Below are 144179 nucleotides of genomic sequence, written 5' to 3'. Positions count from 1 at the left end.
GGTATATTTTTCATTCCCCTTTTTTATAGAACATCTTTATCAACTTGGAGGCTCTCAAGATTGCAGGCTTTATGAATGGGTACGCTTTTTTTTGGAAAGACCCGAGTTTAATTTTTATTAAAGGGAAGCAAACTAGAAAGCTTGTTGGTTTGTTGGTAAGCAGGTGACATCTGACTTACTTGCCTTAAAGTGCTATGCTCAGGAACAGAGGACATAATTTAGATAACTAGCCTAATTGGTCCTGAGCAGCTTTCTTAATTTCACTACAGTCCATTCTAGCTTCAATTGCCTCTACAAAGGTCAATTAGTAATTGTCAGGTCTGTTTTAGGTGACCATGCAGAAGAAAACGAGGTGACATATAAATATATAACATTCTCGTGTCACAATGTTTGTTCCCATACTCCTCCAAAACGGCTCCACCGATTCTTATGATGTTTTTTGCATATTCTGTAAGACAGAGAATCCGCTTCTATCTATCTTTCAAACCCTTAAGTGACAAGGGGTGTTCATACCAACAATTTTTTTTAGAAATTGTTTTTGATTTTATTTTATATGATTCAACAACATACAAAAATACATACAACGCATAATTTTGCACCCCTCTACGATCAAACCCTTTTTTATTATTGTAGACAGTCAGAAATAATATACACTTTTGGCGGGTCAGGATTATAATATATATATGTATATACATTTTAGATTTCAATTATCTTTGCGATTAATACTGCTACAATAACGCCTGCAGGTAGTTACATAATTCATATCACGAACATAACCGTTCATTCATTAAGATCAATGATGTCTAAACAGCCTTTGAATTATATTAATTATTGAATTATCAATCAACATATGATTGACCTAACTCAAGTATGATATAGGTTAACAGGAGATAATAATAACAATGTATTATTATATATATTGGCTTTAAGAGTGGGCGACGGTATCACTTAACATTAGATTGAGGTTCCTGCCCATTTGCCTTCTGTCTTTTGCCCCCTGTTCTATAAAAAAGTAATAGTTAGGTACGTGCGCAGTGTGGGTTAAAAGAGGAGTGAGAAGAATACGAAAGGGAATGCTTAGGTGGGTTTGTCACGTAGAATGATGAGTGAGAAGCAGTTAACAAGAAGGATCCAAGGCAACCGTGGATAGTGAAGGTTCGATTGCCCTGGTACAAACCTAGAGCAAATCCAGAGTGTGCTAGAGGAGGGACTAGTTTAAAGTATATATAACCGGCGAGCATGCATGTCATGAAAATGAATGAAGCGAGAGAGTTATGTCATGAGCGTAGCAACATGAGATTCGTGCTCCCTAGATTCGTGCTATCTTGAACACATTTTTTTTATTTATTTATTTCAAACATACACATTATCTTTACAGCCTATGCCAATACGACAATGTGGAGAAACATGTAATAAAAATATAATAATGTACATAAAAATTAGACACATAATTTACACAATATCGCTACTGTGAATTCACTCTGCGAACATATAAATATGTCGATAGTATCGGAGACAGCATTTAGTAAGCGCAACGTCCTGGATAACGGGGATCTGTGCAACAGACTAGTTCTTGCCTTTGGTATCGCAAATAACCTTCGCTGTCGCCGTCGCTCATATCCCATAGGTACTAAGAAGCCCAGTTCCTGGAGTACACTCGGGTTACACACTATCCCCCTCAAGACTTTCAGTACGTAGTAGGCCAAATGTAAGTCCCGTCTGGTTTCCAATTTGTTGTACCCCACCATCCCTAATACAAATAATGTTGGGTACATTAAAGGATAGTAAGGATAGATGCCATACAGTCTGTTATAGAGGTGACGTGCAAATTTATTCTGTATGCGCTCCAACATAAGACAGTATTTAGCTTCATGCGGAGCCCAAACAGACGAGTTACACTCCAACATACTTCTAACCAGAGCGTTGTACAAGCTTGAGATGGCTTTAATATTACTGAACGTTGTTGCCCTTCGAAGCACGAATCCCATCCTTGCGTATGCTTTCTTGCAAATGTCCACAACATGATCTCGTAAATACAGTTGGGCATCCACTCGCACTCCTAAGTCTCTTACTGACGTTTCCCGCTTGAGTATCACCCCCGATACGTTGTACTCATGATGACGAGGCAATTTAGCGCGACTAAATGTCACCATGCAACATTTGTTGATATTTAATTGGAGCTTTTTTTTTTTGCTCCACTCACATACTCCATCTATATCTCCTTGCAGGCGTTCGCAGTCGTCCACCCCTTGGATTGACAGGAGTAATTTTAGATCGTCTGCAAAGAGAAGGCATCTAGAATGTCTTATGACATCTGGTAAATCGTTCACCATTATTGTAAACAGCAATGGCCCTAGGTTGCTGCCCTGACTCACGCCTGATTTAGTGTAGTACGGTTCCGACTGACACCCTTTGTACTCTACATACTGCTGGCGATCTCTTAGATAATTAGCAAAAAAACGTAATAGTTTTGGAGTGAATCCAATACTTGCCAACTTAGATAACAGTATGTCATTATCCACGACGTCAAACGCCTTTCTGTAATCAAAGTATGCAGCATCTACTTGCAATCCGGCGTCCATAATAGGGATAACATAATTAATTGCGTTCAGTAAGTTGCTACTTGTACTACGCAAGGGTCTAAAGCCATGCTGGCATTCTGACAAGTACGGTTCTACTTGTTTTAAAATAACTTGGTGCAGAGCTCCTTCGAATATTTTAGCGGGAGTCGATAATATTGCCACGGGTCTATATCCTTCCACAGAGTCTTTTCCATCACTTTTAGGTATAGGAATAACTCTTGTGATTTTCCAGCAATCTGGAAAGTAACCGTTGTCCAGGCATAGATTGAATATATAGGCAAGAGGCTCAGCAAGTATAGATCGGCAATCCCTCATAATATATGCTGGTATTCCATCTGGGCCTGCCGAGCGCTTCGGCTTTAGACGGACAAGTGCATCTCTTACATGATGAAATATGTAGGAAAATGTTAATTAAAAACATTTTTTAATAAAATCTCCGACTGTTTTAAAACCGTTATTTGCATCCGAAACAACATTAGACAATTCTACTGCCCACTAGTAAGCTTAGCTTGATATAAGTTACAATATACTTAGTATGTAAGCAACACTACTATTTGCTAAATACCTTGAATTATTACAAATTTCTATCTCCTTTAGAATTAGAATAATTTCAAATATGAACAAACAGTATTAGTGTCGATCGTAGTCGTCGTATTTTCAGTCGTGGGTTTTGATCCCCGGCCGTGCAATTAAAATTCGTCCTTCCTGTGAAAGACCTTGGAATACCTTGGACACAAAGTCGACTGTTTATTTGTATTCTAAAAGGAAGGAACCCTTATTTTATTTGAAACTAACGGTCTGTACAACATGGTAGTAAAAACTATTAAAACTTGTGATAAATTATATGTTATCTAAAGGCATGATCACACGAATTGTGTGTGCGTAACATGCGTTTAAGATAAGGCGTGTATTGCATATAGTTTGATCACGACATCAATTGTGAGTCGACGTGTGAAGGGCATCTCAATTTGAACCGGATACAGTTATGACTTGTTACATTCAGAGCTTTTTTAATTATCTTTTTGAGCTTGAAACTGACTCATGTCTGATCTATTTTATCTCTCTTATATTTTCTTTAAGTTTTATAGTATAACATAATAAGTCATACAAGTTTCGTCTTTAGTAACAAGAAAAGCTCCTCTGTTTTCCAAGTAAAATCTATTCATTACTTTCATATATAAAAAACAGATTGTAACTTTTAAAACTATCTTTTTAGCAACTTATTCATATCGATCTATTTTATTTCCCATGATAAATGTACAATCCAACACAAAAATATGTATCTGTTTATATTTTCTTTAAGTTTTATAAACAAATATAATGTATTTTTATAATAGATCATTATAAATGTACCACTTTCTTGAAAATAAATGATTTATTATTATTATTAAAACATAAAGAACATATGTCATACAAGTAACGTTTAGTAACGATTACCAAAAAAAGTTTCCCAAGTAAGATATATTCATTACTTTCATATACAAATAAAATAAACATCTTCCCTTGATAAATTTTGAACCAAAACAAAAATATTATGTTTCTATTTACTTTGAGCTTTAAACTAGTATAACATGTCGCAAAAGTAATGCTTTTAGTATCAATAAAGGTCCATCTGTTTCCTAAGCAAAAACTTTTCATTACTTTCAAAAATAAAAAATAAATTGCAACTTTTTAACTATCTTTTTATCAACTAACTCTAATCTGATCTACTTTATTAATAGCCGTGCCTTTCCTCGACAAATTTACAATGCAATACAAAAATATTTTTCTATTTAAGCGTTACTTTTGTCACATATTAGCTTTAGGGTCTATTTCACATAAGTTCCAAATAAGCTATTTATTACTTATTGGTAGCATAAACAGAATGAGTTTCACGACTGTCAGATAGCGCTATTCATTATGCAACGTGAAGTGTCTTATTCGGAACTTTTATCTTTCGAATAATTTATGAGTTGCATAGCTATTTGGTACTTTAGCCATACATTGTGAAACAGACCCTTTATGTGTGACAAAAGTGACGCTTTTAGTAAAAAGAAAACCTCCGTAAGTTTCCTAAGCATAAACTTTTCATTAGTAAAAAATAACATATTGTAAATCAGTTTAATTCGATAACATAATGTACCAGTAAAGTTAACCAACCGTTTAATCAAAACGGGGCGTTAAAGTTGGTCAACGCGGGCTGAATGCGGTCGAAAAAAGTTTGACCTGAATTGTTACGTTAGTCATCGTTGAGACCTTGAGATATTTGCAATCGAAAGTCAAGTGCGGTAGGATATCGGTGATTAAATCGTACTATGTTGATTTTATGATTGAAGCTGTATGTCTATTTGGCTTAAGTGTCTATTATGCATTCGATTTGGATTACGGGGTGATCAATAGGTACACAATACAACAAGGCCAGTAGGCCTCACTATACAACAGGCCTCCGAAACGTTGACGAGTATTTAAATGAACTTGTCCTTGATCCTTGATTCTCCAGTTCAAACAATTTGTTTGAATCAAAATTTGTCGATAAAAAATTGTGACGGAGAGTTTCTAGCCAGTTATTCATGCCCGCTCTACGCCCGCCCTTGACTTGCGAACTGGTAGTAAATGTAAATTTATAATCAATTTAATATTTTCTGTTGAGGTAGGTATGTACCTACCTACCTACATTATTAATATTATTATGTAATTAAACACACTAGCAGATTAATAGGCGGATGCGCGCGTATTTTGAGATTTGGAGAAAACATCCAATCTATTTTTAAAAAGAGTTCAATGATGGTGCACTGATTACACTTTTCGGAAGCCTATTCCAGTTGCAGTTGTTTTCATTTAATTGTGTCTTAAGTGTATCTTATTAAATTTATTAACCAATCAATGTCAATCTTATTAATATATTAACGAAGTTTTAATAAATAAATAAAAAAATTTCGTTCATTTAAAATGTCTAAATTTAGATAATAGAGGAACGGACTATTTATTATGTGTAATATATTTTAATCTCTAACTGTTATGTTAATTATGTATGAAAAGTGAAATAATAACGGAGTTAAAATTATAGTTATCACTTAAAACAATAAGTAATTATCTCAATTAGGTCCCATAAGTGACCTTTGAGATACATTTGGGAAATAAAGTAAATAATAGAACACTTGCTAGGTAAACGAAGGTTTTAGTTTGCGTAATTAATAATAACATAGTTGATGTAATGGTTTTATTATATCTAACAATATTTATAACTATAGCTTATATGTTAATAATTGACATATAATGTATTTGTTTGATTAATTACGTTAATCTAAGGAACCGTTGGATCATATTTGATTTTGTTTAATTTAAATAGTTACATAAATAAAAACCTATGGGTCTGAAATCTGAAATATAATCATATATATAAATGAATGATGATGAATGATATACGTGAATACACAATCAAATAGGTGTTTTCTATTTGCCATGTTATAAATTGTTAAGTCGGTTTTATTAAAAATAATTTTAAGTCGTAGATCGCACTCCACATCGCAGTCAGAACACGCTCCGACGCTCTGCGTAGAGTAGTAAATAACTTCACCACCTGGCGTAGATATAATTAAATAATTCGACAATTATCGTAGAAAAGCACAATTGTTGTTATGGATTTTTTATAATAGCGCCATCGAGGGGCAATCATTGAAACTAACGCGACTATTAAGGAGAGCCGAATGGCACAACTTTTTGCCATGCAATTTATACAATTATGCAGCATTTATACCATAAAAACAATTTGTCTTTCGTTACTGCAAACTCTAATTACATTAATAACGATTTCCTATAGATATGTAAGAACTTGAACGAATTTCACGCATATTTATTCGTAATTACTATGTAATGAATATTTAATCAAGCGATTACATGGTCTAGTTTAAATGTATCTATATAAACTGAATGAGAAATCTTTGATATTTTGATACTGAGATTATTTTCACTGTCAAATTGACTAATTGAATTCTCTCGGTAAACCTAATCGTTTTGGTGTTACGCACTACCCGCTTAGGTTTTTTTTTACATAATAGGGGGGCAAACGAGCCTGCGGGATGCCCAAAAAGGGCACCGCAGCCCATAGATACCCATTTTAGTCGATGCGTTCCCGGCCTTTAAGGAAGGAGTACGCTCGAATTTTGAATAGTTAAGTCAAAAACTTAACTACCTTAAAACTACCTAATCTATATAAATAGGTTAGGTAGTAGAAAATAGCTAATCTATTTATATTTTGCCTCAAACTAATTTTCATGTTATTATGAATTTAATATTGTTTAAACAATATTAATTTTCCGAAATATTAAAGACGAAGCAACATGTATTTGTTTATGTTTTTTCCTACCATCAAGTTTGATGAAAAACGATATATTGAAAATGCTGATGAGTAGGGTTCCTAATTTAAAAAGCATTCTTTGTACTATGGTCAAAAACTGGTTGCAATACCAAACAATAGACAAGTAATTTGGTACAGTTTTCACATTTAGTTTTCGCACTAACACGCCCAATTAGGCTGTTGTGCGATAAGGCCTGGCTAATCAACCAGTCTATCTCCTTTCAAACATCAGAAATTTTCTGGCCACCTCGCAGGCTTCATTGAGCGACCTCACTGCTGTGAGGTTTTCTAAAGCCAAAGACAAACTGTCAAACTTGACAGATGTCTCATTTTAAAGTAATGCTTTAGCGAAGTAAATGTATGCATTGGATATGGTCGTTTAGTTTCATTCCAGTCTTCATTATAGAAGACAAGTGTCGGTATACTTTTTGAATTTACACTCAACATAAATATAAACATAAATATCTATTACTAACAAAACACATAAACATAATGAAAAATGAAAAATAACAAAAAAAACGTGACTAGTACGGTCAAAACACTAGAGAAGTTATTAAATAGGGCATTTGTACAATGTATGTTAACACCTAATCATAAAACTCGAAACTGGCAATAAACTTGGCTAAATAACTGAAATTTGTAAACAGTTTAACTGTTGCCGTGTAAATTGTTGTTTATAACTCTCTGCTATTAAGACATTAGTTTAAATCCTCACGCTTATATTTACTATTATATAATCATTATTAAAATAAATATTATATCTATTTCTGCTTTTATACACTAGTTTGACGACATTCGTAAAAGTAGGACAAACAGTAGTTTCAAACATATTATTTAAAAATATTTGTTAACTTGGACATTTAATACAAATATAATGAAACTGATTTTACACCTTTTAACAGGCAAGCTTGAAGCTTGTGCTGCCACAGGGACTAAACTTGTAAAATTTGGTTTAATTTTCTTTTTATAAGTGTTTAATTATTTGTACTAAGTAGTTTTATTATTATGTAGGTTATGAAAATTTGTTACTTAAGACGTATTTTGAGTCTATTTACTGCAGTTTATCAAAAGCAGTTTTTCAGCAAAAGTAACCAAAGCTCTCAAAAATAATAGAAATATAAACGATTTTATTTTTTGTAGGAATCCTCAAAAAGCATTTCGTTGTCATGTGTACATATTATAGTGTGTTAATATAATGTGTGTTAAACTATTGACGTAATCACCAAATAAGAAAATAAAGGACCTTCCCCCAACAGTGCTCACGTAATATTTAAACAGCCTATGTGCTTTTTAATAATCACTTTTTCCTTTTAACCCTAGGAGTGATCAAATTATATAGATAAAGCACTGTATACAAGATTAATTCACAGATATCCGTAATCAAGCACCGATATCCTGAATTCGTGCTAACCAATGGACAAATTAAATTAATTAAGTAAACATTGGTCACGAAAGGTATGGAACCTTGAGAAGTGGGCGAATGGGCGGTGTGGAAATTGTCAATTCAATATCGCTAACATATTTTTCTCTGTGTCTTATCTTTATAATACACGACACAGTTTTAAACATAAACACTAAAGGTTTAATAAAACTAGTAAGTTTTACTTGAACTATTAGTTACTTAGATGTAGGAGGAAGGATGTAGACATACTTGCATCTTGTTAAGTAGTCAGGAAGGAAGGTCTTAGTTTTATACTGGAAATGTCTGATATTTTATTATATACGATTGCTACAAATTGACATAGACATAGACATATTATTTATTACAAACAAAACACACACACATAAATACACAACACAGCAGTAATCAAAGAGAAAAATTAAAATAAAAGTTATAAAGAGGGGTATATTATTTGTTTCCTTTTCCCCATCGGTTCGTCTCAAGCATATATTGCGTGTGTGCTGTGGCTGTAAATGGCCCTGGCTCAGCATTATGCTGAGGAGCAGAGTGTTCCACAGCGCTGGTCATTCTGCCAGAGACCACATCAGCTAGTTTGCGCCTCAGTCGCAAAAAAAAAAGAATATATTAATACTCAGTAGGAAATGATAATAATAGTATCATTGAAACTTACCAATATCGGTAACAAAGTCTTGTGTAATATAGTGTGAAGTAAATAGGTAAAATTGAAGGTTAAAATAAGAATAATTGTTAAGTTTTATTATTACAATTTTTTTTTTGGCGGATTAAAAACTAGATTTCGTGGGATTTTTGTTGAGTTAATAGATAAGTTTTATAGCTGCGACTAAAGTTAGACTTTAATTTAAGACTCTTCAGCGGAGGAGGGATATCATTCCAACACTTCGTCGCACTATATTTAAAACTCCCACGAAATGAAGCTGTCCGATGCTGGGGAATGGCGAGCTCCTGAGTACAACTCCTTATTTTTTGCTTGTTGACATTACTACGCCAGAGGAGCTTTTTGTACAAATACTCAGGTTGTTCAGTATTTACCACATCAAACAATAAACATGCCAAATACAATTTTTGTCGACCTTTCATTGTGAGAAAATTTAAGTTATTCAAATATGGGTATAATTGCGTATTGTGGGTTCCATACTTGCGAGGCATACTCGCATTAGGAGCTTATTTGTTTATTGAATAATATATATTGTATTAAACGTCATAGCTGAATTTTCGAATTCTTTCATATTTTAATCAGATCAAAAAAGCAATTTGACATTACTGTTTGTTTACTGATTTTTTATGGTTGACAAATGAATCCAAAAAATAATGATCATTCAAAAGAATAGATATTGTGTGTGTGTAATAGATATTTTTCAATTTATATTATATTTACCCTTTTAACGCCCGCACAGCCGCTAATTAAAGTCCCCGGAACTTTCCTGGTCGAATAAGTATCGCAATACAGCGAGCAAATGCTACCAGCATTAAAGGTACACTACCACAGAGAACATTTTAAATTGATTGTAGTTTTTTATTTACTCATTTTTAAATTATCATTATAATTAAAAGTATAAATAAGTTTTGTAATATAAGATACAGGTAAGTATCACTTATTCCACATTATAAAATTTGAATCTGTAAGCATCCCTATTCATCTGCAAAGAAGACTGGATGTAGGCCGACATTTTTTTTAGAGGGAAAGCGCTGCTATAAAAAACTCTCGGTACTATTTAGAATAGCAAATCATCAAAGTAACACTTATTTTAAGACAAATATGGAAAATTAATAAGACGTAGGCTGGCCTGGACTAATAGGCCCTTTTATCAACTAGATAATCGTTAATAGTAAGCCTTTTTTATCGCTATATACGTAGGTTAGGATTATTGTAAATTAAACATCACCGACCAAGTGATGGGCAGACGACATATAGATAAGAGGAAACACTTCTTGGAAGAGCTAACATCAGAAAAGTATGGAAGCAGCTGGAAGAAGCCTACGAGTCACAGAACACCAAAACTGGCACATCTAATGTATTAGATTAATTTATAAATTACTAGGTGTCAGAAATAAATGCTTAATAATTATGAATAAAAAAATTATGCTTAATATCTTTACGCTCGTATCTGTCAAATAAAATGGTTACATTGATTGGTATTTAACGATAAAACGACAGTATTGCAAGCATTCGTTTCACTATGAATAAAACCCATAAATTTTGACACAACAAACATATATTTGTAGTCAATTCATAGAAAGTCCATCCATCATACGGCATACAATTTACAAGGTAGCAGTTAGCAATAATAAATGAAGGTGGTACTAATAAAGCCTCGCAGGCTGTACTTACCTGGGCTTATCACTGGTTACACCACTATTTGTGCTTATTAAACCGCCGACAGCCGCTACTGTAATGCAATGTTATTGATAAAGTATTGCGAATGGATTTCTCGTTTCTTGAAGAAAATACAAAATAAACAATTTTTTCAGAAGATGCTCTAAGTTCAAATGCATTTTATTTTGAGAAAAACAAAATCAGCTGCAAATAAAAAACAAGTTATATTTGATTTGCTAATTTATATTATATTTATATTTTCAATATATTGTATTTAAATCTTATATATATAGTATTTGTATTTTATACATATTGTATTTACATTTTATGTATATTATACAATGTGTAATTTATATATTGCAATTCACTAACCAAAATACATTCTTGTCGTCAATTTTAATACTAGGAATTAACGGTATAATATTATTTTCAAATGTTTTTCAAAGAATATCTAAAATATGTCGTTATTTTACCATCTGAAGTTTATAATATGTTGCTTAAATGTTGTTATGATACATTTTATTCAAGGGAAATAAACACAAGTTCTGGTCGTTATGTAGGACAAGGAGGTTCACCAGCTGATTTTGAATAAAACCGCTTGCCCATTGACACAACATAACATTGTTTTACTACGGCTTATAACAAAAAAAAAATTTTTGAACATCCTCAACATGTAATTGCATAATCTGTATATGAAACTATTTCGCAACCACAAAGCTTTTTTTATGTATATCTAAGCTATGACTTCCTTGTGCAATAAAAGTCTAGAATACTAGAATAACATTATCCAACGCACGTACAAATTTAAAACCTACTTATCTGGGAGATAAAACGAAAGCTTCACCGCAAGTTGTGGTCTGCAATCATAAATCACAAACGTAACAAGACTTAGTATTTCGTATTCAGTAAATGTATCGTTCCTAAGGTTTCTTAGTGAACTGTCGTTGCAATAGACGAGGCCTACAAGAATTGCCAGCGTGAGTGTAACGAACATACCGTCTGTATCGAATGAGGTGACATTTAATGTTGCATTAATTCAAAAATTAAAACGAATAAACAACAATATTGGGTGATAATGTTTTTATTAAGCGACAAGGACAGTGGTATATACATATGAAATATATACACGGCATTAAACGAATATGGAATAAGATTCACAATCGATATAGGGTTATGATTTTTGTATGTGTGACACGTTTTGGATTTGAAGTTTAGGAGCTCTCGCTGTCGACTGCGAATCTTACTCAGTGAGCTTTTAAAAATATTGTACCACTTGTTTTAAAAATATTTTACCTACTGAACACGCACACTATTTGGAAAGCATTTTGTGAAAATTCTCAACAATCTTAGAAGTATGATTGCTGTCTAACATAATTAGTTATTAGAAAACTATTGGTCTATCTATTTTTCGATATTAATTTATTATAGAACAGAAATAAACACTAAACATAATATCGTTATACATAGCAATAATTAATTCTTGGTCATATATTAGATTATTCAATAATTTATTGTTTTACTAAGACTTTTAGTGTTCGGTTGAACTCATACTACGTCTGCTGCATTTAGCGTTAAGCATTATCGTTAACTAAATCAAATATAATTACTTGCAAATATTGTATCTTGCTGTTTTCGTGAGAATTTATATTTATCAACTGTTCAATGTATCAATAACTATTAGCATTGTATATATATTGATTTTTATGAGTACAAAACAAAATTTCAAATTCGACTTTCGTTTAACTTAAAAAACAAATGAATGTGCAAGTATTGGAATTGGTGCACGATAACTAAATACAAATATATGCATACATTAATTGTGCCGGACATAATATGTCATTCACAAAGATAAAGTTTCCCTGTAATTATTCATGGATTGTCATGTAGATTTCACGGTGTAATTTGTGTGAAATCAATCAATAAGCAAGGTCCCGACACCATATAGCTGCGTGGGTTCATTTATAATGTCTTAGGAAATTTCAATCTAAATAATATACCTATAATCCATCATGTTGGTACTTCAATAATGCCTTAAAGGCATAATAAACAATAGGATAAATTGTCGGCACGTTTATGTTAGTTACGACATTTTAATACTGTTATTAAAGTAGTACCTTCAGCGTCTCATTTGTGAGGTTGTAGATTCGATCTCCGGCTGTAAACTAATGGAATTTCTGTGCTTGATCTCCCTTTCTCACTCTCTCTCAATCGGTCTCAATCGCTCTCTCCCTTTCTTCGACAAAAACGCTGCACATCTTCGTGACGTTGCGTAAAAATTTTACTCTTATGCGCTTAAAGAAGTTCACTTCAAAAATAACAATATTTTTTTTAACTATAAAAACAAATTATAAAACTATTTTTTTAAATATAATTTTTGTTAGAAAAAATATAACATTTTATTAATTTTGACTATTGACGTTCATAAGGGTACATTATGTTACCTATATGAATAAATGATTTTTGATTGATTTGATTGATTGATTAAGTTGATAATTTAAACTAGCATAGCTTAAAATCTAGTAAATTACGAACTGTTAGTATATATAGAGTATTATATAATATTCTATACAGTTATTAGTTAGTAAACACGCTTAAAAGACCTATTTCCATTTAAAGTAGGTACCGACACTTACAATGTAAAGTTCGTGACGAAAAGTCACCTCGTACTATGAAATAGTATCGAATGAAACAATACAATTAAATCTATTCTTAATCGAATTTGCCCTTACACGGAATTACCGAGTGGTCAGCTGTGGATTACACAATCGAAGAAATAATTAATAATTTGGTTATGACTAGCCTTGCTATAGGAAAAGGTATTAGTATCACTCTATTTAGGTTTAAAACTTGCGTGGATTTATTTAGAACTAAACTAAAGATGTAAAATCATTCAGAAAAAAAGACTTTTTTTCTCACTCACTGTTTTAGGTTATTTGGTGTTTAATACTTACTGATACAGCAGTGTTGGCCTAGTGGTTTCAGCATGCGACTCTCATCTCTGAGCTCGTAAGTTCGATCGCGACTGTGCACCAATTGACTTTCTGTCTATATGCACATTTAACATTCGCAGTGAATGTAAGGTTTCCTTTCAAGCTGGTTAGATTGCATATAAAGCCGACGAAGGAAAGACATAGGAGGCTGATCACCTACTTGCCAATTAGATTGACAAATGATCATGAAAGATATAAAGAATTCTGAGGCCTAAAAAAGTTGTAGCACCACTGATATTTTATTTTATTATTCTAATACCTACTCACTATAATTTGGAGAAAGAACCTATTTAGCCTAACGTTACCATAGATTATAACCAGAAACACATAATTATATAATTCGATTTGTGTATTTTTATATCATTAAACTTTTTGAAGTTATACTTCTTTTGGCGCGATTGAGAAAAATGATGAGAGTGAATTTCTACTGTTTAATTGTACGAAACACGTGTTTCGAACAATTAAACAGTGAATAAATAAATATTATTTTGGTGTCTTTAAATCAAATTCATATACGACAGTGATAGTATTTACTAATACTTTATTATTCTTTTTTTTTTTTTTTTTTTTTTTTAGAACAGGGGGCAAACGGGCAGGAGGCTCACCTGATGTTAAGTGATACCGCCGCCCATGGACACCCTCAATGCCAGAGGGCTCGCGAGTGCGTTGCCGGCCTTTTAAGAATTGGTACGCTCTTTTCTTGAAGGACCCTAAGTCGAATTGGTTCGGAAATACTTCAGTTGGCAGCTGGTTCCACAGAGTGGTGGTGCGCGGCAAAAACTGCCTGGAAAAACGCGCAGTTGTGGAACGGCGGACGTCGAGGTGATACGGGTGGAATTTCGTATTCTGCCTCGACGTCCGATGATGAAACTCAGCTGCAGGTATTAATCCGAACAACTCCTCTGAACACTCTCCATGGTAAATGCGGTAGAAGATGCAGAGAGACCCCACATCTCTACGCAACGCCAAAGGATCAAGCCGCTTGGAGAGATTTTGGTCGTCAACGATTCGAACCGCTCTTCGTTGAATACGGTCAAGTGGAAGAAGCTGGTACTGGGGAGCACCCGCCCAAAGGTGGGAACAGTACTCCATGTGGGGCCGAATTTGCGCTTTATATAGTTGCAAGCGGTGGCCCGGAGTGAAGTACCGTCTCGCCCTGCTGAGCACACCGAGCTTTTTGGAGGCTAATTTTGCCTTTCCCTCCAAGTGACCGCGAAACTGAACGTCGTTCGATATGTCAACGCCAAGTATTCCAATGCTGGCTGTGGCTTTAAGGAGAGTGTTTTCGAAAAGAGGAGTAGCGACAAAGGGTGTTTTTTTAGCGGAAAACGCGCAAACTTGTGTCTTTTTGGGGTTAAATTGGACTAGGTTTAGTCTGCCCCAGTCAGAGACTCCACGTAGTAGGGTTTCTACTTCAGACACAAGTTTGTTCCGGTACTCATCGACATCTGCCCGAGAAATACTTGCCCGGCCAGTGTAAAGAGTGTCCCCAGTGCTGTCATCCGCATAGCAGTGAATGTTGCTAAGTTGCAACATATCATTGATATGCAGAAGAAACAGGGTCGGGGATAAAACACAGCCTTGTGGGACCCCAGCGTTCACGGGTTTAAGGTCGGAACATGCTCCGTCGATGACGACCTTGATGCTCCGATCGGCCAGAAAGCTGGAGATCCAATCGCATAATTTCTCGGGAAGCCCATAGGCTGGAAGCTTCGAGAGCAGTGCTCTGTGCCACACCCGATCGAAGGCTTTCGCTATGTCCAAACTAACCGCTAGAGCCTCCCCCTTGGACTCAATTGCCTCCGCCCATCTATGCGTAAGGTATACAAGAAGGTCACCAGCCGAACGACCACGACGAAAGCCGTCAAAATTCAAATAAAATCTTTTTGATTCATTTTAATATTTATCGTTAATCACTACTGCATTTTAGTTATTTTTTTTCCATATGCCAAAGAAGTATTAAGTAAGAAATTCACGATTGCTGTCATGCTATTGTATGTGATTGCAAAATCTGGGTGGTCCACCAATACTCATAGGGTCTATACACAATGGATATACATCTTAATACAATTGGAACAAAGACCTGTCAATACACCTGCTACGCATTGTATGTGAGTTATTCAAATCATTTTCAATTGTTACGCAACGAACAGTTTCATTCATCTGGTTTTTGTCCTTGTCCTCAAGTGCATGTAAAAATTACCGGAAGGTTGAGTCGATAAGAGATTTCGAAAGTATATTAAATTACGCATTTCATATATTACAGGTAATAATAAAGTTGATGTCTCAATCGTATTATTTTTAGCTCTGCACAAAGACACAATTTAACACTATGCTAGAATTAAGACTAGTTTAAGCTAAGCTTATTAATACCTAAGTAATGTATATCTAGCCTAAATTAAAGTGGCCAATAACACTACTTAAAGTGTATATTACTGGGAAGACACTGAGACTGAGACTTGATTTCCATTTAAGAGTAGTTCCTATGGTATGGAGACGGCTTGGACTGATAATCGAATACAATTTTTCTAGGCCATTAAGAGAAACTCAAAAAAGATGTTGCATGAACTACTCAGTGTACTCAAGTAAGCACTAAAAATTCTTTATGACCTTTTTCGAAAAATTATCTAATATGTGCAACTTTACTAAAATTGGTTAAATACAGTTAAATTAGATAAAGTTTAACAAAGGGCTTATCATAGACATGAATACAAGTAAAACAATTATTTCATTTTGCCTTATTACTACTGAAACTATTACAGAATTTCATTAATTTTTATAGAATTATTACTATCATTGTTATCTTTATTATATATGTTTCTTATTAATGGCTTCGAATCTCTTCGAATCAACCGATGGAGGGACAAGAACAAATGGCGCGTATAGGAAAAAAGTAGCGCGTAACCTATAAATGAGACGGTATTTTTTTTCTCCAGATAAAGAAGTTTCACTTAAAAAATTGACATCTCTGAAATATTAGTTACAAAATGAATATTGAATACAACGCCATCTATTGGTTGTTTTAAAAAGCATCGCAATGACGAGCTTTAACCTATTACTCGTCATTGTCAAGAATTAAAAAAGGGATTCAACTCCACCGTATATTCAGAGTTGAAACGGCAAACTTATGTGAAATCGTGTTTGACATATGTAACTCGTAAGTCACGACTTTAAACATTAGTATGAATTTCAAAAACGAGACAGTACAAGTTTAACTTATGTGCGTCAAAATCCAACATGTTTCATGTACAGGAGTTAGACTGAGCCTTAAGCCTCATTTCTGAATCTCTAAGAAAATTGTCCGTCTTGTCTGGGTCAAGACTTGTAACGACAGAAACTTCTCATTATACACATTTAACAAAGTTATATTTAAATACTCAACTAGAATGTTGATTAGTCGAGGTCAGTATTAACATAATTCTAAATTTAATTTATTGCATTGTATAAAAATTATGCAAATTCCAGGATACAAAACATAATTGATTTTCATAAAAGTTTAATCTCATAAACCATGATTTTTTTTTATAACACAATCCATCAAATATTAACACGTAAATAGACATTAAAATCAATCACAAAAACGATAACTAATAAGTAGGTTTTATAGGCCTAAAAACTATTCCGGGTTTCGTAATCTTGACATAACTTGAAACAATGTAATTCCGCTTATGCCTTATAATTTATTAGCGTATATATTTAAGTGGCATAATCATATATATATCTGTGTCGGTTTAATTATGACTAGTTTCCACTTTCTTCCTATTATTATTAGTACGTCTTTATTCCTGATTCACATATAAATCAACATTAACCTAACCTAATCTAATACATCAGATGTGCCGGTTTTGGTGATCAGCGTGTCCTGTGACTCATAGGCCCGTCACTGCTAGCTGCTTCTATGCTTTTCTAATGTCTTGTCCAAGCTGTGCCTCATCTTACCTTTATATCGTATCATCATGTTTAGCTCTGTCTTCCTCTTTTCATTGTTCTACTGCATTCCTATAATAATAGTAATAATAATAGACTTAATATTTACTACGACTACAATTTTATTTCCAAAACTTAATTATTATAGATTAGTGTCGCCGGCGACGGCAGTGCATTTCTATACGCATAATGTAAAAAATTTACATAGTTTATTCATTTGACATTTTTTTTTTGCGATCTATTAAATAATATTGTGAATTTTCATAAATTGCTTAAGCTATTAGCAAATAATAATAAACTAAAGTAAGAAAGAAGTGGCTTATATTGAATATTCACTAATCTTTTCAATTTATTTGCTACAATTACACTTACTCAAAGGTCCTTTTGAGTCTAAGCACTAGGTTTGTAGTGTCTAGGAGGCTTTGAGATTGACGTGGACAAGCCGAGTTGGTGGGATTCAATATTTTCTATCTTCTTTTACGCTTTTTGTGTTTGTGCCAGCTTCAGAGTCTTTTCCGTTTTTCTTATACCTGGCCATTCTAAGTAAGAGTAAGTATCCCATCTAGCAAACATGACACCTTAACGGTATTACAATCTATTTTTAAATATAAATATGCATAATACATCTGTATAGTCCAGTAACAGATCAGTTGTCTGCGCCTAACGGAATCTCTAGGTTTTACCAAACTAAGCAACAAAGTAACCAATTGTGTAAGAATTTTCATCTAACAGTAATAGAATGGTGCTTTAAAAAGCCTACAAATGACTTGCAATCATTTTTTCGTGATCACGACAATATCATTATTTCTACATTCGTCATTTATGCTCTATCCATTATGTATCACCTACGGAAGAAAAATCTCTCGATATTTAAAAATTTAAAATGGTATCCATGGTAACGCGATACTACTTTAGTTCATGTTTTAGACTGTTCTGATTACACTTAAATATTGACCAACTGCTGACAAGGCTTACGCGGCTGCTTCATACTTTAGAAGCCGATAATGCGATACACCGATAGCTTACAAGAGTAATTAAAACAAAGCTAGTGACACTGCTCACTTTATTATCTTAAGATGCTACACACGAACAACTCACAATAGTAATTATGTTTGTGTGAATAGGTATAAGTATTTAAGATATTATTTTATAACAATAAATGGGATTTGAATGTTGCTATGTAAATTTTTCTCGCTTCCTCTCAAGGTGAAGACTACTTTAGGCCCTTAAATATGATGGTGAGCCTATCTTATAGCTTTGAGATAATCCCACCAACCGTATTTATATAATTACTATTTGTGTGTACATCTGTAGGGTTGTAGGATTATATTTCAGTTTCTCATATATTTAGTTATTAACTGCAGCTTGCTAAAACATACACGACATATACCTCTGAGTTATGTTACACATACATATACTTCTGAGTTATGTTACATATACTTTTAAATAAAGAACAGCAAGCTGTTTTAGGAAATGAATTCGAAAGTTTTAAAGTAATTTAATTCATGTAAATTTACACTTATGCCTAATATTTATTTAGTTATTTTAGTGACTTTAAATTTGATATAGGCTACATAACATGAGAATACAAAATGCCCTGTGCTAGATTGCGTTATCAACGTCCTTTACGATAGCGCTGGAATCTTGTTCGCAGACAGAATGCCTCGCGACATTTTTTTAAATTTAAGGCCACATGAACTGATATTACTTGTTAAAATTACAGCGTTTATGTTGTTTTCTTGTGAATGTGTACATTGTATATTTATATGCAAATATTTTAAATACAAAAAGGTGTATACGTATATGTAATTAATATACGTTTAGATAAGTACATATTATTTACATGTAAATTTAATTTCTTTCATTAGGGTCAGAATACGTTTGTATACGATTTATGGATTATTTTTTTTAGATTATTATTCTTCTGTTTTGATATTGATTCTCTAAGCTCGATGTTATGTTAAGTTCGATGATGGTTGTTGTAGATATGTTAAAATATATGTTAAATGATACTTTGTTTGAAGGTGCCAACTGGTGTTAATTGTTTAAGATATGAGCTTATAGATCTCCCTTTATCACTCTCTTCTAAACGGTCTCAATAGCTCTCTCCCTTTTCTTCGACAAAACACTGCACATCTTCGTGTCGTTTTGTAAAAATTTTACTCTCATGCGCCTAAAGAAGTTTGACTTCAAAAACTTGGCTTATTGAGGTGACACTTCATTATAAGTGTAGTCGACCTATTAGATATGTTCGGAAATAAGAATTACAAGTTATGGAGGTGGAAAAACCTTCAGGTTTTTAAATATTGCTGATTGCTGTTTTTACGAATATGTATATGTAACTCTTTACTATGTCCACTCGTGTCATCATTTAATACTACTTACGTAGGGTTGGATAAGTAACTAAATTTAGTAATTTCCGATTAACTTTATATTTACTTATGTCGTAACTTATTTATGCAGAGATAAACTATTATAAATAGTCATTTTACTTCGACAGATAATAATTAGTTCTCTAGTAATTTTTTCTGTCTGCCGCACCTCATATGATCATTGAACATCTTATCTGTTTGGTAGAGCCTTATTAACCTCAGTATCAATATTGCCAACTAATATGGAACTGTTTTGCTTCATTTGGACAATAATTACAAAACCGTTTCCGTCAAAAAACTGCATTTTTGTACTTTGTAAAAACACAACTGTCCACATTTTACACCACTTTTTTAGTGTTTGTCCAGCGTCTAAGTTTGTTGTCTTCGCTCAAAATATTTATATATATAAAGGAAGTGAAAAAATATAGTTTTATTTTTTCACTTGTCAGACAATAAGCATGAAAAGCATAAAATATTAAATTAAAAATAGAATTTTAACGTGATGTTAAAATTCTAGTTTTAGTTTAATTCTTAGTTATTATTCACACTCTGTTTCCATTATGACAGTCAATATTCAACATAATAACATTCCTTATACGAAGTACTTTGGATACATGTTTACTCTTGTCTTTCAGTAATCGGTTAAATATAAAATCGTTCAGACTTAGGTGAGTCTATTGTTTGTTTGGAGAAAGTATTGATTTTTATACAGCCCAAGACTGTAACAACAGCGCTACGGATATTAAGGGCCTGTTTCACAATGTCCGGATAAGTTCCAAATAAGCTATTTGTTACTTATTGGTATGATAAATAGTATTTTTGCGTTTCACGACTGTCAGATAGCGCTATACGTCATGAAATTCGAAGTATCTTATTTGGAACTTTTATCTTTCGAATTATATTGTTGCATAGCTATTTGGCACTTTATACTATATATATTTGACATAGAAAACATCAGAATAACTGTTACTATTGAAACGTAACAGCGCAGACTTACAGTCAATTCCTACAAACTATTTAACATTCCATCCATTCTAATGGACTGATTTGAATCCATTCGCAAATATTCCACGTACTATAACTAGATCCTTACTTTCGTTCTCATCTGAATTGCATTCACAGGTATTGATTAGAAATTTCCATTTAACACGTGAGCTGATGTCATCCACAATATGTAGGTATGAATTGGTTGAGAAAGTGATTCAGACTTCTCTATCTATTTCAATGATCTCTGTTATACTTACTGGTTTACAAACTAGCGCTATCTACTGCTCTTACTACAAGTCTACCTACTTTAGTATCTACTGGTATTCCTACTGGGCTTTAACTACTCGTCTACCTTCTGATCTACCGACTTGTCTACTAACTCGTCTACCTACTCGTAATTAGTCTCCATATTCTATAGCCTATACACATCTACTATCGGACAGAACCGTAACACGTGAATGAACATGTCGTCAATAATGAGATCTGCAATGTCACCCCTTACTGCTAGATTAACATTGCTACGTTAATTAACTAAAATTGACTCTTGTTGATGACTCTTACTCACGAAGATAATGGCTGTTCTAGCTAACTGAACTTTCTCTTTCATTCAGTGTGTACAGTAGGTCACTATGTGACATATTTCAATTGATACTGCTAAAACACAATGACATAGAAGCTTTTGTCGGTAGACATTTACAGATTCTGGACAAAATCTATCGCATCACGTGTGCAGAATTCACATTATATATATTGAGACTTCAAATGTGTGCTCAATGACGCGAACGCCAGATCCGCGCTGACTTAGTATTAATTCATCTTCATTGATAGAAATCATGTTGACATGCTAATCATTTGCATCAGAAGAAAACTGCAACCGTTTTCGTCATATATGATGTCATCTGTTACAAAGCGTGCGTTGTATTTGGCCTGCGTAGGTATATAACATTTATATGGATCAAATCTTTTAACTAAGATGTAAGATTTTTTTTGATTTGAGAAGTCCTTATTACTGAATTTGAAGGTACCTTTCTTTTTCTTGTTCCTTTTTAGTGAATTGTAAAAAAATCTGAATAAAACTGAGACCGTTTCAATTGTTACCCTCCGCGGCTAAACAACGTAAAATCCAAATTCCTGGGATTGCAACGACGTAAAATTAGTTAGCCAGAACGCTACCTGCTCATGTTTCCTTGATAGTAAGAGTAACTCAAAATAAGCTTAACTTTTTTAGCAAATAACGTATAACTAGATAATCAATTAACCAAAAATTAAAACTGGATAGTCATCAATAATACACATCGCTACCAAATGATTTATGATTAATTACGAAGGAGTGCGACTACAATCACTGTGTCACGAGTTTTTTGTATCGACTAAATCGGTCATACGATTTATGTTGCAACTGATTATATGGCTAATTGACTGGGTGTAAGTTATGTGGGTATTTGTAAGTAATGACATTAACGGAAGTGTCTTATCAGCTCAGTCGCTTATTAGACTCAATCCAATAAGTCTAACTGCTGATTTGAAATCATTTAGCTAGTTATTACCTCGCTAATTTATATACTATGTTATCCAGGTTAATCTTAATTCTAAACAGATATATATTATAATTAATGATGTTATTGTAACTGTATTTGGATTAGCTTATACCCATAATCTACGTACTACATACTGGGACTATTAAGGTTCCAAGATTTTCTCGGTCTCAAAGGAATAAGGATGGTGATGATTTTCAATTTGAATTAGCTATATCTGGTTCCGCACTTTGGGGCGGATACCGAAGCCTCCACAAAAGAGGGACAAAACGAATTTAACAAAAAAAATTACTTCGTCTCAAAATAAATTATTGATTGAAAAACTAGAATATATTTTGTTATACGTTTTAATTGGAAAATAATTTGAAGCCCAGGGTCTTCACTTCTTTGTTGCCACGACGCTTCCAAACCCCTAAATCAAATTTTATTAAAATCACTTCAGTAGTTTTTCAGATACCCATGAATATCATATATTAGGACGTTGATAGATAAATAAATATGACTGTTATAGGTTCGTGAGATTGTTAATAGACCAGAAACGATACTTAAAGCTAAGTCCTAACAAATGCCTTGTCTCTCAATTTCACCCTAAACTTCTAAATTACTAAACAGCATTACACCAAGCAAATTCGTCATGTATTGTTTTATTACAATGTTTAAATCCACAGATACGGTATATCACGAATTTAAGGTATGCATTTAGGAGTCTATTAAAATTACGACAACTTGACACTGACGGCCCATGCCCCGAAGGGCGAATTTACCGGTAGTTGGTACACTGGGGCATAGTTGAACCAGCGAACTGGTTAATTGACCTTACACGTCATACACTTTCAATTTTTATTAGCGGCAACTATTGCGCAATAGTTATACTACTGGTTAAGTTTAACTGTTTAAATTGACATGAGAACTAACCGTGACAAAACAAAATGTATAAATTATTTTACCGCATTCAGAAATCACTCTTCAGTTTTGGAAAAAATACTCATTAGTTTGTAAAATTATTGTATGGTTCAGTTTAGTTAACAGTGCAATTAAAACTATTGGTATGGTTGCGTAAATGGACCACGTGATGCAACATGACCGCTAGCACCTCAAATAATGGGTATAATTCAGGATAAACGGCCTACCAACAGGTCTACCCTGGAAGGGAAATCATACATTAAGGGGCGGTCAATCCTGGTGGTTTTGTTGGACAGGCACCAAAAAAAGATAGGGCGTAAGTATGAATCTAGGTAGGTACATACCTTTTGGAGATGCCCCAAATCTGTTACTTCCAATCTCAACCTTTACTTGTAAAAGTTGGGATAACGCAGTGAAGTTTTTTTTTATAACAGGGGGCAATCGGGCAGGAGGCTCACCTGATGTTAAGTGATATCGCCGCCCATGGACACTTTCGATGCTAGAGGGCTCGCGAGTGCGTTGCCGGCCTTTTAAGAATTTGTACGCTCTTATTATTTAGAAGTCGAATGCTATCTGTATTAGAACTTACAGTACCTACCAGCTTCTTTGATGAAATATAACAAATTTATGGTAATCTAGGTAAATGTTTAAGAAATAATTGTGTGGAAAGTATGTGGAGCTGGGTTTTGTGTGGTTATGTGACAAAATTTTACATCTGCTCAGTTTTGCCATCTGTTTAATTAATAAAGTAAACTGTCATATTTAATATTAATTGGGTAATTAATCCGTAACCCAATCTGGTGAAACTATTAGACAATTTCATAATGGAAGTTTTTTTATTGCTTAAACGAAAGATAAGATTTGTCAAAAGCGAGGGCGATTTCGACATTGATATGGAAACCGCCTCAGTACTTAAGTTTTTTGTAGGTTTAATTAAACAATTTTGCGTCTGGTGACGCGCGAGCTGGTGGGTTACGCTATCTATCTATCAGGGTCACTCCAAAAGTACAGTGACAAGTAGGTTGGGGCACTCACAGTGATAAATATTTTTTTTTAATTTATTTACTTTGTATAATTCTGAATACTTATAAAGTACTTTTGTCTGAATACATATTTCGGCTAAACCAAAATAATATCTACCGTATGGTGATCATTAAGATTGATATAAAGCTCAAAAACTCGATTCAGTATACGCAAATGCCTATATTATTAAAAACTATAAAAATAATACGTCTGTTCTTGAAAATTTAGAATCAATTTAACGTATTTTGAGTTTGATACCCATTTAAGAGAATCAGACAACGACTGAAAGATTTTCCGGAATTTCGGCGAAGGAATTCCGTAACGAGAATAAACCTAATTCGTAATATAGGTTTGACCAATACGCGTTAGAGCGGGACAGAACGCATACTGCGTCTCACATTTTTCTGGCGTGATCGGCGATGTAGCGCAGCTGCGGAAGAGTGGGACAGAACGCATACTGCGTATTCACATCTCTCTGACGAAATCGGTGACGTAGCGTAAGGACGGACGTTACGCCGGTACGCGTTAGCGTAAGACACACTATATTATAGGCGTGTTAGTCTGAGTCTGGTAGAGTCATAGATTGAATTAATATCAAAGAAAAAATATACTGCATAAATAAATAATTATAATTGCATATGTTGGTAGAAAAATGTTATGCAATAGCTTTCCCCGAGTGCCAAACGTTTTTAATTAAATACTATTCTTATATATGTAAAATAATTATATGCAATTATTTTTTTTAATTAAACCGTTATACCATTCAGTCAAAATCATAAAATAGTTTTAATGTGACAAATACTTGGGCACTTAAATAGACATACAATCAGGAAGGAGAAAAAAAAACTGACTGGTTCCAAAGAGTCAAACCGACTGTGGCCTCCAGACGTAGCTTGTAAATCAGAGTTACACTGATGACTCTCGGCCAATAACATGTTCTTCAGAAAGGAGAGAATTTGTTCCCTCCTTATTAGTAGGGTACACGAAATATTTTTATTTAAATAATAGTTTAAAGACTGAAAAATAACGCACATTAAAATATAACCTTTCTAAAATTATATCCGGCTCCGGTCAGTTGTTCGCGCGTTAATTAAATGTAAATAACAAGGAAGTTTTTTGTTTCCTGGAAAAGGAATTTGGAAGGCGGTTAGCAGGTGATTAGCAAGAACAAAGAGTTACCCCGACTAGTTGGTAGCGACGTCTATAGTCTATGAATACAATGAGTACCTACTATCACTAAATACATTGAATCTGTGCACCAGATGCCTTAGGGGGTGGCGAATAGGGCTATCGCCTGGGGCTCTTGGAGCAACAACCCAAGCCAATTTAAAAAAAAAATTCAAACTTTTAAATTATAACCTAATTACTTTTGTATCGCTCCACGATTTCTAGGTTTGCTTCTTCTTCTTCAGAGTACGTATGGATCAACCGCTGCGCCAAAATAGGTCTAAAAACTATCACTCTGGCCGTGACAGTCAAGGATTGCTTTCTCTATTATAATACCAAAAATTGTAGCAATGAGAGGGCTGGAACGTATTTGAATACAATAGCAAAGTGTATTTAAGTACGTGCCTGAGATCATCTAAGATAAACATGCATTCCGTACTATTTACAAACAATAACAAGTGCCTCGCAAGTGCATAATGTTTTGACACTTCGTGGGAAATTGGGACATTGGCTTTACGCAGTAAGGACACGAACACACGAAGTTAAAAGCTTATTCGATAATCTCGTGATTTACTATCTGCTATGTAATTCTTCCACCTTGGAATTGCGTGGTACATCAATATTGAAGTATGCAATACAATCGAAATACTAGCAGTTACAGGTATCGACGCTGAACGTATAAGAATTCTATTATGTTTGTGTTCATTGGTCAATTGCGAATCTTTTTTAAACGCGATGAGAATTTGAAGAAACTATTCGTGGTTGGTAACACAGAAGGCAAAAGATCACGTGGCAAACCAACTAGACCGACCGATTAAATGAAAGACTCATCGTCCTCAAAACGTGGTACTCAATATTTTCGTAGTAAGCTCGCTATTTTTATTTTTTTTTGATTCGGGGAAAAGATCGTAGGTACGCAGCTTAACATTTGAGTCATTCATATTCCAAATGTTATTTCAAAGTCGTGAACATAAAAAGAAATTAAAGCGTTTTATGGAGATACTTTTCTACATAACAAGACGAATTGGATGGGTGTCTCTAGTCGGAATTGTGTCATCATTATGAAATATATTTTCTAGGTGAATTTAATATGATAATTAGCTTTCTAAAATGCTTTTTAAAATTAATTATTTTCTGACAGAGAAACCGTTACTGCGTAAAACTAATACTCGCTAATTAGCTGGCATAGGAAGCACTTAAACTGAAATAATTAACATAATACATTTCAGTGTCCATCAATATATGTAAGGTGTGGTATAGGTTCGTAAATACTTTAGAGTAAGTCAATTCACGTCAAGTCAAAAATCATATTTTATTCATATAGGAAACATAATGTACACTTATGAATCTAATTAATAGTTGAATTATAATTGAATCTAATTTTATATTTACTGCCAGCTCTCAAATCTAGGGTGAAGAACGGAAGAGAAGAACTGGCAATAAACAACACAAAACTACTGGTTCCACATAGCAATCGCGCGTGGCTCCTTAAGAAACCGGTAGAAGATTTAAAGAGACTCAACCAATAGCACAACCCCAACAAATCAAATGGCTCGGAAAGTGTCTGACACATTTCAACCAGTCTTTGAATACCGCCAAGTGGTGTGTGTCGAAGTGAGAACAGCAGAGTTGCAGATAATAATAATAATAATAAAAGCCTCGCTTCGCTGACCTTTTTAACTTACATGCTATTCTTATTAAATAATAGTATTCTCAAATCTCATTTACATAGCGAAAATAATAATTTATTATCAACCACTTTGGTCTGTCTGTCGACATAGGCCTCCCCCAATTATTTCCACGTCTCTCTATCCTTGACAGACCTCCATCCTTGTGGTAGATCGTCCTCCCAATAATTTGACCTCCTCGTTTTCTTTTCCCGTTTCTCGGATACCACTCTATTACATCCTTAGTCCATTAGCCAGACAGCCCAGAGTGAAGTAGCGTCGCACCATCTTATGCTAGTAAGAATTACTCTTACCTGTCGAAGCGGATAAATATCACCTCAGTAACTTAGCATACCTATTTATTGCGTAACGCAATTTACGTCTGTAACTAGTTCACGTTGCAATATCATAAACGTTAATTTATTATGAAAATATTTGCCTTATCCGCAAGTACATATTATGAATATCATGAGTTTTAATTAGTCAACGTAATCATTTATTCATAAACTCTGTACTTGTTTATTGGCTGAAGTAACAGATGTCGACATCCAAATGGGCCAGTGTATTCAAATGCAAATAATGCATACATTTTAAAAGATAATATATATATATATATATATATATATATATATATATATATATATATATATATTCTCTTTTCTTTATGATTTGCCTAGGCGAGAATTTGAGAATTTGTATACCGTAGTTTCTAGTTTGAATTTTATCAGTTTTTTAAACCTTCATCGAGAAGCTACATATAAAGTAATACATTTAATTTTTTGCGACTGAGGTGCAAACTAGCTCCTGTGGTCTTTGGCAGAATAACCAGCGCCGTGGAACAGTGTGCTTCACTGATTTCAATCAAATTTGCACACCTTGTGCTGTTTTGATATAACTAACAAGTTAGGATGGCTTACATATATATAATTCTACTGTACGAGTAAATGTTACTGAATTCCTCTTAAACGGCTGGACCGATTTGAATGGTATTTTTTGTATGCGTTTGCGTGGAGCCGTTGATGGTTTAGATTTAATCAGCCCGGTAGATGGCGTAACAGTGGAGGCTTTCATACATTGTTTAATATCCTAGTCGCCTAAATCGAAAATTGAAATATAATGTAGAGCAATGTGTGTCGTGTGCGCTAGAATATCTATCTATCTATCCTATCGTTAAAATCAATTATAAATTAAAGTGCATAGATAGATCTAATGCGTCAGTCAATAATACCAAATATCTCTTCATGACACAAAAACTGGTGAAATGTCAGAGGTCACACAGACACCAGATCAAAACGCCGGTCGCTCTAGACGAACAGACGAACTTGAGATATCGTCGGGCTATTTGCTGGAGGCAAAAATAAATTTTGTTGTTTGTAAGGTCGGTATACGTACGAAATATAAAAACAGTGATGAAAAATTACATACTTTTATGAATTGAATTGAATAATTATCATCTTTTTGTATAATACAACGAAAGTTGTTTTGGCTTTCTGTATTGTCTTAGTATTTTGTATTATAATATGTATAAGTATAAGCTGTTAGATTAGGTACTTATTATTAAATAAATAAATTAATTAATTAAACGTCAAAGATATTTTTTATAGTAATCAAAATTTTATTGCCGTATTTGTAAGATTAGTAATTTTGTTTAGTAGGTTTCAATGAACGGTATAGGGTTTAGATGAAATAATGTAAGACGACGCAAAATAAATGGAAATATTATATAATATAGGTTAACAAATAATTGCAAGGCAAGGCAAGTGAATTTGATAGAAAGTTACCAGAGCAAGGCCTTCTGGAGGCCACCCGGATATTTTCATATGTAATTTAAAGCATAGTTAATTGTTACCACTGAAGTGTTGGGAAAATTTCATGATAACTGGTTTTTTGGTTCATGTCAGAAATATTTCATGGTAATAATTTTATTTTTTTGATATTTGTTTATTATTGTTAATACAACTGCACAACCCTGTATGCGGTTGGCCTCAGATTGTATCCGTTTCTTTTATAATTTTTATTTTGTCAGTTCAGATCAGTTTTCTGACACAAGTCACCGGATTTAATGATGTTTGCCTTCACCGTAGGAGCAAGTGTTATTTGCATACTTATAAAGAAATTTCCATTGGTGCAACGCCGTGATTTGAAGGCACGGCCTCAGGGTTGAGGGTCGCACGCTTTAGCCACTAGGCCAACGCTGATCAATGACTATTATTGTGAATAAATAAAATTTTAGGTTTTATTTTTTTACGTTATTTCCAAACACGTGTCTTACAGGAATAGTAGTCGTAGACAGATTGATATTTGATAGAACCACTATAAACCATATTAACGCCATCTACCGACGCGAAGTGGAAGTAGAAAGAAGTCAGAAGGACTCAGTCAGCCGTTACACATGAAATGTCTTTATAAGTATGCAAATAAGGATTTAATACTTTTTAGTTCTAATTACTATTATTATTATAGATCAGCCATGTTTTTTTAACTATAAGCGCGTAGGTCCTACACCTTGCTGATCAGCAGTACGCTTTATTTTATATAACAGGCGGCAAAGAATCAGTAGGCAGTAGACTCATTTGATGTTAAGTGATAGTGCCACCCGTGATAATACAATGCTGCCCATGGACACCCATATTGCCAGAAGGCTGGCAAGTCCGTTGCTAGCCTTTTAAGAATTAGTATTCTATGTCTTTGACATGGAGTTCTTCAGTGAGCAGCTGGCAGCTAAACAAAACCCTCAGTTGTGGAACCAACGAAATGGACGTCGTAGCGGGTGGGTACGGGTAATATTTAGTATTCTGAAACTCTCTTTCAGGTATTAATCCGAACATCTCCATGGCAAATGCTGTAGAAGCAGCAGAATAACCCCACATCTATATGCAAAGCCAAGGTATCAACGCGCTTGGAAAGTGGTCTTCGAAGATTCGTCCGTTAGTACAACATTTGGATTTTACTATTGTAATCCATTTAGAGTGGTATTAGAGGAATGGAAAAGGAAACGAGGAGGTCAAATTAAAAGATGGGAGGATGATCTACCAAAAGGATGGAGAAGGTCTGCCAAGGATAGAGAGACATGGAAACAATTTAGGGAGGCCTATGTCGACAGACAACCTGACCAAATCGGTTGAGAATAAATAATTATTTTTGCTATCTAATTAGATTTAAGAATATTTATATTTGATAAGAATAGCATTTAAGCTAAATGGTCAGCGAATAAAAGGCATTTATTACTTATTATTATTACTGTGATGCATTTAAGCATTGCAAAAGAAAAACTCTCTTGATCTTTTTTTTTATATATCTATTCACAGATAATTGATCCGACCTTAAAGCCAGGGCGTGTCAAGTGCTAGCGGTGATCAAATCTTTTATTACACCAATTTGTAATTGTAGTTATAACTAAAACAATTTGTGGTCATTTATTACTATGACACCCGAAGGTCATTCGAACGCAATTTTAAAGCCATAAAAACTATACAATGTGAATATCCGGTACATTTCGTACAATTACAGCTTTAAAGATACCTTGAACACGATAGAAACTTTAGTTTTAAAGACACGCTCTTTCTTCATTAATGTTTATGTTAGAGACAGTACTGGGAAATATTTTATTACAAATATACATACAAATTTAAAGCCGCAAAAATTGGTACAACTTTCTTTTTAATTACTGTGAGAAAAATAAAATATACTTGCACAGTCTAAACAAGATAGTAATAATTTTTAATAGTTTAACTAAACTAGTTAAAAATGAAATGAATTAAATAAAATGGCGGCTGGTATAAGTTTACTTTGTACTTTTCAGTGATCATAAGGCTATATTGACACACTCAGAATTGAGAAAAGAGAATCAAAAAGAAAAAGATTTCAACACTAGTATACTACTGGTACGAATTATAATCCAAGTCATGCATTTACCCACATTTATAAAAAAACATTAATACACCCACCGATATTTCAAAATTTGCAACATTAAAAATAATTTAGTATAGAGCATTATTTACTTTCTTTATTCTGTGTTAAGTTGGTTTGCGTAGATTTTTTTCGACGAATGTATTTTATTTATGATTAAAGCGGAAGAGATAAGTGACACGCCATTTTGACATTTAATTTAATTATGCTCTCAAACGTCACACTTCTTAAAACAAGGACAATTAAATGTATGTTCCTGTAAGAAATAATACGTGTGTGACACGAGAACTTAAGAAGACGCAGCGCTAACCAGATCTAGACAACATCGACGACAGGCGTCACGCAAATCCCGATGGGACGAAGAAACTCCGCCAAGCGTCCGTGAATATAAAAAAAAACAAACTATCAATCAATCAATCAATCAAAATTTAGTTATTCAATTTAGATGCGACTTAAGGCATGCTTATGAATGTCAAAAACGTTTTCAAAATTCGCGAAAGAGCAAAACTACGCAATCCGTTCGCAATACTACCAGGAGGTCTTGTTCTGAGAAGAACGGGCAAGAAACTCAGCAAGTTGTATCATCCCTTTACATACAATAAAAATTCAAAAGAAAATGTTATAGTATAAGAAAATGTCTATATAATCACAGATGCAGATGCTATATTTATTTCTAGATTTAATTCATAATTTTATCGATATAATACATTCGTACCTCGTTACTAATTAAAACTGATTTGTATAGACATTTAAGTTCCGTTAATTATGCTTTTTATATAATAGAAATCACAAGTTCACACGAATCAGGGTGCTACCTTGACTACAGGATATCTTAACGATTTATAGCTTTTGTTTATTCTAAGATACTGTAATCATTACAACATAGACAAAGAAACGAATATTATATGTTCGATTTTCGTTTAATGTATTTTTTTATCTCTTCGTATAATATATGAGCTTGTAACACTAAAAAAGTAATTTGTTTTATCAAATTTGTTGGCATGTTTTTATAAATAAATAAACAGAGAAATTTGGAAAGAGCTGGATAAGGAGAGTACTGAAGAAAGTTAGGATATTAGGATAACAAGAAAAAATATACAAAAAGCTAAGGTATATGCTACTTTGTAATAATTGGCAAGAAAACGAGCATTATTATTTTAATAATCTTGCATTCATTATTGCATCTAATTCTTATTATATGAGCATTCAAAAAATAAATTTATTATAGTAAATATGTATTTTAATCATGTCATGCTTACACTCGCAAATAATAGCAAATGATATCTATGGGTCATACAAAGTATTTCAAGACCGATGATAATTTTAGAATCTAAGGTTGAAATGTGCCGGTCACTTGTTAACCAGGTCGCCGCTTGAACACAAAAGATATAGCCTTAATCCAATAAAGGATTGCATGGCGTCGATTACAGACGGTTGACATAATCCAGTCTGAACATTTCTTAACTGTGACAAAAGGCTAGTATTTCTATTTAAGACACTATTTAGAGTTTTTTTTGTGCTCTCGTTCATTTGCAATCGGCTATCAATCAGATGTTTTCTGAGGTTAATTTGGGTTGGGTGCGATTCCATTGAATTCCGTATGTGTTGTAGTAACTAGATTTTTATTTTAGGTTTCTCTAGTCTAGTATTTGCCATATTTTTTGAGTTACGTCATCTCCTGAAGTTAACAGATTCTTTACAGTTCATTTGTATGATTCTATTTTAAATAGATATAATTTTTCAATACTTTACCTTATATTATAAAATTAAATTAATTTAACTCTAACTAATAATTTATAATTGCAGTAATTTATGTTTTCGATAGTAATTTATGAATTCGTGAAGTGGATTACTACTAAAACCCATAAAATTTAAAAGATCTAATAAATAATGAAGTAATTCTTGATTAAAATTCATGTTAGTAGGAAGTTAAAACATTTTTATTTTTTATTTATTTCAGTAAATTAATTTCCTCAGGTTTGAGTAAATGTAAATTGGAGTGTTTAGACCTTGATACTGTACTGTTGAACATAGACTGGATAGGTGTGACAGATTGGCTGGATGGAAGTGGCCAACGTATTTAAAATATTGAATAATTAAGCGTTAAACCTAACCTATAAAATAGTGAAACAAACATGGGTAACATCAGAATCTAGACTTATACAGAATTCATACATAGCACGATGTTTCGACTCTGAATAAAATACGACAATTATAAATGACAACTATAATATTGGCTGATATTTTCCTCTTTACCGATAAAAATATATCTCAACCAGACATCTCTCAATCAACAGTTAAACTTAACAAACGTCGTATCATGGGTCTCCAATTACCCACCAATTCTTCCAGATAGCCACATTCAACGCCGTGTAATATTTGCCTCAAGCTATCAATTTAGACATCCATTACAATCTTAACGACGTCATTAAAAAAAATCTTTATAAGTTAGACTCCTTTCGCCTGAATTCAGAAATTAAGGCTAATTAAAACTAAAACTTTATTGGTAAGGGTGTATCAAAAATTTCCGTATTATGCTGTCGTTATTAATCTTATTATTCTAATGTACCTACCGCTTTAAAAATTAAATTAAAGGCACACCTATATTTACCCAGTGATTTTCCGGCCGACGTATACAACTGTTACAGTCCTTATATAACATTAATTAACTACAATTGAAGCATCATTGCGCAAAGAACCTCATTGATAACTCGAGCGGTAAAGACATTGGAACCAAATCAGTGTTTGTAACGCGGAAGCGAAATAATAATTTACTGATATTGCCTTAAAACACACAAATTATCGTTGACAATATATTAAAAGCCTTTTATATCTGATTATTCTAGACTTAAACACATTTACATAAAAAGATCTATTAGAAGAGATAAATAGAAAGAATATATTATGGCAAAAATATAAAACAAATGCGATGGACACGAATTTAAAAGCCGAATATGAACATATAAAAGCTAGAGTATCACACAATATAAGAAAATCGAAAAGTGAATATTATTGTAAAAGGTTTGAAGAAAACTCTAGTAAACCAAGAAAAATGTGGCAACTCATAAATGAATTATCTAAAAATAAACTGCATAGCAGAACTGGACCGGACAGACTTGAAACGGAAGCTGGCACTATTACTGACAAAAAAGAAATATGTGAAAGTTTTAACTCATATTTTTCGACCATTGGCTCAACCCTAGCAAATATGATTTCTCAAAAATCAAAAGTTATTCAAATTTTAGAAGAATGTAGGCTAACTGATAGAACAGAATTGCGATTTCTAAAACCAGTAACTACGAAGGAAGTTATTACCATAATTAAAAATTTTGACTGTAATACTGCATCTGGCATTGATGGTATTAGTACAAAATCAATTAAATGCGTAAAAGACATAATTGCCACAGAACTAACAGTCTGCATTAACTATCATTTGGCACGAGGTACTTTTCCCAACGAGTTAAAAGTTGCAAAAATTGTACCAATTCATAAGGCCGGAAGTAAATTTGACCCGTGCAATTACCGTCCTATATCAGTTCTCCCAGTGCTTTCTAAGGTCTTTGAGAAGATTCTTTATAAGCGCTTAGAGTCATTCCTTAATTCAAAAGATTTCTTTTACCAAAAACAATATGGATTTAGAGCCCAATCAAATACCCTCGCTGCTACAATTGACCTCGTAACCAAGATTAAAAATAAAATTGATCAAAAACAACTTGCCTTAGGTATATTTATCGATCTAAAAAAAGCGTTTGACACCATCAGTCATGAAAAATTATTACAAAAACTTGAACTCACCGGTGTTACAGGCAAAGCACTTGAAATTTTTAAATCATATATGGAGAACCGTACACAAATAGTAAAAATAGGTGAATATGAAAGCAATCCCTGTGCCCTGAATTATGGCGTTCCCCAAGGATCAATATTAGGCCCCCTCCTGTTCCTTACTTATATTAACAGTATCTTTGAGTTGGGTCTCAAAGGAGACATCTCCCTTTATGCAGACGATACAAGTCTCTTTTACTTTGGAAACTCGGTCGAAGTTCTAGTAGCCGACGCTCAAAATGATCTCAATCGCTTACATGAGTGGTTTCAGTCAAATCTTTTAACTATTAATATTACAAAAACGAATTATGTTATCTTTGCAGCAAAAAATAAAAAAATAAATAATAATTTCGAACTAAAAATAGACGAAAAACTACTTGAACGAAAAACCAAAGAAAAATATCTCGGACTAACTTTGGACAGTAACCTAACCTGGAAGCCACACTTAGAAAAAATCAAACTTAAACTAATCCCACTCACAGGTGCACTACGAAATATAACAAATTGTCTCCCTCGAAAGGTGCGATATCTTATCTATAATTCTTTGGTAAAGCCTCATATCGACTACCTCATTGAGGTGTGGGGTACTGCAGTGAAGTCTTATCTAGATTCAATTCAAAGAGTTCAGAATAAATTAATAAAAAATTTATTTAACTATAAATTACGGACACCAACTAAAAAGATATACGAAGAAACAAAAATAATGAACATAAAACAAACGTACATATACTACACTTGTATTCTAATACGTAAAATATTAAATAAGGAAATTAATTCCAATATAACATTTGTAACAAAACAACAGACACGAAAGATTAACTTAAGACGCGCTAGTTACTTGGTGACGCGCCCTCCTAGAACTAACTATGGAAAAAGAAATCTGGAGTTTGAGGGTGTTTCAATTTATAATAAGTTACCATCGGTTATAAAAGGAGAACAAAGTTATGCCCGGTTCAAAAAGCTACTAAAAGCACACACAGTTAATACATACAAATAAGTGATTAAATATATGTAGATATAAATAAAGCAATACACCCCATTTCGATTAGATTTGCACCGCTAAAGTTTAAATATTAATTATTAATTACTTCTTTTAGACAAAAACAAATAAAACCCAATAGGTACATAAAATATTTTATGAAACCATATAAATCATATAAATGTATTTACCTAAAATATCTAAATAGAACAATAAACTAAAAATAAAATAGTCTTATTAAATATATATATAATATAATATAGTATAGCGTAATATAATACATATAATATAATGTATAAATATAAAAAGTAATTAATATAAACCTGTTATATCAGGCTATGCCATCAATGCCACATCTAGTAATAAGTCCAATCCTAAACCTATGTTTTTTGTTTCGAGTCTGTTGTGTCTACCTGCATTTTTGTTATTGTATTTGTTTTTGAATTTTTGTATAGGTACCTTCTGTGCGTTCTAGTAATAATTATTTAGTCTCTTGTAATGTTTTTTTCTCAGTAAGCGAATTTTTTTTTTATTATTCCTATGAGAAATAAAGTTATTCTAACCGTATATATCTATGTTAATTTTTGGTTTCTGTGTGTGTCCCTTTTTGTAGCAAGATGTGAAGGAGCCCGCCTTTTTTAATAATAAAATATGTTGTGCGTGTTAAGTTACGCAGCTCTTTAGCGAAACTTAAATTTTGTAACGTCATTGTTTTTAAGTACCATGTGCCAATTAAGATTGCAAATAACATTTTTATTATAAATCACATTATACCTACAATTATGTTGTAATATCTCAAACAAAAATTAATTGAAATAATAAGGACAAGCTAGGTGCTAACAGTTTAATTGCTTGCGAGTTAGACATGCCTTACGATTACAATCAACATTAAAAGTGATGTTTGTTTGAAGTGAAGTGAGTTTTTTTTTCTTCTTTTTTTTATAGAACAAAACTCTCAAAACTCCTGCCCGTTCTGCAAACGGGCAGGAGGCTAGGAGTTAAGTGATACCGCCGCCCATGACACTCTCGACGCTAGAGGGCTCGCGAGTGCGTTGCCGGCCTTTTAAGAATTTGTACGCTCTTTTCTTGAAGGACCCTAAGTTGAATTGGTTCGGAAATACTTCAGTGGGCAGCTGGTTCCACAATGTGGTGGTGCGCGGCAAAAACTGCCTTGAAAAACGCGCAGTTGTGGAACGGCGGACGTCGAGGTGATACAGGTGGAATTTCGTATTTTGTTTTATGAATTAGAAAACTTTAGCCTTTGGGTTCATGCAGTGTTGAGATTTTACACCATGTATGACTATTGATATCAGGGATTCTCTAAGCTTGAGATTTATATATACATATTTGTTTTCCTGATCATTCCAATAGGATAATGAAATCGTTCAGATCTGTGGTTCCGCGAAATTTTAAAACTTTAAGCAAATTTGCCGTGTGAATCTTACGATAATAAACGAATCACGACTAAATATCTGATGTCTGGAAACATATAACTTTCTATTTTATAAACTGACCTATAATTAGCATTCACTAATCATCAATCAATTGTATCAACACGCTATCGCTTAATTGACCACAACATTAATCTAATAATTAAGTTAGCATGACGACTGATTCCAAGAGCAGTAGCTCTATCATCGGCGACCAGTCTCTTTCCAAGCGGCTTGATGCGTGGTCCCCTGTTTTAAAAAAGAAAAAAAAAACATCCGAACAATTATTTTATTTAATGATATCTCAAATATAAACCTAAAGGGAGGCCCCCTTTAGGCGGAGAGATCACCTGGTAGAGGCGTTGGATGCAGAGCGCGGGGAATTGGTCGTATTGAAAATTTAGTGATGTCCAGCAATGTCAACGGGCTAAAACAAAAACTACCTATATAAAAATGATTTATATGTTTGTATGCTAACAACGAAGAAAATTAAAACCCCTAAACCGATTTATAATATTCTTACACTATTAGAATACTATACAAATAATAATAAATATAGAATACTATACAAATATAATAATAATAATAAAGTTTACATACCTCTTCACAAGTTTACAGGATTACATACGACAGGTTTTGATCATATTTGTGAGAAGCGGATGCCTAAATAAGGACTTTAGTCCTGTAGTAGGTAACAAGTTCATCCATAACAGATAGAAAATATACCTACAAAGAGATGATTGCCATGACTAAACTAAAGTAACAAACAAAATAAAATATACACAACTAAAGCTTCAGTAGTTGTGGGTGTTTAATTACTTTTTTGTTAATAGAGTTTATTTATTTCCCACATATTAAAAGAAAATAGCCTTTCGAATCCGAGACTCAGACGTTTAGATAAATCTATAATTAAGTTATTTTTTTAAATCCAGGTATCAAATTCAGCGATAGGCATGTCGAATTGTCAATAATGTTTTACTGATCGGCTTGATTCTCTTTCACGCAGACACATTGCGTCTCTGCGTATTCTACAAAGTGTACTACAGCGAGTGTTCTGAAGAATTGTTTGGGTTGTTCACTCCTGCCTCGTTTCCTGTTTCATTGCTTACAGTTATGCATGTTATTGTTAAATGTAATTTATCTGTGAATTTGTCTTATCTATTTCTATATCGCTCTCCTATAGGTCATGGTATTGACATTTTGAAATATCACGCTCGATTGTACTAAAGCCATATTTGTTAGTAATTTAGCGAATATCAACATAAAGTTTATTGTGAAGAGAGAGAGTTAGCCTAGTGTGTAAGTGTTCGTGATTAGTAATAAAGATTTTTTTTTTTTTTTTTTTTTTTTTTTTTTTGATAAAGATTGCCAACGCTCGGCACACTGATACATTCGTAAAAACAAACACAAAATACAATTTTGAATGTGATGAGCAATTAGAGGCAAACATGACATTCATTTTGAGCACATACAAAAATCAATCGAAACAATTTTTAAACAAAACAAACATTACAAAAAAGAAACAATTACAAAAAACTAAACCAAAATCTATTTTAAAGTGTGAGGGGAGCAACTCTGGATATCCAGACCTAGCTTGTTTATCAGAATGCTTAATCTGGACACCGGAGAGCTTTGACCAAAACGCGTCCTACGGAAAGGAGGGACAAATGAAATAACGGGATGCCTAGGGGATCGAGAGGGTACATGAATTTTAAATTTAGAAAGAAGGTTCGGACAATCAATCTTATTATTGAATATCTTTGCTGCAAACGATATATCAATAATTTTTCTGCGATTCTCCAATGACATCATATTAAAGTGTGCCAGCCTGGTTTCGTACGTTGGCAACTTTTTTTTCGAGATGCCACTGGAGAAAAGCAGATGCCACAGTAACCTCTTTTGTAATCTCTCGAGTCGTAGCATGTGCGTCGCATAATGCGGCCTCCATACAACTGAACCATATTCTAGAATGCTCCGCACGAGGCTATTGTATAATAGTATTTTTGACTTGATGCTACGAAATCCTTTCGTATTTCTTATGACAAAACCAAGCATTCTAGAAGCTTTCTTAACTATAAAGTCTTGGTGTTCTGAGAACGTTAGCTTATTGTCATAAAGTACCCCCAAGTCACGAATCACTCTTTCCTCTCGAAGTACTACGCTACCTATATGATAGTTGTGAATTAAAATATCCCTTTTTCTTGCAAAACGAATAAAGTGACACTTTCGGACATTTAGCTCCATACCATTAGAGACACACCATGAGGTCACTTCATTCAGATCAGATTGGAGCATCGAGCAATCATCGGAGCTACTGATAACACGGCAAAACTTGAGATCATCTGCGTACATGTACTCCTTAGAATGCTTAAAACAAGTTGTTAAATCATTTACAAATATATTAAATAGTATTGGCCCTAAATGAGAGCCCTGTGGTACACCGGAGGATATTTTATGTATTGTGGAGCTAAAGCCGTTTACGACAACGAAAAATTCGCGATTACTTAAATAAGATTCAATCCATTTAAGAAAACGCGGTGATACGCCATAGCTAGACAACTTATTTAAAAGTATAGAGTGAGGAACTCGATCGAAAGCCTTGCTGAGGTCTGTATAAATCGTATCAACTTGGAGACCACGATCCAAAGCATCACTTAGGAATTCAGTATACTCAACTAGGTTAGTTGTGGTTGATCTACGTTGCATAAACCCATGTTGTGATAAAGCAATTAACTGTTCAAAGTGTTTATAAAGATAGGGACATACTAGAGACTCAAGTATTTTAGCAAAGGAGGAAAGAATAGAAATGGGTCTATAATTAGCAACTAGCTCTTTTTCCCCCGACTTATAGATAGGTACCACTTTAGCCATTTTCCATTTGTCCGGAAAAACTCCTAAGTTAAGAGATTTATTATAAATTGTAAGTAGAGGTTCCACCAAATACTGAGCACATTTGCGTATAAAAATGGGCGGAATATCGTCTGGGCCAGCGCCCTTATACTCGTCCAAGTGTATTAGTTTCTTAAGAAGATTTTCATAATTCAAAGCCGGCGGACACAAGTAAAGAGCACTATTATCAAGTTTAGAAAAAAAGGATTTCTGTTCCTTGTTATGCCTAAAATTAATGCTATTACTAGGAGTATATACAGTTTTAAAATGAGTGGAAAATAGTTCGCAGACTCGGTAACCGTCAGAGGCAGAAGTGTGTCCATCTGACATAGCCAAGGGGTAAGAACTATTGCCGCAGCGTTTGTTTTTCACATATGACCAAAAATATTTAGGGTTTGCGTCTATTTTATTTTCTATATCGGAGAAATACCGCTTATAGTAATCACTGGCCATTTTCTTGCATCTTTTACTAAGTAAAGTCAATTCTAGCCCGTCCCTTGCGTTTTTATATTTTTTATAACGTAGTCTTATTTTATTCTTCTCTTTTAAAGTTCGAATTAAATTTCGATCAAACCATGGGGGATAGCGGTTATTACTAGGTTTGCTTAAAGGAACGTAATTATTGATTATATCTCGTATCTTCAAATAAAAAACATTTACAATCAAGTTTATGTCGTCAATCCCAGCGAAAAGTTTCTCCCAATCACATTTTGTTAGCTCAATAAAGATATTGTCATAGTTAGCTTTACGGAAATTACGCTTAGTCGTGACTATGTTAAAAGGTAATTCAGGATTTCTGGCCAGGGAAATTTCAATATCCAAGGGAGGATGTAGTTTATCTATAACGCTTAAAACACCACACGAATTGCTCACCTCACACGATGGCAGATTTGTAAGTACAAGGTCTAGAATTCTGTTACAATTATTAAGGATAGAATTATGTTGCTTTAGATTATTAGTGTCTATGAAATCGACAAATGGTTGACATGAAGGAGGGACATAAAATTCACCACTAGAATTGCTCCAGCGTATATCTCTTAAATTGAAGTCACCAACAATACAATGATGTACAGAGTGTCCGAAAATTTTATTGCAATTTGTGGTGAATTTTTTTAACATAGAATAGTTGACGGGCGGAGGAAAGTAAACTACACAGAAATCAATTTGATGAAGGCAACGTGGCGCCGGCAGTTCCACTCGAACCCAGATTTCTTCTAAATCAGATTCCCAACTAATCATTCTTTTGGATTTAAGTTTCTTTGAGATCGCAATAATGGTGCCACCTCCATCTTTTTTGTGGGAGTTTAAGGTCTCAGACCGATCCCGCCTGTAAACCACATACCGTCCATCAAACAGCTCTGAGCTATATATCGAGTCTTTTAACCATGATTCAGTTAAAATTATAATATCATAAGTGTTACAAAGTAATTGGGTGTAGAAAGAATGCGTTTTAGTTCTTAAGCCTCTAGCATTTTGGTAATATATACTTAGATTAAATACACTTGTTATATTCGGTTTTTGGTAGTTACAATCGATTTTGTTTACATTGTGTGGGGTGCCCACTGTTCAACATACATATATATTTATAAAACAAGCTTAGCGTACTTATGATAAGCGACTTAATATGTCTACGCTTTTTACATGGAGGAAGTTTGATTCCGCGTTTTTTCGCATGAAAACACGGCCGTTGCGCACCCATACGTAGCTGTATTTTAGTTCCTTTGCTTTCTGCCTAGCAGCGGCATGTAATACCTTATTTTCAGGCGTTAAGTGCTCCACCACATAGACAGCAGACTTCGCAATGCCACCAATGCCCAAGTGACTAGAGTTTAGTTTATTGTCCTTATTAGCTTTGTTGAACTTTATGGAAGCCGCGATAAACTCGTCGCGTAGACGCGGGCTACTAAACTTAGCCAGAATGGAGCGAGGACGATTAGATTTGCTGTCTAGTTTAGCGACTCTGGAGCAGTAGTGGATATCTTGTTCATTGACAGGGCACTCGATTACATTCCCAACTTGCTGGATAATTTTGGTTAGGTTTTCACCTCTGTGTTCCGGGACACATTGAATTTCTATATTTGCTGCGCGGGAAAGTTGGTCAAATTGGGCAAGTTTCGCAGTCAGCGTCATGTTCTCAGCTCGCAGGGATTCATTATCCCTCCTGAACTCTTGCAACATATTATTAGCCTGTGAAGCGCATTCGGACTTAATTTTTTTTTTTTTTAATGTACACACAAACAGAAGAAAGCTTTGTGCAGCCGTCACTTGACGATTAAACTCAGAGTCCGTTCTTCTTCGTTACATATGACCAATTGTTTTGTTCGGCTATGAAGATGAGAGAATTAAAGAAGATACCTTAGAAGCATTTGCGTTGTGGTGCTATTAACACATACTTCGTATTAGCTGAATCCAGGAGGTCTCTTTTTCTCGTTAGAAGGTTCTGAACCGAGTAAGAATGACGAAAAACTTCTGCAGATTGCTTCTGCATTAAACAACGGAAAGTTGCGGGCATACGGCGTATTGTTAGAAGGAAGAAATCATTGTTTCGCAATGTTAGGGAGTGGAGGGGTATTGCAACTGCCGAAGAGTTGCTGCATCTAGCAAGGGACAAGAGTTGCTGCAAAAGACTGACGGCCAACCTCCAGTAATGGAGAGGCACTGAAAGAAGAACATACCCGTAGGTTTTTCATGGGGAAACACTGCTATGCTTGCGGTTACGGCGTATATATGGAGAGGTTATATATAACTCAGTACTGTACCTTCTCTAATATCGTCTCCTCGCAGGAGATTAGGACGGAATCGTGTGACAATGAGGCCTAATCACTGCGGCCCGTCCAGTGATTACAAAAATCTAATAGAAAGTACCGGTGACCTCAGAGCTTATGTTTTCTTTGCTCACCGAATAAATATCGCAATACAGCGAGGAAATGCTGCCAGCGTTAAACGTACACAGGGACCAATTTTTTTAAATTAGTTTTTCTCTTTATTATTACACACTATGACGTTTAACGATAAGTTAATAAAAATAAATAATCATATGATATTACACTTATTAAGGCTATTTAGCTTCAATATTTATATCTATATATATATTAATAATTAATAAAAATGTTTACCCTGTGTGATACTTTTCATTTTCACTAATATTACGCAAATAATTTGGAAAACGTCTACTTTCGCTGTTAAATTATGCCTAGACTGTACTAAAACCCAAGAGAGTTCGCTAACTTATAACTTTTACTACATATTACGACACATTTGAATCAAGGAAATATTTACCTTTTATTAGTAAATCTACTACTAGCAACATTTTATTTACAACCTACAGTTAAACTGTCCTTTCTATGGTATACTTATTATATATATACTATTGCGATGAAACAGCCATAAAAATGTAGAACCTATAGTTAAAAACGTTTTCTTGTTGGGATCGTGGACCTAATACGTTTTTGATTCTAAGTGGCGTATGTGTGTTGGAAAGCTAAACAATTTTGTTCCATGCATCTTATTGGATAGAAGTTCTTAATTTAAAATTGTAACAGTACAAAATTGTCAATTGTTACAAATTAAATAAAGCAAAATGACATAAATTTAATAAATGTCTGAAGTCTCAAATAAACTGGATTCTCAGTTTAAAAAAGATAAGATTATCAAAAATTATATTAACACAAGTTATTACTTCTATTGCTGTAATAAAACTCTCTCCCTAAAATATGGCAATGGCCGATGGCTGTCCATGCGTCATACTTGTGAACGAATGCTACTTGTGGCGTCTGGTTGGACTAGAATTCGTGTATGCGGTGATTTTAGTTATTTCAACTATGTTTCTGCGTTTTGTTCCCACGAGAATGTATGTGCGTGCTTTTTCACCATGCCTCCTGCGAAGAGAGAACAAATCTTTGTTTTTTATTATTAATCAACTACTAATTACTTAAGATGTCATGTGGAACATGGTGTAATGGTTGCAGCCCCTTAGCAAAGAGCCTTTGTAGAGAGTTTATTGTTAATTCTGCTCATCCGTTTAAAGGACAAGGACCAAGGACTTAGGTCCTTGGGAACTGGCAGTAAACGTAAAATTTAGTAAATATTTATTTTTGACGGTCATACCCATATTGATGTACCTATATGAATAAATTATATTTTAAAAAATAAATAAAACAATTGTTAATTTCTTAACTCTTCCATGTATGTGTCGTTGTCATGTTTTGTTTTGTTTGTATCTTATAGTTATATTAGTGAAACCTATTGTGGATACATCCAATGTGTTTATATAAGTTTTATTTTTAATTATAAAGATGTATCTGTTTTGTTTCCAAATAAATAAATAAATACGTATTTTCGGAACAGTAATTGACTTGTTAATGGTACTCCAAACTTTCACGTCTGATATCTGTATCTGTTCATCATTTTTAACCGGCAAGGATGTGGTGTGCCTGACATACACCGTCGGCTTTTTCGGTCTAATACTAAACTTCACCGAACGATGATGTTAACAGCTGGTGATCGAACCTATCTTAGAAATGAGAGTAGCACACAACCACAAGGCCATTGCTCTTATGACATTTTAATTGAAATTAAACGCAATTGCTACCTGTAAAAGGAAAAGACGCAAGTTTCAATGATATAAAATCCTCTTTTTTTGTTCCGAAAACTTTCAATTCGATTACGATTTTAATATCGATACTAATAATGAGTTCTGCAGGGCGTGGCGTAACATTGATGCGTCCGGCTTGTAACAATTATTTTGTTATGCAATTCAGAACGTAATGATAACAGGAAAGTATTTTTGCTTGAATAATAAGGCATTGTACGCTATCTAATCACACGTTGTTAAATATCGATTATTATATTACCGGATCGTAACTGGTGTTTTAATTATTGTATGATAATAGTGCACTTTTAATTCTTGATAGGCTCAACTGGACACCCTAGTTATGAAATGTCAAATTAATTCGAATATTCCTTACTTTCATTTTTATATAGAACAGGGGGCGAACGGGCAGGAGAAGATGCAGAGAGACCCCACATCTCTATGCAACGCCAAAGGATGAAGCCGCTCGGAGAGAGTTTGTTCGTCAACGATTCGAACCGCTCTTCGTTGAATACGGTCAAGTGGAAGGAGCTGGTACTGGGGAGCACCCGCCCATAGTGGGAACCGTACTCCATGTGGGGTATATATATCCGAATTTGCGCTTTATATAAAAAAAAACTTTACTAAAACATTTTATTTACTTTCTAAACAAATAAAATGTTTTAGTATATTTCAGTGTAGACACAACTACTGTTTTCGGTTTCTGACATGAACCCTCAAAATCCTGCGCTTCCTTGCACTTCGACCGGTAAACATTACACTCCAACCGCAAAAATAACAACAATAAAACGTCTATCTCGGTTTTAAATGCTATTTTATAATTTGGTCTAAGTTATAATAAAATTTGATTTAATCAATTCTTTTAATTCTTAAAAGGCCGGCAACGCACTCGCGAGCCCTCTGGCATTGATAGTGTCCATGGTATCACTTAACATCTGATGAGCCTCCTTCCCATTCGCCCCCTGTTCTATAAAAAAAAATACCCAAAATTACCTCATTTATTAATATATTCTATCAAATTTTGGGACTGTATTAGCAAAGTATTCCAAAGCCTGTTATGTCTAGAATTAACACATAAGTTTAAATAAAATATATAAATAAGTACAACCTTAGTATTGTCTTTTATTAACATAACTTTTACACATTTAAAGAAAAACACTTTTTAACGGATTATAGTTATGTATTGTTGTATTTAAACTTATAATTATTTGTACATAATTTTAAATTTAAATCGAGACCACGCACGCTGCAAAGCACGCGAAACGTCGGTTTAAATTTAAAATTATGTACAAATAATTATAAGTTTAAATACAACAATACATAACTATAATCCGTTAAAAAGTGTTTTTCTTTAAGTACAACCTTTTTTAGTCTGCATCTCAGATTTCTGTACCTGTTTCAAAATCATTTATCAATCTAATAGACAAGTAGGTGATCGGTCTCCTGTGTCGAATACACGCCGTCGACTTTTGGGTCTACGGCCGGATTCCTCACGATGTTTTACTTCAATGTTAAATATATTCAAGTATACAAATGCAAAAAAATCTTTTAAACCCAACGCAGGACTAATTAGTTTATACTTGACAATGCCGACTCTCATCTGAGTAGACAAAATATATTTCACAAGATAACGCCATACATTCCTTCACATTCAACTTATTATTACTTCCTCTTGGCTAACGTAACAGCGCCCGCGCAGGCAGCACGCGAGCTCGCGTGCGCCTTAGAATACGCCTTAAGATTATCTTTAACGATTGTTCTGATATGTAATGTTTTAAGAGGCTTGTTATTTGAATGTCGCCTTGATCAGTAAGTAGTGTGATTTTTAGTTTATTGTGATCGAAACTAGCCGTAGATTTCTTTGCACATATGCGTATTAGAAAATAGTTGAAGAAAAAAAAGAAGTAATTAAGGTTTATATTTTTATGGAATTTAATAATAAGTTTGTTATGAAAGAGCAGGAAACAGCTGACACAGGTATTTCTTTACTTAAAAGGGTTCCCAAACCTTACACATTATAATGAATTGTTGTCAAATAAATAAACATATTTTAATTTTTTGAAGTCATAACAACTTCTTTTGGTGCCTAAGGGAAAAATGATGAGAGTAAATTTTTACGTTACGAGCGCACACCGTCACAAAAAAGCGACACCCTTTTGAATTGTTTTTATTGTTAGTGTACAAACGTAAAATAAGGCTAAAGATAAGGTTTTTTTTAAGTCTTTTATCTTGTATGCCATATAAGTATAACTTCTAACACGTGTACATAGATAGGTTTTTTTATTTCTGTATCTATTTTTTGAATATATTTTATGGTAATTGATAAGCCTTTTGTCCTGACATGCTGTTCCGTGTCGATTGTCGTGCTATGCCGATTTGCGACCTACGCGACGTACGTAACAATCAATACAAAAATGAATTGGGTTCAAACGCAGCACAGTTTGAGCGAGCGTAAAGAAAGATCACAAATTAAGAACGAAATAATTTTAGTAAAATGTGCGGGACAGATCAAATTTGGCTAACCCAGCCAACGCTACGTACGAACTCACTTTTGCCCTCTGATCCATCTGTTATATGCAGGTAGACTATATCTTCAATAAAATAAAAATACTAACCATCTACAATTAAATAAAAACTGTTTAGGACTAGCACACCTAACGCAGATAGGGAGATGCTACTGAGACCTTACATGTCAAGCCGAGAGGTCTACATGCACCCTCACACTTACCCATAAATTCACGCGTCTAACGAGTCACATAATGCTGTTTAAGAAAAGATAAGAAAATATTGTGAAGTTCAAAACAATTTCAAAATATAAATTTAAAAAAATTATTATGGAATCAAGAAACTTAGCGCAAAGCTCTTTTTTAATGCCCAAAATGGGAAAAAAACATTTACCCATCCCTCGCACCAAACTACATCCTTTTGCGCGTATTTGGGGACTCAGAGTTTATAAAGTGATAAACACTAAAGTATTTAAGATAACTCTAGGTTCAGACTTACGATTTATAATTAAATCATGTGCAATATTAAGCAACCAACCTACGACCTTCTCACATACATCGGACATGTTCAAAACTATAAAGTCGATTTGGTAATTATTATTCAATTATTAATTTACATTTTAATACTGTATGAAGGCTGTAAATTTTGCTCACTTAGGATGTCTTAGTTTTCTAAGCGTGACAATTAACTAAATCTTGGGAATTACGCCCCGAGAGTATAGCCATATAGCCTCTTCGACTGTTACATTGCAATCATTCGTTATATAGCAATTAAAATTTCATCTTTTCGCATATATTCTATTATTGTACGCGAGTGTTAAAGAGTGAAACTAAATAAATCTATTATTTAAAACACCTCGATGATCCAGGAATCATACAAAAAAAGATTCTGAATGGAAAAAGGTCCTAATTTTGTATATGCTATGAGTCTAAGAATAACTTAAAGGCTTTAAGAAATAGTTGTTTTCCTTTAAAACGATTAAGGTAACACTAATATACTTCCTGATTTTGATATGCAAATTAATTGCATTTTTTTTATGAAATTAATTTGCTTTCAAATAAACTTCAAAAATCCGCCACCGCAAATTTTATTCGAACACGTTTGAACTGAAATGCTGGTACATTATTTTTATTAGATTATACATAGTAGGAAGGAAGCCTCATCAATGAGGTCGTAGGTTCGAACCTCAGCTGTGCTCCAATGGACTTTACTTTTGTGTCAATTCGTATGTATAATTTGCTCGAACGGTGAAGGAAATCAGGAAAAGAGGAAACCTTGCCTTAGACCCAAAAAGTCCATGACTTGTTTCAGTTATAGGAAGCTGATTTATTTTGTTTGTATTACTTGTAAATTAATTAATTTTCTGATCTTTAATGGTACGTACCAGAACTCACTCGCAGCGTGCCTGTCAAAACATGTCATTTCATGCGTTTCTCGATATTCGTCCATCCTTTTTTTTTCAATAATTCGTCCATCCTTGCTGATTGACAGCTATAGACTATTGAATTTACTTAACAGAGCCACTAAACAGGAATTGGAATCTACTTGCACTACACACCTCTCTAATCATCTGCAATTACTAGTCACTTGCGCCCGCACTAATCTAAGTGAATACAGGCTGAGTCAAATTAAATTCGATAATACTTGTTGGCTTTTGACATTTAACATAAAACGTGTTCCATTTAAAGCAAATGAAAGTAATTAAATTGAAATAAATAATATTCACACGCTTTCTGTCTTACTTATCTATATAATAGAATTTAAACTACAAGTCTGTACATTGTATTTCTAATATAAAATCAGATTGTTCTACGCAAAGTTTACCTAGTCTTTTCTTAACATTATGACGTATTTTGTATAACATACTAAAGCAAACATAATTGTACATATAGACTACTAATATATTCTAATATAGATATATAATTTGAGGACATACCTTTTTTATATGGGGAAATGAAACCCATACATTAAACAGTTGAGTTAAACATAAATATTTAAAAAAATTAAGAATGACAATAAAATATGTACCTACTAGTTAAAAAAATATATAAATTTATGTTGGACACAAAAAATTAGGAAAATTACCAGCAAAACAGAGGATTTGGTTCGAGATAGGCACTATTGTGAGCTATTGTGTATTGGTAAAAAAAAGGTCTAATATGACAAGTTTTTCAACTATTATGCACTCTCTCCACATTCCGTTGATCTTAACGCCTTGGATTGTTTTGCCTTGTTTGCCAGCAACTGATTCATAGTTGCATAACTTGTACGTTGTATTCTCTTAAATAAATAACTTGTATTTTATCTCTTCTTTTAATTAAGTTCTCACGAAGCAGGATTTTATTTTTTGCATTAATTAAACAGGATTAGGAAGGAACGACTTACTTAAGAGAGTAATAATAATAATAAAATGACCCATAAGGAGAAACTCGTATATGTTGGAATTAAGTAACTAAGTTCGAGATACTAATAATAATATTTGCGTGTTGTTCTCACGAGTATGTAAGTGCGTGCTCCTATTTCACCATGCATCCTGCTGATATAGGACAAATTTTTGGTTCTTTTTTATTCTTTATTACTCAATATGTCATATGGAACATGGTGTAGTGGTTGCAGCTCCATACAAACATTGTGTAAAAAAAAACTTGGCGATTAAAAAGAGTGGCGGAGAGTTTATTGCCAGTTCTTCTCTTCCGTTCTACGCCCTTGATTTGATAACTGGCAGTAAATGTAAAATTAGAATCATTTAATATTTCTATTTTTTACGTTCATAAGTGTACAATATGTTAGCTATATGAATAAATAAATTTTGACTTTGGATAAAAGCCTGTTTTATATCTAATACAGAAATATTCTTCTGTATGTAGCTTAGATATATATAGCTTTTATACATTTTTTTTTCTTCTCCTATGTATCCTAGCCTATCGTAGCCTTCAGTACCGTCAATCGGAACCACTTCACCGGTAAAGGTCTTCTCCAGCTTAGGGACGGTTTTAGAGGTCTGGAGACCTCGGGACAACAAAGGAGACTAGACTACTAGACTAGTAGACTAGACATGAATAATTTTGTTTAATTGAGTTTTTCAATCAATATTTTTAGATGAAACCAAGTAGATTCTTTTACTAACATATAAAATAAAAAAAGTGGTTTTCACTAGTTGGAATTTAAAATTTTCCTGATGTCTCTATTGTCTGTGTGTAGAAGACTCGGGGCTGTATCCCCAAATTCCGGCCCTGCTCCAGTTTTTTCCAACTGTCTCCGTCCATGTCTTCCCTTCTCCATTCGCTTCCTTCTACCGCTTATATTTCAACCAATCTCTTTTGTGGCGCCCTCGCTTGTGATAGAATCAGTATAAACAAAAACAGGAATAATTGCTATTCTCAAGTACTTATTTTGTTATCTATGAAAAGCAGGACAGATGAAAGTTACACTTAAATAATTAATCACATTATCTTTGCATTTTAATAACACTTTATTAACAAAGCAACATTGTTTCTTGGGAAAGCTCCCATCGTTTACTGGTCTTGTAGTTTTTATGACATACTCTATTAGAATATCTCTCAAATACATGCGCACACACACTCACACATTCACTCATACCTAATGACTTATAAGACGTGTGTTTGATTATTTGTAACCTACTATTTCTATTATCTGTCTATATCTATCTTCTATGTTGCTACAACCTTTTTAGGTCCGGGCCTCAGATTTCTCAATCTGTTAGGATCTTTCAATAGGCTAGTAGGCGATGTGTCAACAGCGTGTGTCAGGCACAGGAGGGTCCTGTGCAAAGATAGATAGATATTTAACATTACGATCCAGGCTAACATTGCAATAATAATTAATAAAACTTACCTTATTTACTAAAAGGATATTTCTCATTAGAAAGTGTCTAACACTTCTTTCAGACACTATTGACGACCTTTCCATGCCTCGTTGACATGTATTTATATTCTTATGTTGGATATGCATATGTCAAACTATATAACCCCATATAAGACGTGGTTATTACAATTTAATTTGTTTTTAGTTGGCACAGACAGTGTTATGGGTGTCAGTCACATTGGAACTCATATTCCGCCAATTACGTACATGAAGCACTTCTTAAAAAGGTATATCACAATGATATTATTCAATCCATGGAAACTGTACTATAATTACACAACGTCAAGGCGAGACAATAATTATTTGAATAATTATAATTTCATTATTGATATAGTTTTGTTACATAAAAAATTACTCAAAAACTGGGTCAATTCGAAATCAACAAATATTTGTGATTGTGTGGGAATTATTTTAATTACTCACGCGCTAGTTCTTTTTAAATTGTTATCGCTGGGCCCGCGAACTCGTTTCACCTTAATATGATTTTTACTTTGCCTTTTCCTTCCATAAAAACTTTCCTCAGAATCAAAGAGTTAAAAAATACTCGAATTTATTCAACCGTCTTCGAGTATTGAACTAAGCAACATATTATGCGATTAATTTTTGTTTATACATAACACTGCAACTTTTTCTACTACAATTTTTTTTTTAGGATTTTAAATTCACTTTAAATGAATTCACTAAACCGAAAGTCACATAACCCATGGGGTAATGAAACACTTTGCTTGATAATTTGTTAGTCAGTGATCACTTCCCCGGGTTATCAAACCCAAGACTTCAACCCGCGTACTATCATGTATATTATGAAACGAAGGTAGGGCAAACAATTGTCCTACTTTTTGGCCCGAGTATAAATAATTAAATTAATATGTAGGGACAGCTCATAAAAAAATATATATTATTTCTGTCCCCAATTGATAAGATCACGGTTAAGTAACATTAAACCGTTTAATTAAACCATCTGATTAAGTCTTGTCCTAATCTAAGTTAATCGAGATTCACAAGGATGTTCAAAATATGATCTTGTAAATTTTCAAAAAATTGAAATGGAATATAGGAATATCAAAATAAAATAAGGCTTTATTATTATTATTATTGAAATGATGCTGACCCTTGCACATGGCGAGATATAGCAGGTTGAAATGGACAAAAATAATTACAGAATGGAAACCACGCGATGAAAAACGGAATAGAGGAAATCAGAGCAAAAGATGGGCACTCGATATAAAGAGAGTAGGAGGCACAACTTGGACAAGAAGAGCTTACTTTAGAAAAAAAATAGAAGCAGCTGGAAGTGGCCTATGTGTCACAGGACACGCTGATTATACCTATAACGGGTCATATAGTGTATTAATTTAGATTAAGTTTTATTTATGTAAGAATCAGGTTTTATTATGTAGTATAGGGTGTCAGCAATAAAAGCATAATAATTATTATTATTAAAATAAACGAGTCATACTTGCACCCTATTTACCACCCAGCTTGTACAAAGCAAATTTTAAATCTATAAGTATCAATTTTCAAGAGCAATGAAGGTGTAGACAAATTTTTATGTCACTTAGGGCCTGTTTCACAATGCTATGCACCAAATAGCTATGCAACACATAAATTATTCGAAAGATAAAAGTACCAAATAAGATACTTCGCCTTTCATGACGAATAGCGCTATCTGACAGTCGTGAAAAGCAACAATTGTGTTTATCCTACCAATAAGTAATAAATAGGATATTTGGAACTTATTCGGACATTGTGAAACAGACCCTTGCAATGTTATAAGGCTGTCTTACCAACTTCCGGTATGTGGTTATTCCAAAGTTAAATAGAGAAATTTATTAAATTAGATGAAAAAACTTCTCGAATTTCTTAGTTCAGTTGTTTCAGTAAAGGCTTATTTCGAAGTCTTCAAGAGAGCGAAGCATGCTTTGAGCTCCAAGTTCTTAGTAGTAGACAGTATAGGCGAGAAGAGAAAGTCATGGTCTAAGAAAAGGTCACACCTTTAAAATGCCAAAGGTTCGATCTAATCGAATTTTCCTTGAAGACAAAGGAAGTCTTCAATTCAAGTATTGCATAGTAGTTGGAATGTGTTTATTTTTTTTTAAATACAAGATAATCGTCTGATTCCACCGAGTTCGATAAACTTAGGGTTTATGTGTGCCAAGGATTTCATAAATTAATATTTTAATTATAATCTCAGATTTCATCATGTATTGTGGTCTTGTGAAATATGGTACAATTTATTATAACAAAATCTAAATCAAAGTTGAATTTTATATGTAAAGGGTATTTTCCATCATCTATCATCTTTAAAGTTAATCATTTTTAGAACATTACGAACGAAGATTTTAGTTTTGATGGCTATGTGCCATAAGAACTAAGATCTTTTTCTAAAGAAAAATAGTGAAGGTTTTTCCAAGTATTTTAAAGTGTTCTTTGTTTTATTAACTTACAGTATGAGAGTAAATGCTTTATTAACACATTGATTACAGGAAATCGAAATCGGAATTTGTTAAAATAAAACATAAATTACTCAACGTAGGTAAAAATACTGTCCCACTTTTTGCACCGATTAATAACAAACTTAATATGTTATATAAAAGAATATATTAAGCATATGAACTATCATGAATCCTAAAATGAAAGATAAAAGACTCTTAGGATTCAAAGCATATGCAGCTTAAAGATTTAAGTTGGCACCTGGTAGATATTACCGATGACACCAGAGCTGGTGATTTCCACGCTGTAAGTATAAGTAATAGGAAGCAAACGGGCAGGAGGACGCCGCTAAATCGTACCGCTGCCCAAGTATCCCAGTGGAGGAAATGATGCATGAAAGGTACATTGCCAGTTGCCACTGGGACCAAACTTATACGTTTGCTTTTCTATTTATTAATTTTTATGTAAAATTACTATGTAGGTTAAAAATATTGTAAATACTGTATATTTGTGTGCTGGTAATAAACATATTCCAATGTGATAAAAATGTTTTCCACGCGTGTGTTTTTCCCAAAAGTTTATGTAGTTTCAGTGAATTTCACGATAGAGGCTGATAACGTTCCTCATAAGTCGCGGGTAATAGAAATACCGTATAAGAAATAATGAATTTAAATTGTTCGGTCATTGTCTTAATACAATGAAGCAACCTTTCACATTATAGTTTAACAAAGTTCATTATCACACAAAAATCATAACAATGTTAAATTTTTATCTCGAAATCAAATTAAACCTTTGTCCATTGTTTTAAATCGTACAATGACATGATTTCAAAACATCATTCATTATTAAAATAACAGTTCGACCTGACAAAATATAATACTTTTTTTTATATTACGGAAGTCGGATAAGCGGAAATCAACCACAGATGAAAAATTTCAATATCTTTTCGTCGTTTGCTTTTGTTTATTGGAAAGAAATGATTTATCCATATAACTTTTAGGTGGTCCGTATATAGTCATTTAATTATTAATACCGGGTGCAAAATGTGGGACAGTTTTTGTAACCTAAGTTCGTTGCATAATTTACGTGGTAATACGTGTTGTATGTATAACTGCATTAACACATATGCATTTTTAAAGTTCATAATCACAGATGAAAAATATGATTTTATTCCATAAGATTCCTTACCAGGTTATAATTCCTTCAGATTAGATTTCGATTATGATTCTTGATATTAATAGAGATAATTTATCTATTATAAGCATTACAAGTATACATCACGTGATGAATATGAATCAATCATTCAGAACAGAAATCATGCATAAATTTGTAATATTATGCACCATATTTTCTGCTTCCATACGTTTTTTAGTGTTGAGCGGAAATAACACTAAATCAAATTGAAGAAAAACATTGTGAGGAAATCAGTCAGGAAAAATAATTCCTGTAAGGGACATATACACACAAATAAATAACAGTTCACAAAAGTGTCAATCATAAAAAATATGATTCCTCCAGTCCTCATATTGTTGAATCAAGGAATTTTGCTTTTTTTCAATGAACTCTATTCGATTTTATTGATTCGTACTAGCAAGTTTTGCCTTTAGCAATATTTGTGATTATTCCTATATATGTATATGATAGATTTGTAATATTATGTGTTCTATGGACTATTTGCGTGTATAGTGGAATATGGGGAGAGTTAAAAAAGATGTGTGTGTACTTATCACGCGTTGGAACTTATACTTCTTTGGCGCAGCATGATGAAAATCTTTTTAAATTGATCTTTCGCCTTATTCTACGTTTACAGAAGAAACGACACAAAAAATAGAAAAAATGTATTCAATACATTGAAAGTTTCTTAAAACGCATTATCTAGTTAAAAGTTATTTAAAAATCACAAAACAATTATTTCAACATAATTAAATAAATTTACATTTTTATTTTAAAATCTTGACGATGCTAACTTCCGGTGTCGTAACGCGACGCGCGCAACGTAAAAAAATACTCTCATCGTGTTTCCCTAACGCGCCAAAGAAACTTCAGAAAGACAAAATATTATATTATACTCATTAAATAATATGGTGCAATTCTACTGAAAATGTTTGAAATCACAAACATAAATTAATACCGACACCTTAATGGTTCATTCTGCAATTATGAATACTTATATGCTTATCTAGCCACTCAACAACTGATATCCTGTCAAAAATCTCTCACGGGCTCAAAAATTTAAAAAGCGAAAACAGACCATTCAGATTGAGATTGCATGTACGGCAAACCCAATTACGAAACTCACCAGTGGGCGTTGAGAATGGGCTCGTTAAATCCTATTTTGTATATTTGAGTTTAAGATAACATGGATCTAATCAATAAAGTGAAAACTGGGCCCTACTGACTTTGACGTAATGCAAATGTGTGCGTAAAAAAGCCTCGCTTGTTGTATTTTATACTAATAAATGTAAACATATATTTATGGAGAGGATTCTAATAAATAGTCTATAAATTAAAAAATACGCCGCGGTAAAGATTATAATATACAATACTACTTCTACTACTACTACGTACTAAACTTTGTAAAGCCTAACAATGTATGTCGTGTTACAGATTAGCGGCTTATTTATGATTAATTAAAAAATACAATAAGTATAAAAGAAATATTAACAATTATATTTCAAACGTTATTTATCAGTGACATCTAAAATCTTATACTTTTTAAGCGATTATTCGATTATGGTTAATAAATGTATCTTTTTTAAAGCTATACTTTTTTGGGCGCGTTAGGAAAAATGAGGAGAGTAAAAAAAATAATGCGCGCACACACCGTCACAAATAACCGACACCCTGAAGTCAACATAGTCAACATTTTAAAATCAAACATGTTAATTTCTATAACTATGTGGAATTTTTTTGTGATGTTTAAATTAACTTTTTTTTAAATAGAAAATGCGTTATAATAAAACTTTCAACGATATTACTTTTTTTAATGTTAGTGTGTGTTTCTACGAACCTTGACAAGGCGAAAGATAAAATATTTAACAAGTTTTTTATCTTGTTACGGAAGTATAACTTCTAACGCGTGTACATAAGTAAAAATGTTTTTTTTTACTTTAAGGAGATAGTTTACTGTATCGAAAGGAGAAATATTCAACGTTTGACAGTTATGAAAATGAATAACATTTTGTATTCATTTTTTCGTATTGTTTGTAAATTGTCCAATGTTAAGACAAATACAATAAATCAAAACCCATGAATATCACTCCAGCCTAATTTATAGTTGTTCAAACAAAGTCGAATTTATTTTATACATTAAAATTAATTTAATACTTTGATTGGTCAATATTATATTGTTACGAAGATGGGTTTACTCTTAGCTAGTATCAATATTAAATTTTACAGATATTTTGATACCAGAATTTTACAGAATATTTGACGAAATTTTGATATCATTTAATCTTTATTTATTACTTACTTAGAATGATTTATCCTAATACAAACCTAACCTTACACTAACACATAACTTCCCTTTCAATTATAATGTCACACCTAGTTTATTATTTCCTAAGGATACAGTAAAAATTGCCAAATGCATGGCTAATAAATTATTAGCAACCACTTAGGCATATCAACTATGCAAATTACGTTTACGCGATAATCTGTTTAATTCAATTCCTTATGCAACATTCGCTGATAAGGGTTTAGCAGATGGTATCATTACCGACGCCGTAATGACTCTAAAATGGTTAGCAATTTTCTCGTGATTACGCCTAATGTTGATTCCAAGCTTTCGCGTTAGAAAACGTCTTCACACAATTTATTACGTTCGGTCGTCCGATCTTGTTGGACAGCTTTGCAACAAAGTGACTTAACATGGACAACAGATTTAAATCATTTAATGATACGTTTCCGCGCTGTGCCTTCGCTTTGGCTTTCGCCCTCATCTATCCCAACTCCCATAACCTCAAAAAGAGATTGTATTACTTCATAGTCGTTATTTTTATTAACTCTCTCATATTGTACTGGTTTCTAATTTATTTATTCAGGTGCCTTTTTACTCTCGACTTGATAAATTTCGCGAATAACATCACAATCGGCGTTCTTGCTACACTTTTCTTCTTCAAAACACCGTACTGCTTATATAAAACGAATATCTTTGCTAAAGTTCTGGATAAAATCTCCTATGATATGCTCAAGGGTAACGATATGAATGAGGAATATCAGGAAATATGTGAACATTATATAAAAATTGGGAAGCTCGGTGAAACCTGTTGGATTCTGATACCGATATTATTGAGTTCGCAGTTTCCTTTATATGCAAGTTTTTGTATGATTTACGAAACTTTTACGACTGGTGAAGGTAAAAGATATATGGTACATGAAATGAGATTAAAACATATTGAGGATAAGCAGGACGAAACGCCTTATTTCGAGCTGGTATTTGCTTATAATTTAATACAGTGCGTCGTTCTGTCTGTAAATTTTGTTGGATTCGATGGATCCTTTTGCATTGCGACAACGCATTTGCGTCTAAAATTGAAATTGGTTAGTCATAAAATAAACCAAGCGTTCCGTGATTCGAAGAACAGAGACGACCTGAAAGCGCGGGTGATTGAAGCTATTGTTGACCACCAAGATGCTCTAGATTTTTACAAGGACATACAGGAAGTGTATGGTGGTTGGCTGTTCGTAGTATTTCTACTCACGTCATTGTTGATTTCTTTCAATTTATATCAGATATATTTAAGCCGGCGCGTTGACCCTAAATACACGATATTTGCTATCAGTGGTGTCATACACATGCTTGCGCCCTGTTATTTTGCCTGCCAATTGATAAAGGTACCAGTTTTTTGTTTTGGTAAATACATTAACTTGATTACTATTCATTTAAGTAATCTTACAGCTACACACTATACATAAAAAAGCAAACACTTTGGCAATATACAAAGCCAATACAGATTACATTGTTAAACAAAATACGCAACAGAACATTAAAAAATAAAACTGTAATTAATCATTAAACTATCTAAAACTTAATATTTAAAAAAATATGTCAGTATCAAATTTGTTTTAATGTTGACTATGCTAACATCAGGGTGTCGGCTTTACTATAATTGTAAAAAAAAATTGATGACTGTAATCATTTTTACCCAAGGCGCCACAAGAAGTATAATTTCAGAAATTGTTACATTTGCCAAATAAAGTTACGCGAAAATATTCCTCACAGCTCTTTGGTAAGGTGGTAAATGACAAAATAAAATTTTCATCAAATCTATTCTAGTTAGCTAATACCCAATTAGCGAATTACGCAGACAATTCTTATTTGATCTTGATCTTTGGAAACTATCACAATACATATAAGACACTTAATAAATTGACCATAAGCATGTAATAATTTTTTCAATCATGTTCAAAATGTTCAGATCTGACATCTGCTTTTCAACCATCATTAATTACATTACATATATTATCTGACATTGACATCCTTAGTTTTACAAAATAATTAACCTTTAGTAATTATGACATTACCAAATTACCTTTTAATCATGTATACTTTTGAAAAGTGATTTTAAGACTTCAACAATCACACTATTTCCACAGAAATGTAATTTTTCAACTGACTATAATACCGCAATAGATTGTAAATAAATATATCTATTACATATAATATTTGCCCATTTCAGTCGAGTGAAGAACTAAGCTGGGACATTTATTCCGCAGCCTGGGAGGAGTGGGCTGATCCAGTGGTCACCAAGCTTCTCATCTTCATGATAGCAAAGAGTCAACAGATCCTAATTCTCACTGGAAAAGGCATGGTTCAATTCGACATGCAACTTTTCATTTCAGTCTTGCAAATGTCATATTCATTTTTTACTTTAATAACCAGTTAATTATAGAATTTTTAGAAAGATGCATAGCACCCATTATATATATCATGTATATGATATCATATATAATATTCAATGACTAAAATCTATTAATACTTTTTTTTTATATAAAACGGCAAAACGGGGGGCAAACGAGCCTGCGGGACGCTGAAAAGGGGCAGTCATCGCAGCCCATAGATACCCATTTTTAGTGGGTGCGTTGCTGGCCTTTAAGGGATATAATACTATTTGATTTGACAAATTTAATAAAAATTTGTGGTTATACTTGAACGTCCCCTTATTGTTTTGTCCTAAATATACCTAAAAGTTATCCTATAATTACTGACAGCCATAATTATCTAGAAAAGAATTTAATAAATTAAAAAACATAACATTTAATGTTTTTTATTAATATAGCGATACAATATGTTCTAAATCTGTACATAACGTACAACAAAGTTTCCATCACCCAGATATTCTACTAAATTTACACAGGCTCAAAATGGTTATGCCATACATTCTTCACTTACATCCCGGCAGGCATAACGAAAACTTGAAAGATATTTATAAAACTCTTTACGACATTAAAATATTATTACTTCGATTATATTTAGCATGTACTCCAATTACAAAACGTAATGAACGTGGGCTGAACGGAGGACGAAAGTACTATTGCATAATAATGTCGTGTTTTACAAAGATTGTATTCCGTTGCGTTAAAAAATGCGAAAAATTACATAATTTAACAAATTTTTGAGTTTGGTGGCGGTTGATTGAGCGGTGTTCAAATAAATGAAACTCTGTTTGTAGCTGGGTGTTATTTGGTTATAATCGCTTGAAATATGAACTTATAAGTAACATAAAATTAAGGATAGTGGAATTGCGACGATAAAAACACTAGTTTGACTTATTCAAGGGTTCTTAAATATAAGTGAAACTTCAATATAAGTGTAGTCAAATTATTGGACATTATCAGATACATGAATGTTATATTACAATTTTTAATTTATTTTATTCTATTTATTCACACTCTACGCAAAGAAACACAAATAACACAATACATAAAAATTACAAGGCATGCTACGGGCGGCCTTATCGCTAATAAGCGTTCTCTTCCAGGCAACCCTAGTAAGAAAATAAAATTATAAAAATGATGAATGCAAGAAGTGCATAACCAGAAGTTATATAAAAAATCTAATAAAATGAGTGAGTGAGTTGGGAAAAACTAAAGGGCTCAATTTGGCTTCACATTTTCGATGATTGCCAACATTTGGTTTGCGATTCTAATTGTTCATATATATATAATATAATGTTAATAAAATATTTTACTGAAAATAGATGTTTGATATAAACTAGCTGACCCGGTGACTTCGTACCGCTTATAAGTAAAGTGTTATATATAAAACAAGCTGAACTTAATTTATGATTTTAATAAAATAAAACAATAAATATAAGTTAACTACTTTCACTAAAATGCAATACTCAACGTTATAATGAGCCTTGATACTTTAATAATTATAAGTTCCGTTGACTTTCGATAATTTGAAAATTAAGGGACCAGAGGCAAATTTTATATAACCTAGCGTTCAAAATAACAAGGGGGAGGTGCACTTATGTATTGTGTACTTGTAACATAGTATTAACAATTAAATATAATAATAAAACAAATATTTAAAAAATGTTAGCCTTGTGCCCACAAAGTAGGCTTTACCATGTTTACTTGATAGTGATACGTAGGAAAGATAATGGTATTTTTGAGTACTACGTACGTATCTTGTTAAACAAATAATTTCCATTTTCCGAAACACATCAAGGTACTAAAGATATCACTTATAAACAATGTTCGAGTGTTTGGCAGTTCATGGCTCTAAAAACACACTTGAAAAATAATCTGATATTCATAATAATTGTTTCACATTATTTGCATTATTATTATGTTATTATTATTATAGGTTCAAGTTAACATAAACGCATCTTTCATTTATTAGAGATAAAAATATAAATAAAATATCTTTTAACACAGTAATAGTTTTCTTTAATTAAAAATGTTATGAAATTAAATTTCTGATGTCGAAATAAAAAGCGAAATTTAAAACATATTGCGAAATATTTTTAAATTATTATGTGATATTTAAATTAATAAAATTGGAACTTTTAGTAATATACCAGGCGGAATGAATTTATTTGTATATGTTTCAGTGGATGTGTCAGATTTTTTTTCCCATATCACCTCGACGTCCGCTATTTCACAACTGCGCGTTTTTAAGGTAATTGGCGCGCATCACTTCTTTGTGGAACCAGCTGCCCACCGAAGTATTTCCGATTCTAATTTGACTTAGGGTCCTTCAAGAAAAGAGTGCACCAATTCTTAAAAGGCCAGCAACGCACTCGCGAGCCCTCTGGCATTGAGAGTGTCCATGGGCGGCGGTATCACTTAACATCGGGTGAGCCTCCTGCCTGGTTGCTCCTGTTCTATATTTAAAAAAAACTTTATTTTGGTCTAAGACATTCCGTCGCCAATTTTTTTGTTTTTTAATTTATTTACTTCAACTTGTGAAGCAATATATTTTCTTGATTGTTGCGTACCTAAGAAGCTCAAAATTTTAACTCTTCCATGTGTTTTATTGTGTTTATTTATTTTTATTTAACCTTATTCGTTTACAACAAGATAAATATTCTAAGTCAACGGGAATAGACATCTGTCGAAGTAGATATGGGTAGTAATTAGCTGTGCCAAAAGTTAAACTGGAGCTGTATACGTTTTGGTTTATAATAATTTACCAAAAACGAAAGTTTTTCAAAATCTACTTTATATACTAAGTACTTTTGGAAAAAAAACTTATTTATATATTAATGAAACGTTGCGTGCATTTAATTAATATTTGATAATATTTGATAACGTAACATTTACATTTTAATAATATACCATCGAATTGACTAATGAGTTTTGCACGCCATTATGTGAGGCATACCATACATTTTTGTACCAAATTCTTGTAAATACATTATTATTATTATTTTGCCTACACTAGAGTAGAAGAATATTCCACTAGTTCATAGTGGGTCCAATACAAGATTTGAACCTTAAGAACCACTTCGCCTCCTAAGGCCCTAATCTTAACCCCCAATCGGGAAATGCTTTTCATAAACATAAATTATAATATAATAATATAATACTCAGGCGGTATATTGTCAACCGAAGTTTTTAATCAGAGACTACTAATTCCTCCAAACGACCTTATAAGATTAATTCATGGGAAAATTGATAAGGCTGTGACGTAACGCAACGGTACTACTTGATATCGATAGCAAAAGTGGCGACCCTGGCTCCCCGCTACTCTCGCGTGGGGGAAATACCACCACCAAGTCCCTTCACCTTAGCGCAGCTCAACCAATGATCGTTCGTCTCGAGTCGGCGAAAGGTTTTATATACAAGTGGAATTTGCTCTGCCAAATTGCTACAAGTCAAAATATAGGGTAGTCGGGCAGTTCATTAAGCGTTTAGAGCCTGGCGAGCACGGGCTGTGTCAGCGTGTCTCGGAGTTTTGGAGTTTTGCAAATGCTGTAGTGTCTTCGATTGTAAAAGGAACTTTGTGAAAATGGGGTGCAGTGCGAGATACTGTTTGTTGACTCTGACCTTGTGCCTTGTGACTGAGCACGCTTTTGGTGTAAGAGTGATGCCAAAGCGGAAAAAAGGTAATTTTTTATTTGTTTTTAACGACTAAAGTTTGTCGTAATTATTTTTCATTTGTCAAACATTATATAATTAAAATTAAATGTAATTTGTTTTGCAAGCCTATGAATGTGAGCTATAAAAACAATAAGGATTGTATGTTTACATACATTTTCCTGGTTTCTCAGACAATAATATAAAGGAAATAAAAATAACATTGAAATGAACGACGAAATTTATAACGAATTTATAATCAAGTGATTCTGAAACGCAATTATGTTTCATTACATTATTTATGTATTAAGTATTTTAAATATATTAAATTCATAAATATTATTATATTTTCATTGAATAATAAAAAAAACATGCATGCAAAAAAATATCACAAGAGCAATTAATAAATGCTAGCGAAGATAGTTGCATCTGTATCCTCAGCATTATCGACTATATTTACTTAGATATTATCCTATGATCTTTGAAGTTTTTCTTATAAAAAAAGTATTCCTCATGCCTACAAGTGCGTGTATAATATACACATCTTTACCTTATTTCTAAGAAATTTCGTTTAGCAATGCTTTGATGAAGAATTTATATAGAAATCTGAAAGTTTTAATGATAAGTAATAATAAATATAAGTAATGATACGTATATATAAGTAGTAATAATAGTAAGTCATGGTAAGCCTCTATAACGGTGTTCATAAAATTTAAATCCATAATTTTATGTCAAAATGGCAACTTCAATTCTTCTCGCTAAGATATTTTAATTTAAAAATTAAATTTAATTGTAATATAAGATGGCATAATTTGCTATTTTGCGATTTACTAATGCATTAGATCAACATACAGACATAATTAAGAAAAATTATATTATTCAGATATATATTTACTGGACTTAATCTATGGTAGCATAGACATGTTTCTTTATTATATTGCTTATTTTTGTTCGTTGTCCACACCAATTATGTAAAGTATTAAAACCAATGGCGCTACAAACTTTTTAGGTCCGGGATGGTCTGAGTCTATTTAGACTTTAGATTTCTGTATGTTTTTTATGATCATTTGTCAATGTCAAGTAGGTGCCTTCTTTGCCCGACACACGCTGTCAGTTTCCGCACAATGTTCCATCACCGTTCAACTGATAAATGCGAACATAGAAAGAAAGACCAGCACAGCCAGGAATCAAACCTACGATCTCATAAGAGAGTTTTACGCTGAAGGCACTAGGCCAACACTGCTCTTGCCTGCACCACTTAACAAATAAAAAAATTGCTTTATTTCACTAATTCCGAACTGGTTTAAACATAAGAAACTTTATAATTGAGGTTTCACACTTTGAAAGTGTAATTTAAACATACAATTTATTTCGTGTACTGTTACGAAATAATCAAAGTAATAACGGTATACAAATCTTGTATTTGCATGTGAGGTACGAAGTGGTTCGGTACGCAGCCTTCATCTCGCAGATAATCAACCTTTTTATTTAGCGTTTCTTAGGGTAAGAATATTTCAACAAAACTTATGTGTTATAGACTTTCGTTTCATTCCCTTTGAACATATTGTAACCACTTTAACTACGAAAATAAAAGATTCGAAAAATTCGACTTGAATTATTTCCACTTCAGTTTAAAGTATTACCATCTCCTCATGGAACGGAGTACCTACCTCATTTCCTAAACGCGTAGAAGTGACACAAACCTACACAATAAATGTAGTCTGTAATCCTTTAAGTGACAGGCAAGGCAAGACAAGGCATTGGCGACATATTTTTTTTAATTTCATATAATATGATCTATTGTTGGTATTTCACCTACACTTCGACTTGCAGACATTAAGAGTTTTAAAGAGCCAATTAATTTGTAAATCAATAATAAATAGCACAATATGTATTTGCTTAGTACAGGTTTAAAACCAGTAAATATCAATTTCATACATGAACCACAAAGGCAAGTGAAGAATTCTGCGCTCATTGAATAATCAACAACCGCTAACCATATGTTGTTTATATCTGTTTATCAATTCCGGTTTTACGATTTGAATTTTGCATCGTCAAATCAGTCTTACTGTTATTTATACACATAACAGTGGGAATATAGAATTAGATTTGGAATATATAATAAACCTTTTCGTATATTAATAATATTATATTTAACTTGTCTACTTTCTTTACTGTTACTGACTATTAAAAAGAATTTGTGTTTGTTATAGAAATTTTACTTCTCTTTGCCCACCCAAGATGTAATAGGAAAACAGCACGCTACCTCTATTAAGATAATTACAATGTATATGTATACAACGTTTAAGTGATTGATTTGATAATCGCGGTTTCTTATATTAACTGTCACTTTTAACCAAGCTTGCAAAAAACGAGCCGATAATGTGCGTAATTAGAAATATGGAAAGGCTAATGACCTTTTTCATAACGTCAACTCATCGAAAACGTATCAATCGAAGGTCAATTCTGTCAATTAACTGTCTTTAATTAAACAAAAGAAAAATGGCATTAAAACAATTGAATCTGGAGTTATTAAATTTCCAAAATAATAGTTTGCAATTAAAATTGTTCTATTTTCAAATTTCCACTCTCTACAGCGTACAGACGTAGCCATTGAAGCGATAGGAAGAGACAATTTTCACAGAACAGTAATTCTCATGAAGCATACATTAACGGTCATACATTCCTTTTCTAATTTCCCGCGGAAAAATACTCAGTCGGAAATAAAGTACTTACTAATAAAGAAACATTTGAAGACATTACACAGACGCATACTTGTGTCTGAAATTGTTGGTGTGGTCGCATTTTCATAATATTGATTACATGAAAATAAACTAAACTAATAACTTAATTTGAAGTATGTATATTTTTTTATATACATACTTCAAATTAAGACTTTCTTTAAGGAATAAAAATCGTTAATAGAAACGGTCAATAAGCAATAAATATCGTTCTCTTTTCACTTATGACAATTATTAACTTAACAAATTTAACCAGCGTTTAAATAATTACGCAATAAATTAGAAACCACAGAAAAAATGCGGATTCATTGAAATATATGAATATCGTGACAGTTAACACTTTCTTAAAGATTTCTTGAAATTTTCGAAAATATTCTGCCCGGACGACTCGTTCAAGTTGGGAGTTGGTATGTACTGGCATCCTTCAATTATCAATTAGCAAACCAGTACTCAACGTACACGTGAGAATAACATTACTAACTCTTAGTTAAAATTCCTTTTAAAACCACCTTACAATTCAATACGTACGGAACGCCTCTATCAAACCATTGAGGCAAATAATTGGACCTCACAAAAATAACAAAATCGATTACAGTGATGAGAAGTGGTTGTTAATACAATACAAATACAATGCGCAAATAAGTTTGGTAGTTTTTGAATTAATTTGTATTAATTGAAGTGTTATGAGATCCCATGCCCCATAAATTGCACCAGGTAAACCCATAAAATGCCGTGAAGAAACAATAATTATTGAATAATAATTTAGCGTTTACTTAAAGTAACAAATTAGTGCCGATATAAAATTCGTAACTGTTTTATAAAAATAAATAAATGTAAGGCCTCATAATGGCGCTTCAATATTTTTGGGCCTCACATTTATATATATTTCATATTCATTTGTCAATCTAACAGACAGGAGATCAGCCTCCTGTGCCTGACACACGCCGTCGACTTTTTGACAACATTTCCTCACAACGTTTTCCTTCACCGTTCGAACAATTGTTAATGTGCACATAGGAAGTCCTTTGCACAGCCAAGGATCGAACCAATGACCTGTGGGATGAGAGTCTGTCACTATTCCAACACTGCCCTAACTGGTTAATAACCAGTCTATTTACAACGTAAATAGAACGCCATAGATCATGCGATGATTGCGAACTTTTACCGCTAAAAAGTTAAATTGGCCAGTGAGAGCAAGTCATCCGGCGCGCGACTCGCGTGTGGATTTCCAACGAGTTTTTCTCAATAATTACTATTAGAATTAGCTCACGATTTGTCTGCTGACTTGTTTGATGGTCGGACACTTTCGTTTTCTTATAATATATATCGTCTATGACTGCTTTTGATTGAAATGTTTATTTATTAAGCAATCTCACAGGTAACATAAATTTTATACTAGATGGAATACATATATTCAAAAAGGTTCAAATATTTACGCAATGAAAAAATCATTAAGATTATTAATTACATTAATAATTCGGCTGTGTGTGATGGTGAGAGTGTTTGTGCTATATTCCAAGATTTTAAAATAAAACTAACTGCAAAAAATTATCTCTATCAAAACACAATTAAAGCTACATACAATTAGCCCATAGTCAATACTTTATTGTCTCATTCATTAACGTATTCTTTAAGAACATTAAATGTGATTTAAAAAAAAATTTCGCAAATTTTAGAATAATCGCAATTCTTATCGCAATAAATCTACGCATTTTTTAATGAATGGCTAAATTATTTAAAATTAAAACGTGTTAATTACCTGCGTAACATAAAACTGTTATTTCGCAGTTAAAATTTTTAATTATATTGTGAAATGTATATTAATGAGGACCATAAACATTTAACTGACTCTATTCTTTTAAACCTGCTTAATTTTGCGTATTTTAATTGTCTAAACTAGGGTACTACGCCCCAGTTTGCAAAGTGCTTGCAGTTTCGCAAACTTACCAATATTATTCAATACCAAACATACAATACTTAGAAGTACCTATTACTTTACAACGTACAGTTAACTTAAATAAATCCAGGCCCAGTTATGTAACCTAACATTAGTTAAGTTACATATACACATATTCTAGTTAAAATTTAAAATCGTAAATATAATGTAAACAATCATCGCACAATTGAAGCCAATATAAGTCCTTTAGTTTTTACCCCACACATAAATTGTATTCTAATATTTTCGTTTCCGATGATGAATAACATAAATATCACTTAGATTTACGAACTCTTCAAGTCAAGTTAGTTATTTGTTATTTCAGTGTCGCAACTCCACTTAAAGTCACCGAACTTAATTCCCGTTAGAAGATATCTTTAAATAATTATAAACAAATGAAGGCGGTACCTTGTTAGGTCTGGGCTTCCGATTTCTCAAGTATTTCATGATCATTTATAATAGGCAAGAAGGTGATCAGCCTCCTGTGCCTGACACTCGCTGTCGACTAATTAGAACTAAGCCGGTTTCTTGACGATGATTTCCTTCACCGTTCGAGCGATATACATAATAAAGTCGGGAATCGAACCTTCTTAGAGTTGGAATCTACTAACGTCCGAACCCAATAATTAATCTACAATCTCAGATTGAAAACAATCAGAGTTGATAGTCGATTTAACAATTACAATCCGTCGATTGGTTATTATTTATTATCTATTTTAGTCTACAACATCATACATATTACGATATCTACTGATAATTTTATAAAATCTTCTATCTAATATGTACGACAATATATCTAAACATAAGTTTTGCTAAAAATAGGAATTAAAAAAAATACAATTAAAAACATAAACAAGATAAGTCAATAATTACACAATAAAATAAAATTTATGGTTATTGGCGAACTATTATTATATCGACTACGCTTCACAATAATTATCTAGACTAGATTAGTAAAATAAGCGACAATCACAATATAATATTAAAAATCGAAAAGACAATGAACTATTTCTAAATGCTAAGACGAGACAGCTTAGTTTATAATACACAAGAACTCTATTAAGGCCAAGATACTTGTATTCTATTCGCGTTTGCACTTTGTCGCTTCAAACACACTTTATACATTATTTATCACGAAGATTCACATATCTGTTAAATACATGTTTATGTAGTTCACATTACACATAGACCCTAAAAATATTTTCTCTTCAAACCGATGTAAACTACAAAGATATTTAAATAAACATTTTAGAACGATTATGTATAATGTGTGCTCATACATAATTGGCATATGCGAATAATTGGCATTTTGTGATTTTGCAATACTAGAATAATGCTGACTGTAAAGAGGTTTCCTATTGATTACATGCGAGATTATTCACAAGTAAAAGTATTTTCACTTTCTTACAATCATTAACATAACATATACAAGACATAACGCGATGATTTGAAATACTAAAACCTTTTGTTTAAACATCGCCTCGATGACTGGAAGTCTTCCATGGTTCGCTTCACAAGACACTTTCTTCCTTTCTTTTGCGAACTAATCTATACGTCAACTAAACGTCTGTTTATCTATGAAGTTTATTAATTATTTTCACCATTCAGGTGTGCCCGTTACTTATATTATAGACATATGCTCAAGGTATTTTGTGAATATAATTTCTACATATGGTATCTCGTTAGCACATAGTATGGTAAAATCCATAAACATCAAACGATATTGGATATTTGACATTGCCCTAACATAGAATATTAATCCAGATACGCATAGTCGTGCATTAATGAACAATTTGCTACATTGACTAACAAAATGTGTCACAGCGCCGCGGCCGATATTAAAGTTTAAACACACATTTCTCGGTATTCTGAGGGCTTGCGGGTGTGAAGAGGTTATTTACGTGACGATCGCGCGTTTGCAGTTAGTACAGGCCAGAGTTTTTCTACCAATTATTTTTCGTATAAAAACGTGCCCAAATCATCAGTTACTGTAAGGTTAGGTACTGAATTGTATTATTGCTTAGCTATCTACGAAAATTTCTACTAAATGAAACAAATGAGGTTTTATATATTTTAATTGATAGAACATAGACACTCACTGGAGGGCTCGCCAATTGTCGGCATTTTAAGAATTAGTACGCTCTTTTCTTGAATACCAAGTGTATTCAGCGAGTTACCCAGAATATGAAGAGCCTGTATGGCAGCCAGTTTCTTTGTCAAGGTATGAATTACTAGACGTGATGGTAGCTTAAAGTGTCAAGAGGAAACGGTAGGCTGTTCTTTACACGAAATATTGTGACTCTTGTTTTGGATAAACCCCAACGCCTCCTATCAAACTTCATTACTGAACGACCTGCTTGTTTTAAAAACCCTAAACGATACACTTGCTACCTCCATCCTCAGTGCATTAGGGATGCCGACACCCATAATTGACTTTACCTGGTAATACCAACAGGTCTCTTCTTCTGACATCACTCCATTACCAACTGGTCGAGACTATTTGGTTCTCTTCTATACCAATAAATATCACAATAGATTCATACATCTCCGTGGAGCCTCGCAATCAGGATATAACATTTCACTTTCAATTTTTATATTCTAATCACAAAATGCACGAATTTCACAAATGCCGATAGATTTACTCTCTAATCTATATGTAGGTTATTTTTAGATTAATTTGCATTCACGTCATGGCTTTTAAATGCCCATAGCGTTCGTAATAGCAATAAAAAACTTTTAAATTACGTTGCTGATATACTTAAGATTTTTAAGATTAACTTTAACAACAGAATTAATTCATAAGTTGACGTGTTTTAAATAATTTAATCATATAATACCAATATGACTGTAAGAACTTTGTAGGACAGATGATATCAATGTTAGTTATGTCCTACCTTTGTTTTACTGTTATTAAAAGTTCAATAAGGTTGGATATAGACTAATAAACAAAAAAGGTCGGCAACGCACTCGCGAGCCCTCTGACATTTAGATTTATGGGCGGCGGTATCACTTAACATCAGGTGAGCCTCCTGCCCGTTTTCCCCTGTTCTATAAAAAAATTATTACAAACAAAGCAAACGGTTATGACTACTATTAATGTACGAGTGAATACGATGTCACTGCAGACTAAGAGTAAAGAGAAGAGCGTACCAATCCTTGAATTGAAAGTCCTCTGGAGTTCAGAGTGTTACCACTTAACATCAGGTCAGCTTCTAGTCTTTAAAAAACTACTTTACCGTTATTTCTCATAAACGAAGTCACCACGTCTCGGAGAAATAAAATTGACCCAGTTGTTTGAAGATCCCCTTACAGTCAGTACAATCAGGGTGACCAACCAGGTAGCAAACCTTAGATCAGACATATTTGACTGCCAATCTGATATATCATTGATAATTACTTTTGTGCTTTATTATAAATCGTATATCGGCCACGCATAGCAGATACTGTTCTATATTCAACTTAAACATTTTTTAAATAATTTAATCGACTTTAAATTACTGACTGATAAGCTCGAAGCCATAAAAGCTTTAACAATTAACCTCGAACCAATACGACCTTACGCAATACAAAATGCCGACCACATTGGTCACATTTCACGAATTAATAACGTATTATCTATTATCTAGACACTGGACTATTGGAAGGCCACCGTCTCTTTTAAACAAAAGAGGTGCGTGATATGAATTGAAGCTAGACTAATATACATGATTATTCAAATATTTTTTTATTATAATATTGAACGTGCGACTTTAATTGGGGTCGTAGATTTGATCTCCGGCTGTGCACCAGTGGACTTTCTATCTATGTGCGCATTTAACATTTGCTCGAACGGTGAAGGAATCGTGAGGAATCCGGTATTAGAACCAAAAAGTTGACGGCGTGTGTCAGGCACAGGCTGTTCACCTTTTAGATTGACAAATGATCATGAAACAAATAAAGAAATCTGAGTCCCAGCAATAAGAAGATTAACGCCATTGGATTTTAATTTATAATGATCGGGAAAAAGGACATATGTGGAAGTAAAGACTTCTCAGTCAATTAAAAAACAACGACTTTTTTAACTTTCTAATGCCCACTTAATCAATCAATGATCGATTTGAATGATTAGCTTCCTCATCTCGATATTGAATAACTGATGGTAACATTGGAAGTAACAGTATGAATATACTGGTTTACATTCAATATAGTCATAATTCATGGAATCATTTCGACGAATATAAGCAACCTAGAATTATTAACCACAGATTATATCACGGTTGGAGTCAAAAACGAAAAATAAACGATTTTTATTAGAAATAGTCCTGTTTCGGCTTCCGGTGTTACATACATAGAGTTAGGAGGGTAAGGTTAGGTAAGGTTAGGTTCATAATAAACTCTTCCTTTGTGTATACACTTTTTATCTAAAGTATTACACCTTGTAAAGGAATTGTAAAAACTTATATTTTTCTACAACAATAATTGCGGTAACGGAAACATAATATTGTGATCAAAGAATTTAATTCCTAGGAAATAAATACAATGTCAAAACAATTTAGAAAATATTTTTGAATCATTTCTATAATAGACAATTGATATTTTTATCAAAATGAAACGTAATGTACTAGATAATCATATAATACGGAAGTTCGAAATTTAAAGTCAAAAATAAGAGACAGAGATTCTTTCTTTCAAAAGTAAATAAAACAGATCCAGAAATTAGAGAAGAATTAGAAATTAGAAGTAACATTAAATCTTTTAAACTTCATTTTAATGCAGTATTCATCAAGGATCTATTTATTTCGCTATCCTACAGCTGGCATATAAAACAATTAAACTAAAAATACAGCCATAGATGGAATACTTATACAAAAAGGTTCAAGCATTTACGAAATACGTAATACTTAAATCGACTGTGTTGTGTGATGGTGTGAATGTATGGGTATATATTTGAGTGTGTGTGGTGTGTGGTTGTCTACGTAGTGTTTGATAGTTTTTACCGTTTTAATATTGTATATGATGAATGAACCTCATATGTGTTGCTAAAACATGTATTAAAAAAAACAACATTCAGAGTGTGTTATTTTATTTGAAAACAATATTTTATATCCTATTCCCTTTATGATCTAAAATCTAATCTTCCTATTAAAATTTATATGACAGGCCAAAACTTGCGTCTTTTGTACAGACTAACAAAGAAATTAAATAACAAAACAATTTACACACAATACTATAATTAATTATCTAAAGAATATTATAAATCTAAGAAATTTAATTATTTATTTGCATATTATATACTTAGATTCTAACATGTAACATATAACATAGAGCATCTTCTAATGCATATGTCTATTCAAACTGCATAGCGTTACGTTGTCGCCATCAATATAACTTTGCCACGTATAATTTAAAACTTTCTCTAAGACGAAATCTGTTATAGTTACTATTAGATTTCCCTTTCTTGGGAAACTAATCATTTACATTAAGCTGCGGAAAATTCGCGCTTGGTACTAAAAAAATTGTTTGCAAGGTCAGTAATTCGACGGTATAGAATTCCTATAATAGGCCTCCGCCAACCCCTCACAAAGTCACATATCTTGGGCTTATTGGCATGAGCCTTCGGACATCAGGTCTCCAGACCAACGAGTCATTAGTTCTGCCACTATATTTTTGGGAATTCTCAAAGCAAGCAACACTTATACTATATTTCGTGTGGTTCTAAAAATCTACATAGTTAAGGTAAATTAACACAATTCGTAAAATTTCAACATTTAAAAATTCATATATGTACTTCAAAGTTCCTACACTAATGCGACATGCAATGAAGAATTTTTTTATTAATTGTATATGTTAAAATTAATTTTAAACAGTTTTATCTCATTATATAAGCATTTTGAATTAATTTATAAACTTTCAAATTTTCTAGTGAGATTACATAATTATTAATATCAATATTTTATGAATGTCGAAACTGTCAAATTAACTACCGTGATAATATGAGATTGTGTTGTTTCATCTGTCACCTGTTATCACAGCGTAAACACAATTTGATAGAAAGAGACAAAGGATTACTGTAGTTAAAAGAGTGCTCTTAGACTCAGGTCTTAGGTCCTTCAAGAAAGCGTTCTAATAAAAAAAGGCCAGCTACACAATTCCGAGCCTTCTGAAATTGCGAGTGTCGATGGGCGGTTTCATACATCAGCCGTTTAAAGAGCGTGTTGTAACTCCCTCTTTCTGGTGTCTCGTATCCATGTTTGCCATAGTCATTTTGTATGATAATTTGATATTTTAAAAGAGGACCGAGACTTTTTTACGCCGGATTTTTCTCTCTGCCTACAGCTTCTGTCTCCTTTGTGGATGAGTCTTCCGTGACAAATATAAATCTAAATAAAATTTTATCTTATATTTCATAATCAACATACTAATACTACTACTACTACCGACTCCAGTTTTTATGCTATATTAAATTAAATAAAAAATTAAAATAATAAATTAAAGCTAAGGTGCTTACACTAACTTGATTTGTGTACAATTGATACAATTTAAAAATAAATAAAAAATAATTTAAAGTGAAACCGCTCATCGACTATTGGCGTTCGACTTAAACATCGTTAAGTCTAGGTCAAGACCATGAATCGGCCGTGGCATCGAATAACCATCCGATGTCATCGAACTTGATATACAATAATTGAAACGATTTTTTGGCCGTTTACATTAACTACACAGAATATTAAAAAGACTTTGGACATGAATAAAATACTAACATAACACATATGGGAAATTAAAATATTTTGTTTTTAACAAACGAAACGCTAAACGCGTTGAATTAAAAATATTTTTTTCACTTAAGAGTTATACTTACAGTTGGCATGAATAATGTAATAATGGTCTGAACTTCTATATTTAAATTTCGTGTAAGAAGAAAAAAAAATGTCATAAATATTTTCAGCCAGTTACTATACCGAATTCAAATTTGGTCATAATCGTAAGCACGTAGGTTTTATATTAAATACACAGAATAGGTTGCATATGACTGGAACTGGAAATAGTCGCAAGGTTACATAATGTCCTTTAGGTATTTATCTACCGTGGGAAACGCGCTGATTACTTACTGAACTTTCAATTCTTGTACACAATAACACAAAGATTTTATTGTCTGCTAGTACGTATAAAATGAAATTACTAATGTGCGTATATAATACTCCTATTGGCTAACCATAAACCGATTTGTATTTTTTTTTAATTTCGAACGAATTTATTGTGAAATTTTAAATTGGTTACTTTTACTAATGAAGTTGTTCCGATTCAGTCACTTATAGCCCGTACAAGCATAGCAGAAATTACTAAATGCCTTTACGCATTATTTTTAACTCGCTTTGTATTTCGTAAGTCGGTCAATAATTCAATACAAGAATGCTATTTGGTATTTGATCCAGTTCGTATCAGCGCAGCTGGCGTCTAGAAACATTATTCCCATGGTAATTGAGAAGTGTACTAATGTTAATTAGTTTAGAAAAAAATATTTTGTATAAAATGTGTGATAAATATTTAAAATTAAAACGGTCAAATTTAATTAATTATTACAAATGTAAATCAAAAAGTATGTCCCTTTTGGTTTACACACTTTTTACTCTGTAGCTTGCAGCAGCAATAGGTTTTTTATCTCTCATTTAGCTTATTATTTAGAATTGAATTGATCTACAATCCATCAGAATCGCTGGTTAAGTAATACTATTCATACAATTATATTCCAAATATAGATAAAACATATGAGTTTTATTATTATATAAACTCTTTACAAAAAAATCTTAGCACTTAAAATTCTATTACCGTATAAATGCAACAAAACATCTCAGCTTAGTATAATTATTGCCAGCAATGTAAAGATTAGATGTGGTTATTTTAAATCTATTGCCATACACGATTAAACTTTCACTAAACCACGCATTATGTTAATTTCGCACGCCTTGAAACAGATAGTATTAATAATTTATTGGTAAGCAACGCATTTAGAAAACGTAATGCATATAAATTTAATGATAGAAATTCTAGAGCCAAGTAGAGACAAGAATAATGATGTTCGCTTTTAAAATGTTACCATATAAAATGATTAGTAAGATTTCCATTTTCCATTTTGTTCCTTGTAATTGCTTCACATAACAATGTGTTCTATTTTCAAATTTCTTAAGCTACATCTACTCTATAACTCTATTGCTTTCTTTACAAAGAAAAAACATGAATTCCATTTTTAAATTTTCTATTTCGTCTCATGTATATCAATTAATTCATAAAATAAAACACTGCATTCTATTTTTAAGTTGTTTAAACTAAATCTACATTATCTAATATCATTTTAAAAATAAAGAACATTCATACCATTTTCCTAATAAAACTCTATTAAATAGAATGCGATGATTAATTAATTTTATTAATATAACTCTATTGATTCTATTTAAAAAATCCTGTATTCCATTTTTAAATTTTTCTATTTTGTCCCATTCACATCCATTGCTTCACATATAGATCATTGTATTCTATTTTTAAATGCAATGCAAATTCTAAATGCATTCCATGTTTAAACCTCTTGTGAAATCCATAGCTACATTTTTATTAATCGGCCTATTTAGAGTGAATTGATCATATTTGACTATTCAATTAGTAGGAGACCTTACTAGAAAGTAATATTTGTTTTATTTAAATCAAGGTGCTAATTAAATAATTATTTTAATATTTCTCCGTATTTCAAAATCGACAGATATTATAGGAATAATTAAAAAGTTAGCAAAGTGGCTAATTACTATAATTAAAACAATTTTGTAATAAAAATTAAAGTCATTCAAATTGGGCCTTGTTTATTTCACTGGCTAACCCTGTAACGTCATCAATCAATACTTTCACATATTCATACAAGTACTAGCACTAACAAACCAATATCTCTAAGGATCAAAGAAAGAGCGCACTAATTCTTAATAGGCCAGCACTTTCGAGCTTTCTGACAATATGAGTCCAGTTATATAAAAAAATGTACGATTTTCTTTAATTCATACTTCAATTCAATAGTTTCGGCTGAAGAATTATGGTTTAACGTGAATTGGTTAAAAATAAGATTTTTCGGTCGCTTGCCAAATTATACGCGTAGAAATCGCGAGTGGAGTTTGATATTGTAAAAATTAAAACATCCGATGCTTGGATTATTTTTAAACTAATTGTGAGAACCATAATCTGGTTCAAGAACAGGTATACTTTTACTTTCGCCGAACTGTAGTGCAATGACTGGGGCAACGGGTTTCACTGGATTACTGGTGACAAGGTTGAGAAATACGTTTAATACGCAATTATGAAATCTTGTTCCGACTACACCTACGCAAAAATCAATCACGCAACTTAAATGTATTATAAAAAAATTTAACCGGAAACGCACTTTCAACCATTCTGAGGCTTAAGGGGGAAACGAGCCTTCTTCATCTTATAGTGCCATCTCACTTCCAAGGTTGACGATCACCATGGCAACTTTAACTTTGGAAGCGACGGTTCTGAACAATGATTTGCTATCACCAAACTATTATCTACGGTTCTTCAACCAAGACGTGCGAATGTTAATTAAATGTATAAAACTGCTATGTAAGAAACATAATATAAAAATAATAAATAAACAAAATTGTAAATACATGAATTAATGAACAAATAAATAAAGCAAAATAAGGTCCCTGATAAGCAAAAGTCAAGGGTGGGTTCGCAGCTCCCAAAAAAAACCAAGACGTGCGTCTGCGGCTAGGACTAGTACCTGCCACTTTACCTTCACCAATGGGATACATATGGCAGTCATCGTAGACCATGGACACCCATGTGGTGTCGGCCTATAAGGGAGAAGTATACTCTTTTTTAAACCCACACAGGAAAAGGTCTGTGATGTGAAGCCATGAAAACAAAAAACAGAACCAATGTACCTGCCGTATACCCTAACTGAAGAACTGTTTTGTCTTCTACCGTCAAATTTTATTAACGCTGTGACATCTTCTTTATCAGGACACCAGATGTATCGTTGCGTTCATGATTGGTACGGAAGTCAAATCAAATCAAATTATCTTTATTCATATAGGTAAACATGTACACTTATGAACGTCAAGAAAAACAAATTAAATTAATTGTAAATTTACATTTACAACCAGCTCGCAAGTCCTGTATAGAGCTAATGATTCATAAATCTAATTCATTTCTTTCTTTTGAGAACTAGTCAGCTATGAAATCGACTTCCGGTAGGGGTCTTCCCCGAAAATACCGACATATATTGTATTACAAAACGCAGTATTGTTTCAATTTTACTCTCACCCAGTTTTGGGTCATATAATATAATGAGATTGACATAGGGTTGCATAGAAAGTGACACTATGACAGTTGACAATTTGCAAACAAAACACGCACGAATGAAACCTTTGCAGTTTCCGGACCATTAAGCTCACCGGACAAGGCCAGGCCGCGTGAATGGGCCAGAACACGACAAATGCATTCCGAATAACCTATGTTTAAGGCAATTTCGTAGTTCTTACAAAGACGCTAAAGCCTATTACGCCACGATTATGATTTAAAAGCGGATCTAATTGATTTTGAATAACAGCCATGCCGACAACGCCCTTGCTATCGGAGCGATCTTACCTTTTTACCATTTAGCACGTAATGTCATTGTTGCCGATTGGGTGCAGTGAAATATTTGCGAAATGTTGTGCCAAATCTACATTATTTTGCAATTATTCATTCGCAACGATAGAAATTATGATTTCAGGTTTTAATATAAACAAATTCATTGATATAACCCAGCTAATGTATATTGGTTATACATTAGTTTAGTGTGAAATCAGTTTCCGCACTTTTATCCGTTGTTAAGTCCTGGATAATTTAGCCAGGCATCTTCTAAAAGCCCAGAAGTTTCCTAGGCTTTACGTTCTGAAGCCACAGCCACGTCTTCCAGGACTATCACCCTTAATCTAGATAGGTTAATAGGTTTAAATATATTTTATGTCAATATTATTTACAGTTTAAGAACCTGCATAGGCACCTGTCTGTCTTCCTGTCTTAATAATAAACAGTCCCTTTCATTTTATAGTAGGAGCAAATTGCAAGCAAGCAAAACATTAGTAGAATTGAGTATAAGACGTAGATGATTTTTAGCTTATTGCATAACATTAAAATGTTCTAAGTATGAAAATAAACAAATAAATCAATCAACAATTATTATTTTTCCATAAGGATGTGAATTAATGATTGTAGTCCGGAGATTGAACAGTTTTCATGACTTGTGGAAACGGAATGAAACGCTCCTACGCCCAGTTCATTAGCATATTCTTGTCTATTACACAATGATTTTGTCTTTATGAATGATAAACACATAAACTACTGAATGAACTTTAATGTAGATAGCGTAATTACTAAGGAATGATTGAGATGTATAATTCATTATTAAATGAATATTGACTGAAATATATTGTAGGAGACATCGTAAAGAAACTAAACGACTTCGACGCGTACGCTGCTGCAAGCGGTATCTAGTATAACATTTATTAGAACCTAAAGCAAAGTTAAAATTTAAAAAATAATCTGAATTTTTTTTTAACATAATAGCTATTTCCACATTTTTACTTTAAACTTTCTATAAAACTATCTAAAACATTTTAGGTCTGAGCGTCAGACTATCTGTATGTGTATGTCCTGTGTATCTGTTTTATGATCAGTTGTCAATGTAATAGGCAAATAGGTGGCCTACTGTGCCAGACACACGCCGCCGAATTTTTGGGTCTAAAGTAAGCTGGTTTCTTCACGATGTTTTCCTCCATCGTTCGAGTGAATGTTAAATGCGGACATAAAATCCATTGCTTCACAGCCGGGAATTGAACCTACGACCTCAGGGATGACAGTCGCACGCTGAAGCCTCTAGGCCAACACTACACTATACACAATTATTTTTAATCCTATCTTATATATGTATTAATTAATATATAAAAATAATTTAATTGACAACGATTACTTAATTCAACTATAAGTAATATATCTTTTAGCATATATATATGCTAAAATGTTTTATTTCTTACTATGATGATTAATGATACATAACTTATTCATAATTACTTTATCCTTTTAGTAATCGTTGTTAATTAATTTATTAGTATCATACATTTTGCAGGGCTATGTCGTCACTAGATGTCATTTGATATGTAAGCGGAATATGCAATAGTTAATTTATTCAACGCGATTGCGTGTTAAGTGCTTATTATACATTTTGACATAGTTACTGTATCTGAAACTTAAATGTATTCCACATGTGAGACATACGGAATACGCGACTGTTACTACAGTAACAGTACTGTACAGTGTGTACGTAGTATCATGACACACTGTACACAAAACCTGTACACATTGTAGTGAAACCTACCCTAAATGTGCGTAACTATGCTTAGCTATTACTACTACTATAGCGTTAACTCGACGCTTACGTACTTACGTATACACATATATAGGTATCAGTTGGTAATAAAAATACTAAGTTGTATATAGTGTTGTGTTTAGCCTAGTGGCTTGCGTGCGTGCGACCTCATCTCTGAGGTCGGAGGTTCGATTTCCGGCTGTGCACCAATGGACTTTCTTTCTATGTCCGCATTTAACATTCGCTCGAACGGTGAAGGAAATAATCGTGGGGAAACCGACATGTCTTAGACCCACAAAGTCGACAGCGTGTGTCAGGCACAGGAGGCTGATCACCTACTTGCTTATTAAATTGAAAATGGATCTTGATTCAAAATTCTAAGTCAACTCATAGTCGGACTAAGCTAAAGATCTAAATTTGACTATAAGCTTAAATTTTAAAGTCAGTCAGATAGTTGATAGTAATCTCAAAACATCTGGCTAAAATTGAAATCCTAACAACTTTTTTTTCTGAGTTTCATTTATCAGAGTAGCTTATCTATTTAACGAATAACACAATTGACAACAATTGCACATCGTATTAGCTATTATAATACCATTAAAGTGTCAAGTTTGTCGCAACACGCTCATGTGACATTAAGTAGACAGATGAATTGCGCGAACCACGTCATAAGGATATGAACTTGCAACTTTGACAACTTGAACTTTCTATTAATATGTCTTGCCTTTTAAGTAATATACAAGGTATACGTTGTATGACGAGTTTTCACTCAAAGTTTACAAAACGATTCTTAGCTTACAAATATGATTGCAATTAATTTAGGTATGTACAAGAAAACAATCGCATAGTGTTTCTTTATATATTGAGAAACATATTTTATAGCTTTTTGTATATATCTCGATTAAGAAATTGCACATGATCTTCACAATCTAAATTTAAACATTGATTCAGAGCCAATTGATAAAGTCCGTTTAACGAAAAAATACGACTAAAGAGGTTTGCCTGAAATAACTTACAATACTTTATAATAAAGTGCGGCTGGCAACCCTACTTACAAATTATATTATATACAGCCAAAACGTCGAAATACCAACAGCTCGTTACAGTTAAGATTGTTTTGGATGTAAAGCACGTTATAACGGAACGTTTTCGTGCTTTGTGGAAGTAAACATTTATTTTGATATTTTTTTTTGGTATTTATTAGATACATGCAGTATGTGATAAATACCATAATTCAGATAGATGACTATGTCTATCTTATAATAAAAATGTGTATACTATGAAGTTATACAGCGAAAATAGACACTAAATACATACACAATACACATTACATTTATCTACCAAAATACCGAAAAATTTAATAATATTCTCTTTAAAAATTTTCTTTAATAACTGATCTTTTTGTACCAAATTATTATGGCTGACACCGGTTTGAATTTCGAACTCAGATCATGTAAGGTTTTAATGATCGTACAGATTAAACAACATGGGCATTGACGTAAAATTAAATAATACTTAACCAAATATGAAAACTTTAATTCCCAGTAACATTAAATTACATTTCCTTTTTCAAATACATTAGCTCATTATTTTTAATTAGCAATTCATGAGAGATGGGAATTTTATTCATTATTCACGGGCGCGGGCGCCGCACCATCGTATCTTGAACGTGTCCTTACTCTATAAACAAGTCATCAGAAAAAGTGACACGTGTCAATGTAAACACGTCTAACCGGCGTTGGAAGAAATTTTTCTCACTCCACGAGTTTCTAAAAGTCTTGACATCCGAAATAGTAGACCTATTTAATGGGAAATGACGAAAACTTGTCTACATAGTTTTTTTTTAAGTTCTACACATATATAATACTATATCTACAGTATATGTTACAAGCTATTTATTCTAAATTACATGACAACCATCGTTAACAATAGTCAATTTTTGTTTTTTGACTACTATTTTTTTGCTTATTGCTTAATAAAAATAAACTAAGAAATTGCGGATTTGAGTATCGTAAAATTGTAAAGAGTAGGTATATAAAATTCAGGTTTTTTTACTAAAAGCACCAAGCGACTTTTTTCTGTTCTCAGACCTCAAGAGAATGCTCACTGGAAAGATTTCATTCTGAAGGTTGTTAATTTTTTTTTTAGTGAGCATTCTATTGAGGTCTGAGAACAGAAAAAAGTCGCTTGGTGCCTTTAGTAAAAAAACCTGAATTTTGTATTCTCAATTTTACGAAACTCCTAACTATTCTAAGCTAAACCCGATTTCCAGTAAAACATTACTAGTATCAACTGACTTTCTACACTGAAGTTAAACTTAAATTGGTAGTAAAATTCTCTTAACAACTATGCATTATTTTATGTGTTTTTAGCGATCTTTGGAGCTTGCACTAGCAACAAAGTAATGTTCCCGCGTCGATAATTGCTCATTATTATGCCAATAATTTCTCATAACTATGAGAGCAAACGTTATAATTATCAAAAGAATTAGAATACGTTGGCATTGTTTATTGACAAAAGAAAATCTAATGTTCTTAATTTGTTCAGGCTTAAAGCCCCTTATTAAATTATTATACATATAATCCAGATTAGGTATTCTGATATCCAGATTGAGCATTCTGATATCCAAATTGAGCATTCTGAAAAACGAGCTAGGACTGGATACCCATAGTCCCCTCACATTTTGATATTTTTATTGTTCCTCCTCTTCTCCCCTAAAAATAAACAAATAAAAAACTATTAGAGAAAAGACTTCTTACTCCTTACTATATATAAACAGTAAATAAAAAACTAAATCAGTTCAATTCCACACTTTCGTCTCCTCTTAAATTATACTAATGATAAATAAGAATTAGGACAATTTACTATAGACATAACGAATGTACTTTAAAATATTGCTGGGACAATATTTCATGGGATGCCGAACCATCTGGTGTCGCTGGCTGCAAATATTTTTATATTTCTTACTTGAGTTGGTGAACTGTTCTCTTACTGATAAAAATGAGATTATTTGTTATATGTGTAGAACAGTATTATTATGATACAATATTAATACTTAAGTGTGAGTGCATAAACCAGGGTCGCGTATTTCAGAAATATTTAACGACTTATGAAAGCGTTTCTCAGACATTTTGTCAAGTTAATTTTATGGCCGATAAAAATTTGGCTTCCGAGAAAATTACATATTATGTAAATATTTCATAATCAGTTATGACAGTTATCACATAATCACACAAGATCGTGTGACTTCACACATCTTCATTATGCCCACGTGTTATTAAAAGATGCCGAGATAACGTGTGAAACTCAAAATTATACAACTGGAAATATTAGTTTACTCGTAAAAACTGCTTCCGTAGTGGTCAAGCATAGATGTAGCCTCTTTGTAGGTCTTGATCTGGCTGGAAAGTCACCATATACATAGTTAAACATAAAAAAACAAAAAGTAGGTTACAGAAGTTATCAGGTAACGGGCGTCCTTATCGCTAACAAGCGATTTCTTCCCTACTTTGGCAACCCTAATATGGAACAATAAAAAAAGAAACACCTACAGAGAGTAAAGTACAAGAAGTGCATAGTTAATTGACAAAGAGAAATTCAAAAGATGCAATGATAACTAAAATTAAATAAAATAAAATCTAAAGTAAAAATATAAATATGTATAAACAGACATGTAATCTAGCTGTGAGGTTAATCCTGTAAGCTTTATAAATAAAACCAGTGGTAAAACCTTATTTGGGTTTCAGTCCAATACTTTTGTGTGCGTACAATTTTTTTACATAAATTTCATAACGAAAAAGTATGAGCAAGTATGCGCGACGGACAGAGAATTATGGGGCTTAATTTGTATTATATGCTGTGAACTCGGGATTTCCAAACCCAAGAAAACATTTTCCCTAACTTAGTAGCTTATAGGCAACAATGGATCTTAAAATCAGGTTTCTTTTATAGAACAGGCAAACGGACTCACCTGATGTTGAGTGATACCGCCGCCCATGGACACTCACATTGCTAGAAGGCTCACGAGTGCGTTGCTCTGCTCTTTTCTTGAAGGAACCTCAGTTGAATTGGTTCGTAAATACTTCAGTAGGCAGCTGGTTCAACATAGTTGTTTTAACAAAAACTGCCTTAAAAAACGCTCAGTTGAGGTTGGAACTGTATTTACCTGGAACAAAACCCAGTAGGGGCAATTTAAAAGTTCCCATAACCAACGAGTGTCCATCGTGAATACCATAAAAGTGGATAAAGCGTCAGGTCCGTACCAGAGACCCAAAACCCAGTTGATATTTTCTTAATTAACAAACTAAGCTTACATTATATAGTTTACTTATAAATTGTTCTTATTGTTTCAGGTAAACATCACATAAGGAGTACATAGAACACGAGTCGAGAAAATAAAACGTACGTTAATACGGCACGTTGCTAAGGCGTAGAGGCTATAGCGCTGCAGTGTGCGTCTATCATCCCTGAGGTAGTAGGTTCGAGCCCTGGCAGTGCACCATACTTTCTGTGCAACCTTCGCTTGGTTAATGAAACCACCTTGTCTTAGACGAGTCGATGCTCAGTCTTCTGCTTTTTGGGTAAAGGCAAGGCGGTGTCCTCACAATGTTTTCCTACATATGTAAATTTAATTATACTTCGTTGATCTTATCGTAATTTTAATTATCAAAGAGGAAACAAACGTATAAAGTAAATTCAAGAACATATTTTGGCAATGACGCTGCCTGCATATTAAGCTAAGACATTAATATAATAATTAAAACTAGCTACCGACGCAATGAAAGTTAAAAAACATAAGGTCATACAATTGTTAAAAATCAATTCCGTTAAAAAATTGTCAAACATTCTTAATTGTTCAGAACAGCCATGGCCACATACAAGCTACAGATTTCAGAAATACAAATTAGATTTTAGTTTCCCCGAAAATCGAACCCATGTTATACGCTGATAACATTAACTAAAGTCACACAAATCGCTTGAACAGTCGACCACTCCAAATATTTACATTATTTATGACTAAATTATTGTTTTTTACTAAAAACCAATTTTTATTTTTCTGAAAATCATTTTACGTATAACATTAACTGAGGCACAAGTCGCTTGAAAAGTCGACTAAGAACAATGTGAATTAACTTAACACGGCAACATTATTAACGACCAAATTACTATTTTTTACTGAACTTCTTATCCGGTACACTCTTGACAGAGCGATCGTGATCGCTCAAGTTCGATTCAAGTTCATCAAAAACAAGCTTACATATCATTAATATTTGTAGAATATTGGTGACAAATAACGACTTCCTTGTATTGTCTGCGGATGTCGCAAGCCTGGGACGCGTACGAAAACCCACTTTACCATAGGACCCGTATTGTACCGCACTCCGGTCATACACCCAGGCCATGACCGTAAGCTGTCAAGAATCAAGATCCTATCTCTAACAAAGGCGCCGCCAAGCGAGACGATTTTGAAACTTGTTAGTTTCGTTATATCCATGCGTTTTAGTTGTCAAACGGGTTATAAAATTAAAAAAATATTAGTCACGGTTTAAAATATTTACGTCACATTAAAAACATTTCAACATAACCCTACATGTGACTTGTGTATTTGCCCCCTGTTCTATAAAAAAAACATAAGAAAATTCTAATACATTACAGTTGTTAATTAATTGTATACAACACGTGGTAGAAAATACTGCTAATAGCTAAAGCTAATACTGCCATTTTAGTTTATTCCTATCATCAAAATCCATTTCAGTGTGCAATCATTAAGACTTCAAATAGCCAATGAAATTTGAATTACTGTAAAAAATAACCACCGGAAGTAAGCGGAAACGCTACGTCACTATTTCTCACCGTAGATCTGACATTAAAATATTGCTGGTGCATTCAAAGCGGAGATGAGAATATCCGGCAGTCAATAGCTGTTATGCTAATTTAAATAACCATATTTCCCGTAACGTAATAGAAACACTGGTTGCTTCGCATAGCGCGTATATTTACATAGCACTTTATGGGAAACAAACGCTATTAACGCACTCGCGAGCCCTCTGGCATTGAGAGTGTCCATGGGCGGCGGTATCACTTAACATCAGGTGAGAAACATTTCCTGAAGTGAAACTTCTTTAGGCGAACCCGGAGCCTCTGTAACGCGGCTTTGTAGGTATTTGTCGAGGTGTTTTTAGTGGGTATTGTTCACGCAGTCTCTGAATAGCAGAGATTTTGGTGTGGGTCGAGTCCCACATACCCCTGCAACTTTCTAGGGCAGGGGATGCGCAAATGCATTTCCACCTCGAATAAAAAAAAAAAGGTCTGCTAGTTTATTTATATTATTATTAGCACGTATACAGTGTATAATCAGTGTAAATATAGATTTACAAATACATGGAGTGATCATATACCGGTACATGATCTATTGGGGCTTTTACTTAGTAAATTATATTTTACAACGAAGTTTCACTTCTTTGTAGGCACATTTTTATAAGAAGTTTCTTCGATAGAAATAGTAGACAAGAACTATTAGAAGCTACCGACTCTGTTAACCTAAATGTTACACAAGTAAAACATTTCCAAGCATTTTCAGACCGTTCAGTAGTGTCGAAAGATTACATGAAATTGATAGACTGAAAAAAGCGTGACCAATTAACGAAAATAAAAGATTTATTAGGTTTTGACACTGATAAAGCGAAAGTGGTACTCGCTCCAGATACTAAAATTACTATTGAAAAGTGAAAACCAGTTACGCGCACTGAATTAAACACGTTTCTGAACTACGGTCAAGTATAAGGAAGAGTTTATAATGTGTTTATATATTTATCCCACGTTTAATCTTACATAACGCATTTACTTCATTTAAGAACAAATTAAAACAATTATTATATTTTTACATTTCCTTAATTTATTTATCTATATATACCTTTTATAACAATCTGTATGCATAAAAAATACAAGAAAACATCACAAATTTAGCACACTTACACATACAAATCAATAATATTAGAACTTAAACAAATCAAAGGAAAACCCTAAAGTATTTGTATATTTTTGTAAGAATTATTATTATATAGTTATTTTTCCCTTCCGCTGTCATGTTTGTACACAATGTAACTGATTGGTGACTCCACAGCTGGTGTTTTCCTCGATCAACGAATAAGTATCGCATTGCAGCGAGGAAATGCCGTCAGCTACTGCCGTCCAGTACTGCAACACACAAATTTTTGAATTTGATTTAATTTTCTTCCTATTAGTTTTATTATGAAACTCATAGATACTATAGATATGTATTGATCTGTTTCCTAATAAATAAATAAATTTATTTGTTATTTAATTCGTAATTTTCCTATCCCAACCAGCCACTTCCAAGCGATCGTACTTTAGCTTAATAATAATTTTAACACAAATCAACACACATTTGCTTAAGACGCGACAAAACTTATAGATATGTCCTAAACTTAATTAATTTTCGCATGTTATTGGCTGAATTCCTGTTTAAAAGACCGCTGATTAATTAGGAAAATGTATGTATCAGCTCATGTGAACAATACAGTCATAAAATGCTTCCGTCTCTCATACATCTATATTAGATAGTTCCGCCACAATCTCTCCAGTAATTAAACAATAACAAATACAATGACTGTTGTTCTACAATTTATGGTATATTAACACATGCCTCATAAACCCCTAACAACGCGTCAATTATAATACATATTATGTTGGTATTAACAGAAAGGCGCGCAATGCTTGATGTTTTTATTTGTGTAATCTAAATTATTATTAGCTTTAAATATGTTGGATGTTTGGTATCTGAATATAAAGTTAAAAAAATGTCGAAAGAACACTGGAGTAACTCCAAGAGATCTTTGAGCCACTTTTGCCTCTTATTCTACTTAAAAATCACCAGATCTTCTTTATATTCTTCTAAAGGGAAGTAATGGGCATTTATGTAACAATTTGTATAACAGAACCTTCATTTAATCGACCCAAAATGTATTTCAGTCTGCATTTTTATTTTAACTTTCTAAGTGCAAATCATTTTGTCACACATGTCATACACTTCGCAATTTACAAACGTGGAGATGAAAATAATTATCTTGATATTTTAATGGCAACACCGACACTGAAATATGTAGAGTCAAGTTGTGTTCAAGATGCAATTTATCATCGAGATGAGTTAGCCATTATTGCCAGTGTAGAAATTCATTCAGCATTTGCACAATTTAATGAGATCAAATGCGTGCCGACTTCGTAAATGTCAACGGAAGTGAATCATGAAATAACTATATTAAACCGAGTTTTAAAAGTTACCTGCAATTAAGTTGGTCAATGTCAGATTAGAGATATTTACCGCTGGGACATGCGCGAATTATTGTACCCCACATAACCCTTTGGTGTCATAGGCAGAGTAGTAGTAATAATATTAGACAATCTGATAGAAGTTATTCTATTTTAACAATAGAAAATTCAATTAGATACGAATACAAAATAGGCTTTTAACATTCAGCAGACGGCCTATTGCCTTCGGAAATCGTAAATTTGATCACCAAAACACTACATAAATTAGCAGACAATTAAAAAAATGAAGAAAATTTAACGGTAAACCGGTCTGTGTGATGTATAGCTACATTTATGGCTATATTCATAATAGGTTGGGAAACCCGCAGATTTATATGAGAACCGGTAATTCATTTCCTAATAAACCGTGTGAGTCAAACGTGGTATTTCGATTTTTTCTTTTAAAAATGCATTTTATATTTTGGCTATAGCGCAGTTACCATGGTAACCATTTTTAAACATAAAATATTCGGCATATAAAAGTCTCGACTTGATTTTACCCTTACATTTAGAATCATTTATTTCATTTCCTCAACACTAATGATCACTGAGTCGCAGTTTCATCGTCATCTCTCATTTTTTATGAGAGTGAAAGGGACAAAACATTTACTTGTAATGTTTACTTAATAATGTTTACTTTAACATTTACTTGTAATGTTTTGAATAAAGTAAATGTATTAAAAAATATTCATCTTTGGTAACTGATGCATTGCACTGATTGGTGAATCAATTTTAATTGCTAGAGAACAATGTTCTTACATAAGAGATTACGAAAATCGTAATTGCCAAAAATTGGAACAACGAATTTTATATATTATTTTTATAATTATTTCGTGCGCTGATGCGTAGAATAGCTGTTTTGTTACCACAATGCTTAATAACTGGTTAAGTAACTTACTTTCTTTGACTTAAATTGATGAAGTACGCTAAATGATGAACTAATTAAGACATTTGTACTAGAGAAAATACCTTGATGGCAGTTAAACATTAGACACACGGTTAAAAAAAAATACTAAAATTAAGATAAAGTACTTTACCAGATATTATATTTTAAATTTGGAACATGGATGCTTAGTGACGCCGGGATTATAATTATAAATAAAAAATAATAATTTCAATGGAAATAGAAAATATTATTATCTTCACATAAATCTTGCAATAACTTTTATATTATGACGTGTCTGTTCAATTTAATCGTGTTTGTTGTAAATGTCTAAACACAGTGAATTGTGGTTAACGGACCACAGACAAAACATTAGACCACACACAAAAAATAAATTATTCGAATTTAGAATATAGCATTAGTCTGTGGCCAGGTGCGACCGTAAGATCAATCATCATTATGTGATGCAAGTGTATATTATTTACAAATTGCTTCACGTTAAAAGTAAACAATCATTATTCGCGAAGGCTCTTGATTAACTCGACAATAAAAATTAAGCAACATTTCATCATAATTAGCTTTTATTTAAAAATTAAAATATTAACGGTGACCTAGACAACTATTACTGTATATTTTTAAGATAATGTAAGGACGTTGCAGAAGTATTTTTTCATTCGGCTTTTGCTTTGTTTTCAAAGCTTCGAATTTTTATAAATTGTAACACATTGTTATAAAAAAAAATTATATAGAAATTCGAATATAATCTGAAATTGACTTATATTAATAATAATATGGTTGACTGGATGAGATCGCTCGAAAGCGATAAGACCGCCAGTTGCCCTCCTTTTCATTTAACTATGTTCAATTTTTTATATTGTAATGTAAGGAAGTGTTAATAAATAAAATAAAATAAATAATAAATATTTAATTGTAAAATTATGGTACAAAAATGTTACAATCGTAATTTCGCATAATCTGCCACACAAAATGGCGTGCAAACATCGTCACATATGTATATTTGAATATTGCATTTAAAATCATTGTATACATAACTTCAATGTTTTACTAGCATTAACATAAAAATTGTTATGAACATAATAAAAACCTAAATCCACGACCTACTGAACTGGGCACGCCCAAACACATTTTTGTTACAAAATCGTGTTATTTCGTTTCATTATCTTGCATGACACACGAATTGCATTTTGTATAAAATGTTTCATAGTTGAGTGAATTTAGAGCAACAGTCTAGATTTGACTCAATCAATTTTCAGTTTTTCTTTTGCAGGTACTATTGAGTGCGAAATTGATTGCATTAAGCTGAATTCTGGTAAATGGTTTAAAAAATAAGCTAGCATATTTTTTTATAGAACGTGGCAGGAGGCTCACCTGATGTTAAGGGATACCGCTGCCCATGGACACTTTCGATGCTAGATGGCTCGCGAGTGCGTTGCCGGCCTTTTTAGAATTTGAACGCTCTTTTCTTGAAGGACCCTAAGTCGAATTGGTTCGGAAATACTTTAGTGGGCAGCTTTCGTTGTTGTGTTCTGGCTAATTAGTTTTTTTTTGACTTAAAAAACAAGTTTCTTCGTGAGCAATTTAATTTAAAATGCGTGATAACTAAGAAATGAAATAGTTTTTAGTTTCTTTTCATTTGTCAATCGATAGGCATGTAATGCGCCTTCTGTGCCACACACGCCGGCGACGTTTTGGTTCTGAGGCAAGCCAGATTCCTCGCGATGTTTTCCTTCACCGTTCGAGAGTATGTTAAATGCGCGCAGAGAAATAAAGTTGGTGTACAGCATGAGGGATTAGAGTCACCCGCTGAAGTCACAAGCCACTCCTCAAAATCACCTCATTTACATAGTCTAATAGGTTAATTCACGTCTACAATGTATGTCAACACTTATTATTCCCGTTAACAATAGTTAATCGTGCGAAAATGTGGACAAGCGATTTTGTATGTTTATCTCATATAGTTCACATGTTGCATTACGTTGGGACATAACTAAATATCTGTGTGAAGGTTTAGTTTTTCGTATATTTGCACTAGTTTAAAGACAAGTGACCTTGTATAGTCTTATTTATTGTTGATAAAGTATGGTAAAAACTAAATTTTCTCTTTCGGCTTCCCATAACAATTGGGAGTTTAATACTGAGTTTGTGTACTTTTTAAAAATTTTATTCTACGTGTATAGAAAAAACTGCACTAACACTGTAAAATGTTGAAAGTTAGCTAGAACTTCAGGGTGTTGGTTTTTTGTGAATTTTAAATTGTATATTGTAAATTTTTTTTCGCACACCGTGTTGTAGAAATTCACAAACTTCAAAAAAACTAGACGTTTGTTAGGTTTCATTCGTAAATCACACAAATACATATATTTCAATTAAAACTACACTACTACATTCAATTCCAAGAGAAGTGAAGACATTAGCATTCTATATCAACCGACTTATTTATGACAGTTTCGTGTCACGTGACTGACGTTGAAACATAAATGTTTTTATTCATGGATGATACATTTTCAATTATACAGATTAATCTCAATAACATCTCAAAATCAATTTTGGTATAGTTCTCGATCGAGCGGTAACATCTGTATTGAATATTGAACTCTCGTTTAATGTAAGTTACAGAGTGGTACAAGGAATTTGGGTTTCGAAGGCGTAAAAGCTATCCCCAGATGACACATGTTAATATATTTACACCAAAAACCCTCAAACTAAAGTCAAGCCATGTGGGCGATGACCTCTCAAATCCAACAGATCAATAACCTCTCAAATTCACACAGTGAATTGTATTTCGATTACGGACCACTACCAAAAGCTATTGTCTGATTTCGGAAGCTTTGACACGGAATCAAGCCATCTGAAATTATTATAATGTCTCAAACGAAAACGGGCAGGCTCATTTTATCTTAAGTAATAGAGACACACACATTGTCAGAAGCCTCGCCAGTGCGTTGCCAGCCTTGTCCGAACGAATTGGAAATATTTTATTTAAATAGGCCTGTAAATAATGAATCTTTTAACGATTTTAAGGGCCTGTTTCATAAAGTCCGGATAAGTTCCAAATAAGCTATTTATTACTTATTGGTAGGATAAATAGTATTTTTGCGTTTCACGACTGTCAGATAGCGCTATACGTCATGAAATTCGAATTATCTTATTTGGAACTTTTATCTTTCGAATAATTTGTTGCATAGCTATTTGGCACTTTATCCATACATTGTGAAACAGGCCCTTAATCTATCGGAGATCCCTATATGTATATATTTTATTTGGTAACGTATTTTGTTAGCCAAGCTATTGTTCATGATAATTATGGAGTCCAATTAATTGCTGTAAGGGGTCCAAGGTCGGTTACGGTTTGTAGTGATGTCGCCAGCTACCTTCCGCCGTTACAAAGCATATCAACTACAGAGAAGGACAGTTTTGTAACTTTGGGTAACGCAAATGTTTTTTTAAATATAGTGCTCCACAGATTAGTAAGGCGTAAAAATAAAAATTAATACAATGCCGGATTCGAAATTGTGTGTATGTTTGGATTCTTCCAGATTGTTGTCAATATATCAAAACATCCGCAATTTGCGCTTTATTTTTATTCATATATCTAATTTAAATACAAATAGGTAGCATGCAGGAAAAATAACATAGAAACTCTACTAATATAAGCACTGTTTACATCAGTATTTCCCAAGTGCGTCCATGCCCCACAGGGGGGCAATATCGTTCTTAATTTTATTTGAAAATGTCTTTAAATTATTTGGGCTTTGAATTTCGGTGAGTCATATCCGCATCGCATGCCGCACCAGCTCTGTGGTTGCATGAAGATGGGATGGGGCCAGTGTGTCTGAAAAGGTGGCAGCCCATACCAGCACCCGACCCATCTTCTATGGAATCAAACTCATACCGTCCGGTCTCTTGCCATTGTCTCTTGGCATTCCAGTCGGCTCAATTAATGCAGCCTCGATATTGGTGTTGTACATAATAATTTTGTGTGACGTAATATTTCTTAAGGCTTCGATATGATAAGAGATCTTTATGTAAATTGATAACGAAAATTATAGTTTGTTAGTACAGATAATTACTATTGTATATTAATAACAATATTTCACTCAATTTTACGCTTAAGATTATAATTTAGCCCAGATACAGATGGTAATTATTTATTAATAATCAAACTACACTTTTCACTGTCTTGATTTCAAGAGAAACGTACAATCATTCTTCTTGGTTATTACAATTCATAACTCGGCCAAAAATAAAAGGGCTTAGTTGTCTAAATACAGCAAATATGTGTATATTGACTTATATAGAAGATTTCCAAGAGAAAAGGTGTAAGCAAGAATAACTAAGCCAGCTTTACAAAATCTACAGAAAACATTTTACTATCCATTCTATATCCACCTTTAATTTATTACCCTGATACACTTTACGAATAGGTATCTTACTGGCGAATAGTCTAGAAAAAAATTAAAGAAAAAAAAACATTAAAAAAAATAAAAAATATTATTATTTATTAATGAGAAAACCGGAATAGGTGCTTTTTGACACTCGACAGTCATATAATATAATAAGACAATGTTTTCGGCAGCGATTATGGGTAATAAATGCACATACATAATATTTCTGTAACACTGTAATGCTTTATTAGCAACTATTTAAGTCAAATTCTGTAATTTCGTGAAAAAGTTGTCTTTAAAACCAATAAATATAGTAACATTTTATTAGTACCAAATCTGTATAATGATGAATTATTTATTAAGTGCTTGATATCGAGAGCACGTTGGAGACATTTGTAGATCAAGTTTTATACATATTTACTCGACACCATTACGCACTACAGATATTTGGTTTATCTACTTACTTTGTGAACTACAAAAATCCTCTATATATTTACTTGCTAATCATGAAACATTTATAATACTTCGGGATTTTATTTTTGACATATGGAAATCATATCTTACCCTAAGACAGTGACGGTCCCATCACCACTTTTAGTTGGTGCTAAATAGAACCTAGCGCTCCATCGTGTTTGTGAACTCTTCATAGTTAAAGCTAAATCTTAACTGGCGAGTTATGGAGTACGTTCCGGGGAATACGATTCCATACTTTAATAAGTCCCTGGTCTCCATGGGCTGCAGCTGGCGATTTTTTTTTAAATGTTTTTCTTTAAGACAACTCGAAGTCTTCAGGATAAAGAATCTGCAATTTTTCTTGAGTTCTTTTCTGATTTAAAGGTTGTAGATTAATGTCGTTGACAATACTACAAATACGCAACATATTAAGTAGCAATAGCTTAAACAAAAACTATTCATGACTGCCAAAAATAATAAAGAATATCATATAGATAGAGTTAGCACGTTAGTAGTGGTATTAGAGATTAAGAAAACATATGAATTCATGAAGCATACTTTACACTAACTGAAGCCGCTGTAAAAAAATCTCTATTATAATAATGTACAAGCAAAAACAGTGTTCATGACTTGTGAGAGCGTAAGTAATCGCTGATGTCAAGGTATTTGCAATGGCAATACAATCGACTTGACAAATCTTGATTTGCATTACCTTGCACTGACAACTTAGATTAAGCTTATACAAACGTGTAATAGGGTTTATTATATCACCATTATTTACCCAAAAAAAAATAATAAACCTTACCCTCTACCCTACCTCTAAACATATCTGCAGTAAACGACACTTTGATCCACTTTATGACAGTCTCCATATGCAAACTGTTGCATTTTTTAAATCAAATATGCTACTTACTTCACTATTGTACATAGAAGTTATATTTTTAAAAAATAAATTCATTATGACGCAAATCAAGAATTTCGTAAAAAAATAACTCTTGTCGTGCAAAATAATATGCTACAATAATGATTTCACAATAGTACTGTACTTGAGATTACTCATTGTATGAAAGGATGCTTATGCATAGTTTGTTTCATTGTTTCCATTTGCTAATAGACCCTTCATACTTACCCACTTAACATTAACTGTGGCTTAAGTTTTGACACAGTGCCATTATAATCATATCAAAATCATAATATAAGTTACAATTATTATAAACATTAGTAAAATGGTTCTAAATTTAAATTTGCTGCCAGTACTTATTATTATGTTTATTTTAGATTATAAGATGCAGGTAAAACTTATTCCACTATTCAGCCAAAAGTACATAGGTTGTAGCCTGTAGGCCGATAGAAAAAGCCGGCGTAAAAAACTCTCGGTACGCTTTGAAAATATCAAATCATCATACAAAATGACTATGGTAAACATACTTATAAGAAGCCAGTTCAATCCTCTATATCTTTGTATTTAATGACAAAACAGAACGAAAACCTCGCAGTCCAGTTTATGAATGAATCTGAAAATCTGCAAATCGAAAAGAACTGGCAATACATTAAATGATATTAATATTGACTCTAAATAAATGCAATAAAACTTCCCATTGATCACTAAGAGATTGTGTGATTCACGATTCAGGGGCAATACGGTTTTATAAATAAAATAAAACGATTATGAAAGGGGTCGCAAAAAAGACAATATTTCCTTTACAATAAGTTAGTTTGCATTTGTACGACACGTAACTCGAGAAGCGCAACACGCACAGATTACACTCACCAAATGACGCCAATTTCACACGTCGCCACACCTTATTTGGTATTGAGATCATTTCCAATTTATCCAAAACGTTATTTTGTTTTAATGAAACAATCAACACCGACCCAAATCACTATTGTTGATTAAATATCCGTAATAATATCATTTACACTTCTGAACGTTAATAAATGGTTCTAAATTCAAATTGTCTGCCAGCTCTTAAATCAAGAAGAACTGGCAGATAATTTAAATCGTTCAAAAAGTTAAAGATAAATAAAAATAGAATTCCTTCTCTATTAGTTTAGACTAGCATTTATACGACTCGTAACTCGAGAAGCCTATATGAAGCAGATTACACTCACACATTATTTAATATTAAGATTATATTCTAAAATTAAACGTTTAATGGGGTTTAAAAAACCCATGAAAACCGCCCCCGTATTATATACCTTATTTGGTATTAAGATCATTCCTATAAATCCAAAACGTTCTAAGGGTTTAATAAAACAATCAACACCGACCCCCCCCCCATCACTCTTGTCGATTAAGTACCCAAAATCTCCAATGGGACATTATCATTAAGATCATCTCATGAAGACCAAAACGTTTTATGGGCTTCTAAAACCAATCAAACTAACACTAATGTGACTGAGTTGCATGAATCTCTAGTACCTTAAACATTTCGCCGCAAATAAATATTTGGTACTCGCGTTATCTGGTACTGAATCACGTCTAATTTATGTATTTCCAATTAAAATTTTAGAACATAATCTCGCTTATAATAACACTGTTCATGAATGTACCTTATTTGAGTGTAAAATAATAAACGTAACAATTCGTACTAAATTGCTCAGCAGTTTCTATGTAAAATGTAAACGCAACATAATTAGAACCCAGTACGAAAAACCGTGGGAATGTTTTCATATAAAACTGCCTTCCCACAGTATCGAGTAATGTAACAATTACTTAACATTTCTTCCGGTATGCGAATACACGATTTATTTAAATGTATCGAATTACAAGCGATTAAACTCAAAATTCTGCTACAGTTAATCAGCTACTGATATACAATTACTACTTTCTTAGTTGATAATCCACAATCGGACATGTTCACACTTTTATTCAGGGTCGGATTTAGGATAGGGCAAGCGGGGCAAAAACTGTGGGGCCTCCATAATAGGATATGTTTTAAATTCCGACAAGTAAACTTATTTTTAAGATATATTTTTTTACGTTTTTTTATTATTAAAATAATTTCATCAACGTCCGACGCTTCAACTGAGCGTTTTTTAAAGCTATGTGAAACCAGCAGACCCCTATTTTCGAGAAAAGACCGTACCAATTTATATAACCGACAACCCACTAGCAAACCTTCTGGACATTTTCGCATTCTGCCCGTTTACCTTCTATTGAATAAAAACAACTCCTTGGTTTTACAATAAATTATTGATTGTAATATCTGGAATAGATAACTTAAATCATTTGACATATTTAATCAAGGTTTAAAAAATATTGTAATTATTGAAACGTGAATAATCGTTTTGTCACGATTTCTAATAGACCATTATCTAAAGTGAAGGTAGAATACATTAATTAACGAAGCAATTATATCGAGATTAAACATGTGTTTCTAATAGGAAATAATGAACAACATTGATATTAAAAATTACGTTATTAATGACTCACGAACTATTACTATCATTTAGTGTTCACATAGACTTTTATCGTCAAAGCAAACCCGATAGAGCAATTCTATATACATGTTCATACCACGGCATCCAGACATTGAAATCAAATGACTGTTTCCAACGGCCGTTTCGAAGTTGATATTTTCAATAAATATCATACCGTAACCTGTATAGTCTGCACTATTAGTGGTAAAAAGATGAAGATTTCTTGATGTATATTAAGTAAAGCGGTTTAGAAACTGTCGTTCCGACTTATGTGCAACAAACGCACCTAATATATTACTTACTAAAAATTCCATACAAATCATGCTTTTTTTAAACTAAACGGACCATCAATTATAGTATGAACACGAAAGTTAGCGAGCAAACAAAACGTACTCTCGATTTCTCGAAACAAAAATGAAAAGTTCTTATTCTAACGCTAAGTGTTACGTAAAATCTCTGTTTTAAAAATTCCAATTTTAAATAGTCCGTATACTCTGCAAGCATTTTGGCATCTTTTCCTTATGGATAAAAAAATATTATACGAGAACCATAGACTATTTCTTCACTTCCATGATTAATTTGTTAAATACATGTAACAGTCTGTCAATGTCAGTTTCAATATTCTGTTGACCGTTATTAGATGATTCTTAAAATAATTTGATTAGCCAATTCATTTATTGGTTAAAATAAAAACTATTGAATACTTTTTAAACTAGGTTTTTAGAGGTACGTTTCATTTATTAATAACATTAATTACAGGACCACGAGTATTGTGAAATAATACATTAAGATTTTAAGGTAGTATGGGTTCACACGTCATAGAGGCAGACAACCTGGTTTATGACCAGTTTAACCCTGATACTTTTGAAATCTGAGGCTACGCAATTGGATTTCCACCTTGGAGATAAAAAAAGTGAACTGGGGTTCTATTAAATTGCATTTTTTAGTATCGTGGTGCTTACAATTCACACCCCTGGCTTTGCGACCCAAAATAGTGCCTTGGCCTCCGAAGCGATAAACTTCCGATCCCTTGCGTGCGCCACCTGCCAATTTCCATATTTCAAATAAAATAAAAAATAAAATAAAATACGTTTATTTTGGAACATAAGATCATCTAGGTATCACTTATTCCACGTCAATCAATTCCAACCTGTAGGCATCCCTATTCATCGGCAAAGAAGACAGAGGGTGTAGGCCGAGAGAAAAAGTCGGCGTAAAAAACTCTCGGTACTCTTTTAAGAAAGTAAATTATCAAACAATATTTAAAACAAATATATCAAATTAATTAGAGGTAGCCTGCCCAGCATTAGTCCCAGGCCCTTTTATCAACTAGATAATCAATAACTTTATAGTAAGCCTTTTTACACAGCTTTTCTTTAATTCATTTCTTAAATTTATTAAAAGGCAGAGATAAAAGAGTCTCTGGGATTTTATTAAAGAAGACTATCCCTTTTCCCAAAAAAGAATTACTAAGTCATAGTCTAGTACGGGGAAATTGCAGCCTGCGTTTGTTCAGCGTCAGACGTTCTGTCGATCTAGCCGTGCTGAGACTAATTTAAATACTCCAATCTAAACAATGACAAAGTAGGCTTTAAATTCATGTCTGATAAATGTTAGCTGTGCTTATTCCACAGAATTGCCTGAAGGATAAGCGAATTAAGATAGTTTAAAAAGATATTCAAATCGGGCTATAAATCTTTTTCATCATTTATTCTTGACATCACAATTTATATAACGCTTTTCAGGTTATCTAATAAACAAACCAAAACAAAAAACGATAACAATATCGAATTAGGTAAGCCTAGAAACTAAATCTATAAGAAATCTTCAAGTCTAGATCTATTTTTAAGTACCAAGAAATTACATTTTTGCCGACTGGAGCAAGGTTTCCCCTGCTATTTTACCTGCACTTTGTTGAACTATTTATGGTACAGCTTTAAACTGGCCTTATTTGTTCACAAATATATAAATATTTTAAAGTCTTCAGAAGTCTTCTAACGACAGATATTGAAGTAGACATGGGGAGAAATTAGCTGTTGCAAAAGATGATCTGGATTTGGATTTAATGACACCTTTTGGCGTGAAACATTATAATTCATATTAATTTGATAACGTCGTAATACATATATTTTAACATTGTGATATTTTATTACTATAATTAATATGACTCATAATATATGTAAGTTCTACGTAAAATTCCTTGTAAGAAAAATTTGCACGCCATTATGTGTGGCAGAATATGCGAAATTTCGTTAGTACCACCATAACATTTTTGTACCGTATTCTTGCAAATAAATTATTATTATTATACAAGCTTTTTTACACGTTGTATACCTACTACTTATAAATTCATCAAAATCAGATGCTGCCTCGAGTCTATATATATGAAAAAAAATGTTTTTCATTTACCGAAATTGGATGCAATCAAAGAAATGCAATATCGAAATAATTGAGTAATAAAAAACAATAGCTATCTTGCACGCATCTCACACGATGCAACCTTATGCAACGGAAAAAGTTTTATGTACCATTCTTACATTGGTTAATTAAAAATGCCTTCGTTTAAAACAATTTAGTGTTTTCCGTATTATGTAAGATGTTAGGTGAATATAAATATCGTTGATGTGTCTGTTTATAGGATACTAGCAGACTCGGCCAAGCGTTGCTGTGGCTAAGGTTTTTGTTATATTACATAGTAGTAAATTAATCAAGGGAAACCGTAGGAGAACTTATGTGAAACGTTGGTACCACGACACGGACCTAAACTAAACTACCTTTAACTCAGCGCCATCTGTTAGAATTGTATCAAATAATAAACAAATGTTAATGTTATCGTAATTTTAGTAAGGATGCCTATTTTTTTTGAAAATGAAATATAGCCTATGTCACTCAGGAATGATGTAGCTTTCCAACAGTGAAAGAATTTTTCAAATCTGCCAAGTAGTTTCGGAGCCTATTCAATTCATACAAACAAACAAAAAATCAAACCTTTCCTCTTTATAATATTAGTATAGATTAAAACTTTATTAAAAAACAAATATTATTAATTAGAAAATAAATAAATACAGAGAAGGTAGGCTCGAAATATTATATTTCCGGAAAAACTATGTGTTTCAAGTTCGGGCTCAGTACAATTATTTAGGTCTGGCCATCAGTTTGCTGTATCTGTTCCGAGATCATTTCTTAAAGACAAGGTCGGACCTTCTGTACCTGACTAACTGTGACTTTTTGGCTCCAAGGCGTATGCCACTGCTTTCCTTCACCGTATAAGCGCGTATTAACACACAAAGGCTATTGGTGCACAGCCGGGGATGGAACCTACGACCCCAGGTCGAGTCGCACCTTAAAACCATTAGGCTACCTCTGCTCACCAATTTACACGTCTTCATTTGGTAGAAGTTAGAAGACTATCCGTTTTATTCAGGAAAATAATAATATTACATACAAAACGACACTAAGAAACGGTGTGTTAGTTAAACAGACGATAATATATATCATTAATTAGCAAGTGTATAAGGACATACAAAAAGCCATAGATAGGTACTTATGTGATTGGAATGCGATTGAGAGGCGCTCAAGCAACTAACTTTATTATATTAAATAATAGAATTTATAAGTATAACATAGCCATATTAGACATATTACAGCTCTTGTGAGTTTTTATCAACAAATTGCAACGAATCAATTTCGTTTTGCTTTCTATATTGTTACGTATATTACGCATTTCAAGAGACATTATTACAGCAAACTTTCTATCGTAACGCAATTTAAAATTGTAATTTAAAATTAACGCAAAATAAACGAATCGAATTTTTATTTTATGGCATTAGTTATTAAGTGTTGAAACTCACTGCTATTCTCACTGATTATCTCACATACCTGCGATTTGTTTCTGAGGTTTCCTATATATTATGTTATTGAACGTGAGCAGGTTGCAGTTTAAATTTAACGCAAATCGTTATGATACAGACAACTTTGCAATCAACGTAACAGAGTTCGAAATTTAAATTATGGATTTAACATTTGACGAATTCATTTTTTTTATTGCTTCTATCGTTCATTCTATAATATTCGTTTCTACTATATTAATAATTGTCTTCAAAACTTATATTTAATCTATTTAAAATTTATACCGTAGTTCGAAATTTAAATTACGGAAATTTAAATTTCGAACGTTAACAAATTACTTAACTTATGGTTTCATCATCATTTTTTTAATATTTCATTCTTAGGTATGTAGTTCGAAATTTAAATTGTGTATCTAGATACACAATTTAAATTTGTTGTTCCTACTCTTCTAACCCTAATTCCTAATCTACTTGTTCCAAAAAGGATTTCAATGGCAAACTAAGAGCTCAACCGTGTTACGTGTAAAACTCGATTTGCTCTCAAAGTGCCGGCAAAGTGGACACTTTCACTCTTCACGCCCGAGCGGGCACAATTGTTTAAGTAAAAGCTCAGATTTCCTGAACAATAATCACCTCTCAATAAAATTTTACACTACAACTTATGTAATTCTTACGACGCATTAGGTGTACAAAGTATGGCGTAATACGCCTTTAAGTAAAGCCGTGTAAAATTAAGAAAAATGGCGTTAATCGTGAAAGAAATTGCTATTTGTACACATTGTATATTTATAAAGAAAACAGTGTATCAATATAAACATCAGTGACACAGTTACTTGTCTATCTCTTTTGGAGTTAGCATATATACATAAAAAGACAAAAATAAGGATTTGAAAAGAGATATACATGCAGTAAAGTCCATTGTTAAGCGGTACTCTCATATGGCATAGTCATATTACACGTTTTCCATATAACGCGGGAATTGCACACGTTATATTTCTGTAAGATGACATTTATTATGATTTAGTCGCACTTATTTAGTTAATCTTAAAAACTTTCTTATTTGTAAGAGAAAAGTTAAACGTGAATCATTTTTATATAACATATATATAATCTACCGTGTTACAGGGATTATAGTATATTTTTTTAATTAAAATTTTAATTGTTCAACACTATCGTATTGGCTTACGTCTGTATAGTATTTATGAATTAAGAATATAGATAATAAACTTCACAATTACAATGATACATCATGTTTAGATATTGGCAAAAACTAACAGATTTTTATTAACGAACTAACTATTCAATTTGATAATTCACTGACGCTCTGCATAACGCGTTGTATCGTAAATATTTGGAGGGAAAGGAATAACATTATCAAGAACTTTAAAAAGTTCCAATTTCAAATTTGATTCAGATTCTCAAATTTAATCTGTTTTATCGATAAGGGAACTACTCGTAACTGTCTGTATACATTCCCAAAACAATTCTTTGTCGGTAAACAAACTGCCGTGAGGGCTGACTGTGTCTAGATTACAATACTATTGTGAAATGCATAAAATATGCCTTAATGATCTTCGTTTGATGGATGATTTTAACTTAATTAATTAACTTAAACGCGTAGGCGTAGTTATCGTATCGTATATATTTGAATGCATTCGTCTTTTTTAATTATAGCGTAAATGTAATTTGCTAGAAAGAGACAATTAAATAATAGGAATTGTGAATAAGACTCTTTGTAAATGATTATTCTGCCATTTACATCTCGCCTTTTTGTGTCTGTGTTCTACTACTATAATATATAACTATATTTCTTCTTGCGCTCACTTTGACATATTGAGTTTTGCACTTGTTGCGCTAACCTTATCTAATTGAATATATTTTCTCACATTGATTGAAAGAAAAGCGATAGCGAAGCGATAAGGCCCCCAATTGCCCTCCATTTTCTTGAATTATTTTAATTGCACTGTATAATTGCAACAAAGTGTTACAAAATGAGTATTCACTGAAATTGGGTGTTTAGAATTTTCCTTATAAAGTTCTTGGCCCACTTTGTTTCTTCAGTATGATTCAGTTCAGGGAAAATCGTAATCAATGAAGTGTAACGAACGAACATAACATAATATGATTACGTTGTGCTTCACACTGGAAATTTGTTTACATTCGTTCGGACACAGATCAAAATCAGTATAATATCTATGTTCATATATATTTTAAGTTGAACTGGAAATTTAGCCTAACTTTTAACCTTCACAAGGTCATTAATTTTACAAATGTAGCTGTCCTTTGGGTCAGTTTTAACCTAGTAGTAGAATTATATTGAAAAATTGATAAAAAATCAAGATAATTTTTAATATGGATTTGTTTGGCATTTATATTTATTTCTATAGAATGAAATTTTATTTTTATAGGAAGAGATTATGTAATAAATAAAATGAATGTAAGTGAAATTATATCTTATTGCACTGTTTACATAGAACTAGTTGTTTTTTACATACGACAATCTTACAATCTATCCAAATTAAATTTGTATCCCAAAATGGGTCAAAATTGACCCGAACACCTTATGAAGTTTAAAGGTTGCATTAAAAACATGTTGCATGTCATAAGACCCAAAATTTCTACAGGAATGGGTGAAATATAAATAAATCAGTGGCGCTACCACTTATTTATGTCTGGCCTCTTTCTGTGTCTGTTTCATGATCATTTATCTAATAAGCAAGTAGGTGATCAGCCTTCTGTGCTTGACAGACGCTGTCGACTTTTTTAAGCAAGCCGGTTTTCTCACGATGTTTTCCTTACAGCTCGAGCGAATGTTAAATGCGCACATAGGAAGAACGGCCATCAGTGTCCAAGAGTCACACATATAGTATACATAAATGGCCCGCATAGGCACTGTAATTAAAAAAATAACATAGAGTATTTCGATTAAGTGTGAGGCCTAAGTTTCAACTACCATTAAGATCTTATCTAGATGGTGGTTGAATAATTCATGAGGTATACAATTCTGCGATACTTAAATCCCGTTAGCCACGCCCATCCGAATTATGATACTTTTGTTTATGTTGTTTGTTTATGTACTTAAATACATATTTTTAATTCTCCTTTGTACTTAAGTGATACACAAAGAGCCAGTTTAACCGTAAAAAATTACACTCATTTTTATTACACGATTAAATTAACATTGTTGCATTTTCTGGTAATTGTTTTATGGTTTTGAACAATGAACATCCTGTTTTGCCTTACTAAATTGGGGCATGGGACAGACATGTATCTGTTGTTTAACAGAAAAATGAAACGGACAGTATTTCATCCATTGAACGATAGTTCTAGTATTTCATATAATCTGCCTCATAACGTATTTTAAATAACATTACTATTTATACAAAATATTCATTTCACACACGTACTTAATTAGCAAGTGTTTTGTTGTTACCCGTAATTTTGTTTTGTAAATCCAAGAATAAAATCGGAAAGGTTGAAAAAAAAACAGTATATTAAAATCTATTTGCAAATCTTTGCATAGTCCAATTTTAAAGATACTAAATATTAATTCATCATAAACATTAGACAATGTAACATCATAAGATACACCCATCCATTAATATTACATCACTGCCTCCCACCGCGATAAATCGCAATTAACGTCATTTATCATCGGCAATAAGGGCTAAAATTGTATAATGATAAAGCACGTGGGATTGAAAACGATAGGTATCTTTGTATTTATTACTGAAGCGAATTGCAAACAACGTAATTGAAAGCCGATGAACAGATATGCCCTGAAGCCCATTATGATTTATATTTATGTAATAATTATATATTATCTCAATACATATTAAGACATGTATTATATCAGTTTGTATAATAAATATCAGTCAAGAAAATTTGTTTTGGAAACTGTGTTCCTTCTGAATATAGTGTTGCATTTGTATTAAAAGCATTAACTAACAAGAAGGTTCTGGAATGAGTTGGAATGACGAAAAACTTATGCAGAACATTGAACAACGGAAATTAAATTAATTATAATGGGTAAGAACCAGGGTAAACGGCGACTTGGTAGAACTTGGTCTGTCCCATGAGGAATTACGGGAATTAATTAATCACCGTCAGACATTAATATTTAATAAATATATAAATAACAGCCCGTAATTTCAGCGTAAATCAGTCTTAAATTCACGAAAATGCAAAAAAGACAAAAATATAAAGACTTAACAAAGAATATAGCTAATCGTAATTATAAAAGATTGAAACGTATAAAACAACATCTTGGATGCAAAGGGATGGATGGCCGGCGAAGTCAACTCAGGCCAGATCTACGATGGCCAAGATGACGAACTAGAAGCAAAAAATACAGAACAGATCTTATTGCATTTGAGGTTCGTGGTCGACCAAGCCAAGCGATGAGCTGCTTTGATGACGATTCAAAGACACATTTTTTTTCACAGATAATATTAAAAACAATTATGTTCAAAACTAAGAGAATATTTAAGAGTAAAATGCCTTAAGCTGCAGCGTGTTAGTGTCAGTAAAATTATATAAATTATTCATTATAAACTAAACAAGTTAACGTTAGGCGCAATAAAATCTGATATTTGTGCAATATTACGACCGAATTAACATAAATACCCAATTAGAACAAGAACAAACTTTTAGTTGCGAAGTATTATTACTATCAGATTGATTTTATCCAAGGAAATGTTTATTATCAAACAAAAGCAATAAATAATATTCGTAATGATGACAATTTATTACGAATGGTAGCAAATGATACTGTATACAGAAATAATGTTAAAATTGTTATGAATTTTTGTAATAGCAGGTACAAGGTGAACATTTTTGGTCGATGTGGCGGTTTGTACGCCAATCCACGAAAGAATTAATTTTTTGAATTCTATAATTGACACGTACACTGAGTTAAAAAATACGTTATGCCTCTAAAATAATATTTCAGTAATCAGTGTCAGTGGACATAAGTCTTAAATGCAAGTGTTTAGTGGAAAAATTGAATCCAGAACATAGTTTCTTATTAGAAAATTAGGAATTTAAATTATTATTAGTCTAAAGTTAAGATCGTAACATGTTGTCTGAGTGGAAATACAATATATTTAAAAAAATGCTACGCTACATACTGACATATTTAAAAAAAAATTATATGTATGTCCGAAGCATACTTAAAAGATATTGTATATGTTAATCAGGAAATGTCAAAGGAAAATTCACTTTGAATAAGTAATATCTAGCAAAATAAACTACCTCAATTTACAGTAGTTAATGAATCAATGATTTAAAATCAAATTAAACCATAAGTTTAATGACTATGGACTAAATATGAAAGCTGTCTTAAAATTTTAATGCCTTGAATATATTGAATTTCAATATTTCAAATGATTTATCACATACTAGTTTATAACTAGAGTTTAATTATCTTTTAAGAAAATATGTAAATTGTTTGGTATTTTAAATAATTGATTGATTGTGGCACTTCCGACTTTAAAAGTGCTTTTCATAAGTTCCAGTTTTACGTAATAAAACTCGCGACAAAATTTTATATTCCAAACGTAATTCAATTACAAGGAAGTAAAAGTTAGTTGGTTCAGGGCCGCGGCCCCAAGTAAGCGCTAACCTATTAACAAAAACCATTCCAAGTAGTTACAAACTATTTTTGAGTTGCAATTTAGAAATAAATAAAACAGCGTTGAGTTAGGCAAAATGATAAACTGCTTTAATACCGATGACATTACAAACATGACAGATTACGTTGACAACTGTTAGACTACGTAGGTAATGGTTAAGTGGTTGCGTTCAGTTTAACAATAGTCAACAGAACGAAATACGATTGTGTCAAAGTGTTCAAACAAATAAAATTGTTTCACAACTAGGAAGTAAAAGTCCTTGCATTTAAGGATAGATACGAAATGTCCAGCCTAACTTACGGTATTTCAAAATCCCTGTGACAACACAGTGACTGCTCGAACAACTATAACGAACAATTTGCATAAATGCACCTGTATTGAATCGCCGTGGGCTTATCGCAAACATATCGGTGGACACGATTTTAAATCACAAGATATTGAACAATGGCGAAATACCGAGTTGTAAATTGCGATCATAGAATGGTCGGTACATATCTCATAAAGAAGTATAAGCATAGATAATATTAATAGAGCAATGATGGCCTAGTGGTTTTACCTCCTTCCATTTTCTTTCCATATTTGCATTTAACATTCGCTCGATAGGTGACGGAATACATCGTGAGGAAACCGACATGTCTAGACCCAAAAGCCTTCAGCAGCGTCATCTTGCCTATTTGATTGGAAAACTAATTCAGTTGATAAGGCCTAAAATTTATTTTCATATTAATAGAGCGTATTAAGATCGTATCTAAATCAATAAGTACTATTAAAAATGAATCACGATTATAAGTTAATAAATACCCGAACACTTCCTCGTGCCAATACAATGAATACTTTTTAATAAAGGCATTGACTGCGGAACTCACGTTTGGGGTGAAACGGAATTTAATGTTTCTGTGTTTTTTTTTTTTGTTACAGAAGCAATCGGCACATCAGAAGATCAATCTACATCCGCATCGTGGTGGCAGGCGGGTACAGCGACACCGTTCCGGGAAACCTTAAACAATGGATTCGCATCAACACATGGGCTTGTCCAGACGCACCCGACTGGCAATGATCCGTTTTCAACATTCGGGACGGTTGACAGCACAGCTGGGCCCTCATCTAATCCCTTTGCGCATACCAGTGGCAGCGGTCCACTTAGTGGTACCTTCAGGAGCAACCCTCTCCCGCCGCTGACGAGAAACGGGAATGGAAAGCTGGGCTTGAAGCATCTGGATTTCACGAGCAGTGCCACAGCTGAACTGAGACGAAACTCGGCTCTATCAGCTCCTGATGAATGTGCTAGAGCATGCAGAGAAAACGAGCCACCGAGAATTTGCTACTATCATTTTACACTCGAGTTTTACACGGTTCTTGGGGCGTGAGTAGCTGTTAATTGATATGCTAACTGTATTCGGTATCCGGTTTCGTTTTAATTCGCGGGCGTTAACTGGATAATAAGAATTCTATTGTTTTTAACAATCCACATTTACCGTTATTTATGAATTTCCTGTTAACTTTTTTTTATTATTGCATCATACTTTGATAACGTATAATGCAGTTTGTGAATTTAATTTTGTTTTGAAAATATTTTATACTTATATACCTACAAGAAAAGAGCGTACAAATTCTTAAAAGGCCGGCAACGCACTCGCGAGCCCTCTAGCGGCAGTATCACTTAACATCAGGTGAGCCTCCTGCCCGTTTGCCCCCTGTTCTATAAAAAAATATTCATAGTATTCAGTTAACTCAGTTTAAATAGAAGTAGTTGTTATAAGTGTCTGGAATTTAAAGAATAAGGATGTTACATGTGACTAGTCATGAATCAACCCACTTTCAACACCATTTATACGGTCCAAGAGATCCTAATACAACTACCGTATAACATTGAAAGGCCTCAACTACATCGTCAATATGTTATGTAAATAATGAGATAGAGTTTTATTGTATATAATACATTTTATTATATGAGCAGTTACCTCAAATTTAATTATTTAAGTTAAAGCTTTACCAATTTTTATTAGGTAGGTATCCTTTAGCTTGTTCAAATTCTTGTTTGTTTCGTATGTGATTTTTATTGATAATGCATTCTCGTCGATAGGGTCATCTGTCATTGGATTTTGTTTGTTTTGTAAATATGATTGTTACTGTAAATATGATAAGAGAGTGCCTTCATCGTGCCACTGTCTTCTCTGAGGTCGTAGGTTCGATCCCCAGCTGTTCACTTTTTATGTGCGCATTTAACACTTCGTAGGAAGAAGTACCGACATCTCTTAGACCGATAAATTCGACGGCGTGTGTCAGGCACTGTAGGCTGATCACCTACTTACATTTAAAAATGATCATGGAACAGATTCAGAAATCTGAAGCCCTCACCTAAAGAAGTTGCAGCGCCACATTTTTTTTTTTCAAAAAAAAAATTTCTTTTTTCAGAGCTTGTCAAGTATGTACTCCAAATGCAACGAACGTTGTATGGTCTCATTGTCAATGTGTTTTGGCTGACGGAGTGGAGAGAGGTATTCTATCAGCAAACAGAATGTTGCCTGGACCCTCAATCCAAGTGTGTGAAAACGATAAAGTAGTTGTTGATGTCGAAAACCATATGGAGGGCATGGAAGTGACAATCCACTGGCACGGTATCTGGCAACGCGGTTCTCAATACTACGATGGTGTTCCTTTCGTTACTCAATGTCCCATACAACAAGGAAACACTTTTAGGTATGTGAATCAAGTCTACATATTTCATGCTTATGCAAAGGATATAGAAGGTCTGAGAGAATTATATATGTAATAACAGTGCTTCAAAATATATTTAGAAAATAAATAACTTAAGTGCGTTGTGTCAAATACATATTTTATACATGCACTAAATCTGTAAGTTTGATAAGGATATCCTTCGATACAGATACTCCATATATATTAAGAATTGATCACATTCCTTTATTATGGCATCTTTTGTTTTATTTTATAAAAGTTTCTGGTGTATTTATTGTATGCTTATTTAATCTTGTATAATTTAGTACTATATACGATGTGGTAAACTTTAATAGATAAATAAATACACTTTTTTTAGATACCAATGGCAAGGAAACGCTGGAACTCACTTCTGGCATGCGCACACTGGTCTGCAAAAGTTGGACGGTCTTTACGGAAGCATCGTTGTCCGTCAACCACCGTCAAAGGATCCAAACAGCCATTTGTACGACTACGATTTAACCACACACGTGATGCTTCTCAGTGACTGGCTGCACGAAGACGCCGCTGAAAGATATCCAGGTCGCTTAGCTGTAAACACTGGTCAAGATCCCGAAAACGTTTTGATTAACGGCAAAGGCCAGTTCAGAGATCCCAACACCGGCTTCATGACCAATACACCACTGGAAGTATTCACAATCACACCTGGAAGGAGGTACAGGTTTAGAATGATTAACGCGTTCGCTTCAGTCTGTCCGGCGCAGGTCACTTTCGAAGGCCATAATCTTACAGTAATTGCAACCGACGGCGAGCCAGTGCAACCCGTCCAAGTTAATACAATTATCTCGTTCTCTGGTAAGTTAGATAACCGCATTTCCTTGTAACAATTATGTCAAAAAGCTCTATTAAATATAAACTACAAATTACTTAAGCATTAGCCTTCAAGTAAGGTCGTTTTATGAATGTTAAATTGAATTGGAACTTGATATTTCAGGTGAACGATACGACTTTGTCATCGAAGCTAACAATATCCCTGGCGCGTACTGGATACAAGTACGTGGTCTTGGAGAGTGTGGTATTAAAAGAGCACAACAACTGGGAATCCTTAGGTACGCTAGGGGTCCATACCAGCCGTCGACTCCATCACCAACGTACGACATTGGAATACCACAGGGAGTGGTAAGTTTGATTTTATTGTACATACTACAAAAATCCATGTACAGGCCAATTTATTGTAAATTATCGATATTTTTCACGGGATATATATGACTTGGTTAGATACACTATGAGGGTTGAGCGCGGCATTCTTTGGTATTAAAGTTGAGCTAATGTTTAGTGTAATTGACTTAAGTGAACTCGTGTCAAGATCCATTGGAATGTTGAACACTTTATTTACTAATTAGCGGATATTGCAAATAAAATTCTCGCCAATACGCGTCACAGTGATTTAACTAAGTAGATTTTGTTGCACACGATTGCTCAAACTTTAATATCAGAGGTACCAAAGCTGTTACAACTTTAAAACACCTTACCTTAACTTAATAGAAAATTTGTAAGATATTTAATACTGTATAAAATATAAATCATAGTTAGTTTTTATATCCAGAGATAATACGGGAATCCCACTCCATATACTGATAACATTTAGCAGAAAGGATTCGCTTATCACCCACCCATGTCAAGCGGCACCTTTCTTCAATTTGTCAAATACAAACCCTAGTAGTTAGAAAATCGCTTACAAGTATTAATTGCAATTGAAAACAGAAATTATAAATACAGAGAAAGTTGATACTTATTAATTTGTAGCGTAGTTTAATGCACGTAATATTAGTAATTGCACGTAGCTTATCCTAACTAACTATTCAGGTAATGAACCCCTTGGATGCGAGGTGTAACGAACCCAGGAATGATGCAATTTGTGTGAGCCAACTGAAAAACGCCCGGCACATTGACCCAGCTATTTTACAAGATAGACCTGACGTTAAGATATTCTTGCCATTCCGTTTCTTCGTGTACCGACCGGAAATGCTTTTCCAACCGAATACATACAACAGATACTTAGGTAAGGTATTACAATTGTTACGTTACGTTAATTTCAATTGAATACCTGTTTAATACGTGTGTCAACTTTCACAGTGGCACCGCAGGGAGATCATGTGATCAGTTTAATAGATGAAATCTCCTATATGTCCCCACCTGCTCCTCTCATCAGCCAGTACGACGACATTAATCCCGACCAATTTTGTAATGGTGATAACAGACCCGCCGATTGCGGACAAAACTGCATGTGCACACATAAAATCGATATCCCTCTTAACGCGGTAGTGGAAATTGTTCTTGTAGATGAAGGTATGTTGCAACCCACATGGCGTTACATTACATTTAAATGCAAATTTTTCTAATTATACTTTTCACTTTCAGTACAAATTGTGAACTTATCTCACCCGTTCCACTTGCACGGATATGCATACAATGTTGTCGGTATCGGCCGGTCGCCCGACCAGAACGTAAAGAAAATTAACTTGAAACATGCTCTAGATTTAGACAGAAGAGGTTTGTTGGAACGTCATCTGAAACAGGGAGATTTGCCACCAGCAAAGGATACCATCGCCGTTCCGAACAACGGATACGTCATCTTGAGATTTAGAGCTACCAACCCTGGCTTCTGGCTTCTTCACTGTCACTTCTTATTCCACATAGTAATAGGTATGAACGTCGTGCTTCAAGTTGGAACCCAAGCTGATCTGCCGCCAGTGCCTCCCAATTTCCCGACGTGCGGAGACCACCTTCCTCCGATCACGGCTAACTAATTCGGTTCCTAGAACATACTATGTTTACAAACGTGCAACATTGGTAAACCAGTTGAGTTTTATGTTAACTAAGTGTAATTTTATGTTTGTCTAGTGTGATGTGTCCGGTGGAATCGAAGTGCTCGACTCTACCGTGTGTTTATATTGTATTCGAATGATCAGCTGTAGTTCTTGATAGTATGTGATTATTTAAAACGTGATTCTCTTTCTGTGTGTATTTTTATATTCTGAATGATATCTACGTGTCATCAAAATTATTTGAGGCTTAATTGTAAACATAACAATTTTGTTCCTGACTTGCCATTTAACGTGTTTTTTTTTTCATTTGTATTGTAAATTTTAAACTAACTAAACATTTCCGTGCATACATGAGTCCCTCCATTTTGCTCTGATATTTATACGAATGCCTTAAAGTACAACTTAGGGTATTAAATATTCAAATGGTTGGGAATTCTGCACGACGATGTGAATAAAATTAGTAGATATTATTAACCTAACTAACAAGCATGGAAACACGTCCTGTAGTGTATTGTAAATATAATCTCCAATTGTAAATACACAATTAACTCGGTTGTATCCATGTACACGACAACGAAGTATGAAGACTGCGTACAATTGCACTCACAACCAGTCATTGGAGAGTCAATTTCTGTATTTTTCTAAAGATGATACATGATTCACGGAAACCTACGTTACCAATAAAGTTACCATAAAGTAAGGATTACGTAAGTTACGTTTCGGCAATGTATAATTCAGCTAAAACTTAGATAGATTTCACACATTCAGAGCAATTAAATATTATAGTGCAACGATTACAAATAAATATATTTATAACATATTGTTTTAAGAAATTTGTAAATTTTTGTACCATTTAATAAAATGTAAAATAAAATCATTTGTGTTACTGAACAATCGCAAAACTCTCGCCAGTCAGTGTTTAAAACTGTTTTAGTGGAAAATATATTTCTAAAAATTATTTTTCGGTTTTAACGTAAAAGATTTTGACGTTATGCGTTTAACATAATCCAGGATATTTTCATAAACACTGTAAAAAAAATCCTTGTAATTATTAGTATGGTTTGGTTCAGGTAATAGTGTAGTTAATCACAATTTAGTTAGACATTTTAGAACCTTTGGTGGAGTGGATTTGGATCATAAGCAAGGTTGTATCATATTTAATGAAGTTATGATTAAAATTGATATCAAATTAATTAAATATTATTTCATAGGTATTGAACCCACTGGATGCAATTTGCGATGTTAAACGTAACGATGCGGTATGTGTCAGCAATTTAAAATCGGCAAAGGCAATTTCGAAAGACATCTTGCAGGAAAGACCAGATGTTAAAATATTCCTGCCATTCAGATTCCATTTCTATAAGCCAAAAGAACTCTTTAAGGAGAACACATACAGGAACTACTTAGGTAAGGTTTTTAGGAAGTAGTATAATTTAATACTTATTTATTCATTGAAGTTTTATACATACTCTTTCTACTGTATATGTTGCAAGCTATCTTATCTAAAACAGTTTTTTTGTAAACATAAATTAAAATACTGAATGAAAGCAAAAAAATTACCAGCGAGACGGCGGTTTAGGTATGAGACAATGCTTCCTTTAAAATTGAACCACTACCAGCTATATCCAACTCCTGGTTAGAAGTGTTTAATCCGTTCTAATTGCGAAGAATTCGAATTAGAGTTGCCTGAACACCTTGGTTGGTTCTGGAAACTTCTGCTGATGGTATCAAGGATCTTGCATCTAGTGTTGGTCTAGAAGCTACAGCGTGTGACTATCATTTGCTCATATGTTCGAACCCCATGTACCAAGGTAAAGGAAAACATTGTGAGGAAACCGGCATGACTTTAATCCAAAAAATCGTATGTCATCCTGATTCCTTGCCTTATTAACAAAACAAATCCCGAAGCAGATACAAAAATCACCAAGCACCAATGTCTTCCACATTGGTGATTCTTTAAAAACCCAGTATTTTATAATGTAAATATTTTTCAGTTGCTCCGGGCGGTGACCACGTTCTAAGTTTAGTGGATGAAATATCGTACCGAGCAGCGCCTGCACCACCACTTTCACAGATGCATGAACTGTCTCCAGAGCTGTTCTGCAATGGCGACAATCGACCAGAGAACTGTGCAGTGGACTGCAGGTGTACTCATATGATTGATGTACCTCTCAACTCTATTGTGGAAATAGTGTTGGTGGATGAAGGTATGTTTGTATTCTTGTGTCTTCTTTGTTAACAATTTAAAGAAGATGTCGTTGTCGTTGTCGTTCTTCTTTGTAATTAAGACTCTAAACTCTAAGGATTTCAAAATTTCACTATTAGAATACACATTATTCTTGTTATATGACTCAATATTATATTTTTTAGGCTATATTTATTTCCATAATTAAATAATAATATAATTTTTATTTTACTTTTCTTTTAAGTTTTTTATTAGTTTAGTAAATTGCGTATACAGTTAAAAAATCATGATCACAGGCCTGAAAAGCCTTTTATAATTACTATAAAAGAATAGTGCCACTCTCATTTTTAAGTTCGTAGGTTCTATTCCCGGCTGTGCACCAACGGACTTTCTGTCTATGTGCGTATTTAACATTTGCTCGAACGTTGACGGAAAACATGAGAGAACCTTAGACCTAAAATGAGGCTGATCACATACTTGATTGATACACTATTTGATTGATAAATGATCATGAAACAGATACATAAATCTGAACCTAAACGCTGTACTGTTTTTTATATAAGCAGTAACTCAGTTGGAAACGAGTCTTGTCCTAATGATATATCGGACAGTCAGGACCATAATAATCTTTAAATTATATTTTAATAATCCCTTAAGAAGAAATAATATTATATACATACTCTTGATATAATTTCTCTCTGTAAATATTTAAATACACCAATTTGACTATATAAACTAAGATTTTATTTTATAATAACAATAAACCATACGATTACAGTTCAATCGCCGAATCTATCTCACCCGTTCCATCTCCATGGGACGTCTTACTCTGTCATTGGCATGGGAAGGTCACCAGACAAGAATATCAAGAAAATCAACCTAAAGCATGCTCTAGATCTTGACAGGAAAGGACTATTGCACAGGCAGTATGATCTACCGCCTTTGAAAGACACTCTGGCTGTACCAAACAACGGATATGTCGTTTTACGATTGAAGGCGGATAACCCAGGTAATTAATTGTATCCGTATTTACGAACCTATTCGGTTTCTTTCGGTCCTTCAAGAAAAGAGCATACCAATTAATAAACGCTTTAAAATTCATAATAAAGAAATGTCTTTATACTATTGCAAATAAAAGTATCATAACTTAGAGAAAACTTTCCGCTTCTCGGGGTAATACTATGACTAATCTCTAGTGCTAACTGAGAAATTGTTTCGGCTGAAAAATGCTATAATTTTTTTCGGTTAAATAAACATAATGATCGAAAATTTGCGCGATCAGTTCAGATAGTTTCAATAGTCCCCGTAACTCAATTGATTGGTTAATAAAAATGTCTCGAGTGTCGGGTTTCACTTCCAACAAAACAATCGATCGTATTGATTGAAGTCTTCCTTTGTTACATTATAGTAATTTCCTATTATTTATTTTAATATATGAAACAGTACTGTAATTGCTCTTTCTTTTTTCAGGATACTGGCTGTTCCACTGCCACTTTATATATCACATAGTCATAGGAATGAATCTAATATTACACATCGGGACGCAGTCAGATCTCCCGCCAGTACCACCAAACTTCCCTCGATGCGGCCATCATTTACCCACTATAACACCACCTAACTATCCTTTACACTAGCGATTAGCGGAATATAGAAGAAATCCATGACACTTACAACCTCGTAATACGTAAAATTTCTTTACAAAAGCTGGCTTAGCTATATCCTGATGACGACGAAGATAAACTGCCAATATTTACATGATTATGTTGTCAAAACTCGCTAAACGGCAGAGGTGCTTATAGTAATTAATCTAATACCAACGTTTCACTAAAGAAGTGAAAAATATACACTCTACTAAGTTTCATCCAAATCGATCGTTTTGGACTAATTAGTATTTATTAGTTACATTTTTAAGTCAAACATCCCTTTAAAATTTCATTGCTAAATAACTGAAATAGTTTACTCCGAAAAATTTATCACCAATAAGAATACATGATTATTATATAGTGTTGTTAATCTGGGGCTGACCAAATAAAATAATTACATAAAGTATTGACAGTTGACTAGTTGTTTGGTGTAATTCTGTTTTTTGAAGCCAAATCGGTTCCTAAATCCATTAAATACCTAGGAAACCAAAGCTCCTTTTTTGTTTCTGAATTTCTGCTAATCGTTATATTTTAATACTTTTGTAAATATTAAGCATTAAGAATACTCGCATAATATTTTTTTATTATAGATTATATTGCTATGTACAACCAAAATAATAAATTTAGTATAGTGATAATTGCAATTTTGTAAATCATAATTATATGCTTTTCTTGCATTTTTGGTTATGTGAATCAATATTAAATTCGTTTGTAATGTTGACCAAATATTTTAAGTGTATTATAAATTTCTAACAATTTGGTTAATATTAAATGAATTTAATAATTACAAAATTATAAGATGATAAACAAGATTTAATTTTGGTGTGGAGATTTTCGCATTTTATAAAAAATCTGGTATATTTCCAAAATGTATTAACAAAAAGTTTCTTAGATATTTTAACCAATAGATCTACTTGGTGATTAAGTTTGTTATTTCAAGTACATTATCCTTAATTTATTATTTCATTTACGATTTAATCATATTTAATATTTATTTTAGAAACGTTACAAATATTTAATAACGATGTTCTCCACGCCAATATAATTTAATTTTAGTGAATCATAGTCAATTTAAATAAAATATTTTAAAATATAATATGGATTTTATTAACCTATCATTAAGTCGATTCGATTACCGTGAAGCTTCCCCATCCTTTGTGCATTATCCACTTTTTTATACAAACAAAAGTTGCTTCACTCAAAATACTCATAGTAGTACGACAAGTTGTCAAATTTATAGACGTATCTTTTGTTGATCAAAAAATAAATAAATCAGTGGCGCTACTGCTCAGATTTATGAATCCGTTTCATGAACATTTTTAAATCTAGTGTGTGATCAGCCTCCAGTGCCTGTCATACATCGTCGACTTTTTGGGTCTGAGACATGTCGGTTTCCTCACGATGTTTTTCTTCGCCATTTAAGCAAATGTTAAATGCGCACATAGAAAGAAAGTCCATTGATGCACAGCCGGGGATCGAACCTACGACCTCAGGGATGAGAGTCGCACGCTAAAGCCACTAGGCTAACACTGATCATGTGATCATGCTTTTGTAGATTAGGGCAAACTAAAAATCATATAAATTTAATACTAGTACATTCGTGTCAGCCTACGAAGTTTTCAGCCCAACGTTAAAGTATATAATATAGTGCGATATACTAGATTAAATTTTGTTTGTTGTAGTACAATTATGAAGGGGATTTAAACAATTCTGTGTAATTCAATTCATTGTATAGGTAAGGGTTATACTTGGAAAAGTTCATCCTTCAGGCATAAATCAGCTGTTTTTGACATATTTACTACGCAGTACGCTAAATACTTGAGCTCGATTAATATTCTAATAACCCGTAGCTGTTAAAGGTCGCTCTACAGGGTGAAACTATAACTGTATATAAATAATTGTAATATTGCTATGAGGCCAATGGTAGAAGAAAACCTGAGAAAAAACTATTTGCAGAAGAAAAGGTATGTATTAATTGTATCATACAATTATTTGTTCTTTTGTAAATAATGGTCAGTGAATAAAGACTATGTTTACTTCATCATAATTTTTGGGCATGAAAAAAACAAGCTCTGGGTAATTTTAAACGACACAAAAACACAATCATTTTAACAAAAATGGACTCAACCCTTCTTTAGATTGCCTTCACCAGGAACACTGATTTTCAGTGGGTCCGTACAGACGCACAAATGAGTATTAATTTCTCAGTGGTTAGGAACTTTATACCACACTATTGAAAGCTCTTTTCGGTTCACAAAACACAGAAGACACATCTTGAAAACTTGCCCAGGGTAATGGATAGGAAGCGAGGCCTTCAATTCTTAACATTCTGCTGTTAGTTGGTTTTTCAGTTCTAAAGACGCAGAACTCTAGAAAACTGCGCAGGTCCATGGAAGCGCGACTTAAAAATTCCTATTAACATCTCTTAAAAGAAGTTCACTGTCTCTGGAAAATCTGATAAAAGTTAATAACATGCAAACACAGACTCACTATCGTATTTGGCTATCAACTCACTAAGATGAAAAAATGGCATGTCCTATTAATAATAATGTATTGTTGGGTGTCTTTCTCGAATCTAATTCGCTTTTTTGCTGATGATTTTTTTTTCTCTGCTTTAAGTACCAAAATCCTTGGTAATTTTTTTTTATTTTAGTATTTGTCTTATCTTGTATATGTTTTTAATTGTATTTTTTAAATTCCTATTTTTGCAAAACTTATGTATACATGTATTGTCGTACATATTAGATAGAAGATTTTATAAAATTATTAGTAGATTTCGTAATACGTATGATGTTGTAGACTTAATAAATAAAAAAGTCCGAGTTTTTTTAACAGGCTTTGTGATAGCACACCCCTGATTTATAATTACAATATGGCTTTAATAAAAGTGTGAAATCTGATTGAAAATGTGAGTTATTAGTGAAAATTTAATAGCTATGCACTTCATTGTTTATTTAATCTTGGCGCTCTGTTCTGGAGTATTTACGGGTAAATTTTAATATTAATTTATTTTATAGCAATGAGGCTTACTATTAAGCTTTTTCTTAATAAATGGATCTAGGGAGGAGTTGATATTTTTGTTTGCCTTTTTTATTTTATATGGTCATGTAAATGCAATAGCGGGTGCTACTTGTGGTGACTGGTCGGAGTTGAATTCGTGTAAGCGGTGTATCTTAGTTATTTCGACTATGTATTTGCGTGTGGTTTCCACGAGAATTTAAGAGCGTGGTCCTATTTAACCATGCCTCCTCATACATGCATGCTCATAGAGGTTCTTTGACAATCTGTGACAAATCTTTGTTTTTAATTTATATTGTTATGATTAATTTAATATGAATAAAATAAGTCTAAATTTAGCAACATGGAGTCGTTATAAAGATTTTTCATTACCTTATCTGTAAACAATCTGTAATAAATTACAGATTGCACAATAAAAAAAGATCATCTTGAAATATTTTCATGATTATAAATTTTTAAACATTTTCTAACAAATTTATGGATACATACAATTATCACACAATATCATCTTTTCGTGAGAAATTTTTTAATGTTTTTCTAGCATCCACAAAAAATGATGCTGTTCCTCAAGCAAGGATAATTGGTGGCCATGAGGCTAAGCCATACAGTCACCCATATGTAGTATCTTTGCAGTTACGATTTCTTTGGCTCCGTGGCCATATTTGTGGGGGAAGTATCATCAAAGAAAATTGGGTGAGAAAATTCATAGTAAATAATTTACACTTAGACATAACATTTATAACTAACAAAACACACACACTAAAACACACAAAATAACATTAATCAAAGGATAAAAAAGACTGAGAGGTAACATTTTTTTAAGAACAAGGTTCTATTTAAGTATGTAATGCGTGTGTGCTGTGGTTGTAATAGGTCATGGATCAACACTATGCTGAGAAGTAGACTGTTCCACAGCGCTGGTCATTCTGCCAGAGACCACAGTAGCTAGTTTTTGCCTCAGTCACATAAAAGAATAATAATTTAATAATACTAATTCTTAGTAAAATAAAATAATAATAATATTAGTAATAATTGTCAGTGTTAGTAATGAAATCTTGTATAAAAGTAAAATAAATTAAAAAAATAATAATTCTTAAGAATGGATGGATTTTTGGATGGATTAAAAACTAGATTTCGTGACATTTTTGTTGAGACATCTTCATATGTTTTTTATAACTGCGACGAAAATTTTATTTAAGTTGAAGACTTTTCAGTGGAGGAGGGATATTATTATCTGAACATAAAACTGATAAAATTGATAAAAACCGTCAAGTTGAAGTTAAATTTGTTAAGAACCGCAATGAATCATCGCGTATTTGCTAAGTTTAAAAGAGCACTTTTAAACATTAATGCAACACTTTCTTGCAAAAATCTACTGCATCTAATGCAGTAGTTTCTTAAATGTGCCGAGTAACGAGAATATAAAAAAGACATATATGCTGTAACATTAATTGAGACTTTGAACTCGTTACCTGAGTCAGTTAAAGTTACCGTACTTAATAATAGATAAATAGATAATAAACACGATAATCAGAAACGACTAATTATTTCATAACATAATATTTTGAACATATTTTTGTTGCTATTTTTTGCACTTAATAAATTGTATCACTTTTAAGAAACTAGTACTTTAGATTTTCTTTGGTGAGCGATGCGTTAATGTTTATAAGTTTTATCAGCATATCATATTAAACTTAGCAAACACGAGACGTTTAGACTTGAACTTTTTCAACGACTTAAAAAAAACATTATCGGATGATAAGCAGAAAATAATTACATTTGTTTTAGGTACTTACAGCGGCCCATTGTATTCAAGAGTCGTGGCTTACAAGATGGCTGCCTTTGGAAGCTATTGCTGGAACAAACGATGTTTATGATTTTGGACCATTAGCTCAAGTGAACTCAGTAGACCAAAGAATACCGCATCCCAATTACCAAGGGTATACTTTAAATGTATCCTAACCTAAACAAATTAATACTATTACGATACATACTGTTACAGCTGTGTAATTTTAAAGTATCAGAAAATTCTTACAAGTCAACTTGGAAACTATTGAACCCAGAATTTATGATTCGGAAACAAATCGTCGCGTTGTGCTGCTGATGTTAAGTGATTCCACCCGCCCATGGACACTCTCAATGCCAGAGGGCTCGCGATGGCATTGCCAGCCTTTTTCAAGAATTGGTACACACTTTTCTTGAAGGGCCCTAAGTCGAATTGGTTTGGAAATACTTCAGAGGGCATTTAAAACAGCTTAAAAACGCTCAGTTGTGGAAAGACGGACGTCCATGTGATACAGGTGGAATTCCGTATTCTGTCTCGACGCGAACCCAACTTCAATCAATCATGAAAGCTTCGATAACGAAAAAACAAGCAAACAGAGTGGGAGAGTCTAAGGTGGGACTATAAGTGTATATGAAATCTTGGTTTTATATATCTGAAAATTGAGTTATTTTCTTTGAGAACACTGGTATATTAGAACCTTCGTGTATCAAGGTACCACTGCGGTTGGTACGTAAAAACTGATTTGATTAAAGTACAGTAAAGTACATACAGCAATAACTAATGGAACACACACAGAAATAGACAAAATAATCAAAATAATCAAAAAAGAAAAAAAAAACAAATAATTATGGAACGAAAGAAAGGTGAAGAAAGAAACTGGGTCAGCATTATGCTGTGGAGCAGACGTTTTTCACAGCCCTGGTCATTTTGCCAGAGACAACCGCGTTGTCATGTAAATATGTTAATAAAATGGCTATATAATGTTTATTTCTATTACATGTTTAACAATATTTCCAGCGGAATCGGTCCATATGACATTGCTGTACTTCGAACTGCGACACCATTCTACTTCACAAGAGAAGTGCAACCAATTCAGTTACCATTAAACAGTAATATCGATGGTGAGTCCCTCCAATTGGCTGGATGGGGTGCTTTAAGAACGACATCGTTCCTTCCAGATCTGCCCAGCAGATTACAAGAAGTAGATGTCAAATACATTCCTTATGATGGTAAGGTATTCGAAGTTTATTTAATTTATTATAATTATATCTTAATATAGGTATGTAGTCTTTGAAATATTGTGTGATATGAGGACTTCTTTTTACTATTTAATTACATAAAACACAATCTTGTCCTAACAGCTGACCCTAACACAATAAAAATGCTTAACCATAAAAAAAATTACACAGGAAACAAACAAAAATAAATTAACTTATGTAATACGTTAACTAATGTAATACAGCAAAACATATGTGCCCGTTTAAGAATATTTGTTCTAGCGGTGGGCACAGATGTAAGTGCGGACCGCGTTGCCATCAGGCACATTGAACTAGGAACTACTATTATTGTCCCTGCCATGTAGCAAATGTATTAAGCACATCGCAAGACCTAAGAAAGGTGGAAAAGATAAGATATTAATCTGTCTAATGTGTTCACGAAACATCAAGTCCGGCGTAAACTCAATGCCGAGATCTTTTTTGACGTGACAACGTGTAATAAATCGATGAACGCCGACTTCACCCACGAAAAAGTATGACTCATTGTCGCATTACGCTCAATGTCCCATTGCGCTTATTGTACGCTTGCGCCGTATCTATCTCACTTACACTCAAAGGCTAAATGTGTTTCCGCCTATAAGTACGCAATAATTTCATCAATGTTTTGTTTTGTTGGCACGTTATACTATCGCCCGTAAACCGACCATTACAAAAACATTACAGACCAATTTTTTTTTTGAAGATTCATTTATGTAGCTTAATTTTTTTTTTTTATTAATTTATCACATCTAATCATTATTTTAAAATTTCGATTTCAGAATGCAACAAAGCTGTTGCAGAACTTTTAGAAAGCGATGAACGTAATCCACTTGACAGAAATGCACACATTTGTACCGGTCCTCTATCTGGAGGTATTGCAGCCTGTAGTGGGGATTCAGGTGGACCATTGATTGAAATGGTACCATCAGAAGCTAACGATGACATAGCTTATGATGATAACTTTGAAGACAGTGATAAACTTAGGATAAGAACTGATGATTCAAGTATACCAGTCATTCGTGGTATCGTCTCATGGGGTATAAGTCCGTGTGGTATCGAAGGGGGTCCAACCGTATTTACCAATGTCTTTGAATATATCGACTTCGTTAAGAAATATAGTGACAATACCTCTTCATCAAATTATAAATGAAATAAAATACTATCGATCACTTAAATTTTATTTAATAAATATATCTTAATCTAATAATTATTTACATACAATACATAATGTATACAGTAACCCTGTAGTGTGAAGTACATAATAAGTTCCCCGTACCGTTGCACCTTTTTGAATTGTGTTGTTCGTGTCCTACTTTTCAAATTGTTCAAGACGGTTTAACGAGAATACTCTTATAACGCGATTTCTACAAAGCGGTCATGTTCTACTGGGTTAAGGCGGGATTACTATACACCACCATTGTTCACATTAAAAATCTCAGGAAATTAAATCAACTTTCAAACAGGCAAATAAAGTAGTGCATTATTAGTAGACCTAGATCCGTCTAGAATAATAACCGAACTTATGTCTACTTTTCATTATGGTGTATATGTATTAGCAGTGTGGACCCAGTTCCCACACAGGTCCCCGAGATTTTTGACAATTATCAAGACGAGATTATGATTTTAGGTATCAGAATTGCCTACAACTCTGTTAGTACCTTTGGTACAATTACAATACGAACAGCTCTGTTGCTGCAGCTGTAAAAACAGCTTTTGAGGAATAGCATTTTAACGATTGGCCAACAAACAAATTATCTGATGATGTAGGGGAAAAGAAGTTGTGTTCGTTACATTAATACTTCGGACGACGTGAGGCACCTGGCTAAACTTCCAGCGTTATAATGAGATCAGTCTTAGTTAAGCAACACATCCGGGGGTTTATAGCTTCCACAGCTGGGTAAAGAATCCACAACCGTCTTAGGTATTGATATGGGAACACTGATAAGAATTGCAGCAGGCAGCGTGAGGCTACAAGACCTGCATTCCAGTAGCCAGTGGCCACCATGATCTGGATTTATTCTGACTATCGTAAAACCTTTGTTGGGGACTGTAACTGTGTCTTTCATTGGAGGATTTTGTAAATTTCTGAAAAAGAAATTGTCAAAATAACTTTGTTTTGTCATTGTGTAGTTGTCAAACAAGTATATTTATATAGTTTCAGTTAAATTTGAAACAGTTCAAACATTTATGTACTCGTATTTAATTAAAATTCTATTGGTTTAAGTGTCTGTATTTTTAATTATTTTTTGGCTGATTTTTTTTTGTATAACGCGTATCAGATTTTACTTGATGCAGAAATGTACATAATAGAATTAGAGCGTAGTAAAATTATAAGAATCATAGAGGACGACATCCAGTACAAAATTCAGCCAAAATTAATCTAATTTGTTAACATAACTATTTATATTGATCGAAAGATATACTATTGGTACTTTTTCCTATAGTATTTAAATAAAATTAGGAATAAACTAGCTCTATGTACCTTTCAATTAGACCACCCTTGTCTAGTTTCTCAAACTCCTCTTTTGATAAAGGCAGCCCTGCCGGACTCTGCCATGTGGCGACCACGTACATAGGTAGTCCATGCATGTGGAATGTATACGAGTCGTTGCTATGGACACCTGAAAATGATATTAAACATAAACACGGTTGAAATGTCTGTGTCCACTATATATATACCATTTTCAAAATTCACGTAAGTATGTGAAAGAATAGTTGCTCCACCAACATTAAAGGTGACATCTGTGAGGGTCAAGTGATTGGTGGGCTTGGAGGCCCAATTATTTTATATTTACACTCAGCGCTTGGAAAACTTAGTTATCGTGTTTCAGGCTAACATAGTATTACTTCCAGTAGCAGATTGTAGACGTCGCTAAAACTTTTAAAATGGCGTGCTTTCTTTTCAATGTAACATTTATATATTTCAGACACAGACATCGAAAGCTTTTATCGGATATCATTTCGTACCGATTAAATTGTCATATTTGAGTCAATAATTGTAATAATTTGATTTAAGTAAATTTACTATCTTTAGTTTAGTTAGCTTACTTAATTAGTAGTAGTATAATCTCGAAAATAAATTATTATTATACTCAATTTACCATCATTTACTAATATCAGTTCCAGTGGTTCATTCTGATTAGCTCTTAGAATTTGCATACATTGTACATCTTTATGTTTATGTACTTCGACGCTGCAGGTAATATCCTTGAATACTTCTCTGGGCTTCAACAGCAATGGCGCGTTTGGATAAAGGAAATTCCTACCATTAATCTGGACAACACCTTCTTTAATAGCTGTAAAATGAGATCATTAATGAAGCAGAGGTATTGAAATTAAGAAGTATTTATAAAAGGTATTTAAGATACCTCAAAACATTTTTTTTGGCTTCTTTAATAATGCTGTGATCGAAAACATTGACTTCGCTGGTAAATATATGGAATTGTTATTGTAATTGCGGAGATTTACTCGGGTAATGTTAGACGCATTTTTGTTTTTATTTATACCTTTTTATTAATAAGATTGGTTAATAGTTATATATAATTTTATAGTGAGTGTTTTGTGTGAACTGTTGTGAGTCATCAGTATCAGTCTAAACTCTCTTTGTTCCCAAACTAACTTTCTCCAAATCCTTACGACTGACAGTCGTGTGCCTTTATTTTTGGTAAGGAGATATTGTTACTAGAGATGTACTCAGGACTTATCATATTAGTTAAATTGTGTATCGACGCACGGCCACCCAGCCGTTTTTTATGGTACAATAAACCTCTTAAACAAGGATCCGTTTCTTTAAGCTTACCATTAGTTTGCATGTCTACGTAAAATCAGATGGGAAGGCGATCTACCGCCTGTCAAGTTTTCCTTGACATACACGTTGTTGTATGACCCTCCTCGGGGTCGCCAAACTTTAACATATGTTTAATGTAGCCAACTTTTATTACTTATTAATACCAAATGTATTATCAAAGAACCATGCATTGCCTACCAAAATATAATACTTATAAATATTGTTGCGTGTGAGTATATGAGCGATATGAGCTCGTGTGCGTGCATGTTTATGAGACGGTATATGAGACTATTTACTGAATTAATAATATAGTAGTAGAACTATATATTTAGTTCTAAAATAATAGATTACTTCGCCTTAGTACTCAATTGTGGTTAATGTAATAATTAAACAACTGTACCGATTTACTTACATAAGGCTGTAGGAAAGAATGGCTTCTTTGGCACAACATCGCTTAGATATCGAAAATCGAGATCGGTATCTTTTACTTCTACGTTGTGTTTGTCAATACCAAGATAAACTGATTTCACGGGTGGCAGGAGTGTCACATCTTTGTAAGACAGAAGCTTCTGTCCGCAGACAATATTGTCCTCTACGACTTCGGTGTTCTGTAATTAAAGTTATTATATTAGCTAAAGCTTTTAATTACCTACACTATAGAACGAGGAATGAACTGCAAAGTATCCTACGAATGCTCAATATATACTAATATCATTTATCAATGTAAATTGTGAGTAGCCTAATCAAGAAACTATGATTTCCAATACATAATCCTTAATTTTCACCGGAAAAACATTTTGACACATGAATTTTTATGTTTTAAATATTTGAACTCTTCGATACAATTTTTTTTAGCAACAGGAGGCAAAAGCTGGCTGGCGCGCTGTCGACAGTCCATTGGTAATACCAAGCATATACTGAATTTGAATGGTAAAAGCTCGAAAAAATCGTCGTATTTTCAAAAATACTTACCAGCACATGTCGGTAAGACCTACACTTAAATCTTAAGATTAACCGTAGTTCGAGCTTTTACAGTAACATATATATAAAATTTTGTTTTATTAGTACTAATATCAGTATTGTGCAAAAGAGTAAAAATTAAGAGTTATATATTTGATGTCAAAAAAATTGGGATAGGCTTCATACTTAGGGGTAAAACATTACGAGCTATTCGGCCTAACCAACACATGTATGTTGGTGGACTTACAAATACACACAGTAAATAACATATTTATAATTATTTACCGGCGTCTGTTCTATCATGGAAGTATAATTAAATCCCTGATATAAAAACATAGAGTGAGTCTTCAATCCATCACATTGGTTTTCGCCCTTGACCTGAAGCCAGTATCCACCACTCGCTTGATCAGCTCGAACCACAATATCCATTCGTTCACCTAAAATAGAAATATGCTATCAAGAACAGATGTTAAAGTATTTTTGATGAAACGCGTTCATTACACAGACAATTGGTTAAAGTGTCTTTCACATAACAACTTCTCTTCTTTATCTCTGATACACCAACATTGTGTCAAAATTTTACAGAACACTAAGGGCCTGTTTCATTGTGAAACAGGCCCTATATAAGTACCAAAAGCTATTATGCAACACATAAATCATTCGAAAGATAAAAGTTCGGAATAAGAAACTTCACTTTTCATGACGAATCACGCATCGGAATCTGACAATCGTGAAATGCAACCATAGTGTTTATCCTACCAATAAGTAATAAATAGCTTATTTGGAAATTATCTGGACATTGTGAAACAGGCCCTAAGATTGTTAAACTATGGTGTCAGTATAAAATAGGATACTATAATATACATATATGTAATATTTTAGTCTATAAGTTAAATGTATTCTAGTTATTAAGTGGCATTTTATTATTACGAGATATATCATACGAGATGGACGTGTTTACTTAATTCCCTACAATGAATCTTATATGGCGACCCTGCCAGCGCGCCGCGATGTGCTCCAAAAGAAGAATGTGTAAACAATAAATGATGCACATATTTTCATTTGAACTTTCAATTCATGCAAACTTTCATTTTTGTGTTCCACGTTATTATTAACAACTTATAAGTCCCGAAATTTAACAATAATGGGAGGATAACAGGCTTAACAAGAAGTGATAATAGCAAAAACCGGAGCTAGGAATTCGGTAACGTACAATCAAATGGACCGATTATATTACAACATTTTAACGCTACGACATATTATATTTTGATCGTAATATGTATGTTGCTGATTGTTTGTGGAGTTATTTGGCTAGGAGTAGCTATTCCATAGAGAAGTAAAGGTAGACAACGTCGTAGATGGGAAGATGATATTAAAAAGGTGGCAGGAGCCACATGGATGAGCAAAGCAAGAGATAGATCTTTGTTAAGAACACTTGGGGAGGACTATGCTGAAAAGCAAGACGATCAAGAAACCGGTGTCTAATAGGAAATAATGATAATATTTACATTTACCTTAATTAAATTTCGTTATAAGTAGTATATAAGGTAGAAATAAGATAAAATGTAACTTACAAGATTGACAATATGCTATATGGCCATATTTATTTATTTAACTATTCCATTAGTACAAGCTAAACTACTATAGGTATTGGTATTGGATAAATTGAGACCAAGATAATTATTATAAGCCTTAGTTATGATATAAGCTGTATTTTTTCATGTAAAGTTCCACTCTCCTTTCCGTTGTGAACTTTATTGTAAGAAAAAACATATTAACATATACCAGTAAACATATGTTCTAAATTTTCGATTGATGAAATTCCTTATCATTCCTTATCATATTCATTATCCTATTTAATGTTACTTCCAGCTTCAAAATATCTATAAGCCAATTATAAATATTATCTGAACAGTCTATCATTACTTATTTAATCGCATACTAACAATTTGTCAATACATAAATCATCTTGCTGTAGAAAGTGAGATTGCAAAGTGAAAACCTGTTTCACGGTTATTATCTGACCTCTAAGATGAACAATACTTTCTCTGTGGTTTTTTACGTAGACGTTCACATTTTAACTTCGAGTTTTAAATGCCGGATGGATAAAAGTCATTAAGTATAATTGTATTGACATCAAACACTGCATTTACTGTCTAACACTTTCATTAATCCAAGTGAAAATGTCATCGCAAGAGAGAATGGTTATTTCGAGTAGAATTAAGATAAATACATTTTCAATACTAAATATATATCCATCACATACCTACGCTATACGCCCATATATATTAAGATATATTATTAAGAGCGTAGAGATCTGAGATCGTAGGTTTGATTCCACGTGAACTAATGGACTTTCTGTCTATGTGTGCATTCAACATTCAACCATACGGTGTAGGAAAACATCGTAAGGAAACCGGCTTGCCTTAAACCAAAAAGTTGACGGCGTGTGTCAGGCACAGGAGGTTGATCACCAACATGCCTATTAGGTTGACAAATGATCATGAATCAGACTTTAAAATCTGAGCCACTGATGTAATTTTATGAGTCTGAAATTAGGCTAGATCGTAATGAGAAATGAGGTCTTTGAATGCATAGATATTTTATTCAAAAATACACAATTGTGTAAAAATGCTTGTATAAAGTATTATCACCTCACAAGTCAACGTAAATTTTATTACGCACATCTAACGTTAGGTAAACAAAAGACCTTTACATAACAAAATGCTTCCTTCATGTCACATAAAATTACTTCCTAACAATCATGTCGTAAAAATACGGCTTTTATAGTCCGCAACATGGTGCGTGAAGATGCTACATAGCTGCTGCTATACAATGTTTTTAATGTGCTTTAAAACATATTCAATTGAAGTAACAACTATAAATCAAAATTTTCAATGCATCATTGTGTCGAACCCCAATTGTTCTCCGATTTCTATTAGTTGTTCAGAAGATGGACGGATGGACCTGAGAATATGGAACTAAGATAGCGGGGAAGGATTACAAAATTATGGTATGACAATTTTTGAGAGATAAGTGGAAGAATTTGGAATTGAGATGTATAATATAAACAACTATACATAAAGAATTCAAAAATATAAAACACAGTAAATACAATATATAATATTGCAACTGTATTTTTGTATAAATCTCGACTTCCTTGTAAATACTTACTGCCGTGATATTTTCCGCCTTTTTTTTCAAAATGTCATTGACCTTTTTGAATCTTTTAACTTCAGACACAGTATTAAGATCATCATAAATAATAATAGCGCTGAAAGTTGTCACTTTCTATTGCATATTTCTTTATATCTAACAGATGCAAATCTCCACAATTTTTTCTGTGAAAGTGGTTTGTATATCAGCTATAGTTTACGTAATCAACGTCTCTTGTTTCTTTTAAATTTATTGTAAAATGTATTTACGATACAAGTATTTATTTTGAATTTTAAATAAATTATTAAACCAACGTTACCGAAGCATGCAATGACACACAAAAACAATAAAATTGTACAATTCAGTATTTATTATTTCAAACATATTTTAAATCACAATGGAAAATACACACTTTTCAACGCACTTTTCCTATTCATTCTTTCGACGAATAAATGACCATAGACATAATAAGATTGAAAAGGACGAAAGGGAAGAAGAAGAGAGTCCCATAAAAGAAAGTATTTGTTTGTATCAGATATAATCTGTTTACGAAACTCGCATAACATTTCAGTAAGGCATGTCTTTAATTTGATGCGCAAAATAAAGAACACAAAGAGAACTTTTGTTCAAAGATAACAGAGTAGTAGTTGAGTATATTCAAAAATATTTTTTTTTGTTGCCGCCCGTAGGTATTTTTTTCTCTTTAAAACCATGAGTAATTACCAAGATAATTATGTTATACTAAAGTCTGTATGATTAGCCACCCAAATAATTTTGTATTTTAACTTTTAAAAAATAGGTATGTGGATAGGACTAATGGAAAGAAGGCGCCTTAAAAAAGGTCGATTGATGATATAGAATTGTTAGATGGAAGCGAATGAAGAATGGTAATGCACTTCTTGCACTTTACTTGTGTGAATAAATAAATAAATATTAGGTAAAATGAGCTACCATGAATGGGAACTGGTGAAATCAAAAATAACTGTCAGGAAACATAATGTCAGGAAATAAGGAAGTGAGAGAAACAATTGAAGGTTTAAAGACCTTGAAAATAAATATCATAATGTTTGTATGTGTACGCTTAAAAATATAGCGAACAAATAAGTCTTCCATTCACCGCCACAATTAATTAGGATTAAGAAATCTACGTACCTGGATATAACCTCACAGTGCTAGTGGTAACAGGTTGGACTGGTTTCCCGTCACTTGCGACAACAGTCACCATGTGATCGTCTATGCTGATGAGTACAGGACATTCGAGGGCTATTGCGTTTATTAAACGCAATCGGTATGCATATGACTGCATTACAAATATCCTGTAAAGACAATATTAAGCATTGATCAATTTTAATAAAGCATCAACGTGTTAAAATGGGGACAATCAGATACTTAAACAAATATGTTCTAGAAAGGATGAAATGAGATGAAAACTTAAGAAGGCGCTATAAAAGCTAGAGTAGCCGGCAAAATCGCAGCACACCACTCACGAAAGAACGCGCAGAGCCGAAACGCAAGTATCCACGAATATACAAGATTAATACATAATTATGTAGGAATAAAGAAAATAATTAGGTTGCTAAAACGACTCGGGGAAAGTTCTCTATAGAGTTACTGAAAATGTCCACGAAGTCCTTCTTCATAATAGTTTGTTGTAAATCTGTCATATTCTGTCGAAAGTCGACATTGAAGAGGAGAACCAAAAAAAAACTCACACATAATAGAAAAATTATGTAAAGTAAAAATGTGGGTATGAATGGGAATCTCCTTTTATTTAACTTATTTTTGTCTGTGTTCCTATTAGCTATTTTAGTACGCGATTAAGCTTTTATTACCAAGTTTTATGTTTATTTTTTTTGTGTAAATAAAGATACAATGTAAAAGTATGTTATGAAGATTGGTTCCGAATGAGGATGCCATTCGGAACAAATCTTCATAAATCAAAGCGCTGTTTTTAGTGCCAAGTCTCCAAATGATGGATATCTTTTTAATCTGTTCAAATGTAAAGTACGAATTTCGGAACAAATACATAGGTTTTTTGTAAACTAAGAATTAGATCTTCTGCTCGCTGGTACTATATATTTATAATTTATAACATTTATAACGCCACACTTGTATATGCAAATTTAGAAATACCGAGTAACTATGCAATTAGTAAATAATTATTGTTTTTTGTTATATTAATTTATGTGAGCAGTATTATTTTATTTTTATCTTAAAAAATAACGATATATGTATTAGCAAATTATCAGATCACTTACACACACACACTACTTAAGATGCAACAAATACCCAGGAATAAACACTATTTATTTAGAGAGAGAGAGTGATATATTAAATTTGTCAGATCAATATAGAGAGTTTAACTTACTTCGTATAATCTTGTCCATTAATCACCAATCCATCAGGTAAAACCTTGGTTAGGTCTTCCAAAGTCCCCGAAAGTAGTTGAGGGAACCTAGCACCGATGACGAGTGTATGTTCTTCCCTCCTATTGAAGTCGTACAGGGAGGAATGGGGCTCTAATGGCTGTGGTTGGTCTACTATCAGTGAGCCGTAGACGCCATCGCTTTGGTGAGTTACTGAAAAAATCAGCAATCATCTTAACTGGTACTATATAGGTCTACAACGCGCCAGTGTTGGGGGCTCATAGGCGGTACAGTTAAGTGAACAGCCCAAAGCACACCAATCCTAATTCAATAACTGGTCCAGCTTCTTAACCGACTGGAAATGTTTGACCGAGAATCAAACCCTTGATAAAACCTGAAAAAAAGGCGACGGCGACGCAAATTCTTTTAGTTTTTATTTTTAATAAATCGAACATTAAGGCCTGTCATTTCTTCTAAATTGGTTTTAAAACATGAACATATATCAGTGTCGAACCTTAAAAAAAACAAATGCTCTCTTATCAACGACTATATAATCAAGTCATTTGTTTATAAATACCGGAAGCGGATTACTTGAACTAGTTTTCCAGCGAATATTTTGGTATTTATTTATTTTGCATTATGTATATTTGAATTAATTTATGTATGACCTTATGATATGTTTTCTTGTCTCACGAGTCTTGAAGCAAATTGTTTAAAAAGATTACACCAAAAGTACTAAATATGTTTATTTATTCACACAGACATGCATAAACACTCTAATACACGGACTTATCGCTGAATCAATTCAACGGCAACTAGACTCATTTTTTTAACTTTATGCCTATAGTTATAACTTTTAGCCAGTTTCAAGTAAAATAATTTTGACTTTAAAATTTTATTTATTTATCTTGGAAATAAATGATTTGACTTTGTTTTTGAACATCGACTATTTAGATTTAATAATAAAGTCGTATATCGTTTAGCGATATATTTTTAGAGCTTGATATATTCTGTAGTTGCAAAAAAAGCATTACAAGGACCTTTCAGGTACCAAATACGTAATCCAAATGATCTTTTAATTTCCAAATAAAATTTGTAGTGTGTCTCTATTTTGGAATAACAATTTTAATGTAAGAATTATTGAGTATTGCATTTTATCATATACATTGGATTTATGAAATTAAGAAGCCTTTCGCATCTGTTCCATGTGCCTGGTACGAACCAAAATTATTATCACCGAATATATTTGGTTTGTAACAAGTTAGTTTATTCTTTAAAATACTAGGTTGTCGTTTATTTAATGTTAAATTTCAGTTTGGTTTGTTTTTACTATTTACGTACTTAATTGACTGATGTTTTGTTTATCAATTTAATTAGTTTTGGCTTTGTATACTGACTGTTTCTTTTTTAGTGTGAATATGTGTAGCTGTAAGATTACTTATAAATAAATACATTTTTTGAATTGTTTGATAAAATATTACTAGAATGAAAAAAATCATCAAAACAGTTATATCAAGGTAATCATAAACACATTACTTTCACTCGAGGCTTGTGTATGTGTATGTGTAGGAGCCTAGTTACTAGATGAAACACTTTCTCTCTTTTCTCTTGCTTTTCTCTTGATAGTATAGTAAAGATTTATTTTTTCTTTCCTGTTTGTTAATGATAGGTTTTTTCCCGGCAAAAGAATAACCTGGCCTAACTTTATATACTTATGTATATTCATAAATCTTATATACATTGAATATTGGTATTGTAATTTAAATTAAAAGCCGAATATTGGTTAAGAAATCTTTGAAATTTGAATCAAAATTTCGACTTGTCGAAACGTGTTTGGACAACCTTACCAAATCAAAATCAAAAAATCCTTTATTCATACAGGTAACATAATGTACATTCTAATTTTACATTTACTGCCTGTTCTCAAATCAAGGGCGTAGAACGGAAGAGAAGAACTGGCAATAAACTCTCAGCCACTCTTTTTAATCGCCAACCGTACAAAAATACCTACTAAAACAATGTTACATTGAACCACGAAAATGTTACATTGATCGTAAACTTTCTAAAAATTTCATACATCTTACCTGAATCAGCGTGGTAAAAAAATGTCCCAGGTGAAGACGCCTTGAAAGCATATTTGAAGGTGGAGCCATAGCTGATAGGACACTGGGTGATCATAGGAACACCATCCATATACGGCGTCCCACGTTGCTCCAATCCATGCCAGTGCATCGCCAGATCTTGGTCTGGTATCTTATTCCTGACCTCCACGACGATTATATCGTGCATACAGACATGTATGGGTGGACCTGGGCTCTGTCCGTTGATAGAGAGAGGTATTTTATCCAAGGTAGGCTCGATATCAAACTTGTAATAACATCTTCGCGGTTTCACGTTGAACTTGCAAGGTCGATGGCACGATTTGTCTGTAAAGCGTTTTGCAACAGAATTGCGTATTGTAAAAAGGAAAATTGTTGTTTACAAAGAATCAACGTTTATAGTTGAGAAATCAAATTATTTATTATTACATTGCAATGTCTTTTATATGTTTTCGTTAATACTTTTTCAAACGACGTGCGACTCTCAACCCTGAGATCGTAGGTTCAACCCCGGCTATGCATTATGTGCAATTAACATTCGCTGGTGAGGGATACAAAATGTCCACGGCGTGTGTCTGCTTAAGAATGCTCATCACCGACTTGCCTATTTATTACATTACACAAAACAGATATATAAAAGTGAAGCTTAGAACTAAAGAGGTTGTAACGCCACTGATTTATTTACTTTATCTGTAGCCTACTGAAGAATTATATACTAATGATATATATGTAATTTGTAGCACTGAACCGGTTCTAATAGTATGTAAACAAATGATTTTGAAGGACATATTTATGTACTTACGGATATTATTTCCATATTTATTAGTTGTTAAATGTTAGCTCAGTTGGCAAAAATGCGACCTGGAGTCCTGTTCCTTACTTGACCATGAATAGGTATGGTCTATGTGAACACATTTTATTTCACAAAAGCGAGAATTTCATATAAACTTACCTGAACTTTTAGTTGTATCCGTCAAAAAATTCGCATCATTCGATGGCGCGAAACTCTCCAGCGAAGCTTTTCCATCATTACTTATATTTGAAATAACAAACACGAAAAATACGATTAATTTCATTTTAAATTTAATCTATGAACATTGTATAACTGATTTTGATGCGCAAGACGTGTAGTTCTCGCCGCTAGTCCGACTTCACTAAGTTTACAAGGCGAAGGCAGTCTAAAGCCCGCAATCCGCATTATGGGGGCGTTGCAATTTCCACTAGTAGTTTCATTTACTTTATAAACGTTTTAAATCGACATATCCAGAAAGTTATAATAATAATTTATTATGGTACAAAAATGAACAATCTAATTATTATAGAATATATATCACTTAAGATTGTACCACCCCTGTGTATTCTACAACGCAGCGTGAAAATTTGTCTTAATAGGATTTTTTTCATAGAATTTACATATATTAAGAGTCATGAAATTATAAATAATTCTTCATTATTAAAATTATCAAATTAATTATAATTATAATGTTTCACGCATCTTTTACCTAATGTAAATCAAAGAAAAATATGTTTTTCCTATAGGTACAAAGCCAGATTAATTTTTGGCAAAGCCAATTTCTGCCTATGTTTACTTCGACACTTGTCTATTCCCGTTAACTTCATAAAATCATGACTCTTATGAATATAGGATTTAGGAAATACTGTCAGTATTAAGTACTTTGCTGCACGGTCAAATTTATTTTGGTTTTTTACTTATTTATATTGAATATATAATATAAAGTTTATATCAATATGAACTATTTTATATTAAGACGTATTTGAAGACTAAATAAAAGACTTCATTTGACAATATTTAATTTTTTATTTCATGCGGCACCTTAAAGGCCGGCCACGCACCCCTTTGAAAATGGGTGTCTATGGGCTGCGATGACTGCCTTTTTGGACGTCCCGCAGGCTCGTTTGCCCCCCTATTATATAAAAAAGTAAGGTTTTCTTAGAACTGCTATTAATCTAATCTTCCGCAAAAAACCAATGAAATTAATATTATCGGAACTGTTACAGCTCCCATTAATAAGAAGCTTCTTGCAAATAGCATCGTTCCATTTGAGCAAGATTTTACTAGATTTTATTTCTTCATGTTACCGGATTGACATTACTAGTGCAAAACAATGTTCCGTGTTTAGAAATGTGTCTGAAATGATCACTGAGGTATACTGTTTAAGTATTCCACGTTATACACAAATTCGGAATAGTTCATTTAAAACCGAAGTAGTAAGTTTTCCTAATTGATTTCTTGTTTGTTGTTTTTTGTTTCGTGTGCGATTTTAATTGCCAATGCATTCTTGTTGATTTAGGTTTACCATTAATTGTGTTTTTTGTAAATAAATAAAAAGCCTTGAAAATTGTCTGCGAAATTTTTTATTACTTACACCATAACATTCGATTGGGCTATACTATTGGGCGAAAATTTCCTAACAGCTTCGACAAATTGAATTTCTCTGGCCTTTCGTCATGAAGAAACAAATTGTTAATAAAGTGTAAAATGATACATGATTTTATAAATTCCCTTTGTATGTTACTTATTGTGTATAAAAAGAACAGTCATGAACACATGCATACTTCTATATTATATGATTGCCAAACGTGGATTCTTCACAAGGCGCTAATAAAGAAGATTAAGGGCCTGTTTCACAATGTATGGATAAGTACCAAATAGCTATGCAACACATAAATTATTCAAAAGATAAAAGTTCCGAATAAGATACTTCGCGTTTTATAACGAATAGCGCTATCTGACAGTCGTGAAACGCAACAATAGTGTTTATCCACTATAATATCTCTCCCAATAAGATTAAACCCCCAATAATTAATAAATAGCTTATTTGGAACTTATCCTGACATTGTGAACATACCCTTAAAGCCTTCATTGACAATCGTGTACGTTACTTTGTAATTTTTTTCTACGTAGTTATTAAGGAAATATTGTTAAAGTAATTGTAAATAATGTTTTATTGTTTCTAAATAATCTTCTTAATAAAGAAGATTAGAGTATGCCAAAGAGCTATGGAGCATTATCTCCTTTGATTAAAAATTCAAAACAAAGTTAGAAACGTATAAGATGACAGAAAAAGAAGATACATCACACATTTTTAAATTATAATGGATTCAGCCATTATTTAACTTTGAATGGCATTTTTTTTTATCATTTCGTATATGTTATGTTTGCCTAGAGGTCCAATTGTACCAATGTATCAGTGTGCCGAACGTAGGCAAGCTTTTACACATAAATAAATAAGTAATGTACCTACATTATACACAAAGGTTCTCGCCGAGTATGTAGCAACCAATATGTATGTAGTGAGCATGTAGTACCAATAAACTAAAACTTAACAACAGTCAAAAACTTATACAGTAATTGCAGTGTGGTCGCAAACGTATATATATTCACCGGTATTATATTAGCCGCTAACAATTTTACAGGCTTCTGTGCCTGCAACAAGATGATATACACCATTCTCTTTTCTCTCACATCAAACTTCTCCCAACCACACGCATACACCGATCTTTCGAAACTCTGCGATGAATCTATCAACTTCTGACACAAATAGCAATACAAGAAGAATACAAGAAAAGAGTTTATAAATATGGGACTAAAATTAATGCATTCCTGTAAGGATAAGTAGAAAAATAACGCGATACAGACGGCATTCGTGCCGAAATTCACGCCCGTGGGCATGCCGTAGAGATCTTGAAGATTCTTGATAATATCTAAAGTTAGGATGTGCCGATTAATCAATTTCGGTAGATTTTCTTTCACTTCATTGTAATGGAACTGGTCATAGTTCTGTTTGTCGAGTAGGAGCATCTCGGCGGATAGGAGTTCATACATAGTCGATGTGTGAGCTATGAGGAAGAGGATTAGAGATTGAAAAGTAAGCATTATTGTTATAATGCAGCACTCCGGTAGTGTGAGGATTATTAGACAGATCTCTCGGTTCGGAGATGCTGTTAACGGCTCCAAACCTGCAAAAATATAGAAACAAGAGAAATATATGGTTATTTTATGAAGTAAAACTAATACCGTGATATACTTTTTCTTTATTAAACTATAGGTGCGTGTGAGGCTTGCACCATATGATACAAGTCACAAGCCTAGGCAGAAGAAAGAAACAGGAAATTTCTTCGGGCCTTAAATATTTATATTACAGTTATATAAAGGTGCATCGAAGAAACAAAGTTAAGAAACAAAAGCACAATAAGAAAAGAAAAAGCGTAAAGATATTAATAGAGGATTCCCGTATCGTCACTTAGCGCTAAAATGAAAAATCACTGACGCGGTGGAATTGGCAGTGGTATTATTTGGTCACCACAATATCATGGATACAATGTCTTTCAACAAAAATGTAAACGAGGTTTGTGTTCAGTCAAAAATATAGTACTAATGTTATTACTATCTCTGGATGCTTTTTAATAAGTACCAAGCTGGTAAGAAAATGCTTGTTTCTAATTGTTTTCAATTAAGTGATCCTTAATTATTATTATTATATTATTAATCACTTACCAACACAAGGTGTCATTGAGTAATAATTATTAGAAACATCAATGCGATGTGGCAGATAGATGAAAATAGCGCTAATCATGTTACATCCATTGAAAATTAAAACAATCTTTTTTACCACAGACAATAGATTCTCGTGTTTTTTCAATAGACAATCAGTTTCTCTTGATGATTTATCATTTTTCGTGACTTGTTTCAAAACAGTTTTCAGCAACGGTCTAAAAATATAATTAAACATATATAAAATCTTAATTTTATAGTCTCGAACATAGATTGACTAGATTTTCCATGTGCGTATGTTACTTTAGAGGAAAATCTTAATTAATCTTTTATAAGTAAGTCCCTAATTCTGTATCCAACAACAACAAAGGACTCCGCGCATACAAAACACAACTTCCGCCTGGTTCTTTTCTGGCGCCTTCTAAAGTTCTTATGTCATTTTCACACGTATATATCCTTTCTGTATGATATTTTCCTAAGTATATGAAAATACAACGCTACAAATATCCCTCTCCGGTCTGACTCTTCAATGTGCCTTGCGGTTTCAGTGGACACAGCTATCTAATTATTAAATTTATTTCTTGTTATATAGTGTAAATATGTGTACGGATCATCAGTCAGAATAAAAAAGGATTTAAAGCTAAATAACATTCACTGAAAATTTAAGACTAAATCTGTACAATAGAGCAATAAAAAAAAATGTGAGCCGTCACGGGACGCCTGGTAGATGTGAAACATCGACATTATTTTGTAAAAGTAATATGCAGAAAAGAACAGAGTGTGATAGGAACCAGGTAAATATGTCATAATGATAAAATAAAATATTACGATTTTTTTCCAGATAACGATGACTATTTGTTGAATAAACATTATTTTCATTAAATATTTTTAATGTGAAATTTACTACTGCATTTAGACTGTACCTTGTTTAATGTGTATATCATATAGCGTGGCGACGCGTCGCCACGGCATGCGTCGCCACGCCAGAAATCGGTTTTACGTGCGGCTATAGATGTTTCACATCAAAAACATTTAATTTTAGTCAGAATTTTAGGCATCTATTTCTGATGAACTATCAGATGTTTCGCCAGATACGTTACTACTTATATACTATACTATAACATATATAATACTTATAACAAAACAAACCAAAGTACATGTGCGCCACCACATGTCTTTATGGTTATGACTAAAAGGTTTACAATCTCTGAATACGGCGGTCACTGCATCTTTGTGAGCGCAACGGCAATATGTTTATGCGCGAGCGACAAAGACATAAGATGAGGGGTCATTCTACGAAATTCTTCGTGCTCCGCGTCCGTACTATAGCGTGGCGACGCGTCGCCACGGCATGCGTCGCCACGCCAGAAATCGGTTTTACGTGCGGCTATAGATGTTTCACATCAATACAATTGTGTTGCCTTGTTGCATTTATTTGGCGGTATCACTTATAATAAGCCTGCCCGTTTGCAGTTTGTTCTATTAAAAACAATCTTGCAATACCTTTAGTAAAATTATTACCTTTGCTTTATCCACCAATAGCAGTTAGTCAAAACAAATATCAGAATCGAGACATTAAAATAGTTCTTCACGAAGTCGCTTGGCACTCGTGCGAACTTCGCTTGATACACTATGCTTCCAACTCCGTATACGTAAATTAAAATTAACGCAGTTCCAATCCAAAACGGTACTAAAGCATAAAAATATAACTTTACATAAAACACCAGATCTTTATTTCTGTAAAGGGGCTTCTAAACGGGCCATGTTTTGCTGCAATTGATGGCTGCACTATTGGCAATTAATTGTCCGGCCATCACAAAAATGTTTTAATGCAGATGATGGCCGAGCAATCTATGGCCGGACCATGTGTTGCAATATGTCAGCAATAGTATGGCCCATGATGCAGACTCCTAAACGGGCCACACATACCGGCAACAATGGCTGATGAAATCACACTTGTCGCAGCAGCTTATATTAATTTTAAAAGAACAGAAAAAGAAGAGATTGAAGATTCGACCTTACTTATATAGGCGTGAAACTGTAGACAATTTGAGTTTAGCAGTAATAAGCCTTGAGAATAAATTATTCAAGAACTTGGCTAGAATTTCAAAAGGCGACTTTGACTTTCTCTTAAACAAAATTGGACCAAAAATAAAAAGAAATGATACAAACATGAGAACAGCAATACCTGTTTCATCGCCATCACGAGATTTGCGATAACTCTACGGTTTTTGGCAACAGGAGATTCATTTAAAAGTTTTATGTACCTGAGTGTTAGATTTCAACTTTTATTCCAGAGGTGTGTACAGCTATTATAGAAGGATTAAAATAATACATCAAGGTAAGTTAACATAGGTTTATTAAATATGTTACTAATAGGTAGTAACTATTATGTACTTTTTAAATTTAATAATAATAGGTATCTAGTAGCAGCATATTCGTTTTTATTTTCGCCTTTTAGTACGTGGTTTTGGAGTAGTATCGACGGCTTCCAAAGTGTCGGTTGTTTCTGATTCTACGACTTCACGTGGGTCAGCACTGATGTCAGTGTGGGTAGTTTCAGTCGCCTGTGAATGCATAAAATTGTTAGTATATCTTTAAGCCTTTCAGATGCCGTCAGGAGTAACAGAATGGAAACAAGTTGCAAAAGATTTCGAGGGAAGAAGTTCAATTTATCAATCGATATGATACATACGTAGAGATATGTACATTTATAATGACTAAAATACTTTATTAAAGATACTTACGTTAGAAGTTTTCATTTTCACTATGTAATCCTATTTTCGTGGTATTTTGAATAAAGAGAAACGATATCGCATCTTAAGCAAACCACTTTACTGTTTTACCGCCAGCACTACCACTTTTCTTCTTTTTCTCCTCATTATTTGCGTAAGTTCTTAGGCTTCTGAATTTTTTGTAAGCCTCGTTACTTGTTATGCCAAACTTTTCAGCGATTTCATTCCATGCATCTTTTTTAGCATTTCTATCTTTGTATGTGCCGGTTTTAATTTCCCACAACTCGGGGTGCAAATGTATTTCTTTAATAAAATCAGTAATTGTCTTGTTAGACCAGTAACCATTTTTACGTAGTTGTCAAAATGCAGCTGATCGCAAAACACAGAATATAGCAACAGGCACACTTCACTCATAGCAAACTTCATGTCGCGTAGAAAAGGATACACTATGCCATAACAAAGAGAGTAACTGAAACAACAATAGAACTGGCTGTGCAATATTGCAGTTGAATTCGATAGCCTAGCGATCGTCCGGCAACACATCGGGGCAATATCGGCCATAAGTGGCTACACAAAACATGTTTGGCTATATGGCCGGGACATTACTGCAATATTGCATAGTGTGGCTGACATTGTTTGCAATGTTGCTGGGCCATGTGTTGCAGCCATCAATTGCAGCAAAACATGGCCCGTTTAGAAGCGCCATAACTGTTTCGTCTAGTGTGTAGCCATAGATGAATTTTGTCACAACCAATATTTCTGTCATGTGTATAGTTTTTATTTTTATTATTAAGTAATTTTGAGCTTTGGGAATATTATTTCTTAGAGAAATAAACTTAGTTTCATTAAGTTCACTGTCCGATGTGTTCAACAACAATTTTTTTAAGGTTTTCTTTGTACCATTAACATGAAAATGATGATTTTAATTAATGAATGAGAAGCTTTCTTATTGGCGCACAGAGTTATTGATATTAAGTTAGAACTTGGCAGTAAATCTCTTAATAAATAAAAAATATTTTTTTAAGCGTGGGAAATTATGTAGACCATAAGTTTTGACTACTTTTGTAAACAACTCAATGTTATTATTATAATGACATAATAATAATGAATGTGACATTTACATGCCTATTTCTATATGGCTGATTGAGCGGTTTTTATAATTCATCAATTAAAAATGTACTTCTTTGCAAAATCACATATTTATTTATTCATCGTGGGAGATTAATTAGACCATAAGTTTTGACAACAATAATAAACAACTAAACTGTCAAAATTAAATTATAATATGTAGTTTTTAAATAGCTGATTGTGCGAATTATAATTAATTAATGTGAACTAACTTATTTGCAAATAAACGCTGTATTGTTTAAATCAAGATTACTGATTTTGTTAACTATCTCAGTTTTGAAGCCTTTTATAAAAAATAATAAAACCCATACCAAACACTTCATCTCGTTCTAAGGAAAATCCAAGGAGATTAGGAACTATATTAACGAACCATAAGATGTTTTCAATACGATTTCCATTCAGGTGATTTTTGGTTTGGATATAACAATTTGATAATTTAAAAACCATATTAGCGAGCTACCTTCAGAAATATTAAATCACAACAGGTGACATAGCTTTAATTATCTATTACCTATATAAGAATTGCCTACCTATAATTATAATTTAGACTAGTTAATGCTCCGTATACCGTCTGCATAAAAGTCGAAGATGGCTGATGGCTTAGTTTATCCGAAGCCCTCGTTTTTTTAATAGAACATGGGGCAACAGGCATGAGAGTCACCTGATGGGGAGTGATGAGTCAAAAAAGTATTTCGACCAAAATATTAGATATACTAATAAAAAAAATATGTGGCGCGCAACCTTTATAGGACTGGGCTGTAATGGGCAAGTAGGTGATCGGCCTTCTGTGCCTGACAC

General features: G+C 33.0%; 5 protein-coding genes across 5 annotated transcripts; 3 read left to right on the top strand and 2 right to left on the bottom strand.

Annotated features, from left to right (window-relative positions):
- Positions 1–57539: 57539 nt before the first annotated feature.
- Positions 57540–59557, top strand: LOC110999449 (odorant receptor 46a-like). The gene is made up of 2 exons (XM_022268507.2): positions 57540–58505; positions 59351–59557. The coding sequence occupies exons 1-2, from the start codon at positions 57540–57542 to the stop codon at positions 59555–59557; spliced, it is 1173 nt and encodes a 390-aa protein (XP_022124199.2).
- A 3395-nt stretch (positions 59558–62952) lies between these two features.
- On the top strand, positions 62953–113582 carry LOC110999456 (laccase-1). The gene is made up of 8 exons (XM_022268515.2): positions 62953–63229; positions 108161–108605; positions 109658–109942; positions 110298–110773; positions 110913–111097; positions 111785–111980; positions 112055–112267; positions 112340–113582. The coding sequence occupies exons 1-8, from the start codon at positions 63133–63135 to the stop codon at positions 112726–112728; spliced, it is 2286 nt and encodes a 761-aa protein (XP_022124207.1). The 5' UTR covers positions 62953–63132; the 3' UTR covers positions 112729–113582.
- Positions 113583–114901: 1319 nt separating this feature from the next.
- Positions 114902–123784, top strand: LOC110999461 (trypsin-2-like). Its single transcript, XM_045629956.1, has 6 exons — positions 114902–114953; positions 120134–120285; positions 121381–121532; positions 123213–123235; positions 123414–123555; positions 123634–123784. Exons 1-6 carry the CDS (start codon positions 114902–114904, stop codon positions 123782–123784), a joined length of 672 nt encoding a protein of 223 aa, XP_045485912.1.
- Positions 123785–123803: 19 nt separating this feature from the next.
- On the bottom strand, positions 123804–136144 carry LOC110999467 (L-ascorbate oxidase). The gene is made up of 9 exons (XM_022268524.2): positions 135955–136144; positions 134988–135329; positions 132906–133116; positions 131690–131853; positions 127667–127818; positions 126834–127029; positions 125736–125930; positions 125117–125255; positions 123804–124719 (listed from the first exon to the last, which is right to left on the bottom strand). The coding sequence occupies exons 1-9, from the start codon at positions 136076–136078 to the stop codon at positions 124488–124490; spliced, it is 1755 nt and encodes a 584-aa protein (XP_022124216.2). The 5' UTR covers positions 136079–136144; the 3' UTR covers positions 123804–124487.
- Positions 136145–138339: 2195 nt separating this feature from the next.
- LOC110999462 (odorant receptor 49b-like) lies at positions 138340–143828 on the bottom strand. Its single transcript, XM_022268520.2, has 4 exons — positions 143693–143828; positions 141040–141208; positions 139522–139736; positions 138340–138983 (listed from the first exon to the last, which is right to left on the bottom strand). Exons 1-4 carry the CDS (start codon positions 143826–143828, stop codon positions 138340–138342), a joined length of 1164 nt encoding a protein of 387 aa, XP_022124212.2.
- Positions 143829–144179: the final 351 nt, after the last annotated feature.

The sequence above is a fragment of the Pieris rapae genome, chromosome 11 (assembly GCF_905147795.1).
Source record: "Pieris rapae chromosome 11, ilPieRapa1.1, whole genome shotgun sequence".
In the NCBI taxonomy this organism is placed as follows: Eukaryota; Metazoa; Arthropoda; class Insecta; order Lepidoptera; family Pieridae; genus Pieris; species Pieris rapae.
The sequence above is the reverse complement of the archived record's forward strand: the minus strand, read 5'-3'. Positions and strand labels throughout refer to the sequence as shown.

Coding starts and splice junctions, on each gene's coding strand:
- LOC110999449 (XM_022268507.2), top strand. CDS start 57,540: ATGGACAACAGATTTAAATCATTTAATGATACGTTTCCGCGCTGTGCC. Junction 58,506..59,350: donor TTGCCTGCCAATTGATAAAG/GTACCAGTTTTT, acceptor TGCCCATTTCAG/TCGAGTGAAGAACTAAGCTG.
- LOC110999456 (XM_022268515.2), top strand. CDS start 63,133: ATGGGGTGCAGTGCGAGATACTGTTTGTTGACTCTGACCTTGTGCCTT. Junction 110,774..110,912: donor TACAATTATCTCGTTCTCTG/GTAAGTTAGATA, acceptor TTGATATTTCAG/GTGAACGATACGACTTTGTC. Junction 112,268..112,339: donor AATTGTTCTTGTAGATGAAG/GTATGTTGCAAC, acceptor TTTCACTTTCAG/TACAAATTGTGAACTTATCT.
- LOC110999461 (XM_045629956.1), top strand. CDS start 114,902: ATGATTGATGTACCTCTCAACTCTATTGTGGAAATAGTGTTGGTGGAT. Junction 121,533..123,212: donor CCGCATCCCAATTACCAAGG/GTATACTTTAAA, acceptor TTACACTCAAAG/GCTAAATGTGTTTCCGCCTA. Junction 123,236..123,413: donor AAATGTGTTTCCGCCTATAA/GTACGCAATAAT, acceptor TTTCGATTTCAG/AATGCAACAAAGCTGTTGCA.
- LOC110999467 (XM_022268524.2), bottom strand. CDS start 136,078: ATGAAATTAATCGTATTTTTCGTGTTTGTTATTTCAAATATAAGTAAT. Junction 131,854..132,905: donor AATGGACAAGATTATACGAA/GTAAGTTAAACT, acceptor TTGTCTTTACAG/GATATTTGTAATGCAGTCAT. Junction 125,256..125,735: donor ACTGATATTAGTAAATGATG/GTAAATTGAGTA, acceptor TATCATTTTCAG/GTGTCCATAGCAACGACTCG.
- LOC110999462 (XM_022268520.2), bottom strand. CDS start 143,828: ATGGTTTTTAAATTATCAAATTGTTATATCCAAACCAAAAATCACCTG. Junction 141,209..143,692: donor AGAACGAGATGAAGTGTTTG/GTATGGGTTTTA, acceptor TTTATGCTTTAG/TACCGTTTTGGATTGGAACT. Junction 138,984..139,521: donor CTCAATGACACCTTGTGTTG/GTAAGTGATTAA, acceptor ATATTTTTGCAG/GTTTGGAGCCGTTAACAGCA.